Source organism: Lutra lutra, chromosome X (assembly GCF_902655055.1).
Source record: "Lutra lutra chromosome X, mLutLut1.2, whole genome shotgun sequence".
Classification (NCBI taxonomy): Eukaryota; Metazoa; Chordata; class Mammalia; order Carnivora; family Mustelidae; genus Lutra; species Lutra lutra.
The window spans coordinates 58,112,653-58,234,548 of NC_062296.1; the positions used below are offsets into that span (position 1 = coordinate 58,112,653).

The 121,896-nt window shown below is 50.7% G+C and overlaps 5 protein-coding genes across 18 annotated transcripts; 1 reads left to right on the forward strand and 4 right to left on the reverse strand.

The window, feature by feature from the left end:
• Positions 1 to 25,250: 25,250 nt before the first annotated feature.
• USP11 (ubiquitin specific peptidase 11) lies at positions 25,251 to 40,946 on the reverse strand. Its single transcript, XM_047714982.1, is given in 22 exon segments — positions 25,251 to 25,787; positions 25,880 to 25,968; positions 26,145 to 26,260; positions 26,351 to 26,500; positions 27,432 to 27,544; positions 27,746 to 27,816; positions 27,905 to 28,147; positions 28,319 to 28,371; positions 29,055 to 29,261; positions 30,210 to 30,304; positions 30,392 to 30,475; positions 30,612 to 30,836; positions 31,142 to 31,300; positions 31,396 to 31,569; positions 31,935 to 32,034; positions 32,160 to 32,221; positions 32,340 to 32,485; positions 32,869 to 32,986; positions 33,228 to 33,358; positions 33,521 to 33,630; positions 40,659 to 40,813; positions 40,815 to 40,946. Coding segments are annotated over 22 exon segments (2,856 nt in total). The 5' UTR covers positions 40,932 to 40,946; the 3' UTR covers positions 25,251 to 25,649.
• Positions 40,947 to 44,686: 3,740 nt separating this feature from the next.
• On the reverse strand, positions 44,687 to 56,645 carry CDK16 (cyclin dependent kinase 16). 6 transcript variants are annotated; one of them, XM_047715028.1, is made up of 17 exons: positions 56,240 to 56,644; positions 52,560 to 52,643; positions 51,154 to 51,361; positions 50,421 to 50,554; positions 50,200 to 50,325; positions 50,043 to 50,099; positions 49,830 to 49,944; positions 49,039 to 49,133; positions 48,887 to 48,949; positions 48,511 to 48,634; positions 48,197 to 48,317; positions 47,991 to 48,088; positions 47,805 to 47,910; positions 47,677 to 47,740; positions 47,406 to 47,496; positions 45,043 to 45,120; positions 44,687 to 44,957 (listed from the first exon to the last, which is right to left on the reverse strand). In XM_047715028.1, exons 2-17 carry the CDS (start codon positions 52,563 to 52,565, stop codon positions 44,920 to 44,922), a joined length of 1,524 nt encoding a protein of 507 aa, XP_047570984.1. In that variant the 5' UTR covers positions 52,566 to 52,643; positions 56,240 to 56,644; the 3' UTR covers positions 44,687 to 44,919. The 6 variants fall into 6 exon arrangements, with proteins under 6 accessions (XP_047570984.1, XP_047570983.1, XP_047570985.1 ...); XM_047715027.1 differs by lacking the exon at positions 52,560 to 52,643 and having other exon boundaries at positions 56,240 to 56,645; XM_047715029.1 differs by lacking the exon at positions 52,560 to 52,643 and having other exon boundaries at positions 47,677 to 47,719; positions 56,240 to 56,643.
• A 3,119-nt stretch (positions 56,646 to 59,764) lies between these two features.
• On the reverse strand, positions 59,765 to 82,214 carry UBA1 (ubiquitin like modifier activating enzyme 1). Of its 4 annotated transcripts, XM_047714978.1 has the most exons (27): positions 78,709 to 78,919; positions 74,388 to 74,510; positions 74,116 to 74,232; positions 73,924 to 73,982; positions 73,656 to 73,824; positions 73,433 to 73,567; positions 72,397 to 72,503; positions 72,050 to 72,140; positions 71,807 to 71,939; positions 71,186 to 71,283; positions 70,965 to 71,111; positions 70,640 to 70,816; positions 70,411 to 70,515; positions 70,243 to 70,323; positions 69,778 to 69,933; positions 67,977 to 68,142; positions 67,597 to 67,793; positions 65,320 to 65,384; positions 64,881 to 65,076; positions 64,095 to 64,169; positions 63,786 to 63,975; positions 62,190 to 62,278; positions 61,810 to 61,902; positions 61,473 to 61,664; positions 60,430 to 60,531; positions 60,221 to 60,321; positions 59,765 to 60,090 (listed from the first exon to the last, which is right to left on the reverse strand). In XM_047714978.1, the coding sequence occupies exons 3-27, from the start codon at positions 74,230 to 74,232 to the stop codon at positions 59,955 to 59,957; spliced, it is 3,177 nt and encodes a 1,058-aa protein (XP_047570934.1). In that variant the 5' UTR covers positions 74,388 to 74,510; positions 78,709 to 78,919; the 3' UTR covers positions 59,765 to 59,954. The 4 variants fall into 4 exon arrangements, with proteins under 4 accessions (XP_047570934.1, XP_047570936.1, XP_047570937.1 ...); XM_047714980.1 differs by lacking the exons at positions 74,388 to 74,510; positions 78,709 to 78,919 and adding an exon at positions 82,064 to 82,214; XM_047714981.1 differs by lacking the exons at positions 74,388 to 74,510; positions 78,709 to 78,919 and adding an exon at positions 81,225 to 81,248.
• Positions 82,215 to 87,805: 5,591 nt separating this feature from the next.
• Positions 87,806 to 118,544, reverse strand: RBM10 (RNA binding motif protein 10). Of its 6 annotated transcripts, none has more exons than XM_047714974.1 (24): positions 118,180 to 118,544; positions 116,072 to 116,213; positions 102,811 to 102,994; positions 101,153 to 101,383; positions 99,230 to 99,299; positions 97,338 to 97,411; positions 95,863 to 95,949; positions 93,685 to 93,745; positions 93,390 to 93,566; positions 92,852 to 93,012; positions 92,575 to 92,672; positions 92,402 to 92,489; positions 91,587 to 91,701; positions 91,325 to 91,467; positions 91,108 to 91,225; positions 90,691 to 90,782; positions 90,439 to 90,603; positions 89,397 to 89,546; positions 89,228 to 89,293; positions 88,948 to 89,136; positions 88,774 to 88,848; positions 88,446 to 88,552; positions 88,240 to 88,369; positions 87,806 to 88,145 (listed from the first exon to the last, which is right to left on the reverse strand). In XM_047714974.1, exons 1-24 carry the CDS (start codon positions 118,442 to 118,444, stop codon positions 88,020 to 88,022), a joined length of 3,114 nt encoding a protein of 1,037 aa, XP_047570930.1. In that variant the 5' UTR covers positions 118,445 to 118,544; the 3' UTR covers positions 87,806 to 88,019. The 6 variants fall into 6 exon arrangements, with proteins under 6 accessions (XP_047570930.1, XP_047570928.1, XP_047570929.1 ...); XM_047714972.1 differs by having other exon boundaries at positions 91,587 to 91,773; positions 118,180 to 118,543; XM_047714973.1 differs by having other exon boundaries at positions 91,587 to 91,773; positions 92,855 to 93,012; positions 118,180 to 118,542.
• A 258-nt stretch (positions 118,545 to 118,802) lies between these two features.
• On the forward strand, positions 118,803 to 121,232 carry NDUFB11 (NADH:ubiquinone oxidoreductase subunit B11). The gene is made up of 3 exons (XM_047715052.1): positions 118,803 to 119,209; positions 120,716 to 120,846; positions 121,008 to 121,232. The coding sequence occupies exons 1-3, from the start codon at positions 119,003 to 119,005 to the stop codon at positions 121,132 to 121,134; spliced, it is 465 nt and encodes a 154-aa protein (XP_047571008.1). The 5' UTR covers positions 118,803 to 119,002; the 3' UTR covers positions 121,135 to 121,232.
• Positions 121,233 to 121,896: the final 664 nt, after the last annotated feature.

Below are 121,896 nucleotides of genomic sequence, written 5' to 3' on the forward strand. Positions count from 1 at the left end.
ACCAACATTGGGAATAAAACACGGGCTGTCTCTGCAGATCCTACAGCTATTAAAAAGATAATAAGGTGGGGCCCCTGGGTGGCTCAGTGGATTAAAGCCTCTGCCTTCGGCTCAGGTCATGATCCCAGGGTCCTGGGATCGAGCCCTGCATCGGGCTCTCTGCTCAGCAGGGAGCCTGCTCCCTCCCCTCTCTCTCTGTCTGCCTCTCTGCCTACTTGTGATCTCTCTCTGTCAAATACATAAAAAATCTTTAAAAAAATAAAAAATAAAAAAGATAATAAGGTAACCCCATGCTCATAAATTCAACAACTTAGAGAAGAAATTGACCAAGTGCTCCAAGACTACAAATTAGCAAACTCATCCAAATAGTCTCAGAACCATTAAAGAGATTCCATGTGTTGTTTCGCCCTCCAGAAAGGACTCTTCAGATCCAGATGTGTGGTTTTTTTGTTGTTTTTTTTTTAAGATTTTATTTATTTTATTGGACAGACAGAGATCACAAGTAGGCAGAGAGGCAGGCAGAGAGAGAGAGGGGAGGAAGCAGCCTCCCCACTGAGCAGAGATCCCAATGCGGGGCTCAATCCCAGGACCCTGGGATCATGACCTGAGCCGAAGGCAGAGGCTTTAACCCACTGAGCCACCCAGGGGCCCCGAGATCCAGATGTTTTTAGTGGAGAATTCTACCAAACACCAGCTTTGTAGGACCTCTTCCAGATAGGAAAACATTTTCCACCTCATTTTATGGGGCCAGTTTTACTTGGCCCCCAAAACCAGGGGAAAAAAATCACACAAAGAAAAGGAAAACTACAGACTGAGAGATCTCATGAACTCAGCCAGAGAAATTCAACAAAACAATAGCAAATCAAATCTGGCAATGTTTAAAAAGAATTATACATGGGGCGCCTGGGTGGCTCAGGGGGTTAAAGCCTCTGCCTTCTGCTCAGGTCATGATCCTGGGGTCCTGGGATCGGGCCCCACATCGGGCTGTCTGCTTAGCCGGTGAGCCTGCTTCCTCATCTCTCTCTCTGCCTGCTTGTGATCTTTGTCTGCCAATTAAATAAATAAAATCTTAAAAAAAAAAAAAGAATTATACAGTGTACCACAACCAAGTGGGATTTAGTCTAGGTATGAAAGACTGGTTCACTATTCAAAAATCAATCAATGTAATTAACCATATCAAAAAAAGACTAATCATATGATCATATCAATTGATGCAAACACACACACACACACACACACACACACACACACACACTCCCAGCATTTAACAAACTCCAATGGCCAGACTTTTGGTTCCTGGAGCAGATAGAATGCACACACCTCTCCCTGTTTCTAGCACTAACTAGGGAACCTGGAGCAATGATCTAATAAATAGTATTTCTTATTATAAGTCACAGTACCACAGTAACACAGAGAGACAAGCTACTTACACTCCTAGCCATGCATGACCTTCTGTCTAAATATTTCATCCAGAGGGAAAAAGCATCAAAGAGATTTTTAAAAAGATTTTTATCTATTTATTTGAGAGATAGAATGAGAGGAGAGAGCATGAGAGGGGAGAGGGCAGAGGGAGAAGCAGACCCCCCACCGAGCAGGGAGCCCCATGTGGGACTAGATCCTGGGACTCTAGGATCATGACCTGAGCCGAAGGCAGTTGCTTAACCCACTGAGCCACCCAGGCACCCCAAAGAGATTATTTTTATTTGATTAGGAGAACTATGAAAGGGATTCGGAATTTATATGACTTAGGCATCGAGATATGTGATTAGGTTATGCGCCTGTGGCCTAAAGTAACTATAGTATTACTATTGAGAAATTTTTGAACTGGAAAAGACAGTTGATTGTCTTTTTTGTTGTTTATTTAGTAATAATGGAAATCTGGCTTTGAGAGGGAACTTGGAATATTTTCTGCTTTATTTTTGTGTTCTTTTAGAATAAGGACCAGGAAACCATGACCCAGGACCAAATATGGACTCTATCTGTTTTTGTAAGTAAAGTTTTGTTGCAGCACCCACAAACACATACACACACACGAACAATAGCATTTTTATAGAGTAACAATGAAAGGTGAAAACACAATACCAAATATAATTGCTCCAAAGAACTTAAAATACTGGGCGCCTGGGTGGCTCAGTGGTTAAGTGTCTGTCTTTGGCTCAGTTCATGATCCCAGGGTCCTGGGATTGAGCCCCACATCAGGCTCCCCACTCAGCAGGAGGTCTGTTTCTCCCTCTCCCCCTCCCCCTGCTTATGTTCCCTCTTTTGCTCTGTCTCCCTGTCAAATAAATAAATATAATCTTTGGAAAAAAAAGAAGAACATAAACTACTTAGGTATACAGTTAACCAAAAAACGTACAGGATCTGTATGTTAAAAATTATAAAACACTGATGAAGAAAGTAAGAGGAGATCTAAATAAATGGAGAGATATATTGTGTTATGAATTGGAAGAGTCAACATAGTAAAAAAAAAATGTCAGTTATCCTCAAACTGATCTATAAAGTTAATGCAATTACTATGAAAATATCAGTAAAATTTTCCATAGAGAGAAACAAGCTCTTTCTAATAGTTATGTGGAAAAGCAAAGAGTAAAATAGCAATGACTAAAACAATTTTGAGCAAGGAAGAAAAAAGTAAGAGAAATCAGTCTACCTGACATTAAGGCTTATTGTACAGCTCCAGAAATCAAGAGAGTAGGTACTGGCAGAGGGATAGAACCAGAGGTGGATGGAACAGAATATAGAACCTAGACAGACCCACACCAACAGGCCCAGCTGATTTTGATCAAGGGAGCAAAAACAATTCAAGGGAAGGACAGCCTATTCAACAAAGGTGTTAGAGCCAAATGGGCATCAAGGGGGAAAAGTCTGAACCTGGACCAAACTTTGCAGCTTATACAAAATTAATTCAAAATGGATCATAAACTTATATATAACATGTAAAACTTCTAAAAAGAAAACAGGAGATAATCTTCAGTACATCAGGCCAAAGAGTTCTTATACATGACACAAAAGCACAGTCCATAGAAGGGAAGTGTGACAAATCGGGCTTCATCCAAACCAAAAATTTTTGCCGTGGAAGAGATGAAAAGATGAGCTACAGACTGTTTAAAAAAAAAAGTTGCAAAACATATGTCCAACAAAGGACTTCTATCTAAATATATTAAATATATTTTAAAAAATTCTCAAGATTCATCCAAACAACCCAATTAGAAAACCAAACAATGTCATTAGCAAATGGTGCAAAAGACAGGAAGAAACACTTCACCCCTGAGTATGTACAGATGGCAAATAATGATACCAATATCACTAGCCACCAAGGAAATGCAAATGAAAACCACGATGAGATATCCCTACACACCTACCAAAATGGCTAAAATAAAAAATAGTGACAAGACTAAATGCTGGAGAGGATGTAAAGAAACTGGATCACCTGTACAGTTGACTCTTGAACAATGCAGAGGTCAGGGGTGCTGACCCCCCCACCCCGGTCATGTATAACTTGTGACTCTCCAAAAATTTAACTACTAATAGCCTACCGTTGACCAAAAGTTTTCCTGATAACATAAACAACCGAGGAACACATATTCTGTATGCAGTGCTGTTTTCTTACAATCAAGTAAGCTAGGGCATCTGGGTGGCTCAGTTGGGTAAGCGTCTGCCTTTAGCTCAGGTCATGATCCCAGGAGTCCTGGGATCGAGCCCCACATTGGGCTCTCTGCTCAGTGGGGAGTCTGCTTCTCCCTCTCTCTCTGCCTACCACTCCCCCTGCTTGTGCTCTCTCTCTCTCTGTCAAATAAATAAATAAAATCTTTAAGAAAAAAACAATCAAGTAAGCTAAGAAAGCAATCTATTTCTCAGGAAATCTAATTTCCTGAGAAGGGGAAATGTTATTAAGAAAATCATAAAGAGGGACGCCTGGGTGGCTCAATCGGTTAAGCCGCTGCCTTCGGCTCAGGTCATGATCCCAGGGTCCTGGGATTGAGTCCCGCATCAAGCTCCTTGCTCGGCAGGGAGCCTGCTTCTCTCTCTGCCTCTGCCTGCTTGTGCGCTCTCTCTCTCTCTCTCTCTCTGGCAAATAAATAAATAAAATATTTTTTAAAAAATCATAAAGAAGAGAAAATATATTTATACCACTATATCGTATTTATGGAAAAATCCACCTATAAGCAGACCGACGCAGTTGAAATCTGTGTTGTTCAAGGGTTAACTGTTCTCTGCTAGAGAGAATGCAAAATGATACCGTTACTCTGGAAAATAGTTTGGCACTTTCTTATCCAACCAAACATGCAACTACCATATGGTCCGACATTGCATTCCTGGGCATTTATCCCGGAGAAATGAAAACTTACATTCACACAAAAACATGTACATGAATGGTCTTAGCAGCTTTGTTCATAAGAGGCAAATACTGGAATTAGCCCAGATGTCCTTCAGTGGGTGATTCGTTAACAAGCAGGGGACCCATCCATGGACAGAATATTCTCAGGGATAAAAAGCAACAGTCTATTAAAACATGCAACAACTTAGTCCGATCTCAAAGGAATCATGCTGAGTGGAAAAGCCAATCTCCAAAGGTTTCATAGTGTGTGGTTCCATTTATGTAACATTCTTGAAATAACACAATTATAGAGATGGAGAAAGGATTAGTGGTTGCCAAGGGGACCGGAATGGGGGAGGGGGCCCGTAAAGGCATAGCACAGGGCTCTTTGTGCTAAGGGAACAGTTCTCTGCCTTTACTGCAGTGGCTGTTTTATGAATCTACACGTTTGATAGATTTGCACAACACCACACACACACACATAAACACACACACAAACACACACGAGTGCACATAAAGCTGGTGGAATCTAAAGTTGGTGGGTTGCACCAATGTCAATTTCCTCTTTTAAAAAAAAGATTTATTTATTTATTTGAGAGAGAGAGAGAGAGCATGAGCAGGGGTAGGGGCAGAGGGAGAGGGAGAGACAATCCTCCAACACACGCCCCTCTGAGCAGGGAGCCCACCGCAGGGCTCGATCCCGGGACCCTGAGATCATGACCTGAGCCAAAGGAAGATGCTTAACTGACTGAGCCACGCAGGCGCCCCCAGAGAACCTCCCATTTGAAGACAATGTTTAATTATAAAGTTGGGGCAAGAGGAGGAGGCCCAGACTGGCTGTAAGAGACCCTGATCACACAAGCAGTCCTTTTCACCTTATCTCTTCCTCTCCCACACCTACCAGCAGGAAGCCGGGCAAGTGGAGGTCTTGAATGGCCAAACAGAGATTGGGCGAGGGGTCGGGGATGAGATGCTAACCTGGTGTTTCTCTTCCCATCCCATCAGCCAGTGGGGCTGGATGGCCAGAGACTAATGACAATGGCAGTAGGTATGAGGGGATGATTCCTAAGTTGGTCCTGGAGCAAATACACACATGGGTGGGGCAGATACTGGGGACATGACACGGCCCGGGTGCTTCAGAGACCCAGCATACCCCATCACGTGGCCACTAAAGGACAGCGACCTTTTGGGCTGGTGGGGAAGGAACCCATCAGGCCCAGAGGGTTTGGTGAAATGAGGGGTTGGGGGCAGGAACCATTAGTGCTTGCTTGGCTCTGGTCTGCAGGACACCTGACTCATCCCATCACCTCAGAACGAGCCCACTCAAAGTGTTGGTCTGTGTATGGGACACAAAGTTGCTTTATTTCAGTTATCGTAAGAGTAATAAATGATTCCATCCTCCTACAATTTCTGCCCCAATTGAGTACCACTTCTTCTTTTTTTTATGATTTTTATTTATTCATTTGTAAGAGCAAGAGAGAGAGCACGAGCGGGGGTGGGTGGAGAGAGAGGCAGAGGGAGAGGGAGAAGCAGACTCCCCACTGAGCCAGGAGCCCGATGTGGGGCTCGATCCCAGGACCTGGAGAGATTATGACCTGAGCCAAAGGCAGATGCTTAACCACCTGAGGCACCAGGCGCCCCTAAGTTACCACTTCTAACTCGGACATCAGGCTTGTACTTCCCTGCCACACACAAAACAATCTCAACTCTCTGGTGTGACTGGGGACGAAGGAGCCCATGGCCCCGGATTTCCTTCGGGCCATCCCAAGGCAGGCTATGTGCGGTTGCCAACACCTCTTGCTGTTCCTGGAGTCAAGATATATTTAGGGGTCTTGGCTGTGGAGCAGGAGCAAGGCTGTGGTCTGTCTGGGATCAGACCAGCTCTGGTCGTTCTACTGGGAGTCATGGCCATGGTCACTCCCATCCGACTGCACTAAAGGCAAATAGAATGGCTTTCTTCCAAGCCCCTCTCAGTACAATTCCTTGGGGCATCTGATGGGGTGGCTTGTGCTTCTAAAAAAAATTATTAAATGAACACACAAAAGGTGGGGTGGGGCAGTTGCAGGGGAGAGCTCCAGCTGTCATGGCGCCAGGGTGACTTGGCACAGCTTCACACGGGCCACAAGGGCATGGCTTGATGCAAGTCCGACAGGAGTCTTGGTAGCAGGTCCCGTGATCTATTCTGGGACATGGCAAGACAGGTAGCCTGGTGAGGAGCCTAGTGAGGACTGTCCCTCACGTCCCTGGCTCTGACACTGCCGGAACGTCCCACCTTGACCGAGTGGAGGGTCCAGCCATGGGCTTCTGTGTAAGTCTCCTTCTGTTTAAAGTTGGCTCTTCACTAACAGAGCGACTCACCACCTGTGCTGCCTGTCAGCTGGCTGCTGTGGTTCAGTGTCATCCTGTGGGACTAAGGACATGGCAGCTGTCTCCACACTGGTCTGATTTCACTGTCTCTGTACATAATAAAGCGAATGGATGTAGGCTCGTTGTCTCTTTTTTGGCCGAATCTGTGGACACGTGACAAGCTCGCCTAGCAGCTGCCACCGCACTGTCGCTGAAGAACTGTTTTTTTCCTGACTGACACAACTGTGCTGAAACACGGGGGAGGATACACTTCCTCTCACTTTGGCATTTTGATGGAACATCTTCCCAGTGTCAGCTTATCTTACAACTGCCCACATTGGTGTCCGGAGTCACAGTGCCCCCTGACAACTCGGCCGCACGTTAGCCATTGCGAGCCCTCTGGAAGCTTTGATGTTGCTTAAGAGATGCTCAAACACAAGACAGGAAACCCTAACTGCCATTTTTCTAGAAGGAAATCCCAATGGAAAGAAATTAGTTCATCCGTGTAATATAAGAACACACCGATCATAGACACATTGACAGTGAAAAGGGGATTTGGACATTAGTTAGGGTAACAACAGCCCTATTCACACGGGCATGGATTTCTGTACCCGTCTTACAGGTCAGAAACTGGGCCACCGACCTGTAAGGTGCCTCGTGTCCGGAAACCGGGCGCGGAGCTGGGATGGACCCTGTCCCTTTCTTGCAGCTACGGTCAGGCTGCTTACACAAGCTGTGGTTGCTGGAGCAAACAGCAGCAATGACAACAAGCAGTATGTGTTCACTCTTCAGTTTGTGATTTCTTTCCCCCTCTTGGGAAAAATTAAAGCGGGGCAGGTGGCTCAGTTGCTTAAGCGTCTGCCTTGGGCTCAGGTCATGATCCCAGGGTCCTAGGATCGAGCCCCACCTCAGGCTCCCTGCTCAGTGGGGAGCCTGCTTCTTCCTCTCCCTCTGCCTGCTGCTCTCCCTGCTTGTGTTCTCTGTCTCTCTCTCTCTCTGACAAATAAATACATAAAATCTTAAAAAAGAAAAAAGTTATAGCGTTACATTAGGCAAAGAGGGCACAGAGACGAACACTTTCGCTCTTAAGGAAAATGCCTGTCCTACCAACGAGAGTACTTGGCGTGCTCTGGTGACGTCATCAACACTAAATCGTGCAACATCTGGTGTGCAAGCCTGTCTTCGCACAGTGCACATCCATGAAGGGCACCGGTTGGTTGCCTGCGCGCTGGCATTCCTGCGTTTGAAATGACTTCTCCTTTGTGCCTGGCTGCCCTTTGGGTCCCAGTCTCGGCTCTGAGGCTGTCACCCCATCCCCATCCCAGCCTGTTGCATTTGGACATGTATATATTTGGGCTTGGGGGAGGGTGAACACCAAAAGCTTCCTTTATTTGCAGTTTTTGATCAAATGCACTAATCAAACTTAGCATCGCACGGTAGCTATACAGTTGATCCTTGAAGAAAGCGGGCGTTAGAGGAGCTGACCCCCACCCGGAGCAGTCAAAAATCAGCATATAACTTTCAGGTCCCTAGAAACTCAACTACAAATAGCCCACTATTGACCAGATGTCTTACTGAGAACAGTCAATGAACACATATTTTTTATGTTCAATCAATTATATGGTGCATTCTTTTTAAAAAGATTTTATTTATTTATTTGACAGAGACAGAGAACACAAGCAGGGTAAGCGGCAGGGGGAGGGAGAGGCAGGCTCCCCGCTGAGCAAGGAGCCTGATGGCCGATGGCAGACTCCATATCAGGACCCTTGGATCATGACCTGAGCCGAAGGCAGATGCTTAACCGACTGAGCCACCTAGGCGCCCGGATATGCCGCATTCTTACCATCCAGTAAGCTAAAGAAAAGAAAAGGTTATTCTTTATTTGGAAAGTTATAAGGGAAAAAAAAAGTTAAAAGGAAGCAAAAATACATTTCCAGCACCGTACTGCCTTTATAAAAACAAATTTGTGTATATTGTGGGCCTGCATGGTTCATAACCCTGTTGTTCAAGGTCATCTGCATAACAACTCACAGTTCGTTATAGAACATAGTCTCAAATATTTGAGAAAGAATCAAAATACTAGAAAGATCTGGTTTCTTCCTCTGGCATTCCTCTTTCTTTTCTGAGTTTCCATCTGGCTATTTGAAAAACCTCTGCAATGACTGTGGATTGCTTTGATTCCATGAAATAGCAGTAACACGTCCCTTCTAACATGTTCACTGACATCTTCCTAAATAAGATGAACTTTATTTGACAATCTGTGATCTTTTTTTTTTCTAAGATTTTATTTATTTGACAGAGAGAGAGACAGCAAGAGAGGGAACACAAGCAGGGGGAGTGAGAGAGGGAGAAGCAGGCTTCCCGCTGAGCAGGGAGCCCGATGTGGGACTCGATCCCAAGACTCCAGGATCATGACCTGAGCTGAAGGCAGACACTTAACCGACTGAGCCACCCAGGCACCCCTTGACAGTCTATGATCTTAGAGGAGAATGTGTATGTGATCACAAAACTTTTGTTTCTAAGTTATTTCTTTTTTCCCCTTCAGATACTGGGAGGGTTAGAACCTGAAAACAAAATAGTCTTAGTGAATCGTAGCTAAATCCTACTATTTGGTGGAGGCTCCGGGCCCGAGGTGTGCTCTTCCATTGTCACAAGCTCCCAAATGAGACTTTCTACCTGCCATAGCCACAGATACTGACGGAGCCTGGGGAAGGCAGCCTCTCTCTCACCTGTGATTCACTGATACTTAGTGCTATGTCCATAGTTACCACCACGGATAAAAGCACCCTGCAGTTAGGGCTGAGTGTCATTTTATTTAACCTTCAAAATATGCATCAATTTAGGGACGTCCGGCTGGCTCAGTCGGTGACACATGTGACTCTTGATCTGGGGGGAGGGGAGACATGAGTTCAGGCCCCCCATTGGGCATAGAGCTTACTTAAAGAAAATATATACAGTATGTTAAAAATGTGCATCAGATTTTTTAAAAAAGGTTTTATTTATTTATTTGAGCTAGGGAGTGTGAGAGAGAAGCATGAGCTGGGGGGCTGAGGCAGGGGGAGAAGCAGACTCTGCCCACTGAGCAGGGAGCCCAATGCGGGGCTCGGTCCCAGGACCCTGGGATCAGGACCTGAGCTGAAGGCAGAGGCTTAACCGACTGAACCACCCAGGCACCCCCTAAAATGTGCATCAGTTTAAAGAAACACGGGAAGTAAATAACGTTCATGCACTATATGGATATAGCAAAAGTTGTGATGTTTGCACATGAATTACTAAAATCGGCACTGTGCCGTCTTATATGTGTGTGTTTTATATGTATGTGTGTCACAGATGTATGTCACTGGTATCATACATAACAGACAGAATATGAAATCCAAATATCTAGTTTGTATATATACCATACGTGTTAAAGCTCTGGAAATTGTGAAGAACTTATGAGTCTCTGGATTTCTTTTTTTCTTCCATTTGCAGCTAAAATCTTTAGGACGGAGGGGCACCTGGCTGGCTCAGTTGGTGGAGAATGTGACTCTTGATCTCGGTGTTATAAGTTCGAGCCCTACACTGGGTATAGAGATTACTTGAAAAAAATAAAATCGTTTAAAAAAAAAACAGAGTGGATTGAGGAGAGGTCACTGGGAAAATTAGGCAATAAATTAATATGCCAACTTCAGAGAATGGACTTGATTAGTAAGCTGGACTCAAACCAGTTTTCTTGACTCCAGTGCTTGAGTGGTTTCTACTATGCTAGGTGTGTGGTAACTGGAAAAACCATAAATGATAGAAAAAACATATGGTAATGAGAACTGAAATTGTTATATTCCAGTGTTCACACAACATAAATGTGTCAAAGGAAGGATTTATGCTGAACACATTTCCATTAGGACATAATTATGCAGTTATGGGTGAGTTTTTTTCAAAAAACGAGGGGCATTAGGGGCGCCTGGGTGGCTCAGCCGGTTAAGCATCCGACTCTTGGTTTCAGCTCAGCTCGTGATCTCAGAGTCATGAGACCTCCCGCCCTGAGGCGAGCTCCCTGCTCTCCCTATCCCTTTGCCCCTGCCTCCACGCTCCTGTTCTGTCTGAAATAAAGGAGGTGGCAGCCTTATGGGAACTTTCCATTCAAAACATTACCCTGCAGTGTCAAAAACTGGGTGGGGGGAGGTCGGGTGAATATTTATTCCACATAGTTTAAAATAAATCAATCCTGTAAAGCAAACCATTTTAATGTACTCTCTGAGATCCAAACGTTCAAAGGGCCAATCTTTAAATTTATAAAAAGCATGCAACTATTCCTTAACACCCATTCCACAAATTATATTCACTGACTATTTGCTCATTGCCTGTCACCCAACAGCTGACCCCCTGCCTCCTTTCTCTGGCCACCTCTCACAACAACTGAGTTAGTCCATCTAAAAGGCAAATCAGTCATGAAGGAACAAAAAGTTTAAGGGGGCACCTGGGTGGCTCAGTCGGTTAAGTGTCTTGTGTTGGGCTCAGGTCATGATCTCGGGGTCCTGGGACGGAGCCCTCCGTCGGGCTCACTGCTCAGTTGGGAGTCTTCCTCTCCCTCTCCTTCTGCCCCTCCCCCTGCTCGTGCTCTCTCTCTCTTTCTCTCTCTAAATAAATAAAATCTTTTTAAAAAATGAAAAACAATGGGGCACCTGGGTGGCTCAGTGGGTTAAGCCGCTGCCTTCGGCTCAGGTCATGATCCCAGTGTCCTGGGATCGAGTCCCACATCGGGCTCCTTGCTCAGCGGGGAGCCTGCTTCTCTCTCTGCCTCTCCCTGCCACTTCGCCTACTTGTGCACTCTCTCTCTCTCTCTGAAAAATAAATAAAATTTTAAAAAAATGAAAAACAAAAGAAACAAAGAGTATGTTCACAAAATCCTCCAACTCATCTTTCACCTTTTTATCCAGAAGGACACAAGAACTCTGCAATCCACATTTTGAGACTGCTTTATCACGAGGACTCCAGAGGAAAAGCCCACTTGGGTTCAGCAGAATTCTACAGAGAATCTTCTATTTGGCAAAGTGGAGACTACTGGGATTCAGCAGCTCGCTAATCTGATTAATGAAATGCTACCCTCCATACCACGCCTGGATTATTAATTTTTCCAGGACTTGGAATGCAAAAAATTTGCCACTAAATCTGAAGGTAATTTCAACTGCATTCCATAAGGGAAAACGTGGGTTGTAATACTGTTGGGCTGTTGGTGCCTCCGTTTTACCCCTCTGCTAAGAAACAAAGATATCTTGGGGTGCCTGGGTGGCTCAGTAGGTTAAGCCTCTGCCTTCAGTTCAGGTCATGATTGAGCCCTGCATGGGGGCGGGGGAGGTCTCTGCTCAGCAGGGAGCCTGCTTCCCTCTCTCTCTCTGCCTGCCTCTCTGCCTACTTGTGGTCTCTCTCTGTCCAATAAATAAATCTTTTTAAAAAATTAAAAAAAAAAAAAGATATCTTTTCTGTAGCAGGAATAGGACCCTGGCCATTTCACAGTCTTTATTGGATGCATTAGGACTTTGGGAGGAAAAGCAGACATTTTTACCAATGCAGACTTCTCTGGGTCTAAGTACAGTCAGCAGGGCAAGGAAAAAAATGTCAGAACAAGCAGCAAAATCGGGTTCTATGTCTTGAGAATCGAAACCTCTTATGATTCGTACTAAGAGAATTACTGTGAGGGGCACCGGGCTGGCTCAGTCAGTTAAGCCCCAGACTCTTGGCTTTGGCTCCTGTCATGATTTCAGGGTCGTGGGGTCAAGTCATGCATCCGTCTCTCTCCCTCCCCCTCTCTTCCTCCCTGCCCCTCTCTCTCTCTCTCTCTCTCTCTCAAATAAATAAAGGCTTTTTAAAAAAAATATTTATTTATTTAACAGAGAGAGATCACAAGTAGGCAGAGAGACAGGCAGAGAGAGAGAGAGAGAGAGAGGGGAAAGCAGGCTCCCCACTGAGCAGAGAGCCCAACATGGGGCTCGATCCCAGGACCCCGAGACCATGACCTGAGCCGAAGGCAGAGGCTTAAACCACTGAGCCACCCAGGTGCCCCAAGGCTTTTTTTTTTTTTTTTGAAGAGAATTTCTGTGAATAAGAAACTGAATCTGACAGCAGCATGAAAGCCAGAAAAGGGATGAGAAAAGCAGGAAGCAAGTGTAAATGGCCACAGGAGTGAGCAGCTTTGACCATGGGCATGAGATCGGAATATCAGGAGGGACAGGAAAAGCAGGCAGGCAGATGGCAGAGGGATTTGCTGGGAACTTCGAGCCATAAGCAAGAGTTCTAAATATGTTATTGCTTTATTTTTTACTTTTTTTAAAGATTTTATTTATTTATTTGACAGAGAGATCACAAGCAGGCAGAGAGGCAGGCAGAGAGAGAGGAGGAAGCAGGCTCCCTGCCGAGCAGAGAGCCCGATGCGGGGCTCGATCCCAGGACTCTGAGATCATGACCCGAGCCGAAGGCAGCGGCTTAACCCACTGAGCCACCCAGGCGCCCCGTGTTATTGCTTTAGAATGCTTTTGCAGCCATAGTTCTCTGCGAGGAAAAGGTCTGCCAGCCTTTGAGACTGATGAAGACTCGTCATGCGATGGGAAACATGGGAGGTTTAAAATCGAAAAGCCTAGGGTTTCTGGATGAGAAGAAATCTGCGCTGGGGCATTCAAGTCCCGAGCGTTATTTTTTTTTCCCCAAAATACATTTAGAGAGAAGCTACTTGGCATTTCTGCATGGTTGTTTAGGTGTTATAAGAAAAAAGGGGGCACCTGGGTGGCTCAGTGGGTTAAAGCCTCTGCCATGGGCTGAGGTCATGATCTGAGGGTCCTGGGATCGAGCCCCACATCAGGCTCCCTGCTCAGCAGGGAACCTGCTTCCTCCTCTCTCTCTCTGCCTGCCTCTCCACCTACTTGTGATTTCTGTCTGTCAAATAAATAAATAAAATCTTTAAAAAAAAGAAAAGAAAAGAAAAAAGGCTTCGGGGGTGCCTGGGTGGTGCCCTTGGTTGAGCGACAGACTCTTGGTTCCACCCAGGTCGTGATCTCAGGGTCCTGGGATCGAGCCCCGCATCATCGGGCTCTGTGTTGAGCAGGGAGTCTGCTTTGTGTGTGTCTCTCTCTTCCTCTGCTCCTCCCCCCCAACTCGTGCTCTCTCTCTCTGTCTCAAATAAATAAATAAAATCTTAAAAATAAAGAAGCTTCAGAAATCACCATCTTCTGTGACAATTCAGGCCGCTCAACTGTCAGTTCAACCCTTGGTCCTTAGCAATGCACAAACAAAATAAAAGCATGCTTCCTCAGGCCAACCCGGATGGCAGAGGGACTCCTGCTTTCTGTGGGTCCTTCTGATGGTATGCATTTTCACAGCTCACGTGGGGGATGACAATGAAACTGGTAAATTCATCAGGGACCCTTGGTCTGTTTCTAAGAGCACCGTGAAAGCTACTGGAAGGCCATGGAGAGAAATGGCTTACCAACTACATGTGCCTTGATTAAGTTGTGGCCTTCATACCTAGCTGGCCGTCTTACTTATGAGCTCAGCTTCCCAATGTGACAGTTTGTTCAGCCATCTGGTTTAATGAGGGTGACGAATACGGCCTGTAGCAGTTCTTAAATTCTCCCGAGGAGACTTTACTGAGTGAAGACCTCAAAGAATTGTCCCCAACACACATAAGACAATGGAGCATCTCTGCTGAAGATTCCCCCAGACTCACTTAAATGCAAAGTATTCTCAAGTCTAGGCAGCGCTTGAAAAGTAGCCCCAGGGACACCTGGGTGGCTCAGTCTATTAAGTGTCTGCCTTCGGCTCAGGTCATGATCCCGGGGTCCTGGGATGGAGCCCCGCATGGGGCTCCTTGCTCAGCAGGGGAGCCTGCTTCTCCTTCTCCCACTTCCCCTGCTTGTGTTCCCTCTCTCACCGTGTCTCTCTGTCAAATAAATAAATAAAATCTTTAAAAAAACACAAATAACTGATTATCACAATTGCATGATCATGAGCATAAAATCGTTTATGTTTTAAAATGTGAATTACAAAATGAGTAAAATATGCATGCACATGGCCAGTGGAGGTTACCATAGAGACAGTCAGCTGTATCGTTCCCAGTTTTACTGTTTATCGCTGCTCGGGAATGCATCCACCATAACCATATTCTTCCTAGAATACACACACACACACGCATGTGTGCACGCACGCACACACAGATGCAGAGCACAGTCAAGTGACGCATTCCTCCAAAATTTAGGTTACACTGTTCTTTCATCTGTGCTCTTGGAACTATGAAAACTCAGAGCAGTGAGAGCTCTGTGTTCCGAGCACCATCCAATGTATAGTGTTTACAAATGTAGAAAACAAGGTCAAAGCCAGGAATGGGAATTAGGAGCACCCTTCTAACTAGACATAGTATAAGATGGCATGGTGGAGACCTCTGGAAAATGCTAACTTCTGACAAAGAAGGCGCCCTGTGGCATTGGAGAATGAGGACTATCATAAAAAAAAAAAAAAAAACCATCCTTTTGAGGAAATTACTGAGCTCTGAAATGTGAATTACTCCTTTGTCTCATATTTTGTCATCTAATAATGCTTTAAAAGTGCAAATATCACAAGGCGCCTGGGTGGCTCAGTCAGTTAAGTGTCTGCCTTGGGCTCAAGTCATGATCCCATGGGATCGAGCCCCGCATCAGGTTCCTTGCTCAATGAGGAGCCTGCTTCTCCCTCTGCCCTTCTCCCCTGCTCATGCTGTCTCTCTTACTCTCTCACTGTCTCAAATAAATAAATAAAATCTTTTTTTAAAGTACAAATATCACTTGTTGATGCTATACTTTCAGTGAAATTATTAAGGGTATAGTGCAGTTTTAAAAATCGTACTTCCAAAATAGACACATCATCTCTCCTGATTTCTTGGGAATACTTCTCACAGAAGGGGCTAGCCTTCTAAAACTCCAATTTTAGGGGAGTCTGGGTGACTCAGTTAAGCATCTGTCTTGTGCTCAGGTCATGATCTCAGGGTTCTGGAATCGAATCCCACAACACTGGGCTCCGTGCTCAGCAGGCAGTCTGCTTCTCCTTCTCCCTCTGCCACCCCTCCTTGCTTATGCATTCTGCCTTTCTCTCTCAAATAAATAAATGAAATTTTTTTTTAATTCCAACTTTAAAAAAATACAGCTTTCCCACAAATTCTACTTCAGGGAACTGTTGGGAGAAATGAAGGGATAAGGAGGAGTGTTAGTAGGCTATAGTGGGAAAAATAAGAAACATCACAGCATTCCCAGAAAAATTAAAGATGTCTGTTCCTCCTTCAAAAAGATCTTGGTCTGTGAGGTGATGGGTGTTCACTAAATGTATTGTGGTGATCATTTCATAGTGTACATAAACCACATTATCATGTCAGAAACTGAAAATTAATACAATGTTATACATCAATTACATCTCAATAAAACCGGGAAAAACTGGGGCACCTGGGTGGCTCAGTGGGTTAAGCTGCTGCCTTCGGCTCAGGTCATGATCGCAGGGTCCTGGGATCAAGCCCCGCATCGGGCTCTCTGCTCGGCAGGGAGCCTGCTTCCTCCTCTCTCTCTGCCTGCCTCTCTGCCTGCTTGTGATCTCTCTCTGTCAAATAAATAAATAAAATCTTTAAAAAAAAAACGGGAAAAAAAAACAACTAAAAAACATAAAGATTTGGGGAGAGCACACACCTGCTGTGGGTTCAGCATTCACTTTCCCTGCAGACTTATAAGTAGTACATGCACCTAATACCTTTCCTCGTCATTGATTTAATTCAGTAAACCCGATAAAAGTCACCTACTTGGTGTGTTTGACTCCATGGGGTGGTTTTCTGTTGAGTTGTTTTTTTTTTTAAGATTTTATATATTTATTTGAGAGAGAATGAGTGGTCGGGGGAGGAAGAGGGAGAGGGAGAAGCAGACTCCCGACCCTGAGCAAGGAGCCCCATGCGGGGTTCAATCCCAGGACCCCTGGATCATGACCTGAGCCCAAGGCAGAGGCTTTAACCCACTGAGCCACCGAGGTGCCCTGAGTTTGTTTTTCTGTCTTTGTTTTTGTTTTGTTTTGTTTTGTTTTATTTGTTTGTTTTAAGTAATCTCTACACCCAACATGGGGCTCAAACTCACAACTCCAAGATCAGGAGTCACATGCTCTACTGACTGAGCCAGTCAGGTGCTCCTCCCACTGAGTTCTAACATCAGAAAAGATGTAAACTTTTGGCTGTGATTGTATTATTAAACTCTTCATTTTCCAAAAACACAAAATAATCTTCTTTACCTTTAAAAAAAAAAAGATTTTATTTATTTATTTATTTGACAGGCAGAGATCACAAGTAGGCAGAGAGGCAGGCAGAGAGAGAGAGGAGGAAGCAGGCTCCCTGCTGAGCAGAGAACCCAATGCAGAGCTTGATCCCAGGACCCTGGGATCATGACCCGAGCCGAAGGCAGAGGCTTTAACCCACTGAGCCACCCAGGCGCCCCTCTTCTTTACCTTCTTTAACTTGTTGTCTTGGAAATACGATTACTTCGGCTGAGGGGTGACTGGCGGGCTCAGTCTGTAGAGCACATGACTCTTGATCTTGGGGTGGTGAGTTCGAGCCCCACGCTGGGTGTAGAGATGACTTAAACAAATAAATAATTTTAAAAAAAAAAAGATCACTTCAGGGGGCGCCTGGGTGGCTCAGTGGGTTAAGCCTCTGCCTTCAGCTTGGGTCATGATCCCAGAGTCCTGGGATCAAGCCCCGCATCGGGCTCTCTGCTCAGCAGGGAGCCTGCTTCTCCCTCTCTCTCTCTCTCTGCCTGATGCTCTACCTACTTGTGATCTCTCTCTCAAATAAATAAATAAAATCTTAAAAAAGAAGAAAAGATCACTTCAGCTAACTACAACAACCCAGTCTGAAGCTTCCAGCATTTCTATGTCCTGTAAAAACAGAGAAGCAGGCTTGTGCTTTTCCATTAGGGGAGTTCACAAAACACACCCAAGATAGGGATGGAGACCTGGACAAATTCCATCTAGCAGTCCCCGCAGGTGATGTTGTCTCCGCAGGGATGATAAAATAACCACCTTCTCTTTTGATCCTGGGTTAAAACAAAGAGCTACACAGATAGCTGAAATTTGGAATGGGGGGGTGGAATTCCTAGAGAAGGCTAGGTTTGTTAAACTGCTGATTTTCAAACCTCGTGCCAGAACCCTTAAGAGAGTAGCAATCTGGGGTGCCTGGGTGGCTCAGTGGGTTAAAGCCTCTGCCTTCGGCTCAGGTCATGATCTCAGGGTCCTGGCATCGAGCCCCGCTTCGGGCTCCCTGCTCAGCGGGAAGCCTGCTTCTCCCTCTCCCACTCCCCCTGCTTGTGTTCCCTCTCTCACTGTGTCCTTCGCTGTCAAATAAATAAATAAAATCTTTTAAAAAATAAATAAAATTCCTCTTTAGCACATGTTAGAAGGAATAGAGCAGTAGAAAGAGTGGGGCTTCAGACAAGACCTAGCTAAAAGATGCCACTTGTTTGCTACATGACCTTGGGCAAGGGCAGAATGCTGAACCTCAGCAGACGCTCCATCATCTGTTGACATGGCAACAATAGCACCGCATTCCATAGTGTTATCACGAGGGCAAATGAGAATATATCTGGAATTCCCAAAGTCCCATATTCATTATTGTATTTATGACAAGGCAGTACAGTTTTTAATAATTATTAAAGTATTAATAAAAATTAAAGTATTAATAAAAAGATTTTATTTTGAAACACGTATTTTACCTTCGCTCAAAGTCATAGCCCTATTCATACGTCCCAAAAAGAAAGGGCTGGCTGAAAGCCAAGGGCAGGAGCTTGGGAAGAGGCAGGAATGTTTCCAAACGGCTACAAAATCCACTGCTTTCAGCACAGTCTCCTTCTGGAAGTAGGAAAAGATCCTTTCTACCCCTCCCCCATTTCCAACTGGGCACAGAAAAGCCTATTGATGGAGGGAGCGAGGGAGGGAAGGGGCACCCCCCGCCACGTGAGTATAACAGCTGGAGCAAACCCAAACCGAAATGTTGTTAGGATCCTGCTCAGGGATTGGGACATGGATCCTTCCATGGCAATGGGGGAGAAAAAAAGGATGGTTCCTTGAAACCCTGTTTTCAGACATTGTTCATTTCTAACACCAAAAACCTATATTCACAATTACGTTTTCTTCTATGGTGCTTTCACCATTTCATAGAGTAGCTCACGTAGGCAGCAACCTGCTCCGTGGGAGGCTGGCAAATGCATGTGGACTGTGACCAGCTGTGTGTCACATTCTCTGGAAACTATAGCTGTAAACCTCATCCACGCACTGTTCACTTGTCCTACTTTTCTGTTCCCCTTTCTTGCTTTCTTCTGCCTTCCATATTTCTTTTAAACTTCCAGTTTGCTTTCTCTCCTAGCTCCTTACTGCACTGAAAGAACGTACAATTTTTAGAAGGCAGTATAAGAAAATGTTTTTAAAGATTTTATTTCTTTATTTGAGAGACAGAGAGAGCACAAGCAGGGGGAGCAGCAGGCAGAGGGAAAGGGAGAAGCTGGCCTCCTGCTGAGCTGGGAGCCCCACATGGGGCTTGATACCAGGACCCTGGGATCATGACCTGAACTGAAGGCAGACACTTAACCGACTGAGCCACCCAGGCTCCTGAAAATGTTCTGAAAGTGTAGATATTTGGGGCACCTGGGTTACTCAGTTGGTTAAGCACCTGCCTTCAGCTCAGGTCCTGATCTCAGGGTCCTGGGATCGAGTCCCGAGTCAGGCTCCATGCTCAGTGAGGAGCTGGCTTCTCCCTCTGCCCCTCCTCCTGCTCATGCTCTCTCTCTCTCAAATAAATAAATAAAAACTTTTTAAAAAACTGTATTAAAAAATAAAATATAGATACTCATGTTTATATCCCTTTTTGTCCAGTTGTTAAGGAAACTTTTTTCTTTTTTTTTTTAAGATTTTATTTATTTATTTGACAGACAGAGATCTCAAGTAGGCAGAGAGGCAGGCAGAGAGAGAGAGAGGAGGAAGCAGGCTCCCCGCTGAGGAGAGAGCCCGATGCGGGGCTCGATCCCAGGACCCTGGAACCATGACCTGAGCCTAAGGCAGAGGCTTTAACCATTGAGCCACCCAGGTGCCCCATGTATCCCTTTTTTTTTTTTTTAAATTCAACGAATTTAAAGAATCCAACAGTGTTAAAAGTAACAAATCAACGTATGTGAGGTTTTTACGATCCATATTTCTGTTTTTTAGTACCTAAGAATACAAATATATCAAGACAAAAAGTTGGAATAATTAATGGGCTAAGCCTCCACCTCAAGGAGTGAGAAAAAGAACAGCTAAGTCAATTTAACAACGTTGAAGAAAACTACTTCTGCTTCCAGGCACAGTGGTGCAACAGGGACAAGACTTACCTTCCTGCCTGAAACAACAGAACCAGACGAAACACATGAAACAATCATTTTCAAAATAAGGGTCATCAGGAAATGAAAGACAGTGATCCCTGAAAGATAGGAAACAATTGAGATGAGCCTTGTGATTTCCTCAGTTTCATGCCTAGAGGAATTGTCCAGGCCACAGTGTAGGGAGGGGAATGCAGGCAGAGTCCAGCAGATCCCTCAGTTCAAAGAGACAGAGCAGAGAGTCCTTGGAAACCAGGATGGCTGGAGTCCATAGGACAGAGTAGTAGAGAGGAGACTGATGCCCAGAGGACCCTGGAAAAACAGGCAGAGGGTCCTCCTTGAAGAGTCAGCAGAGTATCAGTCAGAGCATGCGTGTGAGAAAACTGCTGGAGACCAGGGCAAAAGCCATCTGAAAGGGTTATAGGGAACAATGCCTAGCATTCACACAGGGTGGGGAATAGAGGCTAATCTAACCAACAAGACTGGAAACCCTCATAATTCACAGGTCATGGTCTAGAGGACTCAGTAGAGGGGATAATTAGTCCAAGAACAAACACTTCCTTGGAACTGCCTAACAAGTCATAAAACCAAGACTGAAAGGATCAAACTGTTTCTAAGAAAATTAGATGCATCACAGAACAAGGATCCAGGAGATTCATAGGAAAATAAAAATATCCGGCAACCAGTAAGATAAAATACACAATGTCTAGGATCCAACCAAAGATTACCAGAAATGTCTTTGCAGGCAAATGTGACCCATAATAAGGAGAATCATCAATTAATCAAGACTGACTTAGAACTGACCCTGATAAATTATCAGAGGACATTAACAGTTATTAGCATGACTGCATTCTGTATGTTCAAAGAGTTAAATGGAGACACTGAATATATAAAAAGGACCCTCACCGGGCAGCTACAATGACCTAGATGAAAAATACAACTAGTGCGATTAACAGCACATGAGGCATTGCAGAAGAAAATATTAGTCAACTTGAAGGCACAGCAATAGAAACTACTGGAAAATGAAACAAAATGGGGCATGCAGCTCTTGATCCTGGGATCAGGAGTTTGAGCCCCACGTTACGGGTGGAGAGATTATGTAAGTAAGTAAGTAAGTAAATAGATAAATAAATAAAATATTCTACAGAAAAGAAAAGGAAATGAAACAGAGTAAAAAGAGTTTAAAAAAAAAGTGCATCAGTGAGCTGTGGGACAACTTTGAGCAGCCTAATATATGAGTAACTGGGGTCCATGAAGGAGAAGAGAGAGGGGAGCTTCAGAAAAAAAAATTTGAAGAAATACTGGCCAACATGTTTCCAAATCTGACAAACACTAGAGATCCAGAGATCCAAGAATCTCAAAGAAAGCTGAACACAAGAAACATGAAGAAACTACACCAAGGCATATCATAATCAAATTGCTCAACACCAGTGCTAAAGAGAAAATATTCGAAGCAGCCAGAGGCCAAAAAGGACATGCTAGGGTGTCTGGGTGCTTCTTCCTCACCCTCTGCCTCCTACCCCCTCATTCATGCTCTCTCTCTCTCAAATAAATAAAATCTTTAAAACAATTAAAAAGCATACCTGGGTGGCTCAGTTGGTAAGTGTCTGCTTTGGCTAGGGTGGTGATCCCCGAGTCCTGGGATCGAGCCCTGCATGGGGCTCCCTGCCCAGCAGGAAGCCCTGCTTCTCCCTCTCCCTTTGTGTGCTGCTCCCCCTGCTTGTGCACTCTCTCTCTCTCTCTATCTGGCAAATGAATAGATAAAATCTTTTTAAAAATTTTTTAAAAATAAATAAAACAATTAAAAAAAATTAAGATGTTACTCCACTGTCTTCTTGCTTGCATTGTTTTCCAATGAGAAATCTGCTGTCATCTTTATTCTTGTGTTTGTGTACCTAGCGTGTCCTTTTTTTTTTTTAAGATTTTATTTATTTATTTATCTGGCAGAAAGATAGCACAAGTAGGCAGAGCAGCAGGGAGAGGGAGAAGCAGGCTCTCCGTGGAGTGGGGAGCCTGATGCGGGACTCGATCCCAGGATCCTGGGATCATGACCTGAGCCGAAAGCAGGCAATTAACTGACTGAGCCACCCATGTGTCCCTGGAGTAACGTCTTTAAAGTACTGAAAGAACCAGAAACTGTGTGACTAGAATTCTATACCCACCAAAATAGCTTAAAAAAAATAAGGTGAAACAAAGACATTTTCAGACATTCCAAAACTGCGAGAATTTATCACCAGCAGACCTACACTATAAGAGATGTTAAAGGATACCCTTCGGGCAGAAGGCAAGTGACACCACATGGAAATCAGGACCTACACCAAGGAAAGAACACTGGAAATGGTAACCATGGTATGGCATGGGAAATATATGTGATTCCTTTCCTTATAATTTAAATCTCTTTAGAGCAATTGACTGTTTAAAGAAAAAAAAAAAACAATGTATCTTGGGGTTTATAACCTACATAAAAGTAAAATGCATGATGACAACAACAACTTAATGGCTGAGCGGGTAGAAATGGAAGCACGCAATCAGAAATTTCTATACTACATGTGAAGTTGTATGTCTCACTCGAAGTTAAAGATGTATACTATAAACTCCAAAGCAATCAGTAAACAAAACCAAGAGTTACAGCTAAGAAGTCAACAAAATAGCTAAAGTGGAATCATTAAAAAAAAATACTTAACCCAAAGTAAATAGAAAAAGAGGGAAAAGGAGAAGGGGGAATACGATAAATAGAAAACCAACAGCCAAACGAGACTCAATTTACAGTTAAGTATGTCAATAATCACGTTAACTGAAAGACCTAAACCCCCCAATTACAACACAGATATTGTCAGATCAAAGATCCAACTACATGTTACCTAAGTGTGTTAAGAAACACGTAGAACTTAATACACAAGGGGAGTGGCAACAGCAAAATGGCAGACTAGGAAGCTCCAAGCTCACACTCCCCAACGGAAACCAACAGACATACACCAGACAGCATTATCAGAACAAGCCATGGCAGAGCCCTGGAAAACAGTTTTACAGCAACAGAGCAAGCATCCATCCAAGAGAAGGTCATCTTCAAAGTCGTAGGAAAGTTTTGGACATCCTCACCCACCCTCACCCACCCCCACCTCCCTGGCTCAGTGGCAGCCATGGTCTCGAAGTGGCAGCCTAGTTCCCAGTTCCCTCCCTTGAACTGAAGGGACAGAGTCAACCTTGTAAATGCTCATGTATGTGCTCTCTATCTATCCACCTTGGTCTATGTTCCCTTCTGAATTGATTATTCATCATCAGATTTCCCTCCATTTGATAGAAATGTACCTTTCCTATTCTTTAGTTGGCTGGCTACCCCTAGTTTACCAAAATATAATATTAGTCTAACTTAAAATCTAGAAGATGCATTCCTTCAAACACCCATTTTATTTATATATATATATATATACATATATATATATACACATATATATGTGTGTATATATATATATATACACACATATATATGTATATATATATGTAAAATCTTTATATATAAAGATTTTACTTATTTGACAGACAGATCACAAGTAGGCAGAGGCAGGTGGGGTGGGTAGGGGGAGCAGGTCCCCCACTGAGCAAGGATCCCAATGTGGAACTCGATCCCAGGACCCTGGGATCATGACCCGAGCTGAAGGCAGAGGCCTTAACCCACTGAGCCACCCAGGTGCCCCTTCTCTTCTGATTCTTATGCGTGTTGTCATTTAAAAAAAAAAAAAAAGACTTTGAGAGAGACACGGAGAATGGGCGGTGGGGAGGGGCAGAGGGAGAGAGACAGAGAATGAGAGGGAGAAGCAGACTTCTCACTGAGCAGGGAGCCCGATGCGGGGCTCGATCCCAGGACCCAGAGATCATGACCTGAGCCCAAGGCAGACGCTTAACCCACTGAGCCAAGGCTCCCCGCATGCTGTCATTTCTGGACATTTTTGGTTAAATCAGGGAAGTTATCTTAAATGGGTTCACTTCAGGAGGTCTTTGTTCAGGACTGACTGATGCACAGGTAATGAAACGAGGTCTTTCTGCACTTAAAGCCCATTCTGAACCAGTTCTTTAGGCGGGCCTCATCTGCAAAATGGGGTAACAGTGTTCAAATCATATCGTCCTTGTGAGGATTAAATGACTGCTTTTTTGAGTTCCTGGATCTAGCCCTGCCTACGTCCATTTGAGCTGGGCTCCTCGAGGCAACTACCTCCCTTCTTGCCGGGGTCAGCCATGTGACTGGGGGGGTTTGCAGGTGGTACTGCTGGACCGAGTGGCCCTGAGAGGGGCTTGCCAGGGGGATGTGGAGGCTCTTCCTGTGGGAATGTCCGTTAACCCCCACGGCGCAAGATTCCCTTCCTCAGTGTGAGGGGCTGGGGGCTTGTTTACACCCACGTACTGTACATCTGTCCACATCGCTCCATCCCACAGTGGGTCCCATGGGAGCCGTTTCTTAAACAAAGCGGTTGATGCCTATGGGAGGGGTCAGGTGTGAGACGCTCGGTGTTTAAATGGTGTCCTATACCCATACATGCCATGCTGTTCCTGTTCCGTGGTAGTGTTCTAGCTCCCTCTTCTCTGGGATGAGGTTGGAGAGACCCTACCTGGTGGGGGAGTACCAGGGGCTAAGTACAAGATGACAAAGATGCAGCACCTTTGTCCTGTAGGGCTGGCCGGTTTGGGTCAGGTACCACCTCCACAGTTCTCCTGGGAGGACACTGCTAGGAGTCTGCGAGGTGGTCTGGCTAGTATCTTTGCGTGTGTCCAGAAACCACACATTTGCCCACAGGGATGCCTGTCTGTTCCAGGGGTCCCTTTCCCACATCTGCTGTAGGGGGCAGGCCACGTCCCCCAGAAAGATTGCTGTCTTGGGTCCAGAGAGGTCAAACGCCCCCTCCGGGAACCAACACCAGGGTAACGAACGAGGTGTGCTGATCTCCTGACAGAACCTGAGCAATTAATTCATCTCTGTACCTCAGTTTACCCATCTCGAACTGGAGATGACAACTCCCACATGAGGCCGTGGTGAGGATTTTAAGTCGGCGTGTAAAATTCTCCGGAAAACCTCAGGCACGTGGTTAGTGCTGAGAACCGTGTCTGGCGTCCAGGGATGCAGAAACCCCCCCGCCCACGGCACTCAGCAAGCCCTTGGCAAGCACCCGGTGCAGCACCCGTCCCACACGGGGACAGCGTGGGGAAGAAACCACACCGCCAAGGAACACACTGGCACTTTATATATACACAGCAGGTACAGGGTCTCGATAAGAAAATACACTCTGTGTTCAGGTGCACCCCACCACCACCCCCACAGAACACCCCAGGATGAGGGCAGAGGGAAGGGGACAACCATAAATAGAGAAGAGAAGGGGAGGGTAATGCTCTAAGGGGCAAACACAGGCGGGGAACACACTGCCGGGAGGAGACACGACCTCTTCTTCCCCGGGAGAGAGCAATAGAGCGGCACGAGAGAACAGTAGCCACGACTAAGCCTGTGATGCCTGGCACGGGGAGCCTAACACGGGTAAGGGGGCGGGGAGGGGGGAAGGGGGCGGGTACGGGAAGGAAGAGAGCAGAGATGGCTTCCTTCCCTGTGGCAGAGCCGGGTTGGGGGCCCCTCAGTTTACATCCATGAACTCAGAGTTGGGCGGGGAACCGCAGGCAGGGGACGCTGGGGGGTCAGATAAGCCGGGCTGGGGTTGCAGGCGACGTGCCACATCCTGGCGTTGGTAGAAGAGGACGTAGGCCGCCTTGGACTGCAGGGAGAGGACAGGAGTCAGCGTGGAGCTTCGGGCTGCCGGGTGGGGGGTCGGGGGTCGGGAGAAGGGGAGGAGGGAGGAGATCCCACCTCGATCTGGTTCTCAGTTACAGGTGAGACGCTGTTGTCATCGAAGTAGTGCCATTGGCCACTGTCCTTGTTGCAGGCAAATGTCGTGTCTACAAGAGAAGGGGGCTGTCCACACCGGCTCCCCTGACCCCCCCGAGAGCTTCCCACATTCCCTCCCCACTCTGCACGCCAGGACAACCTTGCCACCAGCTCACTTATCTTAGTCACACACGGGATATCCTGACCCCCCGACCCCGGGCCAGCCCTGCCACAGCCCGGCACATACAGTGTCCGTCACGCAGGCCCCCGTAATGGTTGGAAACTGCGATGAGATCGTATTTGTACAGCTCTGGCGCCGACTCGTTCTGCGGCTTGATGACAAACTCAGAGAAGTCCAGGTCCCTGTGGGGGAGGCCAGGGTCACTCCCAGCTCGCCCCTTCCCCACTCCCTGCCCCTCCCCCCAACCACCCTGCTCTGGGCCCTGCCCAGACCGGATAGGAAACTCCACAAGGGTGTCCAGCTTCTCCCGGGAGAATTTGGTGTAGGAAAAGCGCTTCAGGTGGATGATGAGTGTCTCAGGGAGCATCCACAGGTCCAGCTTCTTGGTGGCCAGCTGGTGCTGCTTGCAGGTGGGGCAAAACCTGCAAACAGGAGTCTGTGTCAGCACAGGCACTCGCTGAGCACCTACTGCCCCTCTCTGTGTGCCGGGGGGACCCCCATGGGCCCGTCCGGGTCGCAGAGATGCTGCTTTTCCTTCCAGACCGCCTGTTACTCCGGTTGGGCTCTCCTCCCGTGTTAAAACCCTGTCCTTCTTCAGGTACTATCACACACTAGCATGTGTTTTGCTTTGGGTTAGGGTCCATGAGACACTCGTCTTGTTTAGTGCCTGCCTCTGTCCCTCTACTTCTCCATTTTATCCACTCACCCACTTGCCAAGTACTTACTGACTGCTTACTGCCCAGTCTTGTGGCCACCCCTGCTCCACGGAGAAACCACTCCAATTTTCGAGACCGGTTTTAACTTTTTGGTTGCCCCTCTATATTTTGTTTATCCTGCAAGGAGCTACTGAGCACCTCCTGTCCCTCCCCTCACCCCATTATCATTAGTGAGAAGAGACCACAGCAGAAACTTAGAAGTCTTCACCCTCAGGGGTTTCCTCTGATGGAAAAAACAAAGAATGATGCAAAGGGGATTCAGGACATGCCAACAAGTGGTATTACTGAGCCAGGAGGAAAGTAATGCTGGACTAGACAGAGTGAGCCTGGGGAGGGAATGGAAGGAGAGATGGCGTGGGGGGAGTGGCTTCTAACAGGGTAGTAAGAGCGAGCTCTGATAAGCTGACGTTGGGTCAAAGACCTGAGCAAAATGGAGTCCAGTCCTGCAGATAACCGGACTGGAAGGAAGAACAGAAAGGCCAAGGCTCTCAGGTGGGACTGAGCCTGGGTACTGGTGGCCAGAGTGGCAGGAAGGGTCCGAGTGAGGGGCAAAGGAGGGACATTTGCAGGTAAGAGGGATCTGGCCAGGTTGTCCCACTCAGTTATCCCCCCAAGAGACCCCACTCCAGTCCCTCACCAGGGATTTTCCTTCTCCAGAGTCTCCACAGTGGTGAAGAGCTCAATGCACTCCTGCAGCCGCACTGGAGCCTTCTTCAGCACGTACCCAACACAGTCATGTTTCACGTAGCCCTAGGCCGGGGGCGGGGGTGGGAAATGGCCAGGAGTGAGGATGGCAAGTGAAAGGGAGTGGGGGCAGGAGACCTGTGCCCCGTAGCTTCATGGCTCTGAAGCTGGGAATCTGAGTCCCTGGGAGCTCTGTGGTCACGGCTTGGAGGAGGTAGGGGTGGGGTGGGGGTGTGAAGGGTGGCGGGGGGTGGGTGGCTCGTTTACCTCAGCCTCCACCTCGTCATAGTAACGCTTCTTCATCTCTGGTTCCCAGTCGATGGCGATATACGGCTGGGCTGGGGGCGAGGGAGGTGGTCATGGGCCCTGCTGCCAAGGAAGCCCCCCACCCGCCTCCCAACCCTGGCTCACAGCTGAAGGAGACACCATGGGTATCCTCGTTGAAGGTCGAGCGGTCGCTGGTCCCATTGGAGTTCACGGTCTGCAGGGTGAACAGGTGCTTGCGCCGCGCCCTCTGGGGCCAGTGAGATGGTCCAGGGGAGCTGTCCACAGGGGCCCGGCTCCCGCCTGCGACTCCGGAGCTGGGCCCGGCCTGCTCTGGCCCAGAATCCTGGGAGCTGCCCCCAGCCACATGTCCAGGCTTGGGGATGTTGTCCTTATCCTCCATGTCTGCCAGGACAGGGGAGGGTGGCAGACGCGGGTCTGGGTGAGCCCCCAGGTGGCTGAGCAGCCATGTGCATGTGGGCAGAACTCCCCCAGACCTCCACCCCTCCTTCGGGCCCTGGACCGGCTCGTACAGACTGTCATCCTTGTCAGTCCTCTCTCCTTACCCCTCCTCACCTTTCTCATCTCCGTCGTCTTCATCATCCGAGCTGGGTCTGGTCACATAGCGCCTGCCAAGAGAGCAGAGCAGCCTCCTGAGGAGGGCCACGGGGGCCGGGAGGCCAGGGCCCCGGACTGACTCCACTTAGCTTCTGATGGAAACCATTGGCAAAGCCCCCCACAAGCAGCTGTTCATGCTGAGCCTGGAAGGTCTCCAGAGATGACACAGAAATGCAGGAAAAGGTGGCTCGACCAGGTAGAGTCTCGTGAGCCACGGCTAAGGAGTATGGACCTTAAGCATGGTGAGCCACTTTAAATAAACACCCCATCAACTGTCAACTTTGATCAGGGCAGGCCTCTGAGCAATGGCCTTGTTAGTGCAGCACGAAGGAGCGATTAAGCCAGAGAGCCCACTGCTGTTTGCCTCGCTAAAGCCTCCGGATTTTAGGGCACAGTGGAGATCTCTTCGTAAAAATCCAAATAACCCTGCCTCACCAAGGAGAGGGTAATCGAGATGCACAGGACAAAGGTATGTGTGTTTTGTCCATTTTGTTGACCCTGGTTATCCCCAACACCCAGGAGGGGCAGTGGCAAAGCCGGAGGTGTAGACGGAGCAAAAAAACCCGCCAAGTTCCTCTCTGGCCACGTTAAGCTTCGCTTCGGAAGCGGAAGAGGGTTGGCAACAAGCAGCTCAACACCCAGGTCTGAATTCGGACTCCACCTCCCCCCCTTGCACCCCAAAAGGCAGACTCACGACAGGCGGTAGAGCAGAATATGATAGAGGGCATCCCAGGAGAGCCGGTCGCGGGGCACCGACACCAGGAGAGGGTGCCCGAAGAGCATCAGCCCATAGTAGGAGTTGTTGTAGTCCCGGGCTGGAGTGCGCTCCCGCAGGTAGATGGGAAGCACGACATCCTCCCTGGTGTTCTCGCCAATAGCAGACCTGCCTGACACCTCGTATCTGTGCGGGGGGGGGGGGGGGGATGAATGTCGGGTCACACCTGATCAGGACACGCCTTCTACCCACTCACCCCTCACGGCTTGAAAATAGTTTTTTAAAGGGTCTGAAGAACCACCCCATGGTTTGCGCTTTACAGACTGGTAGATGGCCCAACACTCTGCCTGACGTTTTACAGAGCGCTCTGGTGGTAAAAAAGCATTGAGGAAAGGGACACAAAATTTTTATCGACGAAGGGATCTAAAACCATTTTGTTTTCAGAAAACCCTCCGTTTAAAAAGATCTTCTCTACTCAAGATGTAGCACTTACTGTTTTATTTTTATTTGCTATTTTTTTTAAAGATTTGAGAGCGCGAGCAGGAGAAAAGAGAAAGCACACATATGCAAGTGCAAGTGGGTAAGTGGCAGTGCGAAAAGACTCTCCAGCAGACTCCCTGCTCAGAACAAAGCCCGATGCAGGGCTTGATCTCCTAACCCCGAGTTCGTGACCTGAGCCTGAATCACAAGCCGGATGCTTAACCAACTGAGCTACCCAGGCGTCCCTGCACTTTCTATTTTAGTTACCCAAAGATTTCAAATTTGTTCTGAATACTCTGATGTTTGGGAAATATCTTAGTGTTCCCTATTTCAAAAATCCCTTTTGGTTTTCTGAGGACTGCAACAGGAGTAAGGAAGGAGAATCAAGTACGCGGGAGATACTCGGTGTGTGCTGACTAAAATGAAGAAACAGGAGCCTCCACCATGTACAAGGAAAAAACACCCAGGAACCCCCTGTGTAAGGATGTCTCGCCCACCTTCCTGACAGCCCCAAGGCTTCTGCCCTACTAAGGCCCACGACCCAAACCCTGCACAAGGCGGGTGGCCTGTGAGTCCAGCCAAAGGCGGGCAGGGAAGCTGGCTAAGAGGAGGAGATTCCTGAGGTACCCTTAAATCCCCAGGGCCCTCACTCACATGAAAATATCATCTCGGTCCAAGATGCTGCTCAGAGACTCCTCCAGCTGGTAGATCTTATAGAAGCGGTGACTGAACACGTCGGCCACCATCATCTGGGAATGGAATGCAGCGGGGACTCGTCCGGGCCCTCTGCCTCCCTGTCCCTCAATCCCACCCTCCCTGTGCCTGCAGAGCCTCACCCTCTCAGGCGACATGCCAGTGTGTTTGGCCAGAGCCACACACAGATCCGAGATCTTGCCCTTCTTGGGGACCACGAGCCGGTGCTGTAGGGGAAAACGGTATCCACACAAGAGCAGAAGGGCATGTGGTCAGTCGGTATGGGCCACGTCAAGGTACAGCAGAGCCCTCAAACTCTGACTACAGCCCTCATCACGTTCCCACATCTCCATGACCCTATACCTGCTCTGGCTTGCGGCGAGGATCCATGGAGACGAAGAAGACCTCCATGACCCTCTTGTGGCTGACAGGCAGCGGGACACTGAGGTAGCAGAAGGGGTCAAAGGTCACTGACACGTTGCCACAGTCAGGGCAGACCAGCGTGGACTTGAAGAGACCGTGGAAAGTGTCCACAATCACAGAATCATTCCGCCGTTTGTGGTTCTGCCAGGCCTCCTGAGCGACCTCCTGTTGACAATGTCATGGTGGGTGACAAGGTTTGCCCAGGGAAGGGGAAACTGCAGCTTGGGGTGGGTGTGCATGGAGCTGAAGTCAAGGTGAGGGTCATGGCAAAGTGCAGGGACGGAGTTACAGCCAGGGCTCTCCGGAGGCGGTGTTCAGTCAGGCTGGGGTCTATTTGGGCAGGAGACTGGGTCCCAGGCTGGGAGGTCAGGTAGGGTGTGGGAGGCCCCAGGGAGCCCAGAGGATCCCTGAAGCTGAGGCCCTGGTGGTTTTAGGAGCTCTCAGCACAGGAGTCTCTGAGGAATGCCTACCTGATCTGGTCGCCCAGCAGCATCGCACAACTCCACATATTCCTTCTTCTTGACGCGATTGAGGTCCTCATGCAGCCCATCCAGGAGGAACGACAGCAGCTCCTGCGAGTCATGCTGCTGGTAGCCCAGAAACTGGGACGCGAAGTGGCCAACCTTGGTCTGAGAAGACGGGCAAGGCGGTCAGGGTGAGAGGGCATGGGGGGGGCAGTGTGGGGGGTGTGCATGGGTAGGGGCAGCCCAGGCCTGAGTCATACCTTGAACACATGAGGCACGATGGACCGGTGGTGGCCGGACCAGGCCTGCTTCACCAGGTCTGCATAGGCCTCGGCGATCTCACCCTTCATGCCCAGCGGGTTGCAGAAGTTGAGCTCCTCCAGGTAGCGGTTTTTGAGGAAGTACTCGGTGAGCTGTGGCACATTGCTGAGGCACTGCAGAAGGCAGGGCCCAGGAAAACGAGGCAGAGGAGAGGAGAGAGGGGTGACCAAGGTGGAGACAGAGAGGAAGAAGCAAAGAGGAAGAAGACAGAAGGCGGGGGGGGAATGAGGCAGGGGAGAGAAGGCAGCAGCATCTCGAGAAAAGGAAGAACGTGGTGACAAAGGAGAAAAGAACCCAAAACAGAGGAGAGCAGAGGGAGAAGGTACTGATGTTTCAGGGAGGACCGCGGGCACATCAGGTCCAACCTGTAGAGCCCCAGCTTCCCACCTGACCCCTTGCCCTCCAGTCCCCCAACCCAATCCTCGTCACTTGAGGCCCACCCCCGTGGCTGTGCCAGACACAACTCTACTCGCCCAACCTGCAGGGCCGAGTTCATGAAGCACGTGTTGCCCAGGTTGGTGAGACCACAGATGCCTGGCTGGCCCTGGAAGTTCTCATCCTCCTCCAACGCAGTATTCCTAGGGCAGAGGGGAAATGCTTATCAGCTGAAGGTCAATGGTGTGCACATGAAATGGGCTCATGAATGCAGTCATCCTGCCTACTAGGGGGACCCCACTCTGACCCAGACACTCTAGGGGCTTACACGGCCTGTGGCTGGGCACTGGGCCAAGTGCCATCCTTGTTTCGGGTCTCCATGATGACCACCTGGGTCGAGGAAGAGAAAGAAAAGCAGGCGCTCATGGAGGGCCTATGGGCACCTCACTCTCCCTTCCCCCAACCTGAGAGCACTGGTGGTGAGCAGGAGGGCCCTCCCCACCCTCACCTGCCCAGTCTTGAGGGCAGCGTCGAGCACTGTGACTCGTGTGTTACACAATCTCTCAAAAGAGCCCTCGGTGTTCTTGATCCACAGCCGTGTCTCTTCCTGGGGGTTCACCAGAAACTGCTCTCGGGCGGTGCGCAGAACGAGGTCTGTGGAAGGTGGCAGAGGATCCTCCTGAGACCCTGAATGATCGACCCATCTCGGCATTAGCCCCTGACCCATCCTCAGACTTTGCACGCCTGGTCGATACCTTGTGTGCCCGAGCCATCTCCGAGTGACAGATGCCGGCTGGGGACCCAAGACCACCCCCAGCAAGGACCCTAGAGCGTACCGTCTTAGCCGAGGGAGAGCAGCTCACACCCCCTCAGGACTCCAGGGCACGCCCTCAGGGCCTCTGCCCAACTAAACCGATACCTTCCTGGTCCTCCAAAGTCCGACCGCTGCCTTCCCAGTCGGCCACAGACAAGGCCCCGGCTGTCTTGGGTCACCGAGCTGCAGGAAGGCCGACTCACTCTGTGGCCTTCCAACTTACCAACAGAATCCGTACGGCTGAATTGAGCAGTGTGGGTTGTGTCCATATCACTGTGCCGGGCCAGCAGCAGTTCTACTGGGTACACTTCGACCTTTTGGACGCTGGGTAGCTCCACAACCTGGGAGGAGGAGGGGGGCGCACACGGTGTACCCACACAGCAGACAGACACAGGCACGACGACCTCTGAGGTCAGAGGAGCGTGCACACAGACGTACACACACCAAGATACTTGAGGGGAGAGGAGTACAGACAGGATGTCGCTACACAGCGTATGCGGGGACCCACGTACACGAGTCTAGACCCATCCCGGGCCTCCAAGGCCTTTCTCCTGCCCCGAGCACCTGCCTCATCCACCGTACCTTGCGCTCGATGGGTGGCTGGCCATGCTCTAGACCGTACCAGTCGACCAGGTAATGCCAAGCCGCCGCTGGGAGCAGCACATAATCCTCACCTTCCACTAGACCCTTCTTGAGGTGCCAGTTTACCTGGTCTGCCAGGGGCAGAGAAAGAATCATGAAGGAAAAGTGTTAAGTCACTCTGGCCATCTCCCAATGACATAGGTCAGTGAAGACGCATATGATCGTTGGCTGTAAGGACAGAGGGGACAAGAGCTCCAGGGCTTGACTGGGGTGGGGAGGGAGAGGCCTGGTACCTTCAAAGAGGTCAGCATTATTGATGCAGCCTGGGAAGGTGCCAGAGTCCTTGTCTCCTCCCTGCACATAGGCTTCCCACTGTTTGTACCAGTGCTGCTCCACGAGGAACCTGGACCAGACGGGGAACAAGGGTGGCACATGGTTACCTGGAGTTAGTGGTACCACTTCCCATGTTTAGTAGACTAAAAGGATCAACACACTGCCAGTCGACATGACAAATTTCATATACACCTAAAATAATATCAGGATATGTGTCAATTATAGCTCAGTAAAAAAGGGAAATCTCTCCCAGAACTTAATATGAAAATTAAAAAAAAACTTCACCATCATATAAAAATAATCAGAAGCAAAATGTATTCAGCGAAACTCAGGTTTAAACAGATTACCTAATTTCTGAGGACACTAAAAGAGGTTTGATTAAAAACAGAAAATAGGGGCTCCTGGGTGGCTCAGTGGGTTAAAGCCTCTGCCTTTGGCTCAGGTCATGATCCCAGGGTCCTGGGATCGAGCCCCACATCGGGCTCTCTGCTTAGCAGGGAGGCTGCTTCCTCCTCTCTCTCTCTGCCTGACTCTCTACCTACTTGTGATCTCTCTGTGTCAAATAAATAAATAAAATCTTTTAAAAAATAAAAATAAAAACAAACAAAAACAGAAAATGGCAAAACCCCAAACAAAACAAGACAAAACAAACCACAAACCCACATCCAGAGTGCCAGGAAGTATGAGGTATTATTATCGAACAAAGAATTAGGCTGAAAATTATCCATTATTTACAGCTAATGTAGAGCTTTTAGCCACTCATTAAGTGTGCGGTGTTTATAAAGGATATATAAAGGGAGAATAAGAAATCAATTATTAAATGCTGGAAACTTGCTCAGAAACAGAAGATTTTAAAATGCTAAAAGAACTCCTTCAAAGACTGCATCCCACCATTTTTCATCACTTTTGTGTTGAGGATTTATTTCAGCTTTATAATAGATCTCCGAGCTTATGGTAACTAGCTCGTTCTTTTTTTTTTTTTAAGATTTTATTTATTTGAGAGATATAATAAGAGAGAGCAGGAGCGGGGAGTAGAGAGAGGAGGAGCAGGTTCTCCACTGAGTGGGGTGTCTGACCGGCGCTCGATCCCAGGACCCCAGGATCATGACCTGAGCAGAAGGCAGACGCATAACCGACTGGGTCACCCAGGCGTCCCTCTCTCTTTTTTTTTTTTAATTGTGGCAAAAAGCAGCACATACCGTAAAATTTACCACCTGAACCATTTTAAAGTGTACAGCTTGACCAGCTCTCTCTTTTAAAAGAGGAACTCTGATATGCATGACACCTAGGATGAACATTTAGGACGGCTGAATGCTGCCTCTGTAAAATGTCAAGGGCAATTCTCAAGACCAGAAAGACCTGACATAGAGTAAAAATGCTGAATGAATGTTAGCCGTTACTGATTCAGTCCCAGGGCTTGGACCTCAAAGCTCATAGACACACAACCCCTGTCCACACTCAGTCACACACCTGCTCTGCTATGGGATTTGTGACATATAAGAGGCTGTCCCAAAGTTAACCGCCTCAAATAAACAATTTTTTAAAATATTATTCTCACGCTGTAGTGATTAGTGTTCTAGCAATTTAACCCTTTCAGTAGGATTCTTTAAAATGGCAACTTTTCCTGTGTTCATAAAGGGATGAGGGAGGTGGAGCGATGGAGGGCTAGAAAATCTTGCAACAGTCATGCGTCACCCACACAGGCACACATTTTGGTGGGGTTGTTTTGCTGCACTGACCCCCCTGCACATCCCTCATACCAGGAACACACGCCCTTCCTGCCCCAGTGGTGCATGCCACAAACCTCCCATCACTCTTCTGGAACACCCTATCACTGACCCCCACCCCTCCCTGCTGTGGCTGGCTTTCAATGCCTCCGCTGGCAGGTCTATGACCTTAACGTCTTCCCTAAAGCTTTTCCTTGCAAGGTGAGGCACTGCTCATCCTTGAATGAAGAGCAGATTTTTAAGGAAAATGAACATTAAAACCACTCTGTAGCATACACCTAGAACTAATGTAACACTGTGTATCAACTATACAGCAATTAAAAAAAAATCACACTGCAGAGGTGAGCAAAATCCCTCGTACCTGAATTTCTAAAGTCTTCACAGGAGCCTGAAGTTTATACCAATTTTCACAGAATAAGACTACCAGATTTCTTCAGGTTCAAGGACACTTTAAAAATGTTTAACATCTCTGAAATTGGGATGTCTCATGATCTGTCAGCCCAGATGGCAGTCATGACAGAACTGTCATCGTCTGATAGGGAAGCACACACATTGTTAGATTTACCCCTAGGTATTTGATCGAGAGGAAGCAATCATAAATGGTATCTTTAAATTTTCATTTTTCAATTTCTTCCTGCTAGTATATAGGAATAAAACAGATCATGCTAAAGTCACTTATGTTTCTATTTCCTCAAATTTCCTGAAGTGTTTACGAAATATGTGCTTATGGGGGAAAAAAAAACCACTCAACAAAGTTCTTTGTCCTCTGGTTTTCTCTCATGTCTGAAAAAATTGGTTATATTGGTTAAGATAACAATATACATAACAGGTCAACTATACTAGATACAAAAATCAGAGAGAAACAGAAATATGGATATTAAAGAGGAGGTAGGGTTTCCTATTTGTTTATTAAAAGCTTTGTCAGCCTATTCAGACAGTAAACATAGTACTATGTTGTTCTAAGTTTATCACTTATATATCCGTAGAGACCTAAATAGATGTATACAGAGGCATGTAAATGAATCCTTTACTGTAAATTGTTACATCCATAATGCACCAAAGGAGGAAAACTAGAATTTGGGCCTTTTCTGTAAAACGTCATTATTTTATCCCCAGATTATAAGGTCCTTTCTTAACACCAAATTATTAACTCTAGGTGTTTTCTGACATCAAAAAAGTTAGGCTTCTAATCATCTTTGTTATTTATCACTGCATTTTTACAAAGTTGACTATAAGTATTTTTTGTCCTTACTTCAATTTATATCTTTTTTCCCCCAACAACTATTTTTGATTTGTCTTTCCCCAATTCAGAATAATAATACTATTAAAATGTTCTTTTATGGCGAAAACACCTCTGGGAGATAACACAAAGATTTGCTCTGTCCCCCTATAAAAGGAATGAATGGCAATAGGCATAACTAGGTTTAATTAAAATTCTCCAAATTTCAAAGAACTTAAAATTTTTATAAAAGCTCGTTCATGTTCCAAACTTAACATTTTCTTTAAATTTTATTGGGTTTTTAATTTTAATTCTAGTAAAGTTAACACAGTTAGTTTCAGGTGTATAATATAGTGACTCAACAATTCTATATATTACCCAGTGCTCATCATGGTAAGTGTACACTTTAACAAACTTGGTATTTTTGAAAAATGACAAATCAAAAAGCAAGTTTATCTTCCTACCTTAATTATATTAATCATAATTAGAATTGCAAATATCTTTCGATAATTGTGTATTTTCAAGCTAAAAAGCATACACATGTTCAAGCAACAAAGACTGGTGCAATTACTATATACCAAAAGATGTCCTAATTCAGGACTCTAAACTCCCCCCCCCACCCCCCACCCCCGCCTTCATGAAAAGTCTGAACAAGCACTAGGGGGACCGACTCAATGACAAGGGAATTGCCAGAGGCCTATTGTTTATTTCAGTCTTTCATTAGTTCCAGAAGTCAAGGCATATCCACCTTGTTTAAGAGCTACTGCAGCAGTCACCAAGCAAATGGTGAAAATTGCTGGTTGAGTTCTAGGGTCTTCATTACACTCTATGGTCCCTGGTGCTGCGCAGACTTCTCCATTGACAGAAAACCCTCAGCATTTCTTGGGTAGCCCTTAACCTGGAATGGAACACTGTCACTTTCCCTTCACACATCACTATCTACTCTGCCACACTCCTTCCTTTACCTGAACAAAGAACTCCTTGCCTGCTTACCTGTTAGGAAACTACACACACCCTGCACAAACCTTCTAGAAACTCCCTCCACTCTCCCTGATTTAATTATGTTTGTAGATCGTTCATTCTTAAAAAGAAAAATTGGTATTTGCCAAGGAAGTTTTACTATCATAGATTTCAATTTACTCTTAAAATACAAGTTTTTCCTAGAAATTAAATCAGTTCAGATGGCCAGATTACTTGCCCTTGCCCAGACCTGCTAGCTGACAAAAGAAGGTGCAAAATATTAATAATGGTATTAAATGACTTAGGGATTATTCGTCCATGACTTCGAAATGCTTTGTAAACACAAATTTCCTGACCACTGCAGCAAACCCCCATAAAATGAAAACCAAATTAAAGAACCTTGAGATGATTTGCTCTCACCTAAGTAGATAAGCATTTTTTAAATGTTAAGGAAAAAGGCTTCATGTTATCTATCAGCCACAACTGCAGAGATGAACTGGCTTCAATATTGAACCAACATTGGTGGGGTGATTTTTTTTTTAATTGACAAAACATACTTTTAAAAATTCACATAAAATTAACCATTTTCAAATGAACAGTTCGGTGGCATTTAGTACATTCACAGTGTTGTGCAACCGCGACCTCTATCTAGTTCCAAAACATTTTCAACACCCTGAAAGGAAACCCATACCCATGAGGTAATTTTAAAGGGTATTGTCACCAGGAGGCTGTAAAGGCAGGATGGGGCAGGAACGGGAACCCCCAACCCCCTCTGAACACATCCAAATGAACTATAAAAAACGTTCCAGTAATTGTTGTTTATTCTCAGGATGGAATGAGTCTTTTCCTTGCTGAATGGCTACAGCGCAACACTCAAAAAAAAAAAAAAAAAGATTTCGTATTCCCTATTTGGAGAACCTCAGCTTGTCCTACTCCCCAGTAACAAGGGACACATACATCTCACTAGCACTGTGACTAGAGAACTCTAACATGAGCAAACCTCACTCAGAAAAGCCCTCAGGTGAGTGCATGCCCACGGTATTACAGGAACAGCAAGGGTCCAATATGGCCGGATGGAGAACTTGGGGGTGAGGGTGTGTGTGTGTGTGTGTGTGTGTGTGCGTGCGCGCGCGCTGGAAATCAGAGGCGAGATCGGAGAAGCAATCAGAGCCCGGGGCCAGCCTCGCCAGTCATTGTAAGAATCGTAGCATTTACACTACATGAGATGGGAAGCTGTTAAAACGTTTTGAGAAATGGATGGACAGAAATATGTTTTTAAAAGAATTACCGTGTAAAGAAAGAAAAAAAAGAGTACCTTTATAGTGGAGAAACAGGGCAGAGATACCACCCTCACCAAATGATCAAGGCTAACGTCACCAATGACGTCATGTGGATACCATGTACCACCTGATATGATGCGAAGGGCACACGGTACGCACCTAGTATGATTTCACATCTATCCTCCATAAAATGAAAGCTTAGACCACAAATACTACTTACGGATGCATACAGAAATGGAAAAACGTTAACAAATTGAAAAATTCAGGCTAACAGTGGCGCACGGAGAGGGATTTTCATCCGAGAGGGGCATAGGATTTCTTAAGCTAACGGTCTGAATTTTAAGATGAATGGTGAATTCACAAATTTGTTTTATTATTCTTTGATTTTTTACTTTGATATACTGAAAAATATTGCAAAAATAATATAAAGAATTCCCGTATACCCTTCATCCAGATACCCCAAATATAACATTTATCCATTCACCCCATCATTGTTTCTTTACATACATTTTTATGTACGCTATTTTTTCCAACCATTTGCGAGTAAGCTGCTTACAAGATGGTTCTTTATCAGTAAAAATTTCGGTATGTATTCCCTTAAAAAAAAGATACTCTTTCATAATCGCAGTACAATTAACTAAATCAAGAAATTATCACTGCTGATATCTAATCTACAAGTCTCAGTCAAATTTCACCAATTTCCCCATTAACATCTTTTACAGTAAAAAAAGAGAAAATTAATTTTATGAGAAAAAAACCTGATTTTTAAAAATAATTTATTTTTCTCTGCCCCAGGATCCAATCCAGGACCACACATTGCATTTTAGTTATGACTCTTTAAATTCCATTAATTCCTTTAATCTGGAACAGTTCTTCATCCTTTGTCTTTCACGACCTTGAAATTTTTGAAGAGCACAGGCCGTGTATTTTTTACAGAATGTCCATCAACCTGGGCTACGTAAACGTTTTATGCGATCTTGTTAGGTCTTACGTATATCACAATTTTAAAAATGAGATGCAACTCGGCGAGAAATAAAATAAACCCAGAAACAGTACATTTCAAGCACTTAGCCAAGAAATCAGTAAAACAAGCGGATTTATCAAGGTACGCATTGACATTTTTTTTAAATAGCTATTTCTCCTGATTACAAAAACAAAACAGTACTAAAACAGAAAACAGATGTAACATCGAAGGCCCCTCCCGTGCCAATCACCTGCACTTTCTCCCGTCCTGGGAAGAAGGCCTCGGCCAGAGGCAAAAACCTCGCCGCGTCACAAACTTTGCTCATTCGCAGGCGCCATTTTCTGCTTCACAGGCACCACCTCCCCTCTGCAGTCTTTCCTCGGCCTCAGGACACGCCCCTCGGCCCACGTCACAAGCCTCTTTCCCAGGCGCCAGCTCCCTCCACCACGCAGGCTCCGATTCCCTCCCTCCCGCCCACAGCCCTAAGGCTCGGATTCCGCTTTTCTGCCTGACGTCATCCGCTTTCCCTAGCTCTCAGGCGCCAGGCAACCGCAGGCCACCCCTGCAGCCAGATGCTACTTAAACACCGCGCAGACCACGCCCCTCGGCCTCGGCCGCCGAGCCCGCCCTTTCCCAGGTTCTGAGTTCCACCACGCAGGCCCGGCCCCACCCCCGTAACCGTTTCTTCTCCGGCCCCGCCCCCGCCGCCTCTCCCAAACAAACCCTCTCCTGTTCTCAGGCCTCCGGCGCCACTATACAGTCCCCGCCCCTTTCCCAGAGAAGGCGATCCACTCGCAGGCACTTCCCCGCCCTTCCCGCCCGCAGTCCCACAGGCCACTCCCCCACCCCCGCGGTAATTCTGCGGACCTCGGCCGCCACGTCCCCCGCAGCTGCCTACGCCCTCGCTTGTCCCCCTCCGCCGAGGATCCGCTCGCAGCCCTGCCTCACCAGCTTTCGCCGGCCCGCAGTGGACGCCCTCGTCCACTCTCGCCGTTTTCGATCTGGAGCCGCTGGCTCTCGAGGCCCGGCACAGCTTCGCGCTGCGGCTCTTGGTCCTCGGCCGCAGCCGCCACATTCGCTGCGACCGCCGCCATCACCGTTCGCCCTCCTCTTACAGCTACCGCATCTGGAGATGGGAAGAGGCCCCTCAACGGCCACTTCCGGATTCTGATCCCGGAAACGGAAACAGAGCCCCCCAAATGGCCAGGGGGCTACTGCCATCTTGGAAAGGGACCCCACGGTCGGACGCGTGGAGGGGCTAGGCAGGCATCGGACTGTGGGCGGTGATCTATGCGGCTAATGGGCGGGGTAAAACCTCCAGTTGGGAACCAAGAAAGACAAAGGTGCCTTGTAGGATTTTAACGCCATGTTGAGTCTGGGTAAAAGGTTGTGTGGAAAGGTACAGGCGGAGGTCCCCGATATGGACGAAGACATTTTGGGGAATGCTCAGGGACAGAAAGGTTCCGGGCTTTCTCGGTCCCGTGCTTTGCTGGGGAACAGGGGCCCCTGCCCTGGGAGTTTTTGTTAAGCTGACCAGAACGCCCTACCTTCATTGCACTGCTCTTCTCATCCATCAAAACCTGGTACAAGAAAGATCACCACCCAGGCCTGCGGGCTTTCCCTGCCTGAATTAGATTTATTTTCTTGACAAACGTGTTGAAGGCAAGTCGGCCTCGAGCCCAGTGTATTTGTTGGCATTACAGCAATGATAACTTGTAATAGTTGGCCCTATTTAAGTGCTTTATTGCATGTAAATAGTAGCCTTAGGCAGCAGATAAATATCCCTGTCACCTTTGGACTTCAATGGGGCAAGCTGAGGACCAGAAACGTTAGTTCATTTTGTCCCAGCTAGTAAATGGCTGAGCTGTGGTTCGAACTCAGAACTGTGACCTTAAGCACCAGGCCATAGATCTCAAACTGTGGTTCCAGTATTCTTACTGGTTCAGGAGACCTTCTCAGGAAGGTTCACAAAGTCAAAACTATCTTCACAATACTTTTTTTCATTGTCATTCTTTCTTGCATGCGTGGTGTAATATTCTGAGGCTACATGAGCAAAAGTTCTTTAGATGTCCTCAATTTTTAACACTATAAGGGGATCATGACCAAAAAGTTTTGAACCATTGCACCAGGCCAGGGGTTCTCAATCTAGACGCCATTGACATTTCTCTGTCGTGGGAAGCACTGCCCTTTCCCCACTGAATAGCAAGTTATCATCCCCTGTTTCATCCCCAAAAGTGTCTCCAGACATTGCCAGTGTTCTTTGGGGATGGAGATCACTGGTCGAGAACCACCGCACTAGGCTCTGCCATCCTCATCTGCTGGGGCTTCCAGCCTTTCCTCTTGTTGGTAATTTGAGTATTTCGCGCTCTGGCTTCCTGTATCTACCTGCCTATTGGCTGCCCCCACCTGACCGTCCTATATACTCCCTAAGACAGGCTGATGATTGTGGCTCTGGTTCAGTGACTTCCTTATCATCACCCATCTCCACAAGCAAGACCATCGGTTGCCTTCCCACACCTCTAGGCTGGTGCACACAGCTCCCTGAACCTGGAGTGTCCAGAACACCCTCTCTTCCTGCACAATTTCAAGCCCCACCCATCCACTGGATATAGTAGTTTACCTCAATTTTCAGTCAACCTCTATAGAGCAGGGATTATGTCTCTATTACTGTGATTCCAGCCCCTGGCCCAGACCTGGCCCAGCTGAGGGGTTATAGCTCAGTTGTGTAAACTCTGAGGGAGATGAGACTAGCCCTTTCACCCTGGGGTCTATAATGGCACGGAGTCTGGCACATGGCAAGTAGCTGGTCTTCATGCCCAGCTGAATCTTGTCAGATTTTCTGAATTGCCTCTCCTCATTGCCCCTCTGCAGACTTCTCCTTCCCACTTACTGGGTAGCCTGTCCTTCCTACAGCTCAGCAAGAGGTCTCCCGTCCCCAGGCCTAGACTGTTTGGTTTCCTCACCTTCCAAAGGCCCACCTCTGCACACACCAATGACCCTACCACTTCCCAGAGCAGTTGTGTGAATTCTAGTCCTTTTAAGTCTGGCCTGGCAATCCTGCCTCCCTTTACAAGGTCCTTGTCTTCCCAGCCTCCCTTGCTGCCAGAGGTGGCCATATCATCTTATTCTAGCCACAGAACGGCACCGAAGTCTGTTGAGCTTGTGGAAGGTTCAGCCCTGTTACAAGGTAATAAGACAGGACAGATGTCCTGTTTCCCTCGCTTGCTTTCCCATCTCTGGGAACATGGCAGCCATCATGGAACTAAGGCTGTAGGCTGAGATATCGCCAAAATGCTTACAGGGGCACAGTGGAATGATTAGTGGTCCTCAGGCCTCCACCACTGGACTACAGTAAGCAGCCTTAGCTTATTACCTGGAGTAGGCATCACGTCCTTCTCAGGGTTATCTCACCCATGCCCATGGTTTCTGTTACTTCCTGGACACCAATAATCGAAACTTCTAGTTCCATCCATTGGTGGCCCCATCTCTGAATTTAACCCATTTAAAGGATTCCCCTACCTACTCAGTGGTCCAAAATTTACCCTCCTCTCCCACCTCCCTCTCCAACTGGCCTGCCTCATGGTGTCCAGTTCTGACATGTGGTCATACTGGGCCTCTCCTCCCTACCTCCTGGTTTTATTGGGCCTTCCCAAGTGTCTTGCAAACAAACAGCCCCTCTACATACACCGGTCCCCACCATCTGGCTTCCCCATACACTTGGGTGAATCTCACTCTTTTCTCTCTGCTTGATTTTTAGTTCATCCTCTATTCAGCCTGCCCCACCTGCTTCAACACAATGTTCCACTATTGTGTGGACATAGTCATGCCATGTCCCTGGCCCACCTCAGTGCTCTCCTAGATGATGGAGACCAGTTACAAATTCTCCAAGGTCCCAGAACTCACCAGGGATTGAGCCCACCCCCGCCCCTTCAGGGACTTGCAATCAGGTTTTTCACTTTAGACTTTTTAATATTTCATACAGCGATTATGGTGCATTCAGGAACCCAACCCCCCAAACCCCACTAGGAGGGCCCCCACCCCAGCCCTCCCACCCCATTTGAGGGCCCCAGGTTTAGAGTGGAGGACGGGGAAGTAACCACCCATCTGGGACTGACCCCAGACACTGTCCCTGCCCTGCCTCACCCTCCCCAGGGGTTCAGGGATAACACCTGGGCCCGGACCCCATGCACCCCTCTGCCCCTGCTTGTGCACATATGCACACTATGGCTCCTTGAAGAGTTGGTCAGTTCCTGGCAGGGCCCTACTCAACAGCACCGAGTGGGACAGGGGCGGGAGGGTTGGGCTAAGGAGACCCTGAGAAGGAAGGAGGCCCCAGCTATGGGACTGCAGGAGGGAAAGAGTGGGGGCCCCCCACCTCGTCCACCTCCCAGAGTCTCTCCGGTAGTCCGCAGGTCCCCCTGCGGCCGAGGATGGCGGGCAGGGGGGTAGGAAGGCGAATGGTCAAGGCATGCTTTCCCTTAGCCGACCCCAGGGTCTGGTGATGGTCAGGGTTCCAAATAGGGGCTGTGTCCCTGCCTTGGAAAGGCTGGGAGCGGGGCTTCATTGCACAAAATACTGTGGGAGGGCCACACACAGGGGGTGGGGCCCAGCCAGTCTGTATACAGAGATATTGCATTTAAAAAATGAAAACCTCATTTAAAATAATTAAAAACAACAATGAATGAAACAAATAAAAAAAGGCCCACACAACATGAGGCAGGTGGGGCAGGCAAGAAAGCAGGCAGGGGAAGCCTCAGACCCAAGGCATTGCCACATCCTGTCTGAGTCGAGATTCCCCAGCCCAGGCTAGCTCCGGACCCCTGGCTGGCCGTGGGGTAGTGGTCCTGGGGGAGGGTATGATGGGGAGGGGAGGAAAGGCCTGGCCTCAGCGTGGGAGGCTGGCATGGCCATGCTGTCCGCCGGCAACTTCCGAGACAGAGAGAGACAGACAGACAGACAAGACAGACAAACCAGGCGAAGGAGCGATGAGAGCTTTGTTAGCACCCAGCAGACAGGCCAATGGGTGGGCTGACAGGCCAATGGTCGGGTGTTCGGACAGGCAGCGGGAACATACGGGCAGGCGAGCATGAGTCAGGCAGGTAGGCAGGCAGCAAGCGAGGGGGATGCAGCTGGGGGCTGCCCTGTGAGGGGAGTGGCATCCCTCCAGCTGCTGCCTGCTGGGGCCTCGGTCTGCGGCTTAGAACTCAGCTTAGAACTCGGTGTCCACCACGCGGAAAGCTGGCCTGCCTGGAGGGGGAAGCAGAGGGGATGGCTGTTGGTGGGTAAGCAGGCAGGTGGCTGGGGCAGGGAAGAGGGCGAGGGCCACACCTACCTGAGTCAGGCATTGATGAAGACCGAAGGCTGGCCTCCTTTTGTAGCTGGATCTCCTTTAGTGCAAATATGGAAGTAGCTGTGGATGCAGAGAGACACTGGGAAATGACCCACAGGGCCATCCGAGATCACCTCCCACATGGCCCCCTTGGGGGAATTAGAAAAAGCTGCCTTTTCTTTGAGAGGCTTGACTTTTGCCTATCAAACAATCCTTACACACAGACCAGCTACAGCTAGGGAATATGGAATATGGACTATTACATGATGCCAGAGAATCAGTAATTCTGTCAAGTATGACAATGGTACTGCAATTACCACCTGCTGAGTCAGATGATGGTGCTTGGGATTTTAGTTTAATCTAGTGGGGAGATGCAGGAAGTGGGCCATTTTTTAAAGGTATATAATATTGTTATGAAAAATATTTTAGAGACACATGCTGAAATTTATAGATGAATGACCTATCTGGGATCTGATTCAAAATAATCAGAGGGAATACAGATAAAACCATATTGGCCACAAGTTGACGACCTGTTGGGAATACTTGGGGACTCATATTATTTGGTCTAATAGATAAATATATATAATTTTACTTATTTTTTTTCTTAAAAAGATCTTATTGGGGCAGGCTCCTGGGTGGCTCAGTTAAGGGTCTGCCTTTGGCTCAGGTCATGATCCTAGGGTCCTGGGATTGAGCCTCATGTCGGGCTCTCTGCTCAGCTGGGAGCCTGCTTCTCCCTCTCTCCTTCTGCCTGCCGCTCCCCCTGCTTGTGGTCACTTTCTGTGTCAAATAAAATCTTTAAAATAAAAATCTTATTTAAAAAAGAGAGAGAGATAGAAAGAGGAGTATGGGGAGGGACAGAGGGGAGGGAGAGGGACAAGCAGACTCCACAGAGCCCAGTGTGGGGCTCGAACTCACTACCCTGAGATCATGACCTGCGCCAACACCAAGAGTCAAATGCTTAACCAACTGAGCCACCTAGGTGCCCCTATTTATTTTTTTTTTATTTTTATTTTTTAAAGATATTATTTATTTATTTGACAGAGAGATCACAAGCAGGCAGAGAGGCAGGCAGAGAGAGAGGAGGAAGCAGGCTCCCTGCTGAGCAGAGAGCCCGATGTGGGGCTCGATCCCAGGACTCCGAGACCATGACCCGAGCCGAAGGCAGCGGCTTAACCCACTGAGCCACCCAGGCGCCCCACCTATTTATTTTTTTTAAAGTAACCTCTATAGCTAATGTGGGACTCAAACTCACAACCCTAAGATCAAGAGTCATATCTCCACTGACTGAACCAGGCTGGCGCCCCCAAATATATAAAGGGACGCCTGGGTGGTGCAGTCAGTTGAGCGTCGGGACTCCTGGTTTTGGCTCAGGTCATGATCTCAGGGTCCTGAAACCGTGTCGGGCTCTGCTGCTTTAAGACTCTACTCTCTCCCTCTCCCTCAACCCCTCCCCACCACACACCCCCTCCAAAATAAATAAATCTTTGGGGTGCCTGGACGGCTCAGTCAGTTAAGCGTCCAACTCTTGGTTTTGGCGCAGGTCATGATCTCAGGGTCCTGGGATCGAGACCCGTGTCGGGGTCCACGCTCTGCTGGGAATCTGCTTGAGGACTTTTCTTCCTACCCCTCTGAGCCCCTCACTCACACTTTCTATTGGAAATAAATCAATCTTTAAAATAAAAAAGAGAACACCCCGTGTGATTACGTTTCTGCATAGTACCAAGAATGGGGAAAACCCATGCTGTTAGAAGTCCAACTAGTGGTAATCCTTGGGAAGGGGTTAGGAATAACTAAATGAAATAAGAGGGCACCTTCAGGGAAGCTCCTCATATCTTATTTCTTCTTTCTTTTTTTTAAGGTTAGAAAGAGAGCGAGCGAGCACGAGCACAAGCAGGGGGAGCAGCAGGCAGAGGGAGTGGGAGCAGACTCCCCACTGAGCAGAGAGCCTGATGCAGGACTTGATCCCAGGACCCTGGGATCATGACCTGAGACAAAGGCAGATGCCTAACAGACTAAGCCACCCAGGCGTCCCTCATATCCTATTTTTTGGCCCGTATGCCAGTTACACAGATGTGTTTAGTTTGTGAAAATTCACTGTGATGTATACTTACGATCTGTGCATTTCATATATATTTTATAAGAAAATGTTTACTAGAAAAAGGGAAAGTGATGTTGCATCTATTTTTATGTATGTTTGAAAATTCCCAGGAAAGGTAAAAAGGAACCGAAAACCAAGTTAATTTTTGTAATAAACGCATCACGTGTCTGAACAAGGGTGTGCTACCCCAGAGGTGACACAGCCAGAGCCCTGCACAACCTGCCCAGCATCTTGTCCCCCACAGCCCCCCACCAGCTTTACTCACTGTCAGGAAGTTTGTGGATCCGCTCCCCCAGACTGAGGAAGAATGGATGTTTCATGGCATCCTCTGCGGAGATCCGATTGCGACCTTCAAACTGAGTGGGGGACAGGTGTGGGGAGGGCAAGGGGTGGTGAGGGCGGTGGCGGTGTACTGAACACCTTCAACAAGCAGGCCTCTCTTCCTCCCCACCCAAGACCATGCCCCTGGAGCTCCCCCGTTTCCCCACCCCTAGAATCCCCTAACCCTCAAGGCTGGCCCAGGAAGGTGGACTCACCTGCAGCAGCTTGTTGAGGAGGTCAGCCCCATCGCTGTCAAGTCTACAGCAAGGACAAGGGGACCTGCTTTAAATTGAGTTTGGGCACTCTGGCCCCTAACATTCGCCCACCCACCCACCAGTCTCACCGGGGTGCATGGCTCAAAAGGGCCTCGGCTCGATACTTGGGGTAGTTGTATGTCTTGAACTCTTCGTTGGACAGAATGCCTGGCCACGTCTCCTCGGTTGGGGTTCCTGGTGGGGAAGAATTACCCTAAGCATTCACAGGGCGTCACTAAATGTCCCCACGGCTCCTAGGGCCCATTCCTCCTCACCCAAGATGCGGAAGATGAAGTGCAGCTGTTCCTCCACGGTGGAGCCTGGGAAGAGGGGCCGGCCTGTGGCCATCTCATAGAAGATGCAGCCCACACCCCTAGGCAGGGAGGGCACAGTGAAAAGGGAGGCAGTCAGCTGACTGGCCATTGTGACCAAGCCACCGCCTTCACTACACAGCTCCTGCCACACTTCCACCTGTCCTCACCACATGTCAATCTGGGTAGAGTAGTCCGTGGACCCAAGCAGAATGTCAGGGGGTCGGTACCACAGTGTCACCACCTCATTGGAGTAGGTCTTCGTTGGAATCGACTTAGCTCGGGCCAGGCCTGGGAGGTTGAGAGAAGGGGCAGCTGGAATTGAGGAGGTCCCAGGCAGTCTGGGGGAGAGGACAGCTGGGATGGAGAGCATTTTAAGCAAAGCCCGGAGAAGCTGAAGGGGACTGAGATTAGGTGGTCATGAAGGAGGGACTGAGAGGATAAGGCTGGGGAGTCATGGGGAAGAAGGGGGAGGCCAGGGTACCAAAATCTGCCAGCTTCAGTTCTCCTCTCTCGTTGATGAGCAGGTTTTGGGGCTTGAGGTCTCGGTGTAGCACCTTCTGCCGGTGGCAGTAGGCCAGGCCACGGAGCAGCTGGAACAGGAACAGCTAGGGACCCAGGAAGGGCAGGTGGAGGTCAAAGTATATCCAGCAGCCCGACCCCCAGCAGACACTGCTCCCCCTCCCAAACACAGACACTGAGCCCAGAGCCTTATCTCACGGAAGAGGACAGGGTCCCAATGCCCTCCAAGGGCTCCCAGCAAAAAAGCCAAACGGGAAAAGTCTGTTTCTGGGAGATTTGTGGGGTGGAGTGGGTGAGTGGGGGCCCCCGTGTGCCCCCGCTTCCTGCCCCACACCCACTTTCACGTTGTGCATGTTGATGACGTTCCCACAGTCATCCAGGTACTGCTTCAGGTCCTTGTCCTGAGGAGAGGAGAGGAGATCCAGGAGAAAAGAGGGGACAGTGGCCATCTCCCCACCCCACTCCAGGACCAACCACCACTCAACCTTACCAGGTACTCAAAGACAAGGGTGAGGGACTTCTCCGTGTGGATAATGTCATGTAGCGTGACGATGTTGGCATGTTTGAGGTCCTTGAGCAGGGACACTGCAGGAAGCATGGGAATGAGATGGGGGAAGAGTTAGGACCCCACCCTCAGGATAGAGGCAAGGATGAGGACCAGACAGGGATGAGCCCAAGGTTCCTTTCTTTCCCCGTGCACTCTGGGGTGGCGGCTCATAGCCACTGGCTCTATCCCACCCGGTGCTAGGGAGGGTGCTCCTATGTTCCAGATGTGGAAACTAAGGCTCAGAGAAGAAGTTTGGAGCAAGAAGCAAGAACCTGGGCTTATAGCCCCAGGCTTATGTGACATTAGATATTCACAACCTGTCTTTGCTTTCTGGAAAGGGGTTTTGCTTCAACCCTCAGTACAAAGGCTCGCAGCTTCTATGAAATGGGAGTTTGCACATGTAACTTCTATGTAATTCAAGCACATTCCGTGGGACAGTCAGACTAGAAACTGTCATGTCAAGGAAACGTTAGCACTTCCACGGGTGCTCTCAGAACCGGACAAAGCAAGCACTCTGCTTTCTAATTCCTTGGCCTCTTCTCCGAACAGGAACAGATCCCTGATTACCTTGATTATGACCTAGATATCTGCATGATGGGCACTTTCTCCTGAAGGCCAGAGTGTCAGAAGCGAAGTCTCAAAACCCCCAGTCTCTGTTCTCACCGTGGGGCGTGTATGCATGAGCCATGGGGAGAGCCCGGGAAGCCTGGGACGGCCTTCCTGGGTGTCTGTACCTTCCCGGATGGCGGTGCAGGGAGCCCCCTCTTCGTGTTCCAGTCTGATCTCCTTGAGTGCCACAAGGTTGTCTGTGAGCTTGCTTTTGCCTTTGTAGACGGTGGCATAGGTACCCTGGAGTGTGAGGAAGAGTGACAGGAAAGGAGCTGGAAGCTGCGGGAAGCTCTCGCGGCCCCCTATCCCCCCTCACAGGCCTCCCGATTGTCTCTCACCTCACCCAGCTTGTCCAGCTTGATGTACGTCTCCAGTTTCCCAAAGCCAATCTCAGACTGTGGGGTAAAGGGGCAGATTGAAGCAGGCTCACGGGAGGGGCCGGGGAAGAGAGAAGTGGGCAGAGGTGAGGCGAGGCCAGAAGCAGGAGATGCTCACCAGGCTGACGCGGCGGAGGCGGCGGCTGAGAGGCTTGTCAAAGATGGGGCTGTTGAGGGTCAACTTCTCAAGGTAGCCCTCAGGCAGCCGGATATCGGCTGGGAGCGACAGGCGCTTGTTGATGTCCTAGCAGGCAAGATAGGTGGGAAGACCATGAGTGCCACCTTCCCGGGTTCCACCCTCTTCTCTCGTCCCCCCACCAGCCAGAGGGGGTTAAGCACCTCGGTGGAGATCTTGCGTGGGGGATGGTTGCGCATGCGCACCCTCACTGGCGACTGCACCTCATCCGAGGACGTGGCTGAAGCCTGGTCACTCTCCCCATCAGACCCCATCTTCAAGTCCTCATGTACAATCTCTGGTAGTGAGGACAGGGGGAGGAGGGCAGACCAGTTGAGGTCCAGAGCCCCAGGAACCCCCTCCCCTGCGGAACACACTGCTTCATCACACATGTACACACAAGCCCCCCCAAGCCGCCTGGAGTCCCTCAGGCGAGGGTGGCAAGGCCCAGGGAGGTTCAGACAAGTCGCGGTGGGCTGAGTAGGGGTGGAGAGGCAATAGTCACCTAGTGGAGCACCCCCATTCCACGGGTGAGCGGAGATTGGTGCTGGCCCGGGCCAGGAGGCAGGCAGTGGCAGAGTAGCCAAAGGCCCTGGGAAGGCGGGCCCAGGGCAGGAAGGCACCCATAGGCCTGAGGGGGCCATAGCGGAGTGCAGGGGAAGGGCAAAGGGAAGGCTGGGCAGCTGCAGCAGGCAGGGCACTCTTCCTCCCCCTGAGGCCTGGGCACAAAGCCAAGGAGAGGGACACAGATGGACAGATAGAGGGTGCTGAGAGGATGGCAGGGAGGGGGAGAAAACAGAGAAAGGAAAATGGAAATAATACAAGTCTAAGGGGAACTAGGCTGGGAGGCAGCTTCTGGGGACCAGTGCCGGGGGCAGGAGTGATCGGTGGACCTACCTGGTGCAGAGCTGAGTGGGCCCCGTCCGGAGCGAGGTTCCGCAGGAGCGGCACGAGTAGGTACCTCTCCAAGGTCACTGCCACCGCCACCCCCACTCTCATCCAGGCCTATCTGTTCAGGGGCACCATTGGTCTTGTCCACACCTCGGCCCCCTCGGAGTGTCATCGACAGCTGCCGCTTGATCTTCTTCATCCGATCCATGGCGACCTGAGCAGGAGGGATAGATGGGAATGGGTCCCACGTTAGCACTTGCCTGATCATCATGGGCCCCCTAAAGCCCAAGATAACTTAGTGAGGTACACTGACATGAACCTATGTCAGTGCCCACCCAACCCCTGTGGAGGCCTTGAAACACTTGGGATTCCCAGAAACCTGGCACAGATGGGGACCCTTGTCAGTGCCCACCCACCTACAGCCAGCCCCTGGGAACCCCGCTCCTGAGTAGCGCACCTGGGTGTTGAGGCCTGGGTGGCTGGCTGAGGGCAAGGGCCCAACTGGTGGACTGTTGGCCTCTATGGGGGCAGCCTCACTGTGGGAACAAAGGCCTCCACAGCAGGCATTCTCAGGTGCAGTGATGGGCCCAGCTGTGGGTGGGGCGAGGCGCTCTCCCAGGACTGAGGGGCCACCAATACAGCCCTGGACTCGCCCATAGAATGGCATGTTCCACCGGCACCAGCCCCACATCGCCCCCCAACTGCCAAGGCAGAATGTTCCCCACAACCATAAGGACCCGCCCGTCTTCCCCAGCAACCATTGTCAAGGTGACTAAGTGGACTACCCTACTGGTCTACTCAAGTGAGGGGTGTACGGAGAGGGGAGTCCTGCCCAGACCCAACCACTGGGTAGGTTGGGGGGGGTGCTGAATCTCAACAGATGCCAGCTGTCCTGAGGGCGCCTGGGAAGTTTCAACCAGGTTGGGACCCTATGGGTCCCACTCAAGATTTTTATAAGCCAGGCCTTATAAAAATTTTTTCTCCTTGAGAGTGCACATCTCCCTTATCACCCCAAATAAATGTCCCAGTCCTCAAGGGTGGCCCACAAGGTCTTATCCTATTCACCCCATTAGCTTCCTGACCTCACCTCCCCCCCTCCACAACTATTGCCAGTTGCTGTTCTGCAACCACAACCAGCAGTCCCACCTCAGGGCCTTTGCACTGGCTGTTCCTGGTGCGTGGAATACCCTTCCCCCAGATTTCAAAATAGCTCACTCCCTCACCCTCTTCGGACCCTTGCTCAAATACCACCTTTTTCATGGATAATCCTCCACAAATAACCCTACTTAAAATCTCAACCATACTGAGCTCCCCCTTACTTTGCCAAATTATCCCCCCAGCACTTATCACCTCCTCAGAAATGATATCACCTACTTATTGGTTTCTATATTCTTAACTGTCTGTCTCCTCACCGCCATAACTAGAAGATCAGCTCCGCCAGAGTAGATTTCTGTCTGTTTAGGTCACGGCTATATCCTGAGGACCTGGAACAGTGACTGACACAAAGTAGACGCTCAAAAAGTGCTTACGGCAGAAATTAATGAATCAGGGGGCTGAGGGCCTAAGACCAATCCCCACCCGGATGGGCAGGGTAGGTCTGCTACTTGTGAACAACTCCAGAAAATGTGGCCCAGGGACACTGGCATCGCGGGAAGATGACCTAGATGGGGCCGCTGGAGGGAATAGGGCCACCAAAAGGCTGAGGCTGGCCTTCTTCTGCTTCCTCCTGGGCTCCAGGCCAGCAAGGTGGGGGAAAGACCTGGCCTAGGAACCATCTGGACTCACAGCGGGCCTAAGATGGCCCTGGGCCCAAGGGAAGTAGAGCTAGAGAGGAGGTGGGAGGATGAGGTGGGGCTGGATTTGAGGAGAGAAGTGGGTTATCTGTTACCTTGAAATCAGGCACTTACACCACTGGTCCCTACACCCTGCTTCTGCCTGCCTGGCCTCACCACCCCCAGGAGGAGCAGAGGTGCCAGCCTAGCAGAGAGACCCCAGTAAAGAGGATGAGGTCCATTCAGAGAACCCAGGAGAACCACAAAAATCCTGACCCAGTAGAGGCCGAACACTGGACCTGAAGCTGAAGAAGGAGAAGCATGGCCAGCCCCAAAGGCAGTCTTGCATCCATGGTACAAATACTCAGTCGGCTTTGCCTGTAACAGTGGCAGGGAATGGGGCATCTGGGGGGACGGTAAGTAGGGCTGGATGGAAGATGAGGAGGGAGCCAGAAGGAGCCAGGGTCCATGACCTCAAACTGGAAACTCCAAGAGCTGAACATGTTCCAGAGTTCAGTTTTGGGGGGATTTTAGGAAGACAGGATACAAAATCTGTGTATCACGCAACATTCCCAGCAGGGGTGCCCTGGGCAGACCTTTGTGAACAGAGACACTTGAACATTAATATACAATAAAACTTTTAAATATTATTATTTCCATTTTCTGAGCTTTTTAAGAGTTCAGAATAGTAAAGGAAGGAACAAGAAACTGGATACACAACTCCACTCAAAAAAAGGGCATATGTCCTTCCTGACACTCCGAGGACATACACCCATCCTCAGAATACTCTCACACCCAAAGGCACTCATCACCTCACACCACACTGTCCACTGAAGACATAGTCATCATACTCTAGTCATCACAGTCACCACACAACTCGCACCGAGAATAAGACATCCTCATCCTGTCCAGACCCCTATAAGCACAAACTGGGCCCTCAAGAATGCCTCCCTACATGTTAACAGCACCTGCAATTTCCCCATTTATTTCTAACTCCCATCAGCACAGGAAGCCCCAACAGAGCAGAGAACTGTTTGTATAGGCTCAGGCTCCTCTAAGTTAACTCTCACCGCCACATTCTTGGGTGCCTCCTAGGCCAAGTTGCCTGTTAGCTTCTCCAAAGCACTTACCCCCATTAACACGCTGTTCCCTGTGCATGATTCTGACCCCTATTAACATGCACTTGGGACCCTCTACAGCTGACCCAAATAAGCACTCACTGGACCTTCACACTGCCCTGAATCTCATTAACATGAAGTGAAACTTGCCAGTCCCTGACCTGTTTTGCCCACTCAGACCCCTCCACGGCTGTAACTATCAGTAAACCCATATTCTGGTCCTCTCACTATCCTGTCCCCACCACCCCCCATCAGCACAAGCTGGACCTTCACTTCACCCTGACCTCTATTAGCACACACTGGGCCTCACACAGTGCCTCCCCATTAGCACACCCTGAACCCTTCACTCAGCCCCATTCCCCAGGGACATACCAACACAGTGTTCTATAATGGCCTGACCCTCATTAGCGCACCCAGGTCTTCATTCTGCCTGGAGCACCATTAGCACACACTTCAGCCCTCCAGGGTTCTGAATCCACTTTATCACACCTAGACCTTCACATATTCCTGTCCTTTATTTCTCTTTGCTTCAAATATTTAACACCTATAATGCCTGTTGGTTCACACCTGAACCCCTTCACAACCCTGATTCTCCTTACCGCATCCCCTGGAACCTCAGCACACTGCAGCCCCCCATGGACAAAAGCACACTGTCTTCACAACGTTCTGACGCTCACTAGCATTTTCCAGACCCGATACGGCTCTGACTCTTCCCCCAATGGCACACATTTAAGCACCTCCAAGGCTGGTCACTAGATTTTCATATGTAACTGTCCCTTATTGCATCCTGGAGTCTCACATCCCATTCTCATGGATGGCTGGGGATGAACGGACACGGACGGACACACACACACACACACACACACACACCATCTTGATCCTTAATATACTGGACCTCTTACAGTGCTAAGACATTTCCCTCACCACCGTGCCCTCCCACCCCACATATATCCGTAACTTCTGGTACCCAGTAGCACAGGCTCAGGTCTTCCACCACTCTGTCCCCGTTAGCATATCCTGGGCCTCATACTACCCAGACCTTTATTAACACACACATGTACCCTTTACATCTATGACCCCCATTAGCACACACTCAACACTCGAGTTCTTCCACTACCCTGACCTCCATGAGCACTCTCTGGACCCCAGCACGCTGCAGTCCCTCACGGACGAATACACAGTACTGACACCATCCTGATGCTCAGTAACACACACAGGACTTCAGAGCCCTGATCCTATTAGCATCCCTTCTATCTCTACCACCTTAACCCCCATTAACACACACGGGGGTCTCTCCACACCTATAACCCTGTTTGCATACCTCAGCATTCCTAACATGCTCTCCCCCTATCACACACCGTCGGGGCCCTTCACTGCCCCCCCCATTAGCACACGCTGGGCCTCAAGCCCTACACAGCGGTTAAGACTTATTACCACACGCTCTGACCCCTCCACAGCTCAGGCCATTAGCAAAGCTCGAGTCTTTCACCACCCACTTCCACATCCTCTAGTCCTTTGATCACCCTGCTCCCCAGTAGCACCCACAGGACTGCCCATCCCCAGTTCCCAGACCGGGCCCAGGGCGGGGCCAAGGTCAGGGAGGCCCCGAATGACCCCCGCCCCGGTGCACTCTGGGAAATTCGCTGGGGGAGGGGGCACATGCCAGGGGTGCAGCCCAGACCCCTGGGCACCGCCCGGGGTCTGGGTTGGTTCTGCAAGAAGAAGGGCAGCCCCCACCCCACGTCTCGGGGACGCGCTCACCGGCGGGGGCGCGCGAGCAACCTCAGCGCCGCGGGGCCGGCGCGGCGGCGCCTGGGGCGGCGGCCCGGGTTGAGGCCGCGCGACCTCCTTCTCCTCCTGTTCGCCGCAGGCGCCCGTCCCAGTAGTCTTCGGCCATGGCTGCTGGGCCCGGGCCGCCGCCGGCTGAGGAGGAGGAGGCGGCGGCGGCGGCGGCGGTTGAGGCGGAGGCGGCGTCCCGCTCAGCCGGCCATGAGCTTGGCCGCTGCGGGCGATGCCCCCGGGCTCGCTGGCGCCCGCTCGAACCCGAGAGCTCACGGCGGCTCGCGGCTCAGAGCCGACTGCTTGCGGAGACGCGGCAGATCCCAGGGCCGAACACCCAACGGCCCAACCGCCGCGCGCGCCGCGCTCCGCGCATGCGCACGCACGCGCTGAAAAGGCTGAAGTGGGAAGGAGGGGACTCACCTCGGACTGCATGTACCAAAAGACCCGTCCGCAGCCGGAGGGGGCCCGGCCATTGCGCGCCCACCGGGGAATGTGGCGCCAGCCCTGGAACGGCGCCAGGGGGAAGTGTAGAGGTTGCTTAGTACTCAGTTCCGATCTTGCTAGAAGTTTACTAGTGCCAAGGTGGGCAGCAGCCGGTAACCAGCGTGCCGGTCACCACTCGGTCCCCCTACTTGGTCTCACTTGGTACATCCCCATGGTGGCAAACGGGACTTTGGCAAGGAGGAAAAAGACAGATGAGGCAGTCAGTCTGAGTTCCTTGAGGTGCCTCGGAAGGCAGGAATTTCAAAGGTTCGCGAGAAGATGACTTTTCTAGGAGAGGCGGCCTGGAGAATCATTGGCCTTTACCACCTTAGATAGGACAGAGTCTAGCCCCGCCCAGCACCCCCCCACCTCCTCTAGCTCATTCCCACTGTGAACGTGTGCGGCCCCGCCCTTTGAGGTTGTCGCCCAGCCAATCGGATTTGCCCCCTGGGGTGAGGCAGAGCAAGAATGAAGGGCGTGGCTGAGCTGAAGAGGCGTGATTTCACTGCTCCGTGCCACGCCTCTGCCAGGTTTTCATTGGCTTTCAGCGCCAGGGGCGGACACTTCTTTTTGTTCGGAGCGCCTCTCTCGCCACAGGCCGAATATTCTGCAAGATGATTGGTCAAAAGAGCGTTCAATCGTCTTTCGCCCCTCCTCTAACCCCTCCCTTCCCCCCCCACCCGAGCAAGACGCACGGGGTGGAGCCTAGGCTGAGAAAAGAGGGAAGGTGGACCTTTAGAGAGGAAGGTGCGTTACTGCGCATGCCTGGGGCTTTGGGGCGGGAGAAGACCTCTTTTCCACCTCACGCGAGTATTTGCGTATGCACCCTGAATTGGGTTTCTTGCCTGCCAGCTCTCAGTTACCTCTTGTCTGCCAGAACCCCGCCCGTGGCTCTTCCCAGGTCTGCGGTTTTCTGTTTTATTTATTGAGCGCCTGTTGTGTGTCAAGCACTGCCAGCACACCTTAAGCCCTCACTCCTCTATGCCTGGAAAACTCCTACACTGTCAACAAGCCCGGCTCAAATGGCGGCAGCTTTTGGCGGGCCTTCTGGGACATCCTTACACTGCACCCCACTCCAAAGCCAGCTTCTCCGCCTCTTCTGGGCTTCTTTTTATGGCAGCCTTGATCACACTGGTTAGAGTATTCTAGTTAAGGTTCATACTAGCGAGGGTTATCAGAGCATGATGATAGTGGAAATACTTGACAAAGACAGAAGTCCCGCCGTGGGCTAGACCATCAGATCCATTACTTCTTTGACCTCATTTTCATTTCCTACCCTTCTTCCTCTCACTCATTTCCTCTCACTGCGCTCCAGACGCATTTGTTCCCTTCAAACTGTTTTTGAATAAAGCAGGCACAATCCAGCCTCAGGGACTTTGCACTTGCTGTTCCCTTTGCCAGGAATATTCTTCTAGATACTCACATGCCTCATCCCTCACTTCTTCCAAGACCTTGCTTTAATGTCACCTTCATGAAGCCTTCCCCGAATACCCTGTTTAAAAATGTCTACCTGCATCCCATTGGAGACCCCCAGACCTGGCCCTACAAACCTTCTGAATGACACTTGTCAACTTCTTACAATTTACTTGTTTGTTCTGGGTCTCACCTAGCAGAACATGAGGCACCCCAAGCTCCCCCCCCACACACCCACGTGCACCCCTCAAGGCAGGGATTTTTTTTTTTTTTTATCCATTGCTGTCTCCAATGCCTAGAATAGTGCCTGTCCCATAGTAAGCACTCAACAAATATTGGGGCAAATGTTCGATGGCAAATAGCTCTAGGTCAAGACAAGAGACAACTGTGTAACACCCTTCCCTTTGTGCCTGCCTGGTGCAGGGGGCTCAGTGAAGTGACCCAAACCCTGCCCACTGAACTCTGGTCTTCTATCTTGTTGGTGTTACAATGGTAGCCAAACAGGACAGAAAATGGCACACGGGGGAGGACTGAGTTATAACCAGGATTCAGGGGTTCCTGCTGAAGCTTTTCTTGATAAAGAAGCGTTTCAGGTACGAATGAGAGAGGAAGGTGATCCAGGAGTTTGGCGGCGAACAAAGGCACGGAAGTGTCTGGAGAATCACGAGTTATAATGGGAGGAGATAGTGGACAAGGAGCTGGGATAGTATCGAAAGGGGACAGAAGTTTGTGTTCAAGTGTCAGATGGTAGCGGCAATGGACCAAGGTGTGGAGTGTTTGGGGAACTCTTAAATGGCAATGGAGAAAGTATCTCTGGCAGGAAAACCTCTCCACTTGACCTAAACAGTTAGCATCACCACTTAATAGATGCCAGAGGTAAAGCACTTCAGTCTCCAACATCCTAGAGGGGAATAAAAAGGAAGTATGGAAGGATGAGGTTACCTAAGCAGAGGAGGCCAGGGAAAAAATAATCACAAGAGGGAGGCAGACAGGGGCATAAGCTGTGCCTGGGGTCTGGAGATGGCCTGGGAGGCGGCAGATGTGGGGGCAGGCTGTGAGGAGTGTCAGGCCAGGTTCAGGGATAGGTTGTGCTACTCCCAGTACCTAGGTATGAATGAAGGAATGAGGGGTCTGTTTTCAAGTGGGAGAAAGAAGTTGGGCTTCTGGCTGGGTGAGGGAGAGGTATGAGTGGCATCCCCAGGCACCAGGTGGCCAGTCTCATTGGTGCTTTCAACTATCTGGAGCCCTCAGTCAAGACCAAGGACTAGCATGGGCAGCTCTGCAGTCCTGAGGGCAGGGGCGGGGTGGGAGCGGCACTGTGGTGAGCCTGCTCCAGCCAATCAACAACCCACAGCTGGCTCTCTTCTCAAAGGTAGGAGGCCTAGGGACAAGCAGACCAGACCTGAGGAGGGAGCAGGGTGGAGTGGGAAAGGGGCTTTTCCTCCACAGATGTTCTCAGCCAAATATTTTCATTAAAAACTGCAAAGTCTGCATAGTCATGGACATTCCTCAGTCCAACAGAGTTGTTCAGGCCCCCTGCAGCTGGGAAGCTGAACAAGGGCTCCATAGGCATTCCTGGTGCTGGGAACCAGGATGGTGAAGACTTGTCCAAGGGCTCAGTGCTTTAAGCCAGATGGGAAGGGATCTGTCTCTCCAGGGACATAAGCCATGCTGACCAAGCCCTGGTTGACGGGTCACAGGTGACTTTCTTCTTCACGGAAAGAACAAGGTTAGAGAAGTTACAGGGTTTGCTCAAACACGACTCTCTACTACCTCTCAAAATCAACATGGCAGGGAGTTAGAAGCTGGAGCTGGACAAGGTGGAATTTGAATCCAGCTCAAATATAGTCACGAGGACCCAGGTACCTGTGCTCTATGCCTCCATCTCTTCCCAAGTGGGGAGGATGGGAGGAAGAAGTGGCAATTCCCACATTTTCTCTGCCCAGGCAACTGGCAGCTGGGGTGGGGCTGAGCCCTGTGGGTTACCACCTGAACAGAACCGCTCCAGAAGTCCCTTCCTTCCCTGGAAGCAGCAAGGCATGCCCCATCTGGGTTAATAATTCTTTATTAGGATTCAGGTTCCAAACAAGGTAGAAAGCAGCGGCATGAGGGGTGCAGGGAGGGGAATGAGGAGGGAACACCAGGCGTGGCTAGCTGGGCCACTGCCAGAGGCCCGATGGGAGCCCTGGGCTGGGGGTGGGGAGGGGAGCTGGGGCCAGCCTACGGGCGTGGACAGGGGTCAGCGGATGGTGTATCGTACATAGGGGACCTCGACGTCCTCGCCGCTCTCGTCGTTGCAGCACAGCTCAAGCACCAGCGCCCGCACATGGCGGCCCAGCTTTCGCTTCGACACACGGCTTACGATCTCTGTCATCCTGGGGGGCAGGGGAGCAGAGGGTCAGGGAGGCAAAAAGCGAGGGAGGAGGGTGGGGAGGCGGGGGCAGAGGTGAAGGGCAGTGAACTGGGGTGGAACAGCTGTAAGTGGAACCGCCCCTGCTAACTCACGGCTGATCCAACCGTTCCTTGAGCTTGGCGGCTGGCATGAAGAAGGAGTAGAGCATGGACACACCCTGGGACAGCATGGTGATCTCCAATTTATGCTCTGTCTGAAGCAGGGGGAAGGGAGACAGCAGTGTCATGGGAGCAGACGGCCCAGCAAGCCTGGCCTGCACACTCTGCCTGCAGGTGGGATGAGAGTGAGGGAGGGGCCTCACCTTAAAGTAGTCCAGGAACTGTTTGAGTGTCATCTCCTCACCGTTAGGCTGCAGCCCCTGAACCTCAAAGCGATCCCACAACGTCCACTCCTGGTTATAGTACTGCGGGACAAGGACTGGGCTGATGGGCTGCAGGCCACCACAGGGTCTGGCCCCGTCAGTCCTGTCCTCGCCGTCCCCCCACCCCCCCACCCCCCATCGCTCAGGCTAACATGCTTAGTCAGACTGCAAGCCTCCTTTGTCAAAAACATGTGGCTTCTGTCGCACCCTGAGCGCTGATGCCCTTTGGTGACCGATGACCAACATGGCCTAGTCACTGGGAGCCTGCTCTGTTCTCATCTCCTACCTCCCATCCTCTCTCTCACTCTGCTCCAACAAGTTATTCTTCCTCAAACATGCCAGGCATGCTCTTACCTTGGGACCCCTGGAAAGACTCATCCCTCTGCCTGGAATGCACTCCCTCCAGGAGCCTGTGTGGTCTGCCTCCTCCCCTTCTCCAAATCTGGGCTCACAGATCGTCTTTTCAGCAGGGCCTTTCCTGACCATCCCACGTTTATAAGGCCCCAACCCATCCCCTTGCCACCTGGTACTCAAGTCCTCCTTACCGTGGTCTTTTTTGGAGGTTCTAAGATCATTTATCGTGTTATTTATAGAATCTAGTGCACAAATGAACAATCCTAGCACCTACAAGAATACCTGGCACACAGGTGCTCAGTAAATATTTGAAATGAATTAACAAATGAAGCAAGTGAAAGTATTTACCATAATAAGCACCCAATAAATGTCAGTTGCTATCATTATGTTACTAATAATCTCTTAGGGTACAATTAGAAGATACCATCTTTTCTAAGGGCTTCCACAGGCAGATTCAGTGCTTAGCACAGAATAGGTTAAATGAATAAATGAATAATGTGTGCACAAAGGGAATAGGTGCACACTCACAGAAACCCTCACCTGGTGACAGGCTATGAAAGCAAACCAAAGCCAGCTCTACAGAGAAACATCGCGCTCACAAACCCACCAGCCTCGACACAGGCCCTCACCTGGTGACGGGGTGCCGCAAGGGGTTCGGAGAAGGCAAAAAAGGGCAGGGCCAAGTTGAGGAAACCATTCTTGTAGGAGTCAAGCTGTCGGTGCCCGTGCACCACTTTATACAACTCCAGACACACAAGGCCAACCACAGCTGCTGTGGTCGTGGCAATGGCTGGGATGATCTTCCCTGCAATCAGCTTGCTCTGTGAGGCAGGAAGGATCAAGACACGTGATAGTTAAGGTAGAAGAGGCTCAGAGAACGAATGGAACGTGGAGAACTCAAGCCTGGGGGAGGGGTGCAGTGTGAGGTTGGGTGTGGGTGTGGAATCAGGTCCAGACTCCCCTCACCTTGTGCCGGTCCGCAGGGGGAATGTCATAGTTCTCTGCCCGGAGGTTGGATGCCGCCACAATGAAATCCATATGGAAATTGCTGTCATCATCCTTTTATGAGTGGGGGAGGGAGAAGGGGAAGGGCGGGGAGATGGCGAGAGGATCAGAGTCGGAGGAGGAAAAGGATTCCTGGCCCCTGGGGACACAAGTATCCTTCACTACAGTTACCTGCTGGTTCTCTGAGATCACAAAGGCAAGGCTGGGAATGTCTATACGTTCAGGGCCATGTGGCAGGCCCATGATGCAATCCCGGTAGAGGCCTGGGGCTGCCTCCAGATCCCCACAAACCCGTTCTGTCTGGGCTATCCCCCTACCCACCCAGGGCCCCCATCTAGTACCTTCTCAAAGTCAATGGGATACATCTTGAATCCAGGGAGCTTTTCTGGACTGGGCAGTGTGGCCTTGAGCTCCTCGAGACGGCTGTCATCTGCAGGAAGAAAGGGACACCATTGACCCTTCAGATCCCAGGCCAGTGTCTGAGGTGGAAACAGGAGCTGGGGTGGGGGCAGGGTCTGGGAGGGCAAAAGATGTTCAGGTAGAGAAGACCTGAAAAAGAAAGCTACCCTGGGAGAGAGGAGGCGCAAGGCAGAGAGGTAGAGCAGGACAAGAGAGCACAAACCTGAAGGAGATAGAATGGGGGCAGGTATATGGAGAGAGAGAGCTCTCCAGAGACACTAAGGAAGACATCAGGAGGAAGTGGACATGGACAGATCCAGATGGGAGAGCTGTAGATCTTGGGGAGAATGTTATAGAAAGGTGGGGAGACATGGAAAATATGGCTGGAGGGGGCGACAGGGGTATGAAAAAAAATATACAGAGAGGATACTGGGGGGAACACACAGATGCAGTTAGAGGAAAGATATGGGGAAGGGAAAAAAGGAAGAGAGGAGAATGGGGCACAAGACATGTAGATGTATTTCATACACATTTTATATATCATTTACACACGTTTCACACATACCTTACGTACATTACACAGATCTCACATATGGTTAGGCAGCTATATGCATGTATATACATATGTATGCAAGGAGAAAAATGGAGGAAATAAAGGGATGAAGTGAAGAAAAACGTGGAAGGAAAGATGGGAAGAAACATACGGAGAGGAACATGAGGGGGTAGAGACTTGGGAAGGGAGATGGGGAGATAACAGGAGAAGGGAGAAGATCGATGGAGAGGAAATGGGGAGCATGGAAGGTAAATGTAGGGGGAGCCACAGAGCTGCAGATGCGGTATCTAGGCCATGGACAGGGAGAGGTAGGTAGGACAAGACAGATCAAATCCACAGGCTGGGGGTCAACAAACTATGGCTCTGAGCCAAAATCGGCCCACCACCTGCTCAATCAATAAAATTTTTCTGGAAACAGCCACACACGCTCATTTACACATTGTATATGGCTGCTTTTGTACTTCAACCGTGACAGGTGATTGACCGCAGACACTCTATGGCCTGAAAAGCCTGAGGGTCACTATTTGGGCCCTCACCTAACATACAGCATGAGCTAGAAAAAAGAGATGGAGAGAGATGGGAAGTTGACGAGGAAAGACATGCAGAGGGAGATGGGTAGGGAATGCCAAGGAAAGAGAACATGGAAGGCAGTATTAGGGTGAAGAGGCGTACAGAGGCACACAGGGGCCAGATATCAAGGGAGAGAGACCACTGGTGGAGATCACAGCTCCCAGAGAAACATAAACAAAAGAAACAGAGAGAAGTTCTTTTTTGCAAGGCAAATACACACAGAAGACCAAAGAGTGGGGGAGAGGAGTGAGGGAGACAATTTGTCCCAACCGACCGACCTTCTCCACACTTTGGAAGAAGGGAAGCTCAAAGGAAGGTGTGGGGAAGTCTCGGGCCTGGGGTGGCAGAGCAGAGCCAGGGGCAGAGAACTGGTGGGGAAGCTGGCCTGGGCAGCCGACTGGCCAAACACCCTCACCAACTGAGGCATTGGCGCTCTGCAGCTCCTGGTCAGAGACGTGGATCTTGACGCCAGACTTGGGGGTAAACTCGGGGACCTGCACAGACCGTAGGAGTGTGGCCACAGCAGCTCGGTCCTGAGAGCCTGTCAGCCCATAGGTCTGGGCAAACAGGTTGGCGGCAGCCATCACGTAGTCCAGATGCAGGGGCTGGGGGAAGGCAGGGCCCAGAAGGGTGAGGACATCGGCTCTCTCCTGACGCGTCTCGGCCTCCTTCCCTCTCACCCACCCTCCGCCTGACCCAAAGACACCCCAGGGAAGAGACTTACATTGTTGACATCAAAGGTGAGTGGGTGTGGACAGCGTTTGGGCCCAGACCAGAATGGAGCTCCCGAGCTTGTGAGCTGAAGGAAAAAAGCAAAGAGATTTCTGAGGGGCAGGACTTGAGAGCAGAGGCCCCTCTAACAAGCCGAACTCCTAGCTGGGTACATGCAGGGCCCTGGAGTCAGTCATGAAAGACCCAGACTGTAGGGTCCTGTAGATGGAGGTTCCAACACCAGGCTGAACCAGGGGCCTCGCTGAGCAGACAACTACCAATTCCTGGGCACATGCAGCCACCTCACAAACTCTTACGGACTGCCAGGTACTGTACTAACTTACTATCAGTAAGTACCAATAAATCCTCAAAAAACCCCGTGAGGTAGACTGCTATTCCGTCTACTTTGCATGTGGGAAGACCAAGGTGCAGAGGAAGCTATGTGACTTGCCCCAGTGCAAATGGAGCTGGGAGGCGAACCCATGCACATTCCTGTGCCCACGACTACCGAATGACTACCAAATTTCTCCTCTGTAATCAGTATGGCCCTGGGGGTTGAGCTGGACTCAGAGCATGCCACAGGCAAAGGAAACAGGGACACAAGTCTCTTGCTCGAAGGCAAGGCAACGGGAAAAACAAGTCAGACTTAATCCATCTGCGGAGAGCCCTAGGCCCTGAGGTACTTGAGGTACCTGCTGCAGCCGGCCTCCTGACTGCGAAGAGCATGGGGAGAGACCGCAGCAGGTTCCTGTGTCGGGAAAAGGCCTCACGCCCAAAGGGGCCGGCAGGCGGGCATTACCTGGTCGGGAGGGAAGTTGTGCAGCAGCTGCCGGATGTTGTTGGAGTACTGGGTATGCCAGTGGTGGCAGGCCCAGCTCACGCAGTCGGCCCAGGTCTGTGGCCGCTGCAGCACCAGACTGCGCTGTACGGCCTCTAGCACCTCCAGGGGTTGGGTGCCTGCCAGCCGCAGGGTCCGCTCCACAAACTTGGGGTCTCTATTGGGAATTGGAGGAGGTCAGAGGGGCAGGATTACACCTCGGCCCTAGCAGTGGGCTCCAGCACCTCTACTTCCTCCACGGAAAGCTAGCCCTGACCCCCAGCGGTACGAGACCCCGAGCCTTCCCCAATTCATCTGCCAAGTAAGCGGGCCTGGTGCCGGGCATCACTGGTGAGGTAAGCAGGCAGGACGCCTTGGCGGGCAGGCAGGGGACAGGCCGAAGAGGCGCTTGGATACTTACGTGAGGTACTGGTTCACGTTTTCTGCCGGCTGCTTGAAGAGGCCTTCAAACTCATCCCGCGCCCACTGGAAGACAGAGCAGATGGACGACATGAAGTGACGGCTGACAACCGGGGACTTGTCATTAGACAGACCATCAGCAAATGCATCCAACTAGAACACCGCTGCTCGGAGAACAGGGAAGCCCTCTGCCACTGCTCCCCAACCTTCCCCACTCCCCCACCCTCCGGCACCTCAATTTAAAAACCAATAACTTGGGGCGCCTGGGTGGCTCAGTGGGTTAAGCCGCTGCCTTCGGCTCAGGTCATGATCCCAGGTCCTGGGTTCGAGCCCCACATCGGGCTTTCTGCTCAGCAGGGAGCCTGCTTCCTCCTCTCTCTCTGCCTGCCTCTCTGCCTACTTGTGATTTCTCTCTGTCAAATAAATAAATAAAATCTTTAAAAAAAAAAAAAACCAATAACTTGATCTGGGCAATGGTTACACTAGCATTATGTGTGAAAAAAAATTATTATTTAGGATCTGTGTGCCTTACTAGAGATATATCTCGATTAAAAAAATTTAATTATATTTTACCATAACTGAAAAAAAAATTCAGACCCAAATCAAAAACAGCTGCCACCATACAGGCTCTGGGCTGAGCAGGAAATAAGACAGATGCTCTGCACTATGCAAATTCCTAAGGACAGTAAATGCATTCACTAGTGCCTGAGTCTGGGTTCAATGCCCAGCTCTGCTACCTAGTATCTAGTTTGAGGACTTCAGAAACACGCAGCAACACTTACCTTTGCACCCTCCTTTCTAAAACAGATACTGTAACAGTAATAGCTACTGGGCAGAATTGAAAAAAAGAAACAAGCAACTACTAAGTTACGGAGAGTTTCCTAAACCTGCCCCAGATACATAGTAAAGACTAAGTGCTTTCCACACCAAGAGGCAGACACCACTCTCAGCCCCGTTTCAGAGGAGTCAGGCACGGAGAGCTGTCTGTGTCCAGTCACACACGACCCCATGAGATCACAATGGGGACACAAATATCAACATGCCCGCTCTCGAACTCCAGGCAGAAGGCAAAGTGGCCAAGGAAACTGGTTCTTCCCTATTTGGTTCTCACCCCCACACTCCTAACCAAACATTCGGAAGTCTGTTCTCAAAGACTACCGGGTCATTCTCATAGCACAAGAGTTCTCTTCGGGTACCCCTCAGGTTCTGGTTCATGGCCCTGGTGCCAGACGCCTACGTGTGTTCACTTTGTAAAAAGTCAGCCTGATGACGGGAGCTCTGGGCTGTGCGCACACGCACCACACAAACAGGATCATCCTGAGAAACTAGCTGTTGACGCCACTCTGAGCAATACCTGGGGGCACCTGAAGAGGAGCATTAAAGACCTAGGTAACTGCAGGAGGCAGTAAGAAACGACCATTAATTTCACTCAGCACAAAAGCAGGGTTTTGATTAGACAGCAGCAGTCCTCACCTGGGAGCAATTCTGCCCCCACCCTGGGGAGAAGGGAGGGGGCTATCTGACAATGTCTGGAGACATTCCCAATTGCTACAACTGTAGGAAAATACTAGTGGCATCCCGTGGGTGGAAGCCAGGGATGCTGCTAAGCGCTGGCTGGTGCAGAGGACGCCACCCACCACCGACAAAGAAATATCTGGCCCCAAGTGCCAAAAATGGCAAGGTCGAGAGACCCTGTTATGCAGAGCACATGTCCCTTGCAGAAGCATATTCAATTAAGGACTGAGGTGCCATGCTGTGACACGTTTCAGTAGAAAAGGAAAAATACAGCAATCTAAGAAAATGTGTCAAAAACTTGAACAACTATGGGGCGCCTGGGTGGCTCAGTGGGTTAAGCCGCTGCCTTCAGCTCAGGTCATGATCTCAGGGTCCTGGGATCGAGCCCCGCATCGGGCTCTCTGCTCTGCGGGGAGCCTGCTTCCTCCTCTCTCTCTGCCTGCCTCTCTGCCTGCTTGTGATCTCTGTCAAATAAATAAATAAAATCTTAAAAAAAAAAAAAAAAACTTGAACTATTAAATCTGCATGAGGAATGATATTTAAGTATTCATCATACCACTCTCTGTATATCTCTACATGTTGACAACTTCTCAAAATAAAAGAAAATGAATGTATCACTGTAGAGACCCAGGCTGCTGGATGGGAAGTGAGGGAGAAAGGTTTCAAGAGAAAGCACATCTTGAGCTTAGGCTGGTGACACCTGAGGGGGCCTAGCAGCCAAGAAAGAGCCTGCTCCCTCCCCTCTCCCCCCACAGCTGATCACCTGCAGGGTGTGCTCAATGGCGTTGGGGAAGTTCTTCAGGGTGCAGATGGGGATGGACTTCTCAGGCGGATCCTGGCTAGAGCTGTAGGACTCTGTCAGGAAGGGGATCACCACCTGCACGTTGCCCTTGGTGCCCAGTGTGCCAGACTCCAGTAGCGGCTTACGGTAGTACACACAGCGGCGGTCCATGTACATGCCTACAGGGAGGGGTGGGGGATGGGAGACCGTGTGTGTGTGTGTGTGTGTGTGTGTGTGTGTGTGTGTGTGTAAAAAACGTCAATAGAGGATAGGAAAACAAGACAGCGGATACACATACACACGCACGCACACGCACAGGCGCATACCACCTCTGCCCCGACCTCGCCCGCCTCCAAACTCACGGGCATCCACATTGTCAAGGGCATTGGCCACACCATCCAGGTTTTGGAAGAAATCGTCGTCATAGATGCGCTCCGTGTCAGGGCCCACACGGTTCTGGTGGCTTGTCACCCGAATGTGTGGATTCATCTGACGCACAGCTGCAGCAGCCGTGTCAGACTTTAACTTCTAGGGGGACAAGGCCGGGATGGGAACATGGGGCTCAGTTATTCGTGTATTCACCCAACAACCGTCTGTTTACAACCGTCCTCCTAAACATGGACTACTTAGTTTAGGAAGAACTAGGGCTCTGAGTTCAGAAGGCTCCTTGATTTAGGAGACAGTCGCCGACAGCGCCATATGGCCAACGCTGTGACAGAGGTGGCAGGGGCTCAGTGGAAAGGGAAGCAGTGAACAAATGCAGATCCGAGGCAAGAGGCCAGCCACTCGTTTCTATGCCTACCCAACATGTACTGTTCTTTCAGATAACAGAACTCAGAGGTGGAATCCATCCTCTCAAACAAAACAGGATCCTCCCAAAGTCCAGGTCAGGTCACATCCCTTCTCTGCTCAAAACCCTCCCCTAGCTCCCCACCCCCTCCACAGAGGGAAAAAGGAGTTGGCCCCCATTTCCCCTAGCTCACCTCCTATCCCTCTCCCCACCATCAGGATCCTGGCCTGGAGTGCTCTGGGGGGTGGGGGGGTGGGGGGGTGCAGAACTGAGCCCTTCCCTAACTCCTATCATCAAACCTGCCAACCCATCCTCCAGGCTTGTCCGACTTCCCTTTGCTTGGGCACTTATCAATGTTAAACCCCAAACCTCACCCTTACACTGTGTTGATTGCTTCTGGTCTGCCCTCACTCCCTTAGAACCTTTATTTCCTTGCTGTATCCCAGGTGCCGAGCACAGTGCCTAATGTAGGCCAATGGCTACCTAGTGACAAAGTCTATGAACGTAAAGGAGAACAGATCCTGGGCAGGCACACATGGCACTGTCCGCTATGGAAGGCTTCGCAGCTCGAGCTGTGTACAGCCCAGGGTCCACGTGGCAGGGAAGAGTGAACCTAGCACAAGTGTTCTCCTAGGGAAGGCCTGTTGGCAAGGCTGGCCTTTGAGTGGCATCTGGGAACCTGGATTTGGGGAGGGTTTTCCCCATGCCTTACCTGATAAGGGTGGCTCACTGTGCCTAGACTGCTTATGCAAAGTGTGGTTTCTGCTGAACTCCTGATTTCCTTCTGGGAGGTTGGAATTTAGGTATGTACATATATCCCACAGTACAAGCCCTGGGGACTGAGTCGTTAATGAGCATCCCTGGTTGGCAACATTTCACACGTGTTGTCACAACTCGCTACTAGGGGAGTTAAGTGCATCCTGTGCGACTCCACTAGGAGAGGAGTCTCGGAAGCCTGTGCCTGGTCTCCCCCAGACTTCGCCCAGGGTGCCTTTTCCCTTTGCTGATTTTGCTCTGCATCCTTCTGCTGAAGAAATCATAGCCATAAATACGGCTATAAGCTGAGTCCTGAGTCCTCCTAGTCAATCATCGAACTTGGGGGTGGTCTAGGGGACCCCCAACACACTGTCCCAACCAGCACGGATAAGAGGTCAAGGAAAAAGAAAAAAAAAAAGAAAAGAGAGATGAAAAATTGCAGAGCCAACCCAAGGATACTCAAGAAATGTTTGCTGAATGAGTGACGCAGAGAAGCTGAGAGAAAGAGTTGAAGAAAAAGGTGGAAAGGCCTCCCTCCTTTCCAGAAAAAATGGAAACAAGAGACAGGAGGAAAGCCAGAGGACAAAATCCACCCCCCCCACCGCCACCCCACTCACCGTGACGTCCCAGGGTCGGAATAGAAACTGCCGGTTCAGATTTGACTTCTCAATAGTGTCCATGTCTGTGACGACAATTTCTCCGCCCTCCCCACAGCCCAGCCCAATCATGGCGAAGTTCTTGAGCAGCTCACAGCCAATGGCTCCTGCACCCACCTAGGAAGCAGTAGAGAAGAGAGACAGAGACTGGCTGGAGTAACACAGGTAAGTGGGATGGTACGCATGACTCCTCACTCCCCACCACCTCTGAAGTCAGCAGGGGAGGCGAAGTGGGGCCAGTGCCACTTCCTCAAGTTCCAGAACTACAAGAAATAACCCAGAGCCATCTGAGGGAAGGCAGTAGCAAAAGGCACACAACAGAGGTACCAGAACCAGAAGACACTCCCTTGGGAGGCAGGAGACTCCAGAATAGGTAGCCAGAGGCCTGGGAGGTGCAGGTAGAGGGCATCTAAGGGGATCACTCACTAGGAAGTACTTCTGCTTGCCCAACTTCTCCTGTAGGTCGGAGCCAAACACGGCCACCTGCCCATCGTAACGGTTCTGGCGCTGAGGAGTGCAAAGGGAGGAGGGTCAGAGGGGCCCTCGCCAGAAATGCCCCCAATGGCATCTTCCTTGTGGGCCCTACTCGCATACCGGGTGGCACTTGTCCTCTGTGAGGGCCTCTTTGTCCTCAGGGAGACACTCCAGAGCATCGAAGTACAGCCATTGCATGATGGGCATAAACTTCCCAGAGCAGGCCTGGGGATAGCAGAGGAGAGAGGAAGCAGTCAGTGGTTAACTGGGGCAGATGAACAATAAGTGATGGAGTCAGAGAAGTGCCTGGCCCACACCCCCGACCCTGAGCTTCTCCACCCACGCTGACCTTCATGACCTCCTGGGCAGCCAGGCCCCCAATGAAAGCGTTTACGGGCGCCAGATCCCCAGCAGCCACATAGGCCAGCTTTCGGATGAGGTCCTCATCCAGGTTGTCCTGCTGCACTGCTCGCGGGGCTCGTGTATTCACGGCCTGGGCTAAGGTCACCAGCTCTGTTGCATCCTCCTGGTGGGACAGAAGAAACCAAGAGGGCACCTGTCAGGCCACTGTGGGAAGAGGAATGGGGAGGGGCAAAGAGGAAGGAGAGTAGACAGGCATAATGGGCCTTCGGTGCCAAGGTCACCTGCCCTGGCTGGCCCACCCACTCACCCACCTCATTGCGGGGCCGAGGGGGCCGGCCATGCTGAGCACAGAACTGGTGTAGGGCCTGGAAGCCAATGTGCAGCTGGGCAGGTCGGGAATACTTGGCAAAGTCCGTCATCACAAAGTCAGGCTCTGCCAGTGAGGCCAGCAAGGATTTCTGTGGGGGGCAGGGCATCAGAGCCTAGAAATGCCCAGAACCACCCCCCACCCTCTACTACCCACCACACTCACAAAGCTGATCTTCTTAGGTACTTTGACCTGACTGACAATGCCTCCACGGATGTAATCAGAGAAGTTAGAGGTGTCACAGATGCTAAAGGTGTAAGGACCTATGTAGACAGGAAAAGGGTCAGGCTACCCACTCTCCCTAAAGCCCACAATACCCTTAAGATAAGGGAAAAAATCCATGGATTTTCAGGGATCCCAGTCATCAGGAGCCAAGACCCCACGCCAGGTTCTACTCGGACATCAGAAACCATCTCCACTCTGCCCAAGACCCAGGCTCTGAACCCACGAGACCCTGTGCTCTTGGATCCAAATCTACACTAGAAGACATTCTCTGCTCCCTGTCTACATCAGCTCAGAAAAGAATGGATCCTCTGATCTGCTCTGTTCAAACGCCAGAGACCTTTTCCCCATCAGCGCAGACAACAGAGACCTAGTCTACAAACAGCTCAAACTCAAGACAGCACCTCTATCCCAGGCCCACCAGCTCTGGCTGGACCCCGACGGGGGGTGGGGGGGTTAGGTCTGTCTCTGGTTCATCTCAGACACACAGCATGTGTCCATCTTCCCTCACTCTGAGCCCAGGGTCATATCCTCTCACCCAATTCCTCCACAGCCCTAGCTCACCCAAGACTTTGATCTCCATGGGCTGACTTCCGTTGAGTTCAACCATGCCCTGTACTTCTGAAAAGGAGACAAAGTCGCCATTCTCAAACCCATGTCGGGCCTCATCCAGGCAGGTGACCACACCGGGATTGTCCTGGTTAAAGGAGAAGTGAGCCTCAGAGGCAGGTTCAGGGTACCAGGAGCAGACGGAAGGCCTGCTGCTGCCCATCCACCTGCCCGGAGCCCTGAGGCTGGTCTCCTCACCTTGGTGACCATAGAAACCATAGCACTGAGAGGCTGCTCCCCATTGGAATCTGTGAGGATCATTTCCTCTCCAAAGTCACAAAAGAGCTGCCTGTAAAGGGAGGCAACAGGGCTGATGCCCCAGAGTCCCATGCTCCCGGGGACCCATGTGTCCCTCGAGATGCAGCGAATACTTGCTGAGCAAATTCTGCCCATCACTGCTGGGAATCACACAGCGATCATGTCACGTGGGGAGAGGAGGACACACAGAATCCAAACCCCGAGTGGCTGAGGGGCAGGGCGGTGAGAGCTCAGGGGTCTCCGCCCGGGCCCAGCAGGGGTCGGGAAACCAGGGTGGGGGCACTCACCCAAATAGGCCCCGCGTGTCTGCCACCACCAGCTTGATGCCACGGTTGTGACAGAACTCACCGACCCGCAGCTGGTCCTCCAGGGGGGTGTTGGTGAGGACCACCACCTGTGGAGACGTAGAGGCTCAGGGCGCAGGCCCGGCACTGGGCCAAAGGGGAGAGAATAACGGAGGAAGGTTCGTGCCAGGGACTCGAACTATCTCCCCTGGCTCAGTAGAGACTTTCACAAAGGACCTACTGTGTAGCAGATTCAGCCAGGGTGAAACCCAGAGGAAAGAGAAAGGCCAATCCCTCCATCAGGGCAGGCAAAGCAGCCGGCTGGGTAATGAGGCAGCCAGGAGCAGAGCGTGGAGCACAGCTGACTCATTTACGCACCAACGCCCACCACAGCCTGCCTACAACCCTGCCTCGCCGGCGAGACACAGAAGTAACCCTCCCTCAGCAGCCAAAGTCTGAGCTCACTCCTACCACACCCACTTGCTCCCAATTCTCCAGACAATGCCTGCTGAAACGCTTGCTTTCGGCCTGAACGCCCTCCCTCCCCTGCCCTCTCCACGGGAGGAACTCCTACAACTACCTCAGGTTCCGAGGCGCAACGCCCCAAGGCAGAATCTCAGCTCCCACAGCTCCTCTTTCTCGCTCAGAATCTTTATTTAACAAATAACCAGATGGCCCTTATCATGTGCCAGCTGCTATTCTAAGCACTTAGCCCTCACAAAAACTCTAAGAAGTAGGTATTACTATGGGTCCCAAGTCCACAAGGAAGAAAAAAACGAAACAGAGGAGATCGAATGACCTCAACTGAAGACCCGCACTAGGAAGTGTGGCTCCAGCACGTGCCGATGACCACCAGGCTCTGTGGGTCTGCCCATCCACACCCCTGCCCCCGGAAAAGGCAGGTCCAGAGTCTAAATCCCACCTGCATCCCCAACACGAGACCTGGCACGGAGGCCAGCCCATTCACCAGAGAACTAGTGAGCAAAGACAGATTCAGAGAAAACTGGGCAGGAGGCTGGGTGGTACGCCCCTAGGGTACCTGAAAGCCACTAAGGAAGTCCTCGACCAGAGGCCCGGTGTAGGCACTGACAGGCACATAGCTGTTGAGTTCGGCGAGGCGGGGCTGGGAGACCTCAGCCCTATTTTTACCGATGTCCTCCTCCCGCAGGTAGAACTGCAAAGGGGAGCCAGAGAGGAAGGGAGTGGCGGCAGAGCCCGGGGGACTGGCACCTCCACCAGGGAGAAGGGCTGCCAAGTAGTACCTGGGAGGAGAGGTCAGCCCACTGGGCAGTGCCCTGGTCATGCAGGGTGACAGCCTTGACCCCACCAAGGATGATGTTCTTGGCAATCTCCACGCCCAGGCCCCGTAGGCCGGACACCAGGACGCTGGAGGTCTGGAGCCGCTTCATGGCCTCATGGCCCAACACATACCTGCCAGGTTGGGGGGCATTCTGGGTCAAGGTCTGGCCCTCCAGACCCTGTCCTCCCAGTACCCCCTCCGCTGCTTAGTCCAACCAAGGCCCCACTTACAGCTGCCGGGAGTAAAGGCCCTCATCTATGTCTGCTTCACTGCCGTTCTTCGCCATTCCCTAGGCACAGAAGAGAGGAACAGGTTTGGGGAGGTACAGAGGAGGGTGTGGACAGATGCACTGTGATACAGAAGGCTCTCCCACCACCACTCCCACCACCCGGCCTGCCAGGGTCCAGGAAGAAAACACTTACGTTGGTTGGCACCGAGGGCACTTCGGACAACACGGAGTGGGCAGGGGAACAGTTAGAACCCGGCTTTGGATCAGGCCCGGACACGCGACGTTTCTTGGACAGCGGCGAGCTGGACATCTGGAAGGGAAAAGGAAGGTCAGAGGTGAGCTTGGAGCATGTGAGTATTGCAGTCGGTTAGTGGTGACCGTGGGGCAGGGGGAAGGGAAGACTTTAGGGCTGGTATCTCCATTTTACAGAAGAGGAGGCAGGTACAGAGAGGTGAGGTGACTTGCCCAGGGTCACACAGCTGTCAGAGCTAAGATCTGAACCCAGGTGGTCTGGCTTGCAATCCATGCTGCTGACCACTAGGCCATTCGCCTTTCTCCCCAGCCCAGCATGAGGGAGAGACTCCAGTCCTGCGGGGTGAGAGGAGTGACATGAAGAATGTCCTTGTGGGAAAGTCAGAGGAGGGTGTAGGCTCAGGTCAGACCCTGCCACTCCTTGACAGACCTCATTTAAGCATTAACCTGTGGGCTCAGTTCCCTCACCTGTGCAACAGGGCTGACAGGGCCACTTACCTACCCCACGGAGTTGCCGAAGTGATGAAAGAGAGCCCAGACCACAGAGCCTGGCACAGAGCAGGCAGGCAACCACAAGCAGCCATTCTCCTCCCCCTTAACCCCGGCGACAGGGGCACAGGAGGGAAACGCAGCTTAGACTTCCATCAGGGTGGCATGATGGCGGGAGACACCTTGCCAGAGACCCAGCCCCGGAGGGGCTCAGGGAGGAGAGTTTCCCAAAGCCCACCCCAACCCTCCCCACCTCCGGCCGGAAGGGAAAGGCCCAGGCCAATGAAAGAGGTCAGGGGAGAAACCAAACACACACACACACATGCGTGCGCACCACACACACACACAGGCATGCACATCCCGAGCCCTGTCTGCATGTGGAACCCTGAAACAGGTTACCGATGATGGTGGATGAGTATTGATTAGGAATCCTCCCTGGGCCAGATGTCAGACCAAGCACGTTATGAGCCGTGCTTCACTTTGTCCTCACGGCGTCTCCCTGAGATCTGGACTACTACTGTGTCATCCCCCAGCTCCCACTGGAGGAAAAAAATTCACTCAGGGACACTTGGTGACTTGACTAAGGTTCCCACAAACACAGTGGCCAGGCCCTGACCAGGATCTGCGGACCCTGAAGCCTAGGCTGCCGCCTAGTGTTAGTCCCATTTCATCCCCTCAACCAGGGTTGAGCACCCTCGCCAGACAAATGAGAAAACCTGAGCTCACGAGGTCAAGTTAACCTGCCAAGCATCACACACCGGGTCTCAGAGAGAGAACAATAGAGCCTGCTGTGGCAGAGAAATATATGTGTGTGACTGGATCCACATGGCAGAGACAAGAGGACCCACAATCGTTTCCCCTTACCACCAATGCTCTCCCAAGCCACTGTCCTCCCACACTGGGCCTTTTCTGACCCACCCCCCTCCCTAATCACACTGAGCACACCCAGTGTACCGAAGATTCTATCTCGGCACCGGTCACCCTCTGACGCTAGGCAAGAAAACAGGAGCTCCCTATCATCTACCAAGAGCTCACTGCCTGTCAATCACAGGGTAAAAAGCTTTGTCTAATCCCAACAATGCCCACAGAACGAGATAACCTCATGCCCACATCACAAGGAAGAAAACAAAGGCTCAGGGAACTCAATCACTTGCCCACAGTCACGCAGCTGGTGTAGGCCTGTTTGCCAAATGCCTCCTGGGAGAAGAGAGTCAGGACCAAGCTCAGGACCCAGCCCATGGGGCTAAGGGATGAGGTGTGAGGGAGGAGGACCCAGAAGGCAGGAGGTTGGCTAGGGCCCTGGAGCAAACCAGCCTAAGTACTGGGAATGCAAAGCACTAACCTAGACAAGAAAAAGTTGGTGAATTAGTACGGAGGCAAATCATAATTTTTCCATTTACTGGCTTTCTGACCTGGGGAAGGGACTCATTTACTGAGCCCCATCTTTTCCAAAAGCAGGGACAAACAGAAGCATCCCCAAGGATTTGCTGGGAAGGTTAAAAAAGTCTACTTCTGTGGTCAGAACTCAGAGACTTGAAGACGTAAGTAAGCTCCTCCCTGGACACCTGCAGTGGCCTCCATTACTTTTATTTCTTTGCCTAGTCACTGGTTTGCTCATCTGGGACACACCATCTCCCTTGCTTCCTGAATCAGTGATGATCCAGGGCCAGAGAGATCTTTAATATTTGCACTTTTATCGCCGGATTCCTGTTGCTGCCAGCAAGGGTCTAAGCAGGTTTTGGGTGACTATTCCAGAAAAGATTTCAACTGCAGAGATTTGGAACAGCCGTCTCAAGGCAAGCAGGAGGATTCTGGGGCAGTAACCCCAGAGACGAGCTAAAAATTCCCCCACCCTCAGTACAAAATCGATATCCTTTCTCCCTCAACATATGCTCAGGCCCCACTTAGGACGCATATACGATCCATTGTTCAGCAAAGCCGAACTGGGGCTTAAGAGAATTTCAGAACTTGCCTGAGGTCTCCAAACTGGTGATGTTGAAGCCTGAGCATTCTCTACCACCCAAACCAGAGAAGAAGGCTTGAGGTAGGAGTCTGGGAGCAAGTTTGAAAGGGGGCAGGCACAGGGTCAGGTTATCAAGATGGAAGAAGCTAAGGCACAGGATGCTGGGGCCTGTCAAGCCTCCTGGGAGGGATTAACTGAGAAGTCCCTGGGAACACAAAAGAGAGGAGTCAGGAGGTAGTTGTTTGAGCCCATGGAGACTCAGAGGGAGATGGAGAAGGGGACAGAAGTCATGGGATGCAGGCCAGGCAGGGCCAGGCCAGGTTGTTAAGACTCATACCTGAGTCTTTGGAAAGGATCTTTTAGGGAAAGGCCAGGAAATTGCACTAGAGGTCCCCTGAGGCTGCAAGGAGATAGGAGGGCAGTGGCTGGGCCCCATGGAAGCTACAGGAGGAACAGGTGGGGGATTCTGGGATCCAAGGAGGCTGCAGAAAGATGCTGGGGTCCGGGGGGAGGTGTGTTGTCCATCAGAAGGATGCTGGGGCCTTAGGGGTCTCTGCAGATGGATGCTATTGGTACAGAAAAACCTTTGACCAAAAATAACAGGGACTTGCACGGAGAGAGGTGTCTCTGACATTGATGTCAGAGTCCCAGAAGGCTATAAGGTGAATGGTGAGTCCTAGGGTAGGGCTGGGGAGAGATTTCTAATGGAGCACAAAGGCCTTGTGTTGATCTCTGGTACATGCTAGGTACAGCAGCTGCTCTAACAGAGTGGAAATGGGAGGCTGAGCCCAGACAGTTCTAGTCCTAAAAAGTTCAGCAAGCAGATACTGGCTAGATCTCCAAGTAGGTTTGGGTTTCTCTGACCAATTGTGTGGAATCCCACGGACGCTGTGAGTGGATGCTGAGAAGGAGGTTTTCTACTCTGACTGAAAACAACTGGGCCTGTTGGGGGAAGGGACATCTGACAATGATGCTGGGGGTCCTACGAACCTAAAGCCCTCTAACTGATGCTAAGGACCTTGAAAGACTGAGGGCAGATTCTGAGGCCTGATTGATGTGATGTTAAGGGATCTGGGAGCGAAGGTGCAACCCTGGTTGGCCTTTGAAGGAAGTGGCTGAGTGAAGGGTGGGGTATGAGCAGAGTCTGATGGAGGGGGCTGGAAGGCAACAGGGTCTGCAAAGGCAGGTGCTGGCCAGGGGAATCTGTGATGGAACATCCTGCAGTGAGGACTGTGTGACCAGGAAGCTGCTGAGGCCCATGAGCGGTAGTCTCCAGAGAGAATACTGAAACTATGAAAAAGGGCATTCCCTTAAAGTAGAGAACGCCTCTAAAAGCAAAAGAGTCTCTAAAGGTAAACGTTGAAGAGAACCTCTGATTAGAAATGCTGGGTCCAGAGGGCTTTTTCATGGAAGATACTAGGGCCAGGTTTGAGTTGGACAGGTAGAGAATAGGTCTCTGACATGGAGGCCAGGCCCAAATCCTCTTTCCACAGGGTCTAGTTTCCTTCGAGGCTCTGAGAGCAGATAATGCCTGTGTGAGTTGGGGGAGGAGGGACAGCTATCTGAAAGAAGCTGCTAGATTAGACTTACAGAAATGAAGGCCCTCCCCCGGGGTCTAGCCCCTCTTGGAAGCTGTGAGAGCAAATACTGAAGGACTAGGAGGGTCTGAAAGAAGATTCTGGGGTAGGGCTTTCATGGCACACGGTCGTGCGGGGCTTCGCCCAGGAATGTCAATCCCATTAAGTCTCTGTTAGCGACTGAGGAACATTCTGACTTGCGATACAAGGTTCAGGTCAGAGTCCCGGTCCCTGACTAGGGATACTGGGCCTGAGTCTCTAAGACCAGATCCTTGGAAGGGGAGGGGGGGTCTGACCCCAAGGTCAGATTTCCGAACCCGAGGGCTGGTCCAGGATGGGAAATGTCGACCCCGCCCCAAGACCTGTCCCCCTCCCCACAGATCCCTAGCATCCCAGTCACCACCGCCCATCCCGACATCGGCCTGGCCCAGCGCCGACCCAAGCTCCTCCAATGCTTCCCGAAACCCCTGCCCCGGCCAAGGCGCTGAGAAAGGCCGTTTGTTACCAATGCCGGTTCCCCGGGTCGCGCCGCCGCCAACTCCTCTAGGAGCCGAAGCCAAGCCCGGCCGCCACCCTCCTCCTTCTCCTCCTCCTCCTCCTCCCCGCCGCCTGGGCCGCCTAGAATCGCCGCCGCCTGGGCCGCCTTCTCCTCCCCCGGCCGTAGTGGTAGTGCTCGACCCTTCCACCTCCTTCACCTCCGCCGCCGACACAAGATGGCGGCCGGAGAGCCCGAGGCCGGAACAAAACCTTGAGCCCCACCCCCCAGGAACCCGGATGCACGCAGGCCGCGCCCATTCATGAATCATGTATAAATGGTCCCTGCCCGCTGCGACCCATTCGAAGAGGAAGAGCTCCACCTGGTGGCGAAAGTGGTAGCAACTGGGAAGAAAGGTTTAAAAAAAAGACCAAAACACAAAAACCATAGATGCCACGCCCCATGGAACGTGAATAATGAATACATTATTGCAGCCAGGTTGCCAAGATAACTAAGAAAGGACTTCAAAAGGCCATATTTCCTGCTCATGAATTATGCATGAGGCCGGGTGGTTGGTGGACTAACTCCCTGCAACCAAAAAGCCAATGTTAAAACATGGAGCCACGCCCCTTTCATGAATAATTAATGATCTCACAGCAGCCCGGAAGCCAAGGAGACCAAGGCCACATCTTATCATGAATAATGCATGAAGCCCGGTGGGCTGGAACAAAAGGTAGAGGCCCGCCTACTGCCGCATCTATTACCCTGTAAGCAGGGAAAAAGGGTAGGGAAAACACACTCCCCCGGCTCATAAATAATGAATGATGATGCTGCGGCAGCTCAACCTGGAAACTCAGAGAGGTCAAGAAAGGTCCCACCTAGTTACTTATGAATTATGTATGAAGCTGGATGGACAGAAACACTCAAGACAGCCCTGCCCAGCTAGCAGGGATTATAGTACTCCAGCCAAGGAACACAGCCACGCCTTCCCGTTCATGAATAATGAAAGACGATGCTGCAGGGCCACAGGGGAAACCCAGGGGAAGTGTAGCCGCCTTCTCCCCACCCCTGACTAAGATCAGGGCAGCCTTGGCCCAACCGAATTTAGACTAATATGCCTTTGGCAGGTGCTTCAGTTTCCACAACTGTAAAATGGGGATAGTAATACAACCCATTTACCTCATAAAGGCAAAGTGTGCTATTATGAAAATCAGAGAATATGGATCGTGGTGTGAGCTAGCAGTGCTGACACAGGACGCTGTTAAATTTAAGTATTCTATATTAATATAAAAGAACTATGTAGATATATATTTATATTAATATAAAATTAGTTATGGCTGAGGGTATACTCAGTCACTACAGAAAATCCCAGCTTGGGGCATTATTTAAAAAACAATGCCTTGACCAGGCAATGAAATCTTACACAGCACTAAAGAGAGAAAAAAAAAAAAAAGAAAAAAAACAATGTCTTGAGACAACCAACCGCCCAGAAGGACAATGGAAAACAGAATGCTAAGGCCACCAATGTCCACTGAATAGACAGGACAAGAGGACCAGGCCACCAGAGATACAACTGTATGCCAAAGCCTCAGGTACACAATAAGCACGCAACACACTTCTCTCAAATAACAGATCATATTAACAGATCGCATATGATGGTGATGTGTCCTTTCCAGGCATTGTGCCACTGATCTCAGGAATGCAGAGCAGGAAATCGGTTCCTTCCTGGCCTTCAGGTCTTAGCTCAGAGGTGACCTCCTATAGAGAGTTCTTGAACCCTCACAAAAATCATTTCCACCCACCAATGACTAGCTGTGTGACCTAGGGCCAGACACTTCACTTCTCGGGAGCACTCTTTCCCCACCCATAAAATGAGAACAATAGTAACCTACCTTGTGATCAGAGTTTAAACGAGTAAATGGGCAGAAAGGGCTTAGAACAGTGCCAGACACAAGTACTATATGACTAACATTAGTAGTAGTACATGCCATTAAAGTGGTGGCGGCGGAGGGAGACACTGTGGCATTTGATTAAGACTACAGACTCTGGAACTAGATTGACTGGGTATGAATCCTGGCTCAGCCACTCACTGACTGTGACTAACTTTAGGCAAATTACTTAGCCTCCCGGTGTCCCAGTTTCCTCACCTATAAAATGGGATAATAATAACCTACCTCCTAGGATTGTTGTGGGGATTAAATGGGCTAATAAAGTGTGAAATGAATGTAAACTCATCTGATTATCATTATGCCCATACCCATTTTCAGGCTCACAGAAAGATTTGCCAAAGATTACACAGCTGGCAAGGATCGATGGGATTTGAATCTAGAGCCTGTGTTGATAACCTGGAATTACCAGGCCATAAGGAATGAACAGTGTAAAAGGTTTCCTCCCTTCGCTAGAGTTAAGGGTTACTTAAATCCTGGAACCTGTAGGGGAAAGCTAACAGCAGGTCATGCAGATGAAACCGTAAAAGCTACGCCCCTCATGAATTATGCACAATTACGCCCCTAGAAAAGCCACAGAAAACTCGGGGCTCTACTCACCTTTCCGATTAATCAATGAGATCTAGTTTGCCCGGCGGACTGCAGAACGCCCCTTCAGCACATCCCTCCAGCACGCTGACCCGCCCCCTCGTGAATAATTCACAAGCCGATACTTCCCCCGGACCAGGTGCGAAAGAGGCAAAAATGGGCTTCCTCAACAGCCCCACCTCCTCATGAATAATGAAAAAAGCCGCGGGCAACGAAGGCCCGGTAGCACGCCGTCCCCTAGCACACTGGGTTCCAGCGTGCCTTCCACAGCCTGGCCCGGAGGGGGTGGGGGGGGGTCCCTCTCCCTAAAAACGTGTGGGCTCCGACCTGTCCAGTCGCCTCGCCCCGACTACCCAAGGGCGGGGAGGGGGGGACGGCATCATAGAACCAGAGGTCACAAAGGCTATGGATACGTCCACAATGCCACGTCGGTCCCGAACGTTACCACTGTCACAGGACCTGTCCTGAAACAAGCTCTCCCAAAATTTCACCTTGACTTCAGGAACCTCAAACTTCGCCTCTCCCTTTGGGGAGTACCCCCAAATCCTGCCTCATGGACAGAGAACTCATACACGGACCTTAAGGGTCTCCTCAAACACCCCCCAAAACCCTGTCTCCGAGGGGTGTAAAGCCTGCCTCCGAAGGGTATATAAATCCTGCCTCCCAGTGATACTCCCTAAAACAGACTCCAAATCCCGTCCCGGTGTCCCCAAATGCCACTTCCTAAGGGACCCATCAAAAGCAGCCACCCCGGGCCCAGAGCTCCAAATGTGCCCATTAGGGGATCCCCCAAATTGAGCCCCCTCCCCCAAATGCTGTCTAGGGTTTGGGGGCACCGTGCTCCAGCTCACCCCCTGCGCCGGGCGGAAGCCTCGCCTTCCTGCTGGAGATGAGCCGAAGCCACGGGGCAACGGAAGAGCAAACCACCTCGGTCGTACCAGAGCCAGAGTTTGCGCGGAGCTCGGAAGCGCGGGGCCTTGAAGGGCCCCCGGTTGGGGATGTACCACAGATGCTTAGCTAGAGGGGCGCCCGCCCCTGCTGCCGCGCCGTCGGCGCCCGTGTCAGACCCAGACACCCCTACAGATTGTGGTACGTCCCGAGCGCGCGAGGCATGCTGGGGGTGGTAGTCCTGTCTGGCCAGTGCCTGGTGCACGTGGTGGGCTACAGCGCCCAGAGTATGGGAAAATGTGAACCTGGGCTGTGGAATTCCTGGAGCTGTGCTCTGGGGGATGGGAAAAGAGAGTGGAACGTGGGGTACCTCCAGATGTAAAGGCACACCCATCCTACAGATGGGAAGGCTGAGGCTCAGATAGCCAAAGGAGTTCATTCATTTGACATTTATGGAGTTCAAGCTGCGGGCCAGGCGCGCTAGGGACTCTTCCCTTGTCCTCACGGAGCAGACATTCCAGCGAGAGAGATAGACCATAAATACAGCAAATGAGTAAAAATCATAGTTTTGCATATAAATACTTATTATGATAGATACATGTGACTGTATAATATAAATTATATGTAATAAAATATACATATACATAGTTGACATAACGTGATAGCTAGTGTCCATATGTAACTAATTTACATCTGTATATAGTAAATGTCTTAAATACATTGTGTGTATTCTATATTCATAGGTGAATATATAATTAAAGATATATGTAAATACGTGTAGTATATATGTATGTAACAACTGTCAGTGCTATGGAGAGAAACAGAACGAGATAAGGGGAAATCTGTGGGGTCAGGTTGCATTTTGCGAGTGATCAAAGAAGGCCTTGCTGAGAAGGTGATGTTCGAGCAAATGCGTTTCACAGAAAATATCTTTATCACCTTATCCCAAATTCTGTACCTCGTATCCTGTCAACAACCTCCAAATTTATTCACTTGAAAAGGATTTCTTGAGTGCCTACTAAGTGCAGAGCACTGGGAGCACAGCAGAGAACCTATGAAGGAGACTGCCCTTGCAATAGTTAAGAACACTCTTTCCATCAGGTCTTTTCCTTCTTACTCATCTTTTGCCTCACCTCAGAGAGACCTCCCCAGATACTCCCTGTGAGGTAGTCAGGGACCACCTCTCTGAGGAAGCAGCATGTGAAAAGTGAGGAAGCAGGCCATGTATCATATGGGGGAAGGAATTCCGAACGGATCATCAGGTGCCTGGCCTTGGGAGTTTGGGAGTGTGAGTCCCAGTCTGAGGAAGAGGGCAGAAGTCTGTGCAGTCAAGAGAGGAGTGAGGACGGGAGAACACTGGTGATGACATCTGAGGCCGTGTCAAGGAGGGTGTTCTAAGCCAGGCTGAGATGTTTGGGTTTTGTTCTAAGATCCGTGGGGAGCCGTGAAAGGATTTTAAACAGAAGTGCCACCTGATAGGAATTCCATTTTAGCGTACACAAGCTGGCTGCTCTGTGTGGAGAGAGAACAAACTGTAAGGGGAAAGATGGGAGCCGAGAAACCAGCAGAAGGGCCACTGCAAGAGGCCAGAAGTGACGAGAGAGGATCAGACTGAGATGGTAAAAGTGGAAGGGGCAAGGAGACATTCGATTTTGGGTTGATTTTGAAGGTAGAGATGCCAGGATTTGCCAAGGGGTCATGATAGAGGACATGAAAAGTAGAGAGGAGTTCTGGCTGACCCCCAGGTTATTAGCCTGAGCAGCTGGAAGGATGGAGTTGTCATCAACCGACAGGGGAAATACTCCATTAGGAACCAGGTGTGGGGCAAGGTCAGGAGTTTGTTTTCAGATGTGTTATATTTGAGATGCACGCTAGACATCCAGGTTGTGGTTTGTGTTGGTTGAATGAAGAGTTGAGGACCAGGTGTGAAATTCAGGGGATGGAGGGAGGTCTGAGGCTGGAGATATGGATTTGGGGACCATCAGAGGGGACAGCTGAAGCCATGGGTGTGGCCGAGTTCTTCTCTGAAGAATCGATTGCCATCAAATGGATCAGAGGGTGTCATTGAGGCAGGATTTGGACTTTCCTAAGTGAGAAGGAGAGCACTGCAGTTGGAGGGAACAGCTTGAGCAGAAGCCCATGGAGGTGAGAAAGCAGGAAAAAGAGAGGGAGGGGGAGGTGGGGGTGAGAGAGAGTTGTACCATTTAGCTTTGCCCCCAGCCATGGATGAGAGTGTCCTGTGAACTCTGTGGGAGTGAGCTTGGGCATCTTTTCATAGCTTTAAAGGTATTTATGGTTCTTGTTTTGGGGGGGAATTTTCTGTTTGCATCCTTTGTTCATTTCTATTGGGTTGCTGTACTTCTCATGGATTTTTAGGAACTCTTTACATATTAGCCTTTTTTGGTTTTGTTTTTGTCTTTTCTTTCTAGCCTTTTTTTTTTTGTGTGTGTGTGTGTGGAATGTGTTTTTATTTATACTTCCAAGAACTGGTATATGCCAAGCCCTGTTTTAGGCATTTAGGGACATAGTGGTGAGCAAGGCAAGACGAAAGTCTCTTCCCTTGTGGAGCTTTGGTTCTGGTGAAGGAGACACTATAGAAAAGGGAAAAAAAATAGAGAGGATGTTAGAATCTGAGAAGTGTTATGGAGAAAATTAATGCAAGGAGTGGGGCATAGGGAGTATGGTGGGGGAGGGTTTGGAATTTTAAATAGGGTAGGCAGGGCAGGCCTCATTAAGGAGGTGACATTTGAACTTTCAAATGGCCTGTCTCCTTCAGTCTGAAACAGTTCTTCAGTCTTCCCTTGACCTTCATGACCTTGGCGCTTTTGAAGATGAGAAGCCAGGAATTTTGAGGCATGTCTCTCGGTTTGGTCCTGTCGGATGCTTCCTTGTGGTTAGATTCAGGTTCTGCATTTGGGATGGGACTATCAGAGAAGTGTCGCTGACTCCTCATTTCATTCTATCAGATGGCTCATGATTTAATATTGATCATGTTCGCTGTGTTCCCTTCATTAAGCTGGTATCTGCAGGTTTATCTACTGTAAAGATACTTTCCCTCCCTTTGGAATTAACTAACATGTATTTCATAGGGAGATACTTTGAATCTATGTGAATATCCTGTTTCTCACCAAAGTGTGACTGACTGCTAGTGTAACAACTAGTTTTAGCATTCATAAATTTTCTAACTCCATCACTGTTGACCATTGTTAGTATTATTTGTTAACATTCTACTGTAAAGAAAATATTTCCCTTCTTCTCCAATTATTTACTCTTTCACCCATTTATTTATAGGTATGGATTCATGGTGTCTAGAGCTTATCAACTGCTTTTTTCTGTGTTTCAGATTATGTTTTGCTTACTTTGGGTCTATTAAGGTAGTGAACTACATTTATAGCCTTTTCTGATGTTGACCCAACTTTACGTTCCTGGGATAAACCCTGTTTGATTCAAACATGTTTGTTAAATATATTACTGGATTCATTTAGCTAAGATTTTGTTAAGGATTTTTTAAACTACAGATATAAGTGAAATGGGTTTGAAATTTTCTTGTATTATCTCACCTGCTTCAGGGATAGAGATTACACTAGCTTCATAAAACAGACCTCTTTTACTCTTCTTCCAGTACCTGGAACAACTTCTATAAGATAGCTGGGAGTTGGGTAAACCACACTTAACAAAAACCATTTAGGCCCTGCCCTTTTTTTGGTGGGGAGAGGAAAGCTTTTGACTACTGTTTCAATTTATTACTTTTTGCTCTATTCGACTAATCTGTTTCTTCATGGCATGGTTTTGGCATATTATTCTAGGAATGTATTCATTTCAGCTAGATTTTCAGACATATGTTCGTTATTTTTAAAAGTTCTGTTACATCTGTATTAAGTTCCCCTTTTTAATTTTGTATTTGGGGTGTTTGCATTTTCGAGTTTCTTTAATTGATCAGTCTTGCCAAGTCTATCTTTCCTCTTAATTTTTGTTTTAAAGATTCTGCCTTTAATTTTACTATTTGTTGTTTGTTTCTCCTATTTCATCTATTTCTGTTTTGTCTTACTTCCTTGCTTCTTATTGAGGTTTGCTCTGGTGGTCTTTTTCCAACGTTGTGTATAACTTACATATGATGAAATGCTCAGATTCTAATTGTAGAGCTTGAATTTTTACCTACTATACACCCATATAGCCAGTACCCCAGTCAAGATCTAGAATCTTTTCATTATCCTAAAATGCTACCTTGCAACCCCCTCTACTGAAAGACACCCTCCCCACCTCCACTCTGCTCTATCACCAATTTTTTAAAAGATTTTATTTATTTCATACAAAGATCACAAGTAGGCAGAGAGAGAGAGAGGAAGGGAAGCAGGCTCCCCGCTGAGCAGAGAACCAGATGCGGGGGCTCAATCCCAGGACCCTGAGATCATGACCAGAGCCAAAGACAGAGGCTTTAACCCACTGAGCCACCCAGGTGCCCCCTCACCAATTTTTTTTTTAAGACTTTAAGTAATCTCTACAGCCAGCTCGGGGCCCAAACTTGTATATACAACTTTGAGATCGAGTCAGATGCTCTACTGAATGAGCCAGCCAGGTGCCCCACCAGCATGTTTTGATTAAGAACTTTACATAAACAGAATTATATAGTGTGTGCTCTTCTGTGTCTTTTTTCACTCATGTTTATGAGATTCATTCATGTTGTTCTATTCCTATTTCCTGTCCCCCTCCCCCTCCTACAGCCCCCTTCCTCTGTCCCTGGGCAACACCCCCACCCCAAATCACCACCATATCACCTCTAGGGGGCCCCTTCTTTCTAACTTGCCTCCTCTAGCTGGTGCAGGGAGATGTCACAAAGCAGGCCAGTTAGTGGGGGAGGGGCTCTGCACCAATCACTTTTCCCTTAGCACCTCCCCTTTCCCCTTCTCACCTCACAAGCATCTGTTTGGGGGTGGGGTGGTTCTTGGCCCCATTTCCCGCCCAGCCCTTCACGGCCAGGCCGGGAGAGGGCAGCCTCAGCTTCATGTTCCACTGCACCCAGACCTGTGCTGAGAGCATACACATACTTGGGACTCAGGGTGTAGACTGGTCTGCAGCGACCAGAGGGGTGGGTCCTGTGCTAGCAGTCGCAGAGAGGACGGGAGTAAGTGCGGGCCCAACTGGTCCTGATGAGGCACCTCCAACCTGGGGCTGGCAGGCTGAGCTTCTCTAGCGCCATCCCTCTGGGGTCATCTGCCCATTGAGGGCACAGGGGTGACTGGTGCGAGAGTGCCCACTGTTGTCCACCTGGAGATGCCCTTGGGCAGTCCTCAGCTCCAGGGAGGGCCAAGTGTGGTTCAGGTTTAGCCCTTGCGATTAGACAGTGGTTGCAGCTACTGGGTGCCAAGGCCAGGGGGTGGGAGGTTCCCAGTGCTGGCTCTCACCCGAGGGGGGACTTCAAGCCCGATGGTGCCCTGCTGATGTGGGATTTCCTGGTGTATGGAGACCTACTGGACTTGACAATGCCGAGGGGGCTGTGACCTAGATATTGTGGGTTGGGGCACAGGCCAGAACTTCCTGTTGTACCCCCACCTTCATCCCAAGCTGGGAGCCCCCATGCACCAGATGCTGTGAATGCTAGCACTGCCACCCTCCTTGGCCTGATGAGGCCCCTTGTCCACCTGTGTTTATGTCCCTGCGTGTGGACATAGATTGTGCTGGTGTGTGAGAAAGAGACATGCAAGGTATGGACTTTTCGGCTTTTATTACAAAAAGAAGAGCATGATCCCAGCCCAGTTTTCCAACAAAAGTCACCAACTCAAAGTCTGACTTGGTCAGGGCCTCTCTGGTTGGGAAGTGGGCTGGTAGACAGGTGCAGGGCCCCACTCAGACCGCCCACCACTTCACCCTCCCTGTCCCCGGGGCAGGACCCGACATATGTAGAAGCAGCTCTTGCAGCTCTCACTGGGCCTCGTTGAAGCGGGTCACCATTGTCTTGTGCAGTGTCTCCTTGTAGGACTCGGTTGAAGTGACCCCATAGGAGCTGCCTCGGGCACCCAAGCCGGAACCCCGCACCCGTGTCTGGGCCTATGTGAGAGAGGCGGGCCATCAGGTCGGCTGCGGGACGGGGGTGTGGCAGACAGAATGCTGGAGGCCGGGGATGCGACTGCAGGAGACTCACCTCGATGGGCGTCACAATGCCCTGCTTCTTACGGCCCAGGCCACTACCCTCTTTCCAGCCCATGGCCTGGAGCATGCGGCTGCCAATGTTGTCACTGCCCAGCCCATCCCGCGTGGGCTGCTCGAAGTCCCTGCAGGGGCCAGTGGGGCGGGGTGAGTGACCAGCCAGCTAGCCTCGGGCCCCTCCCCTTGGCCCCGTGCACTTACACAGAAGCTGCGGACATGCCGCCGTACTTCCTCCTCTTGGGCTCTGGGGGCTCAGGGATGCCGTACTTCTCTCTGCGTTCAGCCGCACGGTCCCGGTACTTCATTTGCTGAAAACACGTGTGTGTGTGTGTGTGTGTGTGTGTGTGTGTGTGTGTGGCACTGGGGGAGCCAGATCTGGCTAACAGGTGTGAGGTCCTGTGGGCCGGATACTGTGGGTGCAAGCAGCCAAGCTACACCCAGCCGAGGGACTTGAGCACCGGCTGCCTGAGGGGACAGGCAATGGGCCGGGGACAGAGGGGATGGAGTCCAGGAATGGGTCACACCTCACCTCCATGTCGTTCTTCTCCAGTGCTTCGAGCTCGTTTTCTGACAGGTGGGCTCGCCTGTGAATCTCAAGGTTTTGCTACAAGGGGACAGATAAGACGAGGGTGAAGCGGCCGGCCAGGCCACACTGGGCCGGGCCGAGCCAAGGGTCCCCGCCAGTCCTCCCTGGGAGAGTCACCTTGTGGAGCCCGGAGAGTTGCTGGTGGCGGATGAGCGCCTCCTTGCTGGGGAACTGGCGCCGGCAGAGCAGACAGGCCAGCTTCTGCCAGTCAGTGAGCTTCTCCTCCCGTTCGGGACCCCCGCGCTCCTGTTCCTCCTCACTGTCGCTCTCCCCGCTGTAGGCTGCCACCAGGCCCCGAGGTGGGCTCTAGAGAATGTGAGGGTGGGGAAGCGAAGTCAGGCTTGGCTAGATTGGAGCGCCCCACCCCTCCGCTGCTCCTCCTGCCCCGGCCACTCACTGGGCGGTCATCGCTGGCCAGTTTCGGGAGGTCCATGCTGGTGTGCTGTCTCTCGGCTAGTGCTCCCTGGGGGCGGGGGGGGGGTGGACACACAAATTCAGGGACTCCACAGAGGGGATGCTGAGATGACAAGATGAGGGAGTGGGTAATGGAGGTGGCCCCAACACACCTTCTTCTCAAGGATGGCATAGCCAGCATCTGCGGTGGCTGACTCCCTCCTCTCGTCGTCTCGCAGGGAGCTGATAGGCTGGAAGCTGTTTTTGAAGTTTTCTTTTTGCTTGTTGAGGCTGCGGGCCCAGCGTTCCATGTCCTTGGCAATCTAGGGGTAAGGGTGTGGGTGAGGCTCTCAAGGACCCTCCAGTGGCTGGGACCACCAACTCCATCCACTGCCCCTTCCTGCCCTGCAGCCTCAAGCAGCAGGAAAAGATGTGGCGATGAAAGTCCCCATTTCTTGTCATTCTGCCATCAGTGCCCCTCGCCAAGCCCTCTTGGGCTGTGCTTGTCCTCCTCACAGGCACCCACAGGACTCTGCTCTCTGTAGGCTTTTATCGTTTTATGGTGCAGACAGTGGCTCTAACTTCTACACACAATACTATGCCACATTCCATATTCTGTCCACCCTCCCAGGCATACCACCACTTTTAGAATTTACCAGGTTGTCAAGGAAACACTTAGTTCTTGCTTCCAAGTGCTGCACCCAGACTGTGATACTCTTCCTCCGCAGAGAGACACCGAAGTGCCAGCTGCCCGCTCCCACCAGACACTGCAAGGGCCATTTTCCACACCCTGATGGGCCCATAAGAAGTTCTCTGGGGTAGATAGACCTGGATACATCCCCATGAGCGGGGCTGGCCCACAGGAGCTCTGCGCGCCCGTTCATTTCCACAGGCAGGGCTAGCCCAGCTTCAGGCACTCAAACAATGGGAGGATTCCCACTGGGGGACAGAAGAGCTGACTGGGCTCACTTGGGACAGATGGCATTGGCCACTCAGGGAGGTAGGCTGCCCGACCACATACTGAGGAGACTGCCCTGGCTCAACGTCCTGCATCAGACAGTGGAGCTGGGCTGGGAGCCTGGTCTCCTGAGCACAGTCACTGCCATGCACACATCTGCCTCCCCCAGCCCAACCCCCACAGCGGAGGCTTCAAGAAGAGCGAAATGCACTTATTGGAAGACGCCAAAGAGCCAGCCAGTGAGCCCCACTGCTCACCTGTTGGGCTGTCTTGGTCTTGTGCTTCTCCTTCTTCTCTTTACCCTCCTTCGAGGGGGCCCCAGTTTCCTTATGCCCGTCGGCCGACTGTTCCAGGGCAGGGACGTAGGTCCGCCTTTCCCCGTCCCAGTACAGGTACTGCTGGCTCTGAGCGTTGTAGTAATACTGGGAGGGGGCAAAGGAGGGGGGCGTGAGGGGAGACCTCCAGAAGGGGAACTGCAGGCCCCACCCGTTCCCTAGGCCCCCCATTACCTGGGAGTTGGGGTCATAGTAGAGGCCAGTCTGAGGATCATAGTAGTAGCCAGATGTCTCATCGTACTGGTAGGTGGAGACGTCAGGAACAGCTGGGGGGGATTGGGGAGGTCATACTCTTCCTCTGTGATTTTTTTTTTTAAGATTTTATTTATTTATTTGTCAGAGAGAGAGAGGGAGAGAGAGCAAGCACAGGCAGACAGAATGGCAGGCAGAGGCAGAGGGAGAAGCAGGCTCCCCAATGAGTAAGGAGCCCGATGTGGGACTCGATCCCAGGACGCTGGGATCATGACCTGAGCTGAAGGCAGCTGCTTAACCAACTGAGCCACCCAGGCGTCCCTCCTCTGTGCTTTATTAAAGAACTCCCTGTCCTGTCTCCCTCCCCTCCCTCACCCCCCGCAGGCCATGGCTACTCACGGTACTGGCTGTAGGGCTCCTGGGCAGTGGGGCTGGTGGCCGGTGGCAGGGCAGAGCTGGGATGGGTGGGGCTCTGGAGCTCGGATTTGAGCACAGCAGGTGACATGATGGTGTATGGCTGGTCGTAGGGCCGGACGGGGGAACAGGGCTCAGTGTCTGCCGATGCCCCCCACCTCCCACACGCCCCACCCCCCAAGACGCCCCAGAGCTCCCTCACCTGGCTGTTGGCAGCGGCACCTTGGCTGCCGCTCGCTTCGGCTGCTGACTGCTGGTAGATGCCAGGGGCGGCACCAGGCTGGGCGCGGGAGAAAGCCTGTAGTGACACAGGGTCGGCCCCGGGATCCAGAGAGGCCTCTGCACCTGTAATGAGGGACAGGGAGGGAAGGAGAAGGCCTGTGAATGATGGGGCCCAGGACCCCATGCCTGCTGCCCGCCCCCTCCCCACCGCCATGGGCTCAGGGAGAGGTGCTGGGGCTCACCTGCTCCAGATGGGTCCCCCTTGGTTCCAGTGATGCTGGGGCCCTTGGTGCCCTTGAGGTAGCCATGGGCATAGAGGGAAGACTCTGTGCCCTGGCTGCCGCCATAGCCCTCATCCTGTTGGTAGTAGCTGTAGTCGACCGCTGGCTCCTCGGGGGTGGCCCAGGCACCCTCCCCACCCTGGGAGGCCTGAGGGGCAGTGGGAGGGGCTTATTAGCAGAGGAAGGGGCGCAGGGGGAGGGGAACCTGCTAAGAAGCATCTGCCCACAGGTGAGGCTAGTGTCTGTCTGCTGACAGAAAGCATGCAGGCCTCAGACAAGTGAAGTGTGAGGGCCGCCCAGCCACAGCAGGGCAGGGCAGGGCAGGGTAGCGGCAAAAACAAGAATCGGCTGAAGAAGAGTTGCGCCCAAATGCTCCCAGGGCTGACACTGGTACGTGTGTGGCGTAGTTCAAGCGCTGGGTGTCAGGTCAAGGAAGACACCGTCCTCCCCTTCTTTATTTTCATCTCCCAATTTTCTTTCAGCCACTTATAAATTCCGTTTTATTAAAGAAGTTGTGACAATTCAGGACGATAAAATAACCACCAAATAGAAGCGAAAAGCAGCCACGATGGTGTTGAAGTTGAAAGCCTGGGAGGAGGTGACTGGGAAGGGAGCTGCAGCGAGGCCCCCAAAGCCCACGGCAGCCACTGTGAGGGTTTGGGGTCCACAGAAAGCCAGACAGCAAGCCAGCCCTCCTGGTTGCAGAGAGGGCACGGGAGGGTCGAGACTGCGGCCCCGGTGTGGGGATGCTGGGGCAGAGGGGAGTCTTTGAGTACCTGTGAGATGGCCCACTGGGCCGCGGCAATAGCAGTGCTGGCCACAGAGGCAGCATTGATGCGACTGCCTTCGTTGGAGGCCATGTCCCTGGGAAGGATGTCAGAGACTAGGAGTCAGATGGAAACCCCAGGCTGGGGGGCCAGCTGGGAAGGGACACAGGCGGGGTCCTGACCTCTTAGAACCCTTGGCAAACTCAACGTTGATGGTCTTGCCGTCGATGGTGAGTGGCGGGTGCAGGGCCTGCAGGATCTGCAGCAGCTGGGCTGCCTCCTGGGGGATGGGGGAGGAGGGGAGGTGGGGGCAGAAGGGTCAGGCCCGGGGAGGCCCCCGGCTCCATTGCCCCGTTGCCAGGCTTGGAGCCGCGGTGGGGGCGCTGGGCTCAGGGACCCTCCTCCCCACCCCGGGGGCCGGGACCCTGGCTGCCCGGCCCCCCCCTGTGCCGCCCTCACCACGATGGTGGAGAGCTGGATGAAGGCGAAGCCACGGTTCAGTTGGGTCTGCTTGTCCTTGATGACACGAACGTTGGAGGAGGAGAGCACTGCATAGGGTGCCAGGGCCCCCAGGATGGAGTCCATGGTGCTGTGTGGGTTCAGGTTGCGCAAAATGATGGCTGCGGGAAGGGGCCCAGTGTTAGGGGGCACCGACACTCTTCTCCAGCCCTACCCTCTGGTGGCGCTCTACTACCCCTCTCCTCTGGCCTCCATGTCCTGTGCACCTGCCGCTTCCTCTCACCTGTTCCTCCTGGATAAACTTTGCTTGTCAGTCCAAGTCCCAGCTCAGTTGCTCACCTGCTGAGAACCCTCCCAACACACCCCCAAAGTCGAGTTGGGCGATGCTCCTCCCCTGCTCTCCCTACATCATGTCTGTCCCCCCACTAGGCAGAGACCCTGGGAGGACTAAGTCCTAGTCACCGCCAGCTCTCTGGCCTCAGGAGAGCCCAGCCCAGACACCCTAGGCCAGGGAGAAAGGAAGGAACAACTGACTCACTGTCATTGGCGTTCTCCGAGCTTGGCTCCGAGCCCTGTGCCAAGGCTTGGGAGGCCAGCACTCCCTGGGCTTGGTAGGGCTGTGGCAGGGGGAGCAGGCCCTGGCTTAGCTCCCGTCCACCCAGTGGCAGCGTCTGCTGATCCAGCCTTGCTCCCAGGGGCAGCTTCTGCTCTGCCTCTGTCAGGGGCAGCAGACGACAGGCCAGTGACAAAGGGGGAGGCGGCTCCCTGGCTGGTCACCCTCCTCCCCCCTTCCACCAATGTCCCAGGGAGGTGGGGAGTTTGGAGGGCCTCACCTGACTTAGGCACACCACATTTGAAGCACTTCTCACGGCGTTTGAAGTTCTGGACACCACACTGCGAGGCACAGGCCAGGCTGTCAGAGGGGCTGGGGCTTTCCACTGCGCCCTCTAAACCTGGATCCTGAGACACCCCCCCCCAGGGAACCCTGCCATGCCCCAGGAAGGAAGGTCCCAGGGTCAGGGATGGCAGGGGGCTCTGGCTGTCATTCCCAGTCTGTGACTCTTCCCTTCACATGGTCTCAAGTTTGTCCTTAGTGCCTCCTCCTCAACTCAGGAATCAACAACCTCTCCCCCACCCCTGCTACAAAGGCCACCTCCTCTGTGGTACCAACTGCCAGGACTGGTCCCCTTCTTGTCCCTTTAGCAGGACAAGTCCTCTTCCTTGTCCTCTTCCTAAAACCTGCTTCCCTCTTAAGGAACCTTCAATGTTTTCACCTCTAAAAGCTGGTAGCCCCTCTCTGGCCAGACTCCCACCTCTCCTTCGTCTTGAGGACTGGGTTGGTGCTCTTGAGAACCAGGCTTGGCCACGGCAGCCTCCAGGAACCCCCCGCTTTTCTATCTCTGGAGGTTCTACATTTCTATCTCTGTTCCACGGTCAGACACTGCACACTGTTCCTGGGCCAGGCTCTGCCCCGCATCCCTGGATGTGGCCTTGGCCACCCGCACAGCATAACAGCAGGGAGCAGATATAGCACGGGGAGGAGCAGGTTTGTCTGTGGGGACTCGGGGAGGGGGACGGTCCAAGAGGGGCATAGCTCATCAGCTCAGGACGGTTGGTGGGATATTTGATCTGGGAGGCCCAGAAGTTTGCTTTAGTTTTGCTGGGAAGCTACTGCTAGCAAAGGGAACAAGAGATTTTCTTCAGCTGGTGTAGGAGGGTGAGGAAAGACTTTGCAAAGTGGAAGCTGGAGAGGGCAGGTGACACTAGATTATGAGGGTGGCCACGCTCAAGCTCAGCGCCGCAGGGGTGGGTTCTAAGCAGAGAAGGCGGGATGTGGTTAGAGACAGTTTCAAGGAATGTTATAGGTGAGAGGGCGAGAGAAAGAGGCAAGGGGCCAGCAAAGCAGAAGAGGTCCATGGCGACTGAGGGAAAGGGGGATGGCTGTCTGGGCAGTGGGAATCGCAAGGGAGAGCATTTTTGTGATGGACGCAACAGGACCTGGTGACCAACAGGATGCGGGGGAATTAAAGGAGGAGAAAGGAGAGAATTCCCTGGTTTTGAGGAGTATCCAAAAACACAGGAGGGACAGAGAGCCACTGTCACTTTGTCCCTGCCCCTGCAGGGACACCCGCCTTCTGAGAATACTTTCTCTTTTAAAACAAACAGATGCCACTCCCCTTAGTAGGCACAACTGTTTCTGGGGGCAGGGTTAAGGGCTCGGCCTGCCCTCAGTCCTCCCCTTAGGTCTCAGGACCGCCAGCTGGCTGCGGGAGGCATGGCTGTGGAGTTGCAAGGCTGTCTCCAGGCTGCTGGGGGACATGGCCCCAGGGGAGAACTGAACCCTGGGTACCAGCCATGGCCCCTGTGATCGGGAGCAAGTCACGGCTCAAGGCTGACCCATGGGGGCACCCCTTTGAGCCCCAGCTTCCTCGTAGGGAATACGACTGCAAGACCCTACAGCTTGTGGCCTCAGCCTCAAGTGGGGCCACCTGACGCAGGTCCCCAGAGCAGCCAGTGCTTTCCGCTGGGGGGAGAGGTGGACATTAAAGGGAGCTAACCGTGGGCCAGATGTTGTTCCAACAGTTACCCTCTCAGTGCCACACCGGAATCCTCCCAACCACCTTGGGGGGAAGGTTCATTGCTATTTATGCTGTGGAGCTGAGGAAAGTGAGGCAGAGACCAGGGAGGATGCGGGAGGCTCTAACTCCAGCCAGCCCGGCTCAGAAGTCCACAGCACGGCACGCCTCCACCGTCACTAGCCAGTCGCTTACGTAAGTACTTGTGGAAAGCCTACTGGGACTTCAGGCAGAACTGCACCTCCTGAGGGCAGAGCCTGGTGCCGAGTGAAAGCCCAGTGCACGTGGGCAGGTGGGCAGGCGGCCAGGGACGGTGGCTACTTGAGCTGAGCCGGTCCTCAACACCTATGCCACCTCAGAGGCCCCAGGGGGACAGACGCCGCCGCCGCCGCCGCCGTCTCTATCCATGGCTACCGCTGCCCACCGCCCCTGTACCTTATTACACAGCCAGTCCTCATTGATCTTGGGCTTGGGGTCGCTGTAGTGCATGGACACCTTCTGGCCCAGGATGTTGAGGGAGTGCTGCGGGAAAAAGCAGAGCGCAGTGAGGCCCAGGCAGCAGTGCCCCACGCACCGTTTCAGCACAGGAGAAGAGAGTGAGCGAGCCCTTCAGCTGGATGGATGAGGGACAGGGAACGGAGGGAGGTCGGAGAACGGACGAGGGAAGAAGGAAGGGAAGGAGGGAGGGAAAGCGCCAGAGCCCTTGGGCGCAGCTGTTTGCTGCCTTTCCGGGCCCGCGCACGCACACGTGAACACACGCCACCAGGCACACAGTGCTCGGCTGACTGACACCTGCCAGACAGTGGGGTGAACCCCCCACTAGGCCCTGACACTGCCAGGCCACATCCAGGGCCAGCACTACACAGGCTACACTTGGGAGGAGGGGGACAGGGAGGGGAGGGAGAGGAGGGAAAAGAAAGAGAGAGAGAGCGCACGCGCGCTAGTGCTGGAGAAGGGGAAAAAGAAAGAGCCAGATTTAAAAGATGGCAGTTCCTGCTGTGAGGCTGTCTTCCCGGGGCTGGCTGGGTCCTGGGCCCACAGCATTAGGGCAGAGAGGGCCCCAAGGCCGCCCTGCTGAGCCCCGCTTCCACCACATCTGACCCTTCCTTCCCTGAGGCTTTCCTTCCATGCCCCACACCAGTGAGCCAGGCTCTGGGCAGGTGAGCAGAGCAGGTCCTTGGGTCTCTGGAAGTCCCAAAGCTGCTGGGTGGGGACCGTGGGAGGCAGGGGAGCTGGCTCCCTTCCCTTCCTTATAGCATGACTCCTTGCTGAGAAGGCAGGCCTGCCCCAGTGGAGTGGACAAGCAGACACTCCTGTGGGGGGTAGGTGCAGGGGGAGGGCTGGGGCATCTGAAGTGAGTTCTAGCGCATCTGACTGGTACTTGAGATCAACAGAGCGGTGCCGGCCTCTTCCACGGAAATCAAAAGGCCGAACTCCCATGCAGGGAGAGAGCTGGCCAAACGGGACTGGCTAGTTAGTGTGCCAACAGCTAAGCTCCCCAGTGGCTAGACTTCCAGTGATGCCTGAGCGTGGAACGAAAGCCCGGCTCTGCCTGACCCTGGAGCAGGGCAGTCCCCGAGGAGTGGGAGCCTCCATGGAAGAAAACCTCCCCCCCCCGGCAGCCCTTTCTCCAAAAGCTCAGCTGGGAGGTGGGGGGTGGGGCAGAGCTAGTGCCTGGTGGTGGGAAGGGGCCGGTGGTGAGTGTGGGTTCTTGATGGGAAGCCCAGTGGGTAGCAAGAGATGGGAAGAGGAGATAGTGAGGGTCAGGAACGGGGAGAGAGAGGGGGGCGGGGGGGATAGGACACAGGGCCACAGGGCAGGGAACTGTGTCCATAAGAATCAGGCGATGGGGAGCGCTCGATTACAAAGTAGTATTTGTTTGGGGGGGGGTTCAAGTGCGGCAAAGCAACCTGATTGGCTTCCATCCATCGTGTAGCGTCCTGCAAGTGACTAAACTCGACGAAGGCGAAGCCCCGGCTCTGACCTGGAGACAGCATTCAGATACAGACGCAGTGGGTTAGTCAACAGCTTTGGACACACGGCGTTCCCGGGGGTGGGACCCGAGGGGAGAGGACCAGGGGGCAGAGAGGGAAGGGGGGAGCGGAGAAAAGAAGAAAGGGAGAGAGAGAAGTAATCAGAGAGATAAAGACCAGGGGGTGGGGGGCAAGGTAGATGGTGGGGAGGGGCAGGAAAGAGGGAGGGGGGAAGGAGGATAACTGAGCAGGAGAGGTGGGGTAGGGAGGGGGAGAAACACACACACCAGCTGGGAAGAAAGACAGAGAGAGGGGCTCAGGCAGACCTGCCTGTGGTGACAGAGACGGAGAGAAGGAGGTGGGAGGGAAAGGGTACAAGCAGAGATGTGTCTCAGAGAAGGAAGGAGGGCAGATGGGCAGGCTGCTGACCCCACACGGGCCAGAATCAGTAACTGAAGGGGGGGGGCCCAGCACGAGGCCGGTGCCCAGGAGGGGCCCCGTGACATGTTTCACCCAAGAAGCAAAAGAGAACCTGGGCCAGGCTGCTTGGTGAGGCCGGGAAGGCTCCAGGCCCATCAGGAAGCAGTGGGAGGCAGGGACACAAGGTCACTTCAGCCTTAGCACAGTGCAGGGGAGCTGGGCCTTCCCAGGGAGCCGCCTCGGGGCCAAGCTAGGAAGCTTACAGCCACCCACAGGGCAAGTCCTCCTATACAGTAGGAGAATGGGGGCCAGGGCCGGACGGGTAGACCTTAAAGAATCAGTGGGTGCCTGGGAGAAGTGCCAAAAGGGGCCACACCTAGGACACCACCTTATGGAGAGAGACCAGAACCCTGTCGGCCTGTGGTTTGGCTGGGGTGAAGCAGAGCAAGACCTACATGCTACCAAGAGAGACTCCAGGCCTGGCCAGGGCTGGGAAAGGGCTGCAGGAAAGCAGCTCCTCTTCTGGAGGGACACACACAGGGAGGGCTCAGGCATAGCAGGGCCGGGGGGGCATGCTTGCTCTCCGTAAGAATAACCGTTAGGATGCACAGGAGGATGAAATGGTATGATCTGGGGTGGAGGAGGGACGGAGGGAGGAAAGAAGAGAGAGAGAGAGGAAGGGGGCCGAGAAGGAAAGGGAGAGGGAAAGGAGGAGGGGGAGAGAGCGAGAGAGAGAGAGAGAGAGAAATATGGAGGTGTGGGGAGGAGAGAGACTGAGAGATGGAGAGAGAAGCCCAGGCAGTGAAGCCCCACTGTGCCTGCCTTGGGGAGCCTGGGCCAGAGGTCCTGCGGAGACAACTCCCCCCACCGCCCTGCTAACCTCAGGCCAGCTCCAGGCGGCCCGCCAGAGGGAGCGGGGAACAAGCAAGGCCAGAAATCCTGGCTGCTCCTCGGGATGCACCCTTGGATAAGAGCCGTCCCCTGCCTCCCCTCTTGGGACACGTGGGTGGGACCGTGTCAGACCTACTTTCTGGTCACAGGCTGTTACTGCAAAAACGTGGGGGAGACTGAGGGGCAGGAGGAGGAGAAGAATGGAGAGGGAAGGGAGTATATGGGGAGGGGATTACCACCTCAGATACTCAGAGTCCCAGAGAGGAGGTTCCCCGGAGCCTGGCCCTGGCCCTGCCCCCGGGGAGCACTCAGCTCAGTGTTGGACCCCCTCCCCGACAGCCCCAGAGCTGCGAGGAGGATGGGCTGAAGGGAAGAGAAGAAGAGAGGGCACCCCAAGCTGCCCATTCCCAGCTGTGGCAGGAAGGCAGGGCAGGGAGGGTGAGGGAGAAGGCAGAAGCAGGAGGGAGACTGGAGGCTAAGGCTGGCCAGAAGGGGAGGCACTGGGAACAAAAGCTCACCTGAGGATTTGTTCCGCATCAGCCGGACCTCTCGTGCTTGCACTCCATGGGACTGCAGCTGGCCCCGGATCTGTACGGGGAGACACGGATGGGGGCAGGCTCAGCACACAGGGGGGCCTCCAGAGGCCTCTGGGACCCCAAGGGGCTGCCGGTGATGTGCATGCACTGCTTCCTCTTGCTCTCTTGGGAGCGGCCACGGCCCTGGGCCCACACCAGCACCGGGCTTCTACACTCGGCCCCAGACAGGCAGAGAGTGAGTGAAATGAGAGGGGCGTGGTGCAGGGGGGAGCGTGGCAGCATGGTGACCCTCAGAGGCAGGAGAGCGAGCCAAGCCAGCAGCTCAAGAAGGGCCTGCAGTGGGGTAGGAGGGGGGTTCTGATGACAGGCTTGGTGCAGCCTTAGAGAGGAGAGCTGGGGCTTGCCCCAAGAGACCCGTGATGCAAATACCAAAATGGGAAGATGCGGGGTCTGAGCAGAGGCCAGCCGTGTGCCCCAGGCCATGCGAGGGGCAGTATCCTGGGGTGGAGACCAAGAGGTGTGGTCACAGGATTTGGAAAGCTTCCTGGGTGAAACCAGGGGGAAGCTGCAGAGGCAGTGTGGGGTTTGGACCAGGTGAGGCAGGGTCTCTGGGCCAGTGGTGTTTCTTGCAGAAGCCCGGGAGCATGTGCTGGGCATTCTCGGGCAGCAATCTCACTGCCTCTGGGCCTGTTTCCTCATTAAGTGAAAAAGAAAAGAGATATCTCTCTCTCTCTCTCTCATACACACACACACACAAACACACACACACACACACACAAGGGTGAAATGAAACACAGAGGAGCTCGTTAGGCCTGACAATACTCAGGGAGGGCTCAGGAAATAGCAAGAATGTGGGCTCTGGAATCCAGCCGCCCAGGGCCAGACCCCAGCTCCACTCTGCCACTCACTGGCCTGCCACACACTGGCTGTGGGACCTGGGGCAAGCTGCTTCACTGCTGGGGGCCTGGCTTCCTCATCCATAGGATGGAAACACAGAGTACTTCCCCACAGGGTGGCTGTGAGGATTAAATGCAACCTGGCCTGCGGCCCACCCTGTGATCAATCCTTAACACATGTCAGCACGGAGCTACCGTCTGACCCTGAACATGGCAGCTGGGCCAGACTTGAGAAATTCTCAAGTACACAGGTGGGGTTTTCTCTGCGACAAAATGGGCAGCCGGTAGGTTTCAATGAAGAGCTGGGCAGAGAATTCTGGGGAGGGGACAGAGAGGAGACTCAGGGAGGCTAGGGAGGATGCTGTTCTAGTGGCCCTCTGGGGTGTTACTGGGGTTCATCAGGGGAAGCCTCTGTGAGAAGGAAACAGAAGAAAAGGGAGGAATGTGGAAGGAAATGTCACAGAGCATGGGGTGGGAAGCCTGTCAGTAGCAGTGAACAAAGTCAAAGAATGCAGGACTCTGTGGCCAGGCCACTTAGATTTGACACTGTTGACAAAAGAGGGCGGGGGTGAGCGTATGGGGAGAGAATGTGAATAAAACCTCAGAAAATCCCATGGGGTTCCTCCCTATTCCCCCCCACCCCCACCCTGGGCTGCCGGGCCCTGCACCATCTCTGCCACCAGGCATACCTGGCTCTGGGCCTGGTAAGCATCTGGCCCTCAATCAACATAAGCAGAATGGATGGATGACCAGCAGAATGTTCTGGAGGAATGCTCTGTTCCCTCCCACACCCACCACCACAGCCCCTTGGCCAAGTCAGCCTATCGGACACTCCTCCCTTTCAGACCAGGAGAGCACAGGGGCCTGCCCAGAGGATGGATCAGTGCTGGGGGAGAGAAGGGATAAAAGGTGCTGAGGTCGGGGTGAGGGAGAAGCTGAGGGCCCTGGGGGAGACCCAGCCTGGCCTCCTGCTCTGCCGCCTGCCCAGGGCCACGAGGGGGGCACGTACGTCATCCTCAGTGGCTGCCTGTGGCAGCATCCTCAGCATGACGATGTTACTGGCCTTCTCCTCCTCCTCCTCCTCCTCATCCTCCTCCTCCTCCTCCCCTTGCTCGGTCCGATAGTCCTGGTCCCGATAGTCGCCGTCTCGGGGGAAGCCTGGCGGGCCGGTGGGGCTGTGCCTGTGCCGCCGCCGCCGCCTACGCTGAGTCTCGGAGCCCGGGGAGGCCTCGTAGGAATCCTGGCCGACAGAATGAGACGAGAGACACCAGACGGGCAGTCAGTCTGGGGTGGGCCTAGGGGCTGGCCGCTGGCTCTCTGAGGCAGGCAGGCTCTGAAAGCCAGGAGTGGGCGGGCTCCGGCTAAAGGCTCAGGGCAGGCAAAACGGGTCAGGCCTGGACTGCAACCCTTCTGGAGTGGGAGACTGTCCCCGGGATGCCTTCTGGGGGCTGCCCTGGTGGGAGCGGGACGAGGCCGGTGGCAGTATTACTGTGGGGGAGGATCTCGCATAGACAGGTGACTGGATGCCACCTACACCTCCTCGGGTCTGGGGTGAGCACACGAAGTCCTGCCTCCGCTGCTCCCTCCTCCTCCTTTACCAGCTCAGCTAGTATGTGCACAACTCTTCCTTACACCTTACGATTTCCAGCTAGGGCCAGGGTTCTAGGAATAGCTTAATATTTCATCCAGAGCCCGTCAGCAGGGGCCACAGCGCTGCCCCCCAGCTACAATCCTCCTCCGCCTGGCCAGTCCTCTATCACCACTAGGCTCTCTCCTAATAGGGCGTGGTGGCTGAGTTCTTGGAGGCTGCCCAAGCCATCCTGCCAGGACTGAGCAGGCCAGGCCAGGGTCCACACCCCTTCTGCCCTCAGGGGGACCAGATAACTCAGTGCTTCACTCCCACTCTTTCCAACAGGTCCACCCAGCACCCCCTGGTGCCCCAGAGACATCCAGGCACAGATCACAGTGGCCAATGGGGAAGCCTGAAGGCCCACACTCCGTCCCCAGGGGGTTGGGTTGCAAAAGTCCCCTTCCCACCCTGCTGGAGAGCAGACCTGCCTGCTTACTTGGACCTGGGCCCTGACTATCCTCTCAAACTGGGGTTCCCTTAAGGCAAGTCTGCTTCTCCTCAGACGGTGAACATCATGCTGCCCCTTCTCAGGCTCGGGCGAGCTACCCAGTGTGGAACTGGCTACCCTGAGCTCAAAGGAGAGGCCCTAGAGGGTCCTTCCCCTCTGTGGAGGGGCCATGCCGCCCCTGCAAATACTCACGGGGCGGGCCTCCCAGGGCTACTCTGCTGGGTGGCATCCAGATCCCCCACCGCCCTCCCAACCCCACATGCCGGGTCCCAGGCAAGAGGCTCTTCAAGGGCCCCAAACTGGCTGGGAGCAGGCGGTGAAGGGCTTGCAGTGAACCGCAGACCCCAATTAAAAAACAGGGAAGGAGGGAGAAAGGTGATGGCCAGGGTCCTCAGAAGTATAGAGCCAAGCATGTGGAAGTCAGGGAGACCCAGCTTGGGAGAGGAGCCCTCACAGAGGGGAGCAGGGACAGACCCTCGGGGTGAGGCAAAGCCACCGAGCACAGTCTGAAGGCCCGGGAACCGAGAGCTACCCGCACATGACGCTACAAGCCGAGGCCCTGAAGGACTCTGTCCTCCTCGGCCCTCACCTCTGCACTCTGCTCCTCGGACGAGTCGTCGTAGTCGTGCTTGCCCTCCTGGCTACCGTACTCGCGGGGATACGAGCGGTAGTCCATGTCCCGGTAGTCATGGTCTCGGCTGCGGTTCTCCCCGCCATCATCTTGCGAACGGTCAGTGGCTCCATAGCGGCCAGTCCTGTCCCCACGGCCACCTCTGAGGGAAGAAGAACAGGGAAGGATCAGAGGCAGTTCTTTCTGGAAGGTGCAAGTGGCAAGGGAGGGGTTCCCACCCACTTATGCCCTCTAGACACTAGATCCGACTCCCAATGGGGGGGGTCCCTAAATCTTGACTCCATGAGGTGAGCCGGTCCCCATCCCTCAAAAATCCAATCCACTTCTCCTTTCCTCTGCCACCTCCCCGGTCCATGCCTGTCTTACTTCACAGGGCCCTCATGGGTGGTGTCAGGGCCCATCTCACCTCCACCAGACCTGTCCCAGCTCATTCTCTATGCCCCGAATGTGAGTGAGTGTTCTATAAGGCAAAGCCAACCAAGCCCAACCATTGCACTCCCTCCAATGGCTCCCGCTTATTCTCAAGATAAAACACCAAAATGCTCACCACGGTCCTGCCAGGTCGGCAGGGTATGTGGGGGACGTGGGATGAGGTCGATACCGCCCTCCTCCCTCCCTCCGCCTCATTGTGCCCTGTGCTACCCTGCTCTTCTCCTTCACTGTCACCCTGCCAGCCCTGGCAGCTTTGTTAAAAAAATCTCCCCTACTGCAATTACTGTAAAATAATGATCACACAGTTGATTTCATGTATGTTTTTCTTTTTAAAAGATCTTATTTATTTATTTGACAGACAGAGACCACAAGTAGGCAGAGAGGCAGGTGGGGGGGTGGGGAGCAGGCTCCCCGCTGAGCAGAGAGCCCGATGCGGGGCTCGATCTCAGGACTCCAGGATCACAACTTGAGCCAAAGGCAGAGGCTTTAACCCACTGAGCCACCCAGGCACCCCGGTTTCTTTTTTTTTTTAAAGATTTTATTTTTAAGTTATCTCTATACCCAATGTAGGGCCTGAAATTATAACCCTGAGATCAAGAGCTGCGTGCTCCTCTGACTGAGCCATCCAGGCGCCCCTCACATCCATCTCTTTGATGATTTAAGAAAAGCACTAACCTGTGAGTTCTGGGAAAGAGGGCACCACATCCAGAGGGCCTACTGCCCTACTCCCCAAAACTTAGCTTAGTATCTGGTACTTGGTAGGTGCCCAGTAATTTTTGTTTGATGAAATAATGACTTAAAAAGTAATCTAAAAGCAACCAATACATGTTTACTTAAAACAAGAAAAAACAGACACTATAGTAGACTATGGCTAGCAGGGTCCCAATCCTGGTCAGGAAGGACAGAATGTCTAGTACCAACACCACTATGAACGTTGTTCTAAGCCACTAGCTGAACCAAGAGAATGAAGAGAAGAGGTTAAGAGCTGGCAAGGAGAAGGCGAAATTACCATTGTCTGTAAAGGACATGAGAATATGCCTACAAAGCCCAAGAGAATCAAATGAAAAATGATTACAACCAATAAATCAGGAAGGATGCTAGGGACAAAAGTAACATGCAGAAATAAGTATGTTGCCTCTATTCAGAGAGGCATCATTTAGAAATGGGAAGATCCCAAGTATAACTGAACCAAAAAGGTTAAATACCTAGACAAGTGCCAAGATCTTATGACTACACTTCACACATATAAACCAGGATACGTTCAAAATGGGTCAAAGATTTGAGACAACATGGATGGAGCTAGACAGGATGATGCTAAGCGAAATATATCAGTCAGGGAAAGACAAAATACCAGACGATTTCACTCCTTGTGGAATTTAAGAAACAGAACAAATGAGCAAAGGGGAAGAAAAAAAAAAAAGGAGAGGGAGGCAAACCAAGACACAGACTCTTAACTACAGAGAACAAACTGATGGTCACCAGAGGGGAGGTGGGTGGGGAGGGTGGGGGTAATAAGGGGTGGGGTTTGAAGAGTACACTTCTCATGATGGAAAAAAATTTTTAAAGAAAAAATTTTAAAAATACAATAGGGGCACCTGGGTGGCTCAGTAGCTTAAGTGGCCAAGTCTGGATTTTAGCTCGCCATGATCTCAGGGTCCTGGGATAGAGCCACCATAGGCTCCACACTCAACAGGGAGGCTGCCTGAGAATCTCTCTCTCTGCCCCTCCCCCCACTGGCGTGTGCTCTCTCTCTCTGTGTAAAATAAATAAATAACTCTCTAAAAAATAATAAAACAATAGTAAAATGCGTGGTCCGATAGTAAAAAATAATAATAAAAATAAGAAGGGCCAAAGATTTCAATAGAAGAACTGAAACCACAGAAGCCAAAGAAAACACAAGATGATTTCTTGATAATCTTGCAATGGGGGAAAACTGTGACTTAAATCCAGGGGCCAGAGAAGGAGAGATTATTGAAGTTAACTATATAAAAATAAAACACTTCTGCCTGGATAAGAGAAAACCATCATGAGCCTCGTCAGGACAAACTAACTGGGAAAAAGTATGGGAAGAGGAAGAGAAGTCACACAAAAGACATACAAACGGTTTATATTTAAGAAGATGCTGTTTCATAATGATGGATGAAAATTAAAACTACCCTGGACAGGCCACTTTATTTTTTTTTTTTTCAAAGATTTTTTTTATTATCTGACAGAGAGAGATCACAAGTATGCAGAGAGGCAGGCATAGAGAGAGAGAGAGGAGAAAGCAGGCTCCCCGCTGAGCAGAGAGCCCGATGCGGGGCTTGATCCCAGGACCCCGAGATCATGACCTGAGCCGAAGGCAGCGGCTTAACCCACTGAGCCACCCAGGCGCCCCTGGACAGGCCACTTTAAAATAAAAGTCTAAAATTTATTTTTTTGTGTATTTCTAGTCATTTTCATTGTGGTAAAATATAGACCTCACAAAATTTACCACAAAATATACTCACGATGTTGAGCAACCATCACCGTCTGTTTCCGGAAACGTCTTTTTATCACCCCAAACAGAAGCTCCCTACCTGCTGAACATTAACTTCCCACCCACCCCACCCACTCTACTTTCAGACCCTATAAAGATGCCTGTTCTAGGTACCTCATGTAAGGGGAATCACGTGTTTGTTCCTTTGTGTCTGGCTTCTTTCACTTAGCATCACATTGTCAAGGTCCCTCCTCATTGCAGGGTGAATCAGAACATCCTGTTCTGTGGCCGCACGCATATGTAGGTATGGCACCTACCACGCACCCACCATGCTATTTGGCCACGTGCCTGCTGATGGACACCTGCGCTGCTTCCACTTGCTGGTTGTTTCGGGGGCTGGGACTAATGCCGCTGTGAACACTGGTGTACAAATATGTGTTTGACTCACTGCTTTCAGTTCCTTCGGGTAGGTACCCAGGAGTGGAACTGCTGGACCCCATGGCAGGTGTAGACTTAACATTTTGCAGAGACTCTGGCCGGTGTCCCACAGCAGCTGTACCACTTACATCCCCATTGGCAATGCGCCAAGGTTCCAATGTCCCCACATCCTCACCAACACCCGTCATCCCGCATCTCTTCCTGGGCTTATTGGCCACTTGTGTGTCTTTTCTGGAGAAATGTCTATTCAAGCCTTTTGCCCATTTCTTTTTTTTTTTAAGATTTTTAAATTTAATTTGATTTATTTATTTGACACAGAGAGAGAGATCACAAGTAGGCAGGGAGGCAGGGAGAGAGAGTGGGGGAAGCAGGCTTTCCGCTGAGCAGAGAGCCCGATGCGGGGCTTGATCCCAGGACCCTGAGATCACGACCAGAGCCAAAGGCAGAGACTTAACCCACTGAGCCACCCAGGCGCCCCCTTTTGCCCATTTCTGAATTGGGTTCTCCTGTGGGGCTGTAGTTCTTTTTCCATTCTGGGTGTTAATCCCTTATTAGATACAGGATATGCAAATACCTTTTCCCATTCTGTGGGCTGTCTTTTCACTCTCTTGGACCATGTCCTTTGATGGACTTAAGTTTCTAATCTTGATGAAGTCAAACTTGTTTTGAAATAATTTTATTTTTATTTTTTTTAATTTAATTAATTTATTTAAATAAATAAAGCAGTCACAAGTAGGCAGAGAGAGAGAAAGGGGGAAGCTTAGCAGAGAGTCTGATGTGGGGCTCAATCCCAAGACCCTGGGATCATGACCTGAGCCCAAGGCAGAGGCTTAACCCACTGAGCCACCCAGGCGTCCCTTGAAATAATTTTAGATTTATAGAAAAGTTCAAGGATAACATAATTCTTGTATATCCTTCACCCAGCTTCCCCTAATGTTAACAGGGGACAAATGTAACCATGGTACATTTGTCAAAACTAGACTTTATTAAGATTTAACCTGTCTTCCCAGTACTACTGACAACTCACACTTTCTGTTCCAGGACTGTTCCAGAACTGAATTCAGGATGCCACATTGCTTTTAGTCATCATACACCCTTAGTCTCCTCTGGCCTGTGAAGGTTTCTTAGTCTTGTCTTTTTTTTTTTTTAAATGACTTTTACAGTTTTCAAGAGTACTGGTCAGCCATTCTGCAGAATTTACCTCAACTTGGGTTTGTCCATTGTGTTTTTGTGATTAGACTTGAGGTTACAGACGTTATGGGGTTTTTTTTTGGGGGGGGGGGATACAAGAGAGGTGACCTGACCTACTGATTGCATTATATAAGGGGGACCGTGATATCAATGTGAGTTATCACTGCCAATGCTGACCTTGACCATGTGGTTGTGGTGGGGTCTGCCAGGTTCCTCCACTATAGTTTCTCTTTTCCCCTTTCTATACTCTGTTCTTAGAAATGAGTCACTAGATTAGCCCATACTCAAGAGGAGAATTAAGCTCTAACCTCCTAGAATGTGGAGTATCTACATATATATCTACATATATTATTTAGAATTCTTCTGTAAGGAAGATTTGTGATAGAACATTTCTAATGCAACAGATCCATAAAAGTCCAAATGTTTCACAAGACACTGTTGGTAAGGCTGTATGGGAAATAGGCACTCTCGTACTCATGGTAGGAAATGGGAACAGTCTCTTGTGGAGGGGAATTTGGCAATAGCCAGTAAAATTAAAAATCTACCCTGACCCCCAATTTTCCTGGAAACTTAATATACTAATATACTTGCACACATACAAAAACATCATTCAACAGCACTGTTTATAATAGCAAATGATAAGAAACAATTTAGAAGAGTCAGGAAAATTCTGTTTAAAAAAAAAAAACCACTAACGAGGGGGAGAAGAGCTTCACCAAATGTTAAAACATATTATATATAAAGGTGGAACAACTGAAACATAAATGCACAGATCAGTGAAACTGAACAGTTTTCATGCTACACAGTAACACACATGGAAATTCAGAGTAACCCTGAGAATGCAACTCAAAATGAACAGGGGGAAAATGGATTAGTCAATAAACACCAGTTGCAATAATGGTCTGGCCCAGACATCAGCAAACTACAGCCAGTGGACCCAATCCAATTACCTAAATGAAGTTTTCTTCAACACAGCTATACCCATTCATTTATATATTGTCTGTGGCTGCTTTTAGCCAAGTAGTTGTGATAGAGATGGAGTGGTCTGCAATGCCAAAAATATTTACTATCTGGTCCTTCACAGAAAAAGTTTAAGAAAATAAAAGTTGTTTATCTACTTCACTTCTTATATCAAGTAAATTCTAGATGAATCAAAAATTTAGGGGCGCCTGGGTGGCTCAGTGGATTAAGCCGCTGCCTTCGGCTCAGGTCAAGATCTCAGGGTCCTGGGATCAAGCCCCACATCAGGCTCTCTGCTCAGCAGGGAGTCTGCTTCCTCCTCTCTCTCTCTGCCTGCCTCTCTGCCTACTTGTGATCTCTCTCTCTGTCATAAATAAATAAAATCTTTAAAAAAAAAATTTAAATCCCTGAATACAAACTATAAAGACATTAGAAAGAAAACATAAGAAAAAAAAAATGAATCACCCCAAGAATGGGGAAAGGCCTTTCTAAACAAGATGGACTCTGGAGTCATTAAAAAAACAACTGATAAATCTAGTTTTGTAAAAACTTAAAAATGGGTTAAAAATACCATAAACAGGGGCACCTGGGTGGCTCAGTGGGTTAAAGCCTCTGCCTTCAGCTCAGGTCATGATCCCAGGGTCCTGGGATCGAGCCCCACATCGGGCTCTCTGCTCAGCAGGGAGCCTGCTTCCTCCTGTCTCTCTCTCTGCCTGCCTCTCTGCCTACTTGTGATCTCTGTCTGTCAAATAAATAAATAAAATCTTTAAAAAAAATACCATAAACAAATAAATGTGTCATAAAGCAAGCATGGTAAAATGTTAATGGTAGAATCCAGCAGATGAGTATAGAGGTATTCACTGTAAAATTCTTTAAACTTTGCTGTATGTTTGAAATTTCATAATAAAATATTGGAAAAACACCATAAAGCTCAAAGATAATTAACAAATGGGGAAAATAAAATGTTTCCAGACACCTGGTTGGTTTCCAAATTTTCATAATTGTTCACTCATTTCTTTCACTCAACAAATATTAATGCAACATTTGCCATGTATCAAGCACTGTTCTAGGTGCTGGGGATACTGCTATCAATAAAATGAGGTCCCTGTCCTTGTGAGCTTAGCTTGGAATCCAAATTATTTCTTTATGATAAATGCCTAGACAAGAAGAGGCTGGTATGAGTGATGTATTTTAAGGGTTTTGTTTGTTTGTTTGTTAGAGAAGGGGAGGTGTGGAGTGGGGAGGAAGAGAGAGAAACTCAAGTGGGCTCCATGAGTGATGCAGAACCTCACAGAGACCTCAATCTCACGATCCTGAGATCACAACCTGAGCTGAAAGAGAGTCAGATGCTTAACCGACTGAGCCACCCAGGCGCCCCTTAAGGTTTCTGATATGAGCAATGTGTGTTTGCTTACCATAGTTACTCCTCAATAGTTGAACTCTAGTCCCCAGAATTTAAGAACCAAATAGAATTGAATGATTTCAGATGAAATCCTGAACTCTGATACTCACCATCTAAACCAAGTAAATTTTTTTTAAGATTTATTTACTTTAGAGAGATAGAGCGAGTGAGCAAGCACACATGTGAGCAGGGGGAAGGAGCAGAGGGAGAGGGAGAGAGAGAATCCTCAAGCAGACTTCCCATTGGGCATGGAGCCTCAGGAAGGGCTCAATCCCAGGACCCTAAGATCATGACCTGAGCAGAAACCAAGAGTTGGCCACATAACCAAGCCGCCCAGGTGCCCCTAAACCAAGTAAATCTGCATACTGAACTCTTGCTATCTAAACTCAGGAAGAGAACAGATTTGGACAGTAAAGGATACTTTTCATTGGCCACAGAGCACTTTGACAAAACACCTTCCAAAGACAGACTCTGTTCATAATACATTTCCACAAAGCTGGACTGAATCCTAATATGTGAGGACCTCCGCAAAATAATGTATTTCTGGAAAACAAACTGCCAAAATTGGCAGAACTACACAAAATGATCATTAAAAACCCAGGGCCCTGGGGCGCCTGGGTGGCTCAGTGGGTTAAAGCCGCTGCCTTCGGCTCGGGTCATGATCCCGGGGTCCTGGGATCGAGCCCCGCGTCGGGCTCTCTGCTCAGCGGGGAGCCTGCTTCCCTTCCTCTCTCTCTCTGCCTGCCTCTCTGCCTACTTGTGATCTCTGTCTGTCAAATAAATAAATAAAATCTTAAAAAAAAAAAAAACCAGGGCCCTTTAAAGCTCAGTTTTAACAAGCTTTCAAGGGACAGATAACTTTTATTCAAGTTTCTCCGATAAGAGAGAAATGGCAAAAGCTGCCCAAATCATGCCATGAGGCCATGGTGACTCAGTGTCAGATGGATACTAGAAGAGGAAAACAGTTAAGACCACTTTATTGAGGGACACAGATGCAAATATCCTAAATAATACAGTACCTAATCAAACCTAACAGTGACTTAAAAACGTACATACTAAATAATTTTTCTGCCAACAATTCATGAATAAACGTCAGAAAAGCTCAAATTCAGAAGCATCTACAAAGCCAAGGACCTGTGCTCTTAAAATATATCAAGGCCATGGAAGAAAAAGAAAGACTTAGTAACTGTTCCTGAGTAAAAGGAACCAAGAATACAAAGTAGCTCCGTGCAGTGTAGTGTGTGATCTTGGACAGAATCCTAGATTAGGGAACCAGTGCCATAAACGACAAGGGATGACATCCGAATGGACTTTTTAGAAGATAAAAGTACTGTAACAATGTTCAACTTCCTGATAGTCAGAAGTGTACTGTGGTTACAAAAGAGAAAGCCCTTGTTCTTAGGACATACATTCTGTCATGCTTAAGGGTCATGCTAGTCACTAGCTGAAATGATACAGAAGAAAAAAACTTGCCTATATATAGATACATAGATATATACGCCTGTATCTTCGCAGAGAAAGAAAGAGAATGGGGGGGGAGGGGATGGTGAGGCATGTAGGCAGGTAAAATAAATGTGGCAAAATGTTTACAATTAGTGGTTCTGGAGAAAAGATAAACAGGAGTTTACCACACTTTCAACTTTTTTGAAAATTGGAAATTTTTTTCAAAATAAGAAGTTATAGGGGCGCCTGGGTGGCTCAGTGGGTTAAAGCCTCTGCCTTCGGCTCAGGTCATGATCCCAGGGTCCTGGGATCGAGCCCCGCATCAGGCTCTCTGCGTGGCAGGGAGCCTGCTTCCTCCCCTCTCTCTCTCTCTGCCTGCCTCTCTGCCTACCTGTGATCTCTGTCAAATAAATAAATAAAATCTTTAAAAAAAAATAAGAAGTTATAAACGTACACATACATACCATGATCAAGGAAGGCAAGGATATAATTTAATGTGATTTGTGAAACTGATGGACAAAAGGATAAAAAAGCATGTAATTATGAAGTTTGAGTCTCATTTCCTTTTTTTTAATGTTCTTCAAACCCAACACTGATTACTTTTTTAAAAAGATTTTACTTATTTATGTGACAGACAGAGAGTGAGCATAAGCAGGGAGAGTCGCAGGCAGAGGGGGAGGGAGAACCAGCCTCTCTGCCGAGCAGGGAGCCCAATGCAAGGCTCGATCCCAGGACTCTGGGATCATGACCTGAGCCACCCAGGCACCCCTAATTATGTTTTTAAAGATTTACTAATTTATTTATTTGAGAGATCGAAAGAGCATGGCGGGGGAGAGGGAGAGAGAGAATCTCAATCAGACTCTACACTCAGTGCAGTGGGACTTGATCCCAGGACCCTGAGATCATGACCTGAGCCAAAATCAAGAGTCAGATGCTTAACTGATTAAGCCACCCAGGTGCCCCTGATTCTCATTTCTGATCAATCTTGACAAACTAAGATTAGAGAATTTTCTTGGTTTATGAAAGGCTACATTCTAACAGCCTAACAGCACACATCCAATTTGATGGCTAAGCAGATGGGGCTGCCTATCAGGCTGGGACTGACTGTTGATGTCTTGCAGGTGCCTTTTATGAGACAGAAATGTCTCATCTATTTGCAGATGTCCTTTATGAGAAAGAAAATAAACTACACTGTTTAAACCATTATTCTTTAGATTTTCTGTTACAACCTGCCAAAATGAGTCTTATTTTGTGCACTCGGCGTCACTGACACTATATGGTACTAAAGTCCTAGACAACATTATAAGTGAGGAAAAAGAAGTAAGTGACAGAATTGATTTGCACAGAGCATGACCAATTACTCAGAAAGACCATCAGAATCAACAATGAATAATCAGAAATAATAAGAGAGTACAGCAGGGGTAAGATAACTCAGAAAAAAAAAAATCAATAGCTTTCCTCTACCCTAGGAAACATAAGCTTGGAAAATATAAAAGAAAGAAAGATGTCAATGAAAACTATTGAAGCACCTAGGAATTACACAAGACTTGTATTTTCATTTATTCAGATCTCAATGTCATTCACTCATTTTTAAGTAGGCACCATGCCCAGCGTTGAGCCTAATGTGGGGCTTGAACTTACCACCCTGAGATCAAGATGTGAGCTGAGATCAAGAGTCAGACACTTAACTGACTGAGCTGCCCAGACGCCCCATAGATTTGTAGGTCCTTTATTTTAATTAATTAATTAATTTTTTAAAAGATTATTTATCTATCTATTTGAGAGACTGAGAGAAAGCATGAGCCTGGGCAGGGGGAGGCAGAGGGAGAGGGAGAGGGAAAAGCAGACTCCCCGGTGAGCAGGGAGTCTGATGTGGGGCTTGATCCCAGGACCCCAAGATCATTACCTGAGCCGAAGGCAGATGCTTAACTGAGCCACCCAGGTACCCCTTGTATGTCCTTTAAACGAATTTTAAAATATTCTCTATACAAGTCCTGGATGAGTTCACTACTTAACAAAGATGACAATTCTCCCCAAATTAGTATATAAATTTGATGCAATCTTAATCAAAATTCTTGAATGTTTTTGAGGGACTTGATACACTTTTTATTTTTTAATTTTTTAAATTTCTTTTCAGCATAACAGTATTCATTGTTTTTGCACAACACCCAGTGCTCCACGCAATCCGTGCCCTCTCCAATACCCACCACCTGGTTCCCCCAACCTCCCACCCCCCGCCCCTTCAAAACCCTCAGATTGTCTTTCAGAGTCCATAGTCTCTCATGGTTCACCTCCCCTTCCAATTTCCCTCAACTCCCTTCTCCTCTCCATCTCCCCTTGTCCTCCATGCTATTTGTTATGCTCCACAAGTAAGTGAAACCATATGATAATTGACTCTCTCTGTTTGACTTATTTCACTCAGCATAATCTCTTCCAGTCCCGTCCATGTCGCTACAAAAGTTGGGTATTCATCCTTTCTGATGGAGGCATAATACTCCATAGTGTATATGGACCACATCTTCCTTATCCATTCGTCCGCTGAAGGGCATCTTGGTTCTTTCCACAGTTTGGCGACCGTGGCCATTGCTGCTATAAACATGGGGGTACAGATGGCCCTTCTTTTCACTACATCTGTCTTGATACATTTTTTAAAAAGATTTTATTTCTTTATTTGTCAGAGAGAGAGAGAGAGAGTGCATGTGCGCGCACGCACATGTGCACAAGCGGGCAGAGTGGCAGGCAGAGGCGGAGAGAGAAGCAAGCAGACTCCCTGCCGAGCAAGGAGCCCAATGCAGGACTTGATCCCAGGACCCTGGGATCATGACCTGAGCTGAAAGCAGTGGCTTAACCAATTGAGCCACCCAGGCATCCCGACTTGGTACATTTTTTAATATAAGTCCCACAAATGGCTAAAATCAACTTTAGTAAATAAGAGAGTAAAGTGGGAGCTAAGAGATTCTATAAAGCCATAATAACAAACCCAGTAAGGTTCTGGCATGAGAATTAAGCAAATAGACCAATGAAACAAATCAGATTACTCAAGACAGATCCTCATACATGAAGGAACTTGAAATGAGATGACGTACTACAATCAATAAAGAAAGAATGGACTATTTAAAAGGTACTGGGAAAACTGCCTACTATATGGAGGAACACAAAACCAGAACCTACCTTATACCATATTCAAAAAACCTACCTTATACCATATTCAAAAAAACTCTTAGATGTTATTAAAGATTGGAATATGAAAGGGAAAACTATGGAGTGAAAACAATCTTTGTGATCCAGATGCAGGAGCAGAGAAGTTTCTGAAAGCACAGACTACCAGACAAAAAAGAGATGAATTTTACAGGTACCCATCCTTGAGGGAATCATTAAGGAAAAGGCAACAGGCACACATCATGGTATCTTTGGGACCAATTAGAAGCAAAGCACTAATATACACCTGGCAAGGAGGTACAGATCTTAAAAATGCAGTGCTGAGTCACACAAAGTTCAGGAAAGAAAAAGCAAACTGTAGCACTTTGCCATTTGTATAAACTAAAAACACAGACATTCAAAACAATGCTACATATTTTAGAAGGCTACATTTCAAACAGGACAGAGCAGCTGCCTACAGCTACTGGAATTGGAAATGAGAAGGAAAAAAAAACAATATGACAAGAGAAGGCCCTGTAGTGACCTATGATAGAAACCCACCTTGAAGTGAAAAGGTATGAGTTAACTCCAACCTCTGCACTTGAAAGCCAAAAGAAAGACCGTGGCTTTATTTGGTTATAAAGTCTGAAAGAAGTACGTCACCTACTCAAACTCAGAAACTGCCACGAAGCATTTCCAGAGAATACCACCCAAAACCTGAATGCTTTCAAAAGACTTTTTTTTTTTTTAATAAGAAGACTGAATAACACTAGATGATGACCACATCTCAAAACTTGGGCTCACTTTTCAGAAAACATTTTTAAAGGCAGTGGTGGAAGAAGAAACTCTTTGTAAGACATTTAAAAAAAATTATTTCCTCTCTGACTTTTTATAAATCTACTGACTCTTAAGAGAGGCTTTCTGGAAGCATTAGGTCTACTTTCCTATGTACTCTTAATATGTCAGGAATAGATGATCTGCATGAGAAATCAACTGGAGTGATCCACCAGTATGCTGAGGATTGGCCCAAGATCTCTGTATTTTACCAAGTGTCCCGACTGTTTCCTGTTCGTACCAGTTTAAAAATAACCACACGGGAAAAAAAATAAAATAAAAATAACCATACGAGAGCATCCCATTCCAAGACAAGTATCCCGCCAGCTTCAGCCCACCCCGTCCCCCGAAGTCTCCCATTATCTGACCTGGCTTGCCCCATATTTGTCTGCACAAATGCCTGACTCTTAAGGCACCACTCCCATCCATCCCTCCAACCCAAAGCTACAGCCCACACCTCTCCCCTGAGAATCCACAGGCACTTACAACCCGCCACCCACCCGCCACCCACCCGCCACCCACCTCTGCCTCTCCTCCCACAGTGGCTGTCCACACCTTGGCGAATACGTGAGTCACCCCAATTGGGAACCTGGGCGTCGGGTTCCATTCCTCCCTTTCTCTTGATCCTTTCCCAACTCCACAATCCACCATGGCACCTATCAAGCTGTTTCTTAATCACCTGTAAACTGTGTGGTCTCCCTTGTCAGACCCTGAGGAAGAAGGCTGCAGTCTTATCTGTCTCACTCGCCACTGCACTGCCAGAGCCTAGCACAGGACCTGGCTCACAACAGGTGCCAAGTAAACGTCTGAAAAGAAACCAATCATCTGCTGCGCTGTTTCCTCCGCCCGGAAGTCCCCTCCTAGCACCTTCCTGGACCAACTCTTACACGGATGCTTGACAGGGGTGGGAGTGGGTAACTCACCGTCTTTCATACTCCATGTCCTGATAGGGCCTGCGGGGGCTGCTGGGGCCCCTCCTCAGCCGCTGGCTCCGTTTCACTTCCCAGCCACCCCCGCTGCTGCCACCATGATCTGCCAGCCTGGGTGATGCCTCCTGCAGGGACTCTGGGGAGAGTAGAAGGAAGAAAGGGGTCAAGGCAGTTGGGGCCTCCTTGAGAAACCCTTGTTGTCAAGGCTCTCTGCTGTTGCTTAGCCCAGGGACATTATTTCCCAACTTCCTGGTGCTCCTGTGGACCAGAGTGGGAAGGCAGCCCCTACCTGGTCTGCTCCTTCCTTTCCCCACAAACATGAGACTATAGCCCACAGCCCTAAAATAGCAAGGCCAGGGGCACCTGGATGGCTCAGTCAGTAGAACATGCAACTCTGGATCTCAGGTTATGGGTTCAAGCCCCACACTGGGCGCAGAGCTCACTTAAATAAAACAGAAACTGCAAGGCCTTCAGCAGAGAGGGAGCATCCTGCAGAGAGCCCTGGTGGTGCTACCTACTCTGTGATCAGGGCTCTGCCACCTGAGACTGGTAGACAAGTCTGAGCCTGGAGCTACCTGCCCAGAGGGTTCTCAGCATTGGACGACTTGTCAAGATCAGGCACATTAGGCACGGAGGCAAGACTTCACAACGGGAGTTGTAGGCACCCACCGGGCTCCTTCCACGGGGCCCCAGGTGCCATTTCATCATTGCAACAAAGACGCTGGCTGCCCCCTACAAGACAGCAGGAGACCACAAAAGGCCTAGAGGGTAAAGGGGCTAACTTGGCAGTGAGACAGTTGACGCCTCCCTGGGCTCCGGGCCAACACAGCTTTGGCCCTCACTCCGCAACTGGCTCAGCCTCGAGCCCTCTCTCATCTGCACAGCCAGGTCCCAAAGTGGTTCTCTCCCCAGGGCTCTGGGTCCAACTTATTCAGAGGCAAAAGGAGCCCTTTTGAGGCTGTTCCCAACCACTGTGCTGTTCTGCTGGGATGGAAGGGTTAGTCACTTCATCCAACCTTCAGGGCTGCCATGAGAACTAAGTGAGTCCCCAGAACCACGTGACCTGGCCAGGGGTCACCAAGAAGTATCCCAGAATCTTCAGGCCCACCCTCTGAGCAGGAATCAGGCAAAGCTAGGCAGCAACAACACCTGCCCAACAGTAGGTAGCCACCACACCTTTTGCCCATGTATACACACAACCAATTTTCTCTTCCTCCTTAAGCCACAGGGAACCAGGGCTGCCTGCTCCCAGATGGATAAGAGTTAGAATCACAACCAGGGGCCCCAGTGGTTGAGAGCCAGATACAAAACCCTCAGCAGACTCTGGCAAAGAGGTCGGAGTCACACACCGGTATCCACAACAGATAGGGACCAAAGTCACAGACACGCGCCCCGAATAACTATGGGCCCAAATCACAAGACAGGAACCCACAATAAATACAGGCCATAATCACACACTGAGGCCCATCAAAGGATGAGCGCCAGAGTCACTGATTCGAACTCCTCCCCAAAGAAGGGGCAGTAAGTCATGCACACATTCCTTTAGCTCCCTCCCCGCCTAGCAAGTGGGTTGGTTAGGGCCAGTCCCAAGAAGAACTCCCCAAGGATAAGGACCCCTCCCCATGGATAAGGACCCGAGTTACAGCACAGACTGCGAGGATAAAGACCAGAGTCACAGACTTTTTTCCCTCCTCCCCCACCCAAGAATAAGGACCAGAGTCACAGAATGCTTCCCCATGGATCGGTAAGTACCCAAGTCACACGGAACAGACAGCACACCCCCTCCCCTATGGATAAAGACCTCTGCCCCTCCACAGATAAAGTTCGGTGTCGCAGATACCACGGAAACCCACTCCCATCGGTCCCTCCCTTCCCCCAACCCGCGTGCACCCATTCTGTGCCCCAATCGCGCACGCGCCTCCGCTCTCAAAAGCAGTGTGTGGGGGGGAAGACACCCCCTCCCGGGCTCAGGCCATGCACGCACGCCTGGGTTCCGCGCGTAGCCCAGGCCCACGTCCCATAGTTCGCCCTCGCGCCTCCTCTCCGCACCCGCTCGCCCCCGGCCCCTTACCTCCGCCCCCACGACCAGCGACGACGCTCACCTTCTCGGCCCGGGCTGTCAAGGGAGGGCTCCCGGACATCACCTCGGCGCGCCGCCACCTCCTCCAACTCTCCCAGCTCAGCCGGAGCCGGCCCGCACCACCGCCCAGTCCGAGGCCGGAGGCAGAAGGGCGGAGGAGCGGGGAGGGGAGAAGCGCCAAGCGCGCTACCCTCCCCAGGAAACCCACTGCCGCCTACTCCCGGCCGGCCGCAGTCACCAGCACAAAATGGCGACGACGAGAAGGGAGCCGGCGCTTCGACCACCATCCACCTACTAAGGGAGCGCGCTCTGGCCGGCCTCGTCTATTGGTCGCCGGCGGCCGACGGCCAGCCCTGGTCGGCTCTGATTGGCAAGCGTATGCCACCTCCCCACTCTCCCTGCGAACGCTCGCAAGTCGCGAAAAGGAGTAGCTATTGGCCAATCCGGCGAGGCCCGCTTTTTAGAAGCTTGGCTTCCTTCGAAGATGAAAGACAAACGGAAGCTCCGCCCCTTTCCCCAGAGGACGAGGGAAATCTCCGTGCCATTGGCTGGGACCTGCGGCCACCCAAATGTCAACGCTTTCTTATCAAGGGACTGGGCCGACCTATCAGCCAGAAATTCCTTGGCCTGACCGAGGTTGGGAAAATGGTCACCCCCGTGAGGCCATGACAGAGGGAAGGAAAGAGGGGCTACTCAGCGCCTCACCTCACTTGAAAACCAAATCCGGGCTCGGGACCTATTTAGTGCGGCGGGGGCGGAGCGACAATTGTCGCGCCCGGGCCAACTGCAGCTGCGCACAGTGGCATTTCCGTCCCCGCCCTTGAGAGCCTGCAGCACAACCTGTCATGGCGGCCGGGCTGTTGGGTTGGAGCGCTCGCCGCCTTTTGGCAGTAGCGGCGACGCGAGGGCTCCCAGCCGCCCGCGTTCGCTGGGAATCCAGCTCGGCCAGGGCCGTGATCGCCCCGTCGGCTGTGGCTGGAAAGCGGACGCCGGAACCGACCGTACGCTGGCAGGAGGACCCAGATCCGGAGGACGAAAACCTCTACGAGAAGGTGAGAGGGAGGGGAAACGGAACATAAGACGGGTCTGTCAGGGGCCGGCGGACGGGACGCCGTAGAGGACGTTCTTAAACGGCTGAGGATTGCGCTGCTGATGAGATCCTCGAAGACTTGGGAACTTTGCTAGCTTGATTTCTTTCTTTGTCCCCTGGTAATCTTCAGTTCAGGGCCGGGGGCAAGATTGGCTTTGTTTTGAAGACGGGTATCAAACCTGAAGTGGGCTATGCTCAAAACACGTTAGAAGCAGTATAACATAATGGCAGTAATACTAAACACCCCTATGGGGCTTGCTCGGTGCCAGAGCTCTAAACACTTTAGGTACATTATCTTATCTAATCCTCAAAACAACCCCATTTCGAAGTAGGTACTATGAGCATATCTATTCTACCGATGAGGACGCTGAAGCATAAAGATGTTAGGTGACTTGCCCAAACTCGCCGAGATGAACGTGTGGGGGAACCGGGTCCGCTGTGCTGTGGGGATAGCAGAGACTCTGAAACCGGAATGCCAGGGTTGGAATACAAGCACTGATAGTTGTTCATCTTTGTGACCTTGGTCAAGTAGCTTAACTCCTTGGTGCCTCTTTGTAAAATGGGGAAAGTATGAGTACGCCTTCTAGAAAGTAAAATGCTACATCTGCCTCATGTAATTAAATGAGTCAAAATGTTCAGAAGAGCAGCTGCAACCTAGTATTCAGCATTAGAAAGTGTTAATCATTATTGCTACTTTCCACCTCCCTGATACATTGTGAAGATTGTGTAAGGCACACTGTAGGTTCTTCATCAGTACTATCCTCTGGCTTGGATATATAGGATCTTACTCATTTATTCATTCGTTCTGTAAATAAGGACCCAGGGCCTGCTGTATGCTAGGTGTGGTTCAGGGCCCTTAGGAGTTCAGCAGTGTGGAAATCAGACAAAGCCCTTGCCCTCCTAGAGCTTATATGGTAATGGAGAGCACAGACGATAGTCATGTAAAACATTCGGAAACCGTGCTATTGAGTATGTAATAAGATAATGTGATAGGATCTGGGGAGATGCTGCTACCTTGGTAAACTGGTAACTGCTAGAAAGAAAGTTAAGCAAGATAAGTGGATGGGGAGTGACTTGGGGGGTAGGGGGTAATTTTAGGTGAAACCATAGGAAATTAGCAATATGCAACCATCTTTAACCTATAAACATGGCAATTTCCTATAGTTTAAGACAAGTAATGGATAAGGTGACTAGGTACTGCCTCCTAAGGGAAGTGATTATGAAGCCAATATTTTGAGCCAGGAGACAGACCTAGCCATGATGCTATCAGGGGGAAAGACTTTCCAGGCAGAGGGAACAGTAAGTGGAAAGGCCCTGTGGTAGGAAGGCCTAAGACTAGAAAGAGGAATTAAAGGAGAGAGGGGAGATGGGTCTGAGGTGAAATTGGAGACCAGCTTATGCAGGGCCGGCATAAGGTTTTATGGAGCCACAGGAAGCCCTCACTGACCTTTTTCTCTTCTTGCCACAGAACCCAGACTCCCACGGTTATGACAAGGACCCTGTTGTGGACCTCTGGAACATGCGGATCGTCTTTTTCTTTGGCTTCTCCATCGTCTTGGTCCTTGGCAGCACCTTTATAGCTTATCTGCCTGATTACAGGTGCATGGGGGTGTCCGAGAGAGTGGAATGGGTGGGGGTGGAGATTGAAGGGGGCTGAGCCAGGAATCCTGCTCTTTGTGCCAGTGGGGATTGGGGAGCTAAGAGAGGGATTGGTGTCCAGTGAGGCTCCCTCACATCCACCCCCATGCTGCTGCCTCCAGAATGCAGGAGTGGGCCCGCCGAGAAGCTGAGAGGCTTGTTAAATACCGAGAGGCCAATGGCCTCCCCATCATGGAATCCAACTGCTTTGATCCCAGCAAGATCCAGCTACCAGAGGATGAGGACTGACCCGTTGCCAAGTGGGGCTCAAGAACCATCACCTTCTCCACCGCCTGCCTGTCATTCTGCCCTTTCTTCAGAGCACCTAATTAAAGGGACTAAAAGTCTGACTGGCTGGTGTCGGTTTTGTTGTGTGTGGGAGCGGGGTGCAGAAATGGGCGTGTCAGATTCTAAAAGGCCACTGCAGCCTGTTCTGGTTATCTGTTGCTGGGTAACAAACACCGTAAGACTTAGTGGCTTGAGATGACCATTTAGCATTCTCTTTTGTTGTCCTGTGGTGGAGTGGGCTTAGCTAAGTGGCTCCTCTTGGGGCCTCAGGTGGTTGCAGTCAGATGGTGGCGGCGGGCTGAAGGCACCTTTAACTGGGACAGATGTCCCACGTAGCTTCTTCACTCGCATGTCTGGCATTTCATTCTTCTTCCGTGTGGCATCTCTCTCTGGCAGAATAGTCTGGGCTCCTTAAGGGTGGCTCAGGGCTCCTCTGCATGGGGGTGTGGCATATGGGAAGAAATCAGTGGCAACCAATCATAGAAGAAGGGCCAGGACAACTGGGAATTGAGGGTGGTATGTCCGAACAGGGCTTTTCTGTTGCTAAGCGCAAGCCTTTGTCTCCCTCGCCACCTTCTCTGTTTCTCTCTACGTTTTGATGTTTCTGCCTGTCTTGTGTCTTGGTGAGTCTGGATGCCTCTCTCTCCCCTTCTGTCCCAGTCTGGGTGGTCTTGCACTCAAGACACACATCTCTGTGTATGCATGCATGTCTCTGCCTGTTCC

Excerpts from the sequence above, each read along its gene's own strand:
- CDK16 (XM_047715025.1), bottom strand. The coding sequence starts at position 51,838 with ATGTGGGGCTGGTGCCGGTGGAACATGCCATTCTATGGGCGAGTCCAG. Across the intron at positions 50,100-50,199 it reads GCCTCCGCCGCGTCAGCCTG|TCTGAGATTGGCTTTGGGAA; the intron begins GTGAGCATCTCC and ends TTTACCCCACAG. Across the intron at positions 48,635-48,886 it reads TCAACATGCACAACGTGAAA|CTGTTCCTGTTCCAGCTGCT; the intron begins GTGGGTGTGGGG and ends CTGGGTCCCTAG.
- NDUFB11 (XM_047715052.1), top strand. The coding sequence starts at position 119,003 with ATGGCGGCCGGGCTGTTGGGTTGGAGCGCTCGCCGCCTTTTGGCAGTA. Across the intron at positions 119,210-120,715 it reads ACGAAAACCTCTACGAGAAG|AACCCAGACTCCCACGGTTA; the intron begins GTGAGAGGGAGG and ends TTCTTGCCACAG. Across the intron at positions 120,847-121,007 it reads GCTTATCTGCCTGATTACAG|AATGCAGGAGTGGGCCCGCC; the intron begins GTGCATGGGGGT and ends TGCTGCCTCCAG.
- RBM10 (XM_047714972.1), bottom strand. The coding sequence starts at position 118,444 with ATGGTGGTCGAAGCGCCGGCTCCCTTCTCGTCGTCGCCATTTTGTGCT. Across the intron at positions 102,995-116,071 it reads GACATGGAGTATGAAAGACG|AGGTGGCCGTGGGGACAGGA; the intron begins GTGAGTTACCCA and ends TTCTTCCCTCAG. Across the intron at positions 89,547-90,438 it reads AGACCAAGACAGCCCAACAG|ATTGCCAAGGACATGGAACG; the intron begins GTGAGCAGTGGG and ends CCTTACCCCTAG.
- UBA1 (XM_047714980.1), bottom strand. The coding sequence starts at position 74,232 with ATGTCCAGCTCGCCGCTGTCCAAGAAACGTCGCGTGTCCGGGCCTGAT. Across the intron at positions 70,516-70,639 it reads CTGCCCAGGAGGTCATGAAG|GCCTGCTCTGGGAAGTTTAT; the intron begins GTCAGCGTGGGT and ends TGCTATCCCCAG. Across the intron at positions 61,903-62,189 it reads ATCCCATTGACTTTGAGAAG|GATGATGACAGCAATTTCCA; the intron begins GTACTAGATGGG and ends CACTCATAAAAG.